This window comes from Pagrus major, chromosome 18, assembly GCF_040436345.1.
Source record: "Pagrus major chromosome 18, Pma_NU_1.0".
Taxonomy (NCBI): domain Eukaryota; kingdom Metazoa; phylum Chordata; class Actinopteri; order Spariformes; family Sparidae; genus Pagrus; species Pagrus major.
In genome coordinates, this window is record NC_133232.1 from 2,319,606 (window position 1) to 2,461,783 (window position 142,178).

The 142,178-nt window shown below is 43.0% G+C and overlaps 8 protein-coding genes across 18 annotated transcripts; 5 read left to right on the forward strand and 3 right to left on the reverse strand.

Annotated features, from left to right (window-relative positions):
* Positions 1–14,710: 14,710 nt before the first annotated feature.
* Positions 14,711–21,739, forward strand: dnd1 (DND microRNA-mediated repression inhibitor 1). The gene is made up of 5 exons (XM_073487013.1): positions 14,711–14,810; positions 16,019–16,124; positions 17,767–18,092; positions 18,443–18,575; positions 20,947–21,739. The coding sequence occupies exons 1-5, from the start codon at positions 14,781–14,783 to the stop codon at positions 21,510–21,512; spliced, it is 1,161 nt and encodes a 386-aa protein (XP_073343114.1). The 5' UTR covers positions 14,711–14,780; the 3' UTR covers positions 21,513–21,739.
* Positions 21,740–23,297: 1,558 nt separating this feature from the next.
* hars (histidyl-tRNA synthetase) lies at positions 23,298–36,280 on the reverse strand. Of its 2 annotated transcripts, none has more exons than XM_073487012.1 (14): positions 36,200–36,280; positions 35,511–35,654; positions 33,426–33,515; positions 32,890–33,009; positions 32,685–32,780; positions 31,767–31,892; positions 31,531–31,638; positions 31,339–31,437; positions 30,196–30,289; positions 28,221–28,351; positions 27,812–28,084; positions 27,600–27,716; positions 27,233–27,379; positions 23,298–23,960 (listed from the first exon to the last, which is right to left on the reverse strand). In XM_073487012.1, the coding sequence occupies exons 2-14, from the start codon at positions 35,598–35,600 to the stop codon at positions 23,901–23,903; spliced, it is 1,551 nt and encodes a 516-aa protein (XP_073343113.1). In that variant the 5' UTR covers positions 35,601–35,654; positions 36,200–36,280; the 3' UTR covers positions 23,298–23,900. The 2 variants fall into 2 exon arrangements, with proteins under 2 accessions (XP_073343113.1, XP_073343112.1); XM_073487011.1 differs by lacking the exon at positions 36,200–36,280 and adding an exon at positions 33,698–34,096 and having other exon boundaries at positions 35,511–35,675.
* A 90-nt stretch (positions 36,281–36,370) lies between these two features.
* Positions 36,371–47,391, forward strand: ugl (ureidoglycolate lyase). 5 transcript variants are annotated; one of them, XM_073486873.1, is made up of 15 exons: positions 36,371–36,478; positions 41,696–41,824; positions 41,907–42,125; positions 42,213–42,303; positions 42,463–42,539; positions 43,327–43,437; positions 43,539–43,598; positions 44,020–44,176; positions 44,381–44,579; positions 44,927–45,005; positions 45,103–45,195; positions 45,452–45,524; positions 45,643–45,710; positions 46,082–46,206; positions 46,460–46,986. In XM_073486873.1, exons 2-15 carry the CDS (start codon positions 41,708–41,710, stop codon positions 46,629–46,631), a joined length of 1,641 nt encoding a protein of 546 aa, XP_073342974.1. In that variant the 5' UTR covers positions 36,371–36,478; positions 41,696–41,707; the 3' UTR covers positions 46,632–46,986. The 5 variants fall into 5 exon arrangements, with proteins under 5 accessions (XP_073342974.1, XP_073342973.1, XP_073342972.1 ...); XM_073486872.1 differs by lacking the exon at positions 36,371–36,478 and adding an exon at positions 37,059–37,105 and having other exon boundaries at positions 46,460–47,391; XM_073486871.1 differs by lacking the exon at positions 36,371–36,478 and adding an exon at positions 37,059–37,105 and having other exon boundaries at positions 46,415–46,722.
* Positions 47,392–48,643: 1,252 nt separating this feature from the next.
* naa15a (N-alpha-acetyltransferase 15, NatA auxiliary subunit a) lies at positions 48,644–64,108 on the reverse strand. Its single transcript, XM_073486868.1, has 20 exons — positions 63,924–64,108; positions 62,803–62,887; positions 60,978–61,082; positions 60,517–60,674; positions 60,110–60,244; positions 58,720–58,873; positions 57,721–57,840; positions 56,989–57,084; positions 55,403–55,509; positions 55,247–55,319; positions 54,926–55,095; positions 54,674–54,826; positions 53,896–54,024; positions 53,256–53,469; positions 52,156–52,349; positions 51,959–52,067; positions 51,776–51,874; positions 50,280–50,423; positions 49,435–49,532; positions 48,644–49,337 (listed from the first exon to the last, which is right to left on the reverse strand). Exons 1-20 carry the CDS (start codon positions 63,975–63,977, stop codon positions 49,128–49,130), a joined length of 2,607 nt encoding a protein of 868 aa, XP_073342969.1. The 5' UTR covers positions 63,978–64,108; the 3' UTR covers positions 48,644–49,127.
* Positions 64,109–65,108: 1,000 nt separating this feature from the next.
* Positions 65,109–68,565, forward strand: ndufc1 (NADH:ubiquinone oxidoreductase subunit C1). Its single transcript, XM_073486874.1, has 4 exons — positions 65,109–65,242; positions 65,864–65,967; positions 66,908–66,977; positions 68,459–68,565. Exons 1-3 carry the CDS (start codon positions 65,197–65,199, stop codon positions 66,965–66,967), a joined length of 210 nt encoding a protein of 69 aa, XP_073342975.1. The 5' UTR covers positions 65,109–65,196; the 3' UTR covers positions 66,968–66,977; positions 68,459–68,565.
* Positions 68,566–71,220: 2,655 nt separating this feature from the next.
* mgarpa (mitochondria localized glutamic acid rich protein a) lies at positions 71,221–88,013 on the forward strand. 3 transcript variants are annotated; one of them, XM_073486246.1, is made up of 8 exons: positions 71,221–71,390; positions 74,055–74,155; positions 75,012–75,117; positions 77,039–77,056; positions 80,182–80,493; positions 83,328–84,448; positions 85,956–86,002; positions 86,216–88,013. In XM_073486246.1, the coding sequence occupies exons 1-7, from the start codon at positions 71,315–71,317 to the stop codon at positions 85,989–85,991; spliced, it is 1,770 nt and encodes a 589-aa protein (XP_073342347.1). In that variant the 5' UTR covers positions 71,221–71,314; the 3' UTR covers positions 85,992–86,002; positions 86,216–88,013. The 3 variants fall into 3 exon arrangements, with proteins under 3 accessions (XP_073342347.1, XP_073342348.1, XP_073342349.1); XM_073486247.1 differs by lacking the exon at positions 85,956–86,002 and having other exon boundaries at positions 71,222–71,390; XM_073486248.1 differs by lacking the exons at positions 80,182–80,493; positions 83,328–84,448; positions 85,956–86,002; positions 86,216–88,013 and adding an exon at positions 77,861–78,921 and having other exon boundaries at positions 71,236–71,390.
* A 1,933-nt stretch (positions 88,014–89,946) lies between these two features.
* elf2a (E74-like factor 2a (ets domain transcription factor)) lies at positions 89,947–99,546 on the forward strand. Of its 2 annotated transcripts, none has more exons than XM_073487479.1 (9): positions 89,947–90,199; positions 91,594–91,677; positions 92,835–93,132; positions 94,293–94,400; positions 95,864–95,980; positions 96,419–96,502; positions 96,806–96,998; positions 97,101–97,355; positions 98,293–99,546. In XM_073487479.1, the coding sequence occupies exons 2-9, from the start codon at positions 91,603–91,605 to the stop codon at positions 98,861–98,863; spliced, it is 1,701 nt and encodes a 566-aa protein (XP_073343580.1). In that variant the 5' UTR covers positions 89,947–90,199; positions 91,594–91,602; the 3' UTR covers positions 98,864–99,546. The 2 variants fall into 2 exon arrangements, with proteins under 2 accessions (XP_073343580.1, XP_073343581.1); XM_073487480.1 differs by having other exon boundaries at positions 90,111–90,199; positions 95,867–95,980; positions 98,293–98,950.
* Positions 99,547–102,572: 3,026 nt separating this feature from the next.
* On the reverse strand, positions 102,573–114,041 carry nocta (nocturnin a). Of its 3 annotated transcripts, XM_073486642.1 has the most exons (4): positions 113,820–114,041; positions 113,439–113,657; positions 104,761–105,057; positions 102,573–103,963 (listed from the first exon to the last, which is right to left on the reverse strand). In XM_073486642.1, the coding sequence occupies exons 2-4, from the start codon at positions 113,638–113,640 to the stop codon at positions 103,095–103,097; spliced, it is 1,368 nt and encodes a 455-aa protein (XP_073342743.1). In that variant the 5' UTR covers positions 113,641–113,657; positions 113,820–114,041; the 3' UTR covers positions 102,573–103,094. The 3 variants fall into 3 exon arrangements, with proteins under 3 accessions (XP_073342743.1, XP_073342742.1, XP_073342744.1); XM_073486641.1 differs by lacking the exon at positions 113,820–114,041 and having other exon boundaries at positions 113,439–113,813; XM_073486643.1 differs by lacking the exons at positions 113,439–113,657; positions 113,820–114,041 and adding an exon at positions 106,520–108,182.
* Between the last annotated feature and the right edge of the window lie 28,137 nt (positions 114,042–142,178).

The following is a 142,178-nucleotide window of genomic DNA, read 5'->3' on the forward strand; positions in this document are numbered from 1 at the left end:
CATGTGATTAAATGTATTTCAGCGAGGCTTTGTGTTGGAGTTATTGGTATATCAAATTTCTGAATTTTGACACCAAGATTTTTATTTTTATTGTAAATGCATATCGGTTCCAAATATCGTTTATTGGTCCTGATTATTGCTCAGATGTGACATCACCCAACTCCGCCCACTTTAAACCAGTAAGAGAGCACAGACAAAAACAGAAATTGATAAATCAAATGAAAAAGTTGTGTCAGAGCCCTTCACCCTCTGTTCTCAGAGTCTTTTACTTCTTTATGTATCTGTGCTCAAGCAGACGCCACTGAAACTGGCTACAAGCAACGCCTTGACTCTGTGATGTGTTGGAGTAGGAAGTATGATTTTTTCCTAAACCTAACCAAACCATGACCTGTGTCAGCAAGCTTTATTTTGAAAGTGTACACGGACGTTGCATATTATGTGGCTAACACTTTGTCCACGTTTGTGGTGAGCATTAGCTTATAGCACATTACAAATGTACTATACCAGAACATCAGTTTGTTCAGAAATATACCCACTAAAGCTGTCCCACTGTTCATTAACCATTTCATTTTTTCAGTTCAGTCTTCCCAGCATCTTTTCACGTGCCACATTTCCATGTTGATCCTTACAATCTTACAATCATCCAGGCACAGGTTGTTAAACCAGTTGTTAATATCTAAATGCAAATGTACTTAATTGTGTTTTGTCCCCAAGGAGACACAGTCTTGGTGATCTGGGCAGTTCATGTTCTAACCAATGATATAATCCAGAATTATAATCCAGAACGTTCCTCCACAGGCCAGGAAAACTAGGGCATCCCCAAAATGCACGCATGTATGTGGCATGTTCTTTCTACTCTTCCAACATAGATCACTTCAGTTACCCTCAGTTTCTATTGAGTCTTGTTGGCGTATAATATTATCTGTGAAGCATTTTATACTGGGTAAATTGCCTCTGGCTTTTCTGATATCTCCCCTGGTGATGGAAAGAATCCATATTATTGCCAGCTATATGCATAACTGACACTAGAGGGGTAGGTAGAGCGTCGCAGTTTGAAACTTAAGGCCACTGACCAAGCTGCTGTATCTGACAAGTTGGGGTGGAGAACGTGTTTAAACTGCTGAGATTGTCACTATGAGAGCGGTGAGAATGAGCCAAAACAGTAAAGCCGTGTGCCCGACATTACTACTACCCCATTCACATTCACATTACATTGTATTCACAATGTCATTCCATACATTACTATTATAAAATAAAATTATAAACGCTTCAAGTACAGTGCTAGAGTAAATGTAGTTAGCCTGAACCCTGCCTGGCACACATGTTGATAGATGTTAATCGAATACACTGGAGACTCCTCCTACACATAACAGTTACACACACTCGAGTTGGCTTGCACACACACGCATACAAACATATGCAGTAACTTATATCTGCCCATTTCTTTTTCTTTAACAGCAGAGTATCGCATCACTTGTATCTGATCACCTGAGGAGCTTCAAGCTGCACAGAGGCGGCGGCCCCACTGGGGCTGTTTTGTCACGGTATGTCCACTCTCTGCAGGCTCTTCAAGGCCACATGAATGTGTTCAGGCTCTTCATAAAATCAAAAGACACTCACCTCCTTCTCTGTGCAGAGAAATATCTGCTGCGACTGCTAATGAAAAAAAGGCTTAGCTGTGAAAAAATGCCGAACTGCACCGAGAGGCAACTATCGGGGTGTGAAAGCACTATTTAAAACCTGTGTCTATATCTGCTTCACTTAACATAAACAGCGTGACAGTCAGCTAGTAAAGTGTGTTTTCATATGTCTCCTCACTTTTAGAAGCTTAATGGAGTCTCAACTAGATGCTATTTCAAAAGTAAGCAAGACTTTAGGAATATTAGCACCATTTGAGTCCAGTTAACTTGTTGTTGACATGGAAATACTAGAAGAAGCTTTACCAGGCAGGGACGGTTTCATGAAAGAGGCTGTTGTGTTGCATGGTGGAAGCTGTAGGATGTCAGGGTTAGGGTTACAACTGGAGGCCTACGACTGGGACCCACACCTGACCCAATGCCTGCAGTTATATTTTTCCTTTTTTTCATCCATTACCAACCATGCAACATGACCTCAGGAGTTGGTGTATAACTAGCATGCCACTTTCAAAGACGTTTTGCATGTCATGTCTTTAAGCTTTTTGTGTTATGTAATGGAATCCCCATTTTACGACTTTGGGACATGCAGGAAAGGCAGCCCAGTCCCCGGGATCAAATTTTATCAGTGAACGTTTCTGCAAACCACAGATTTATTCAAATTTGCACATGTCATAGGCTTCATACCATACTGACATGTCCAGGTAGAGGTGACAAGGCTGCCAATCTAACCTGGTTTGAGTGTGTTTCAACATTTGTAAGTGTGACACCAACTGGATAAGGAGGTCTTTTTACTACGTCACTTCACACATTTTGTGTTGTTCATGCGTAACAACGTTTAATTACACACGAAAGTTTAAAAAATGTGTTTTGATAAGATGCAAAATGACTTCACACATTGGCATGTTATTCATTCACCATTTGGTGAAAGCAAGCTGGACCTTGAACTCACAAAGATAGGCCTGAAATGATGTGAAGGTACACTTACACATTCCTGTCTTTCTACCCAGAGAAGGGTGTTACACCTGTAGGTCACAGGAGCCAGTAGACGAAACGAGACATGATCGGACGTGATCAGACGTGATCGGACCCTTATCATTAATGTACATTGTGTTGAGTGTGCAAGCTAAACAAACTGAAGCTTGGATCCAGAACGGTGTGCATAATTCCTGTCGAGATTACCCACGGTAGCACTGACAAGGCTACAGATGTCATCAGGGTGATATTGGATTGGGATGGACTTTCACAACACATGGACGTTTACCAGTCAGGGAGAGTCTACCCAAGTTGCAATCGAGTTGCATTATGGGAATTGTAGGATCCAGTGTTTGCGGAGCTTGTCTCATATAGGGTCTGAAACTTGATGGATGTACAATCAGTAAAAGTACTTAATCACTGGAGAACTCCTCTGTAAGGCCCTTGTCTTATCAATTCATATTGTGATTTAACACTGCATACTCTGCAACAAAGTTTCCATTACACTTTTCAAATATGATGAGACACAATGAGACTGAGTTTGGGCTTCCAGAGTCCTGGCAACACAACACAACACAACACATGGCCCTGTTGATAATCCAACCTTCGTATTTACAGAACAGAAGTTACCCCATTACAAAGTTGTGCACTGGCTGGACACACAGAACAGTGTGCAGCAGTGTTGAAGGACCATGTTAGTGCTTTTCCATATTTTGTGCCCATAAACTATAAATGGCCTATTTACTGCCAAGCTTCCTCCGAACCATACCATATGTTTGTAGATTGATTTCCTACCTTCCAGGCAGCCAGTGAACTGTGCTGAGTTTCAGAACATCAACAGTGAGCTGAGAGGAAATTTTGAGATCTGGAGGCTCTGCTGGGCGCTAAAACACAACCATTATACTTGATTGTTTTTGAAATTTTTCTCATATTGAGAAGGATCTTGGATGGGCCCCCACGGCTTCCTTATTACTTTGCACATATCCATCTAGTTTTTTATTGCATGCTTTTTGCTGTGATGTTTTAATTGTGCAAACAATTAAATAAGTGTAATCAAGGAGTTTGTGTTTAAGGGATCTTTTTCATTTTTGAAAATTAAGTATTTTAATGGATGTTGTTTATCTTTGTTGTTCCTCTTTCCTCTGTCTGTCTGCTGGCTCTGATCTTGAACATTCTTGTTAAATAATGCAAATAATTTTAACTACACTTCCTCATTCTTGCCTGACCCTAAACTCAAATCTTAAAGCTAAACTAATTTCAGTTTTATCCCCTAATCCTAACTCTAAATCCAAGGCCTAATCCTGAACTAAACCCTTTAAGCAGTGATGAGTGTTTTCAAACTGGTTCTCGCAAGGATGGAAAAGGAAGAAGAAGAACACACAACATACACAAACTGTCGAGCACAGACGGTTGGTACTGAATAAAACATTTGAGACATGAGTAAACTGACTTTTTTACCAGCTGAAGCCGGGCTGCGGGAGCGGTGTGAGCCTTGATGTGCAGATGTGACGGGGAGTTGAATGAACAGTGGGAGACCTTCCTCTCTCAGTGCAGACGCTCAGATAGCGCTGCCCGTCTCACCACACATGGTCACTGCAAGACAGCAGCCACAGACAGACAGCCCAGCTCATGTGCCTTTGCAAGTATATGAAAAACTAGAGATTTAATTTTACTTATCAATTTTCTTATAATCAGAAAAAAACACTGGTGGAAGAAGAATTCTGATTCTTTACTTCAGTAAAAAAAAAAGCATTATCATACTTCAAAGGAGTAATTTGTAAGAAGTGCCCAAAACAAAAAGGGGAAGCGTAACAGATAACTGCCGCTCACCATACTCTTTGCTGTGGCTATTGCTTGGCTGCAGATAGCTGCTGATAGCAGGAAGCTCAATTAGCCATGGAGCTATGTGTGATTTCCAGCGGCTCTGACCAGGACTATGACTGAAGAAGACACGGCAGGCGGAGACAGGAGAGAGAGCGAGTCGGTCATCATCAGCGGACAATAACCGCTGGTAGAGCCGCATTATCTTCACGTCTTACTCTGTGAGTTGGGGATTTATTTGGACCAACCCACAGGTGACTGTGGAAAGACAAAGCAAATCCAAGTTTTTGTGATCGTTTTTGTTTGTTAATGTCTAGTTTGTCCAGTTTGAATGAATTGTGTTCTACGATGAGTTAACGAGGTGACTGAGCTTTCTTAGTTCAGTAGAAGAGAGAAACTTGAATTCGGACCGTGTACGGTTGTATTTTTCCGTTTGATAAAGAAATGAAATATTTACTTTGTTGACATTTTGTGAGTTTATGTTGTTTATTTACTAGCAGTAAACTATGTATAGTATACTATGGATTGGCCATGCATAGAGGTCCAGTTTAAGCATTTCAATTGAGACTTTTGCATTTTAAATTTCATGTTTTCCATTTACTTGCTTTACATTCAAAATTTTTATTTAATATTTAGTTCTATTACACCTCATTATTCTATGGAAGCGCATTGCTGCCACACAAGAATAAATAAACGACAACACTATCACATTATTATCACATTTTGGATTAAGAGCAGTGGACTTTGACTTTGTCATCGATGCTTGGTGCTCACACACAGTTAAAGTTGATGGACAGTGTTTGCCAGATGTTGAACTGTCATAAGATGCTGACCACATTATCATCACCATCTTGTTGCTGCTGTTTACATTCACCCTGACGCAATTCCAAAAAGTGAACTATGTGTTTATGTATGTTTGTATAAATCAATACTCAACATCTTGTTTTTACATTTATATTTTCTATGTATGTTCAATGCAACAGCTTTGGGCTGTTTAGAGCTGTATTTATATGATAGGCGAGCACTTTCCCCCTGCTCCAGGTCTCTGTGCTAAGCTGGGCTAAACTTCCCTGTGCACACACAGATGAAACTGATATTCATCTCCTCATCTGACATTGGGCAATACAGGAAATGAGAGGATTTCTTAAAGTGTTCTTTCAAGAGTCTTTTCACAGTGTAGTGATACTAAAGGTTGAGTGATGGCTCTCTCTCGCTTACTCAGATCCAGCTTCTATCAGAGGAGCAGGAATTTGTGTGTGTGTGCAGCAGGAGTGTGTGAAAGCCAGGCCACACACACACAGGCGGAGAGGACAGAGACGGCTTGTAAGTGAAACAAATAGCACAGCAATAAAATCAAAGTCAGCGGTATGGCAGCGTTTTGCTTTCCCTATAAGCTACAGTATAATGCAGAATTTTGCCTTCTGAAAATAATGTTTGTGTCGCTGACAAAGCAGCGGTCCTCCATCCATGCCAGACATCTGCACTTTATCCTGCGACGGGCAGCACAACACACGTGGCAGCACATAGAGAGAAAAGTTGTCTTCTTTGTGGTGAAAGAGGCGTCCTTAACCTTCACACGTCTGCTGTTTGCACTCTCCATAGTACCCTGTAATGTTTATTTCAGTTTGTGGTTTACAGCATATGATACTCTGCTGACTTGACCACGGTCCTGTGCAATGACACAAGTTAAACTCAGTCAGGCTTTCTTTGGTTAAAGTAGAACTTACTGGTGGTCTCACAAGGGACCAAAAGTTTTTTTTTCTATATATCAGCACCGTAGGAGACTTTAACCTTCTCAGTGACAGTGAGCAGTTGATGGCATGTTTCACCTGTTTAAAATGAACTGTGACAGGGCTGCATGGTGAGGGAAGGTCAGTGTTTCACAGACACAAGACAGACCACATGGGCAGTGAACAGTGGCGGCTCCAGAGATTTATTACTGGGGCGTCCATGGGGGGGCGGAGTGTTTATAGGAGGTGCTAGTGAATTCTGACACAACAAACACCAACAAATAATACCGCAATAGATTAGAAGATTTATTGGTCCCAGGCTAATATACTGTACATAAGGGTTTTGTGTTTTGCTTTACTTAAATCATCAAAACAATCATACAATCAACACAGTATTTATGTCCCCTAACCAAATAACATGACGGCACAAAACAAAAACAAACAGCAGCTGATCACCATCACTCCAAAACTAAATAGAAAGGGTTCCAGATCTTGTCCGACTTATGTTTCAGGCTGTAACATGTAACATCATAACCACCACAGAGAACATCTGTGGATTTACAAAATAGTGCAACTGTGAGCAGCAACAAATGTAGCACAGTATATAGTTAAATATACAAAGCCATCGAACAAAATAAACTGTTACAGGCTACCGTTCTCATTTTCGTGTCTGTTAGCATTACCTCCGGTCTCCGGAGCTCTTCCTCGTCTTCATCCTCCCTTTAATTGTCATTCTCCACGTTTGGCACCATCACTCTATCCTCCACGCTAGCGCTGGAATGTGTGTGTGAATCGCCGCAACCGCCATCGTCCACTCTCACTCGTTTTTTTGGGATAAGGAAAGTAAATCGGTCCATGATGCTAACTCGCAAGCTAGCGACTAATAGCCTACGCCAAGCAACGTCAAAAGGTCACATGTAACGTGCCGTCTGCGTGCAAACCAGCCAATCAAATCGCGTGACACAAGAGCAGCAAAATTCAAGGGTCATCATCATTTAAAAAACGTTATAAACAATTTCATTTCTTGTCATAATTGTTACCTATGATTGTTACATACAGTCTAAACCAGAGAGATGTATTTATTTTTTGTATATCATCAGTGGCCATGGTCAGTCTTGTGTGTCACCTTCTTCCCGCTAGCCAACATTTTCACATAGAGCAATACAACTAACTGTCGCAAAACAAAACAAAAAAAACACATCGCGACAGGAAGTCACGTTATTCATACAAAAAAAAACAGTTCTTAAAGTGCATACAAAAATGATGGATGAGGAGCAAAACTCAACAGTGCACATGGAAAGTCAGGATTTGTAACAAACAGCAAATCACATGCAACATCAACTTATCCCCAACATATCTGAGCTCAGAGGGTTCCTGAAGGAAACAGAGTGAAAAATACAAAATAAGGAGTTTTTATGAGCTTTAATACACAATTATCATTTTTACAAATCAAGTACCAAAACGGCAAAGTAATGGGTGACTGTGATTTCTGTTTTTATTGTACAAGGAAGAAAGTATGATGAACAAATATATAAAAGCATTCATTCATCATGTGAGCTGTACAGTAATGTGCTGTAATGTGTAATGTACAGTAATGCTGCCTTGACTGCTGAGGAGCAGGAAACCACAGATTGTTTCGAATTATAAATTAAATAGACACCATCTGGCAATGGGATCACACCAGCCACGATGCCCGTCAACATGTTGACTTCCCGACCCGTGAGTACTCACTTGTCATTACTAAATTATAACACGAGTACTCACTGGTCATTACTAAATTATAACACGTGTACTCACTGGTCATTACTGTATCATTACATGTGTACTCACTGGTCATTACTAAATTATAACACAAGTACTCACTGGTCATTACTAAATTATAACACGTGTACTCACTGGTCATTACTAAATTATAACACGTGTACTCACTGGTCATTACTACATTATAACACGTGTACTCACTGGTCATTACTACATTATAACACGTGTACTCACTGGTCATTACTACATTATAACACGTGTACTCACTGGTCATTACTAAATTATAACACGAGTACTCACTGGTCATTACTACATCATTACATCAGTACTCAGTTTCTCAGATGAAAATGCAAAACACATATTTAGCAGCTGCTACAGTGTTAGTAATGTTTTCACCCTGTGAGTCTGTGTCATCATGGTGAAATGATACTGTTTGGAACAGGAACTCACAGCAGCAGTTCAAGCACTGTCAGGTGGCCGCTCACACTTTTTGCCCTGGCCCACAATGATGCAGTCATGAAGTGTGTAGTTGACATCAGAATAAGGGCAGTTCACAATGGATGTGGTCCGACCCATGAGTATTGAGTACTGAGTACTTGTAGTTATGGGTCACAACACCATTTTGTTGAGTGTGGAGGCTGTTGTGCTCGAGCACCAGATGGTCTCTCTTTGTAACTCTATGTGGTTTACAGCCAGTTAGCAATAAGCTGCTTGTAGAAACATTTAGTGTATTTCATAGCTTGTCTGCTTATTTATAAGGCAACGCTCCATGTCCTTTGGTTCTTGTAAATGTGAATGCACTATTCATGTCCATGTCGGGACACTGTAGAGAAGGTGATTCCATTCTTGATACATTCCACCTGTAACCCTATACACAAACACTTCACGTTTGGCCTATGGCATTAGTTACCATGGCAACATGACTGAGTTTGAACCGAGGCCAAGCCTGCTTTGACCACAACATTTCCAAACACAAAAACAAAATACATACAGTATATTTTCCAGAAACATATAAACAAAAGTGAATAGACAGTAACATGTCTGCAAACAAAAACAGAACACAGAACACAGAATGAATCAGAAAATAAAATGACAAAACTGAAAATACAGTTCCAAATAAATGAACAGCAAAGATATAACCAACTGTATTAACTGACCTATCAGTCTTTATTGTTCAGCATAATACATGACCCAGAATAATGAAGGTCCATTATTTACTGTTTTCCTGCTTGAATTGGATGAATATAAAAACTAGAATGGCACTCAGCAGACCTCCACCAAAATCCATTTTGTACTCAATCATAGAAACCAGCCGCCTACATCCTAAAAGATTTGTTTTCATCAAGATCCATGCATTATTCCCTTGTAAATGTACGAAGTTAGTTCTTAATGTACATTTGATCTCAAACATAAACATGTGTAGTCAGATGGGTATGATAATCTGCTAATACCCAGTCCTGCTGTTCTGTCCAGTGTCACAACTATTTTCAATCTGAATTATCCAGATCAAGTTCAATAATACAGAATGTCTACATTGGTCAGCTCTTATATCCTTTATAAATATATAAATAAATATTCATTGAAAAATGTATTAATTTGAAATGCTGCTGTCACAGATTTGTCTGTCTCCTTGCATTTCTTTGTGTTCATCTTCACAGGAGACAGCAGTTATCTTGTATCATCAACACTCTTCATGTTTCAGGTATTATTTCCTAATATGGTTTTTGTCTGGCCCTGTCAGTTATCAGAGACTTTATAAAGTTCACTAATGCAGAAGGTAACTATTAAAGAACCAACTGCAAATGTATTACAATCAGTCACGAGATGACCACAGAATGAATCAGACAAGATATTAACTCACATGCATACTTTTCTAGTGAGACACTTCTTTTTTGACAATGCATATGATCAACCTGTCCAACAGGACAAGTGAAGAGTGAATGGTCACAGTTCTGGTTGATATCAGTAAAAAAAAAAAGTGTTACATTTAGCCTATTAAAGGTCTTATAATATTCATAAGTATGTTTTAATTAATTTATAATCACCTGAAAATAAGAGCTGTTGTATTTTCATTACCTTAGAAAAGCCGTTTATATCTACATAGGGAGCTGGTCTCCCTCAACGGAGGTCGCTATGTTGCACCGCCATCTTTCTACAGTATCCCAGAATAGCCAAACCTGGCACTAGTAAGGGCCTTTCGCATTTTGCTTGGCCACCAGAAATGACCGTGTTCGGAGTCGAAGAAGAAGAAGAGCGAGTGGCTCCTTTTTCCTGCCAAACAATTTGAATTATGAGAAGTTTGAAACCAAGTTTGAAACCACAGTCTGATGAAGGATGGATGATCATATTTATTTTGTGCAAGAAAAATCACAGGAATGTGAATCATTATCAAAGAAGCCTCAGTCTGTGCCTCTCAGAGGCAGGTGGTAACATCGTGTTAGCAAGATTTATTTAGACTTCTTTGTCTGTTGCAGTGAGAACATGTGGAGCGATAACTAACTAAGATATTTAGGGCTGGCAGTGACAGTCAAAGACAGTCAAAGTAATGACTTAGTGTGACAGATAAACTGAGGAGAAGTCTGCTCATCACCCAGTTAATAAATTCTGTGAATATTTTTCACAGTGCTCTATAAGTTCTTTGTATGATCCTAATTTTTCCTTTTGAGTTAGGACCTATAGTTGTATAGACTAAATAACTAAATACACCTCACCTCATCACTTGAATTAATAGAAATACTCAACGCTGTTGTGGGCAAGTCCGTATTTAGAAAATGAGTTTCTTGTCTGTGAGGGCCACCGTAGCTTCTGGAGCTTCGCCAACGTCTTCGGAAAGGGAGGGCTGAGCGAGGGAGTTTAAGGGACTACTCAGAAGGAAAATACTTGAACATCATAATTTTTATGATGGGGAAGTATACATGTTTAAGTTACAAAGAGAAAACAATTAAACACTGAATTTTCTAAATGTTTTTGAGGAATAAGTGGGCTCTCGAAAAGGAAGTTAATAGGAACGTGGAACAGAATTATATTTTTGAGCTTTGGTGGGACATTTTGAGTCACAGTGAAGGCTGGGGTTAAAATTGATACTTCAAAATAAAGATACAAAAGATCTTATTTATCTAATCTTTTCTTTTGTGTGCATAAATCAAAATATTGCGTGTATATGTACAAGGTATACGAAGGTGTGTGTAGATATGTGTGTGAATTGTATGTGTGAGCACATGCAATAAATGTAAATAAATTGTTTCGTCTTTCAATTTCTGTAGATGTACCCCTCTGACCTTAAGTAATAATAATCTTAATAATCATAATAGCAGTTTTTTAGCAATTAAAACATGTTGATGTGAGTTTTTCACATTAAGAGTGCATTATTGCAAAGGCTAGTGAGACTGGTGTTCTTCAACACTGATGCTGTCTAAGCTGTTGTTCATTATGCAGCCAGATAACTGACATGAAGTGCTTACAACAAACACCCAGTTTCCGTTTTGGACAGTGATATTACAAGACATGTTTTATCTGTGTGTCTTGTATGTTTGTAGCAGTCTCTCAGCAGTTTCCCCGCTGCAGGAAAAAAAGACGTGATCTAACACTGACACCTTGTGGAGGACTATATCCATTGCATGTGAAGGCGTAAGCAGCAAACCCCTTGCAATGGGAGAAGGCACCAGGCCAGATTCATTCTTGATCTGTTTGTGCATCATATGATTGAAGGTGTTACACAAACTACACTGGTCTGAAATTAAGGCTTCACAGAATATTCTCAAATATTGATCCCTCATGTGAACGTTGTAGCAGCATCACTGACACGTTTGGAGCTGTCCTAGCTAGTTCAACTATTTCATACTTTATCTCAGGTATTATATAGAAATGTGTGTTTTGGTGTCATAGATCCTAAAAGGGGGAACTTTTGTTAGTCTGCTGGCATGTAGATTAATACTACACAACTGGGAGCAGGCGACACCCTCTACTCATATATTGGATCAATTGGATAAGCAGTGACGACACATTTAGATTGAAATTCACTTCATATTAAAAAGGCCAGGTGGAAATTTTTATAAAATATGGTGGCCTTCACTTTTAGCCTCACAAGTACTCATATTATCATATACTCATATCATATACTAATCATATTTGGTTGTTCATAGAAATGATGTACTTTATACTTTAGTATCATTTTCACCTCTTTTCCATCTTTTCCCCCCTAATTGTTACTGTTTAATACAACTGTATGCTTCCATGTGTCAAAAGTTTCAAATGTTAGGCACAATAACAAAGGTTTAAAATACAAGTATGAGCAGATAGTGTGGCCTTTTGTGCAGGCAGAGTAAAAACATCTCTCTCTCTCTCTGTCTGTTTATCTGTCTGTCTATAGATCAAGCTCCGTTTTAATTTTTAAACATTTCCATGCATGCAGCAATGTCACTGGAACAAATAGCGTGGCACATTAAAGCAGCAAAACTAAACACTGTAGTTATAAACTTGACAGGACAGAGCAAAGATCATTGTTTGAGGCCCTCCATTTCAGTAAACGCAATCATAGCAAGTGAACACAAAGTATTTGGAGGCAGCTCTTTTCAGTTAACAAAGTCACAGCATTAAAGGACAGACACAAATGAGAATTCTGTTTTAAATACTTCGAATTACCTTTAGTCAGATACAAGAAGACAATTTTATAACTCTCTTCTGTCAATTTATCTGGCCACAGTGTGGGGTATTCACTAAGGAGCACAGTCTCACTCACTGATTTGCTGCTGTCACTGCTCAGTCAGTCGCTCTGTAATGGCATGTTGTAACTGTGGCTGCTGGATGCTGAGCTGGAGCTGTCTGAGCGTCGGGTGTCTGGTCTGTGGTGGTGGGTGGCTCACTGGGCTGCTGCTGTATCTCAGTGTCCTCCCACGCTGTAGTAGCTGGTTCAGTGCGACCAGCCGAGGCCCAACGCTAGAAGCTGTAGAGGCTGAGGCAGCAGACTTGTTGGTCCTCTGTGGACGTTTAATAAAAGCATTTTGTCAGTTTAGGCAAACTTTCCTTAAACCTGGCATCTTGTCTCTCGCTTTTTTCTTTCTCAGTTCCACTTTGAAAACGCTTCATTGCTAACGTTAGTGACTGTCCAAATGCAGCATCCCTGCATGCGAAGGTGGAATAGTCCATTGAATGTGAGATGTGGGTGATTTACATGTAGACAGTTATTTCTATTTATTACAGTAGCAGCATATTATCATTCATTTGAAAAAACATCCACAAGGCCCCATAGCGGAGGAGGCCCCGAGCAGTTGCCTACCTATGCCTTATGGTAAAACCGCCTATGCCTATGTAACAATCATACATTCTAGTTTTCCACTTTCCTGCTTGAAAGTAATGAAGTATAGACAGCACAGTGTTCTACATTGATTGCACCTGCCCCCAGCAGTCAAGCAACAAGTCTGTCCTCATCAGAAAAATGACCATATAGGTGGAAAATGAAAGCAGCTTATAACGAGTCATATTTACGTTTGTTGTCAGGCGGCGACCTCTAGTGGCTTTAGTGATTATTACAGCTTCAAAGGAGGAAGTGAGGAGGAGTAGTATAAAGAGTGAAAAGTCAGTATAGGGAGGACGTCGAGGATGGACGGTCAGGTTAAACAAGCACAGGACTTTCAGGAGACCGCTGTTCATGTCCAGTGTGAAACCAGAAGACAACACTGAGTTCTTTTAAGTTACAAATGTAGTGAAGTTACGTCACGTACATAATGTAACATATGGTACTTAGGTACAGGAGATATGTTTGTACAGTATTCACATGGATTGAACCAATCAATAATTTTAAAATGAAATCAGTTACCTGAAGTTAAATAATTATATCATCGATATAATGATCATTAAGATGATGTAATTAACAGTTTGTTGAAACTTAAAATCTAATTAAATCTGCTTAATGTTGGACACAGCATCACTCAGTGTAACCACACTGACACATGATACACATGATCAGCTCTCAGCCAATTATATGCACACTGCTCATGGTTTCAATTCTACTCATTTAGCCCATTTCAAAATAATAGCACACTTTCATTCAAGATAACTTCAGACTGTCCTCCAACTGCCTTAAAAGGACCAGGCAGGCAAATGAGAATAAACTGGATTATGTAGGCTATTTTTCTTTTACAATTAAAATATTCATGAAAAATACAATTTCCACTAAAATCCAATAAAAACAGTGTGTCTCATTCAAGTACAGGACGACATTTGTGATCGATTTCGAGTCAATCGGTCAAACGACCTGGAAGCTATTGAAAAAATCGGCCGATGTTTTCATGAAAAATTGTGACTTTTCTTTAAAACAGATTCATAAGAAATGTTTCAAAGACATTGTTCACCGGTGTCGTGCCAGAAAACGACTGTCCCCAACGGGAACGCCCATGGGGTTAGGGTTAGTCCTTAGTTAGTTAGTCGTTAGTCGTTTTCTGGCACACCACCGGATCTCCGAAGTAAGAGATCCTGATAAATGTTTATTTCATGTGCCATTCTTTCTCCAAATAGAAAACACAGTGTTTCCTGTGTGACAGCCCTACTTAGCCTACACAATCAGTTTGTCTCTCCATCATACCAAACCAAGAAATCCTCAGTGACCAGTAAATCAGATCCGGCTCTACATAACTGACAAGACATATCTATCCATCTACCTTTCTACCTGTCTATCTACCGATCACTGACTTTTTGACACTCCAGTGTTTTCCTCTGAGTTGAACCTGTGAGGTCCCCGCTGATTGGCTGTGGAGCTGAGCGGTGGTCCGGACAGCCTCAGTCTGATGACCCAGTGAACTCCAGGTGCGGCGGCAGACAGCAGACAGCAGCCAGCAGACAGCAGCGTCACGACGCAACAACCATGGCGATGATTAACAGCAAGCTCAGCGAGGTAACTTTGAACTTGGTTTGAAAACTGCTAGTTTGTAAACCGAACAGGCCAGCGAGAAGGACACAACGTCGTGTGAGCTGCAGCAGTGAGGCCGCGGGCAGCTCACCTGTGACGGTGCTCGGTTTGTATCGCTATGTTCATGGTTACTTTGTTGGTCCTGTTGTCTGCTCAGCTAAACAGCTGTGTAACAACTGCTGTACTCTTGTGTTGGCTCCTTCACTACACTGAGCCCCACCTGCCGCTCATTAGCCACATTAACAAAGAACCCACCGGGGTTTTGCTTGAAATGTCGCTGCAGTCCTTTGTGCTCGATCTTTATTTATTTTTTAAAAAAAATTTTTCCTCTGGCACGAAAAAACTACTATGGAACTTGGACCCAATTAAGAAAGTGGAAGATGCACCAGGGCAGAGAACATGCCAGCAGTACTCTGACCTTTTGACTTCATGTCGTGTTTGTGTTGTAAAACATGCTCTCTCCTCTCCTCTCTGATAATGTGCTCATCTGTTCAATTAGCTATGGCTTTATTAAATACACACAAACACTGTTAAACAAGAAAACATCCGATCAATAACAGAAGGCAGTTCAGAACAGTTCCACAAACACAAACCAGCGCAGATATTCTGACAACCCAGCTGTTAGCTATAATCTACTGAAGTACACTTGATGTGGGATCAGTGGGCTGAAGCCAGTTCTGTTAATAAGGGCTGATCTTTCCTCTTATATCCTCTTGCTGTTGCTGAGGAGCTTTTCCAACAATACCCCCATTCACACTGGCTTTTCAAGGCGGGAATCTTGTGCCATTATTCCACCTCGCCGTCTGTGTGACAGTTACAGTGGTGGGATGGGGGGACAGTGTGGTTCCTCCTCTGATCCTCCAGTGGAGGTAGTATGTGGAGTAGTAAGTTAGCCGGCTCACGCCCTATGGCACCCCAGCTGGACAGCCGCCACCACAATTAAAGTCTGATTCTGTGGGAAACACTGAGCATCTATATGATTATAACAGTCTGAGTGCTGAGACATGTTTAGATTTACACGTGGGAACACATTCTTTTGGTTCCGGCATGCAGTATGAAATGACACACTGGAGCGGCTTTATTCCGGCGCTGCTTGGTTCATTGTGAGCAAACAAAGGCGGCGTAAAGGTGAGCCTTCGTTGCAGCGTTTTTGCGGAATATCTGTCTGATTAGGGCTTTTGTTTCTCCTGCAGGTGCTGAACATTGAGCGGGTGAAGGAGCTGGAAACCTGGCTGAAAACAACCAAAACAAAGCTGACTCAAGTTAATGGCCAGAGGAGGTATGGAGGACCGCCTGAGGGTGAGAGAGGCCACTCAGCTCCGACACACTGCTGTTACACTGCACGAATGGAAGAATGAAAGAGGACCGAAAAGATAAGCATATGTGGAAATTAGGACTGCAACTTAAGATGAATTACATTATTATTATTATTATTAGCGTTTTTATTTTAAAAATGATTTCATGGTTTAATCTATCAATGACAGAAAGTAGTATAAGAAGGGTACAAACTGTGAAAAACTGCCATAACAAGTTTGTGCATGTGTGCGTGCTGTAACATTACGTTCATGAAGTAAAGTACATTTCCCCTCCAGCTCCAGTCAGCAGTCAACATTACAGAACATAAATACCCGACAATGGAGGTCCCCTCCGCGAATCACTGCTGCAGTCAGGTTGATAAACAGGAGGGAAGATAAATCCACTTTTTAAAAGTTAAAAAGTAATCTCTGAGCTCTCCTCCTGTCAGTAAACGGCTCCGGATCAGAGCAGAATCTGATGGGACTCCAGGTGTTTATTCCTCCAGAGGGTCTGGCTCTGTCTATCCTCCCTCCACCTGGCCCTGCCCACACAACAGCGGGGAAAGCCCTGTGACTTATGCTGAAAGTTGAAGATTTAAATTTGTGTAGTACCCTCATTTGTTTTGTGTCGTGACTCGACTTGGTCTTTATTTGCATCTTTGCATTGTAAGGGTGTGACAAGATCTTGCAATATTAAAACGTGACCATATTTCTCGTTGAGGTGAAAAGCTGTCTCACGATATCAGTACATAACAGACAGAGCAGCGGCCGGCATGACGAAGTCTGACGTTGAACTTGAAATTAGAATAGAAGATGCCCCCTCGACTTGTAAATCGTTTGTGTGGCAGCATTTATGATACCTGGTGGAAACAATAAACTGTGACAGAGTGATAGACAAGACACGAACAATATGTAAGCACTGTAAGAAAATAAGGTTAGGGACATACACTGCGACTAACACAAGCACTATGCAAAGACACTACAGAAGCACCACAGCTCTCTACTAAAATCAACCACACCTGTGAAGAAAACACTGAAAGGCCAGACGATGCTGACAAATGCCTTTGCAGCTCAACTTCCACAGTCAAGTGCTAGAGCCACGGCAATAACAAAACTGATATGAGGCCATTTTCCGTGGTGGAAAATCGGTGACTCCTCCACACATTAGAACCGAAATACACCATCCCGTCAAATTTGTGGAAAGGAGTTCAGTTAGAAGCTCACACAAAGTTCATGCACAGTTATAAGGACTGAGAAATCATACAGCAGAGAAGCCAGTCAGTTGAGTTTGTGGCAAAATCTTTTACAGTGCTTACATATTTTGTGTCTTTTACTGCATATGATAATTCATACTCATTCAGAAGTCAGAACTGAAGTGACATTCATTACAAGATGATTACTAGTTAAGACATTTCAAAGTGGACCTGCATTGTTTTGCATTTTGTGACTTTCAATCAAATAAAATTTGTAGGAAGTTTTCTTAAAACTTGTGTTAAAATCTTGTCTCGATATCGTGAGCCCAATATCGTGTATCGTATCGTCTCGTGAGCCGAGTGACACCATGACACTCCTATTGCATTGTGATGAATGTAGCAAATAATCAGGTGACATGACCCATCCCTATCTCCTCTCCATTGTGCTGTCAGTGTGGGACGGACCCACCCCAGGACCTCGCTGTGAGGTGTTCATCAGCCACATCCCACGGGACGCCTACGAGGATCTGTTGATCCCCCTGTTCAGCTCCGTGGGACCTCTCTGGGAGTTCCGGCTCATGATGAACTTCAGTGGCCAGAACCGTGGCTTCGCCTATGCCAAATACGGAAGCTCAGCTGATGCTACCAACGCCATCCGACTGCTGCACGGTCACATGATGGAGCACGGCTACTTCCTCAGTGTCCGCCGCAGCGTAGAGAAGAGACATCTCTGTCTAGGAGACCTGCCCACCTGCACAAGGCAAGAGGACCTACTGCAGGTACGACAGCTCTGGGGCTCGTCTGTGTTTTTTTTTTTTTTTTAAGCTGAAGTGGAGGAAAACTCAAATGAATTAACTGTCACACACAACAAAAAACAACAAAGAACATCTACCACCTTCGAATATAATATCTATCGTGGCAACAGGTTGCATGTTGGTGGTTAGACTGTGAGTGTATGCAGGCTGTGATTGGTTGGCTGGTTGGTTTAGCTTATAGGAAGTGGCGTTTGCTGAAGGCTACCTTAAAACCAAAATATTATCTAGAAAAATGTATATTGTCTCGACTGTGCAACCAAATGTTGTATCATGTTGTAGGCTATATCTTGTCTTAATAGCTACTTTGCTCCCAGGTGCTGCGTGTCCTGACCGAGGGGGTGGAGCGAGTGTCTCTGAAGGCGGGGCCTGGTATAGAGGGGGTGTGTGCTATAGTCGCCTTCTCATCCCACCATACTGCGTCTATGGCCAAGAAGGTTCTGGTGGAAGGTGGGTGAGCTCCTTCTGATGGACATGGACTAATCCATGGGATCAGTGTATTACTGTAAATAACGTCAGCCCTGATATAATGCAGATATAATCCTTATTTTTTAATCCAGCAAACATATTTTCACAGTGTTCAAAGAAATATGTCAGTTTAAGAGTATATATTTCTATAAGATGGCCTGTACAGCTGGTCCAGTCTAATCCACGTGCTATATTTGTGGCAGTACTTATGTTGCTGTATTTCATGGATGTGGAGGTAACTACTTCTCTGGCTCTGGCACAGACAAGAGGTGGGAAAAAAGTCTGTTGACTTAAGCACTTTGTAGATTTTCAACCAGCCCAGAGGCTGCTGTATCGCACAGATATTTGCTGGGAAGACCTAGCACGGGTGCTGTGTCGAAGGGCTAGGGTGGATACATGGAGGGTTAAACGCCCAGACAAGAGGGGCTTCACATGGGTAAAAGCTGGGCCTTAGGGTTAGTGCAGCTAGGTTGGACAGGATATATGCTGCCTGGCCAAAAAAAAGTCACCACCTGGATTTAACTAAGCAAATAGGTCAGAGCCTTCCATTGGACAATTACTGCAGTGATTAATGTGATTAATGGGGCGGCTTTGGCTCAGGGGCAGAGCCAGCGTCTTGTTATCAGAAGGTCACTTGTTTGATTCCCCTGGTCTGCATGTTGAAGTGTCCTCAGGCAAGATGCTGAACCCCAAACTGCTCCTGCTGTGATGGTTGGCACCTTGCATGGCAGCCACCGCCATCAGTGTATGAATGTAATTATTGTAAGTCGCTTTGGACAAAAGCGTCTTGTAAAATGCCCTAAATGTTGGAGCAATGGAAACAGGTCATGTGGTCTGATGAGTCCAGATTTACCTTGTTTCAGAGTGGTGGGCGCATCAGGGTTAGAAGAGAGGCAGATGAAGTGATGCCTATTACTTACCGTACAAGCGTGTGGGGGCAGTGTTATGATCTGGGGTTGCTTCAGTTGGTCAGGTATAGGTTCAGCAACTTTATCTGCCCAAAAAATGAGGTCAGCTTAAGGTCATAATCAAAGCTAAAGGCAGTCCAACAAAAGACGTAACAACGTGTCTGTGACACAGCAATAGACTGGATAGGGCACAGTTGTCCCCTGCAGTATTTTCAGACCACCATATGGTCACCACCATATATTTCCTCAGGACATAGGCAAATTTCAGTGTGAGGCTTTTGCAAGATGCCCATTTTTGCTCTTGTTTGAAAGATTTTTGGATGCTGTGGAAAGACAGGAAGGAGGAGTAAGAATTGCTGAGGTTATGGTAGGATGTGGGAAAGTGTCAAATCAGACATTGTTGTCAGTTATATACAGCGTCTGCTACTGCAGAGATAAATAGAGCAATTGGAAGGATGAAGGGCAGCAAAAAGGATGTTGAGAAAAGACTTACGGGGCAAAACACTGCAGGACAGATAAAAACACTGGCTGAAGTGATGACAGATTTGGGCTCCGTTCTCTAGGATAGAGCAAGAGGGGCTCTTGTAAGGGCTAGATTTTCAATGTTAAATATAGTTTGTGTGGGAGAGCTACCACCCAGCTCTCACAGGGCACTCCTTACTCCTCTACCTAAGACTGGGGATCTAAGTGACTTGAAGAACTGGTGGCCGGTGGTACTGCTCTGTGTTGACATTAAGATTAGAAGAAGGTAGTTGCAAAAAAAAAGACAAAATCACCAGTTAGGGGTTTTTTTGGTTTTAAACCGCCGCAACCAGCAATCCAAAGGACTTAATTGAAACAATTTTCCGTCTCTGCAAACGTATGGTACCAGCAAAGGGCTTTAACACTACCAGTTTGCATGAGCATTTGTGCATATACCTTTCTGCTGAGTACCCCATACTTACACTGAGAGACGCCCGGCTCTCACCGGACAAGCCTGTCCTTGGCTGCTTAGCAGTGGATATCTCTGCAATGCAATACAAAGGCATAGTGGACATAAAGTAGCAGAAAATGGAAATACTCAAGTAAATTACCTCGAAATTGTACTTAAGTAAATTGTACTCAATTGAACCCATTATAAACAATTACAATTCATGCATCCTGTAATCACAACCTCATGATCGTGTGATCTCATTTGGTCTGTTGGTGCATGATTTGCATTTTAGAGCTTTAGATTGACTTATTTGTCCATCCTGACACAATTTATAGAACGGAGCAGTAATTGGCTAACTGGACCACTGAAACAAAAGGTTGATTTTGGTTAACAGGAAAAAAAAACTTTAGGATCTTTGAAATGAGAGAATTCACGATTGTTCTTAAGATAAAGGGTTTAAAGAATATTACAGCTGTTATCAGCTGCTGTAGAAAATAGTTTTTATGACTGAACGTGTCTTTTTTTTCTTCAGCATTCAGGAGGAAGTTTGCACTGACCATCTCAATAACTTGGCTGTCCACGATCAAGCCGAACTTGGATGAGCCACTACCTGCCCTGACACCTTCACGCAGCCTCCTGCCTTCACCCATCAAGCCTCCGCGTCACCTCCTCAACTGTCCACAGCCCTCTGTCCGGCCTCCCTGCCTGGCCCACCATCCATCCACCCCACCGGGTTTCTCCAGAGCAGTGGGAGGACCCACTGGCCCCAGGTACCCTCCCTCCCCCGGCTCCTTCACCACCTCCTCCTCCTCCCAGGTGTCTCCAGCATCATCAGCATCCCCCGTGAGGCTCCTGCGTAAGCTATGCGAGGCGACTGGCATTGGCCATCCGCTTTATGAGCTACACTACAGCCACACTGGGTCTGATGGGTTCCTCTACTTCAGTTACAAGGTGTGTTTCCCTGGGATAACCATGCCCTTTGAAGGGGAGGTTATGATCTTGCCAGGACCCAGTGCCACCACAGTGGTGAAGGAAGCTCAGCAGGCTGCAGCCAATCAGGTGCTTCACAGGGTGTACAGCATGGAGCTCACCCCCTGACCAGTGTGTCACAAACGGCACTGTTGTCGGCTCGGTTCTGTTAATGATGTTCTGTACAAAAGAAGATGTTTGATCTTATGTGTAGTTTGTTAATTTATGCATGCTTTTATTAGTAGTGGACGTGTTTGTGTTGTTTGAACTTCTGGGGTTTGTTTTATGAATGTTTTTTTATTGTGTGTTACTGTTCAATTGGTTCCTCATTTTAATTAAATGAGATTTGCAAAGAACATGTGATGGTGTTGTTATTCATAAAGAGGACTGATTAATGACCACTTATCAGGGGCAGCAGCAAGTTCATCCTGTCCTGTTCTTCAAATGTGGTTTAACTAATCCAGGCTAACATGCTGCCATCAGGCTAAAATAATCCTCCAGCTAATTTCATTCTTTGAATGCGGTTTGAGATTGATGCATTAAACCAGGATGAGGTTACCTTGAGATAAAGAAAAAATTACATTCAGTTAAACTTAATTTGTATTGCATCGTCTCCTACAAAACCTAATCTCCATCGTATGACTTCTGATGAAGAAATGCCTCCAGAACATGAAAGAACACACCTCAGAGAATAGGTTAACACCTGATATTTTTATCACCATGTTGTTCGTTCCTCCATTTCATTCGAGAAAGGCTCCTATCTGCAGTGTAATTGCAGTCTCATCAGCTATATTTGATCACAACATCACCAGCCCCTTCTATTGTGGGGGAAAACAATCCATGGTTAACCTGTTCTGAGTTCTCTGTGTTCTCTCATGTTCTGGAGGCATTTCTCCATCAGAAGTCATACGACGTAGATATGTTGGGTTGTACTGTGTTTCTCCATCAGCTCCCACTGACTTCAGTACAGCTGACACCGCAGTCTGGATCCAAAGTGAGATTCAGTGACCTAATGACCCTTCCTTTTTTTTAAGGTCCTTGACATGAGGAAAGTGTGTTGGGAATCCTCCCAGCATGCACTGGGGCAGTAGATTGATTCACATAAGTCACCAGTTTTTACAGATGTTGAATCTTGAACCTTCCAGCACCATGTTTCACTGTGGCTTTGAATCACTGTGGTATTATTCTCCCTCCTGTTTGTCTCCTTACATACACCCTTCTGTTACTGACACTTATCTTTCACTGGGATTCATCAGTAAATAGACTTTGTTCATCATCCGCTGTGATCTTATGGTATTTCTTGGCCCACCTCAAGTGTTTGCCGTGTCCATCCTGAGAAGTGGTTTAGAAACTGCTGCTCGTCCTCTGAGACACTACGAGACAGCCTCCTTTTAACAGGACAACTGCTGATTGGACTCTTGTGTTGTTTATTCACTAAATTCTGTCTCTGTGATGAAGTTGCCTTTCTATCTCTCAGTGAACTGAGCTTGTTCCATGCACTGGCCCTTAGAAACCTTTGGTCTAGACATGATTTGACACTGTGACAGGCAGCTCCTCTTTGCTTAGAACAACCATTTGACTTCTGACACCTTTATTCACCTCCGGAATCCTCAAACCTTCTGATTAAGTCAATGTTTTCATGACCTTAAGAGATGTTCATGTTGAGCTAATGGTTCTTAAACTTGTGAAGAAAAATCTGCCCTCAGACTTGCAGTTGCAGTTACATGGGCCTCACTGTGAGAGCGTACCCAACATTTGGGCTGTGGCCACTAAAGGAGAATCCAGTCAGACACGTTTACATGTTAAACACTTTGACTCCACGTGCTCAGCTTTTAACATCTCTGAAATAAAATATAAAACGACAGCGGTCTACATGATGAGAAACAACCTTTTCACGTCAGCTAGTGTCAAAAATGTGAGCAAAATGATGAATGTTTTTATTTTTGGATACTTGACAGTACAGGCATGTTTGATACAAGTACACACGAGCCTTTGTTATGAGAAGAACTGAACTGCAGCAAATAATCTGATGTGTTCATATAGAAGGTAAATGTCTGACAGAGGCTCTCATCCTTGGACCTCGACAGAAGAAGCATGTCTGACTGAGCACAGCTCTGAAAAAGGATTTTTCTACTCTGAATCCGACCAAACTGATCTCCAGCAGCTTTCTGAGACTTGAATAGTTTGAAGAACAGATCATTGATATTCATCAAATATCAGAGGACATAAACTGCAACACATTTCCTGGATGCTGTTCTCTAATGACAGTGTTCCTTTTTAAGACGCACATCAAACTTTCAGTTAGCTTCATTGCTTTTGGCTGCCTGCCCTGTTACAGTGTGCAACATAATACCAGTCTCTGGTATGAAAATGAGGCTGGATGTGTTTTCATAGCTGCATGATGTCCAACATGCTCTTTAGAGGGCGAGGCAGGAGATTCTGTACAAGAGTCTGCAGAGTGTGTGTTTGAAGCAGTCAGACGATGTGATGGGGTTGTAGCTGGACAGAAGGGAGCAGCTAGGCCTCAGAGGTCCTCCTCCTGATCTCATCTATAAGGTCTGCTCTGGAAATATCAGCCTGTGGAAAGGAAAATAGGGTTAGTTCTAACCACTTTAAACACAATCGCATCAGTGAGACCAGTTTATTTAGGCAGAAAGCGTCTGACATAATTCACAACCGTCTTCCTGGAGCTTTGGAGGCCGGCTGGCTGTGTGATACTGATAAAATCCTCTATCACAACAGAACATATTGTGAACTTTCCACTTAGAAGATACAGTCCCCTCCAAAACCTTTGCAACAGCGAGGCCAATTCCTTTATTTTGGCTGTACACAGAAAACATTTGGGTTTGACATCAAAAGATGAATATGAGACAAGAGATCAGCAGTTCAGGTTTAATTTCCAGGTATTTATCTAGATCTGTTACAAAAGTTAGAAGTCAGCATGATTTGTAACAGAACACCACATGTTTAGGTGAGCAAAAGTATAGGAACAGGTAGACTTCAACTAGATTAGAGTGAATTATAGTTAATATTTAGTTGCAAATCCTTTGCTTGCAGTAACTGCATCAAGCCTGCGACCCACTGACATCACCAAACCTTTGCATTCTTCTTTCGTGATGCTTTTCCAGGCTTTCACCGCAGCCTCTTTCAGTTGTCGTTTGTTTCGGGGGGTTTCTCCCTTCACCTCTTTCCCCCGATGAACTCCTTGGTTGTTTTGGTAGTGTGTTTTGGGTCGTTGTCTTGCTGCATGATGAAGTATCACATGATAGGTTTGGTTCCACCTCTCTTTAAACTGGCAGACAAAATGTTTCTGTAGACTTCTGAGTTTATTTTGCTGCTGCCATCATGTGTGTTACATCATCAATGAAGATCAATGAGCCCATCCCAGAAGAAGCCATGCAAGCCCAAGCCATGATATTACCTCCACCTTGTTTCACAGATGAGCTTGTGTGTTTGGGATCATGAGCAGATCCTTTCTTTCTCCACACATTAGCCTTTCCATCAATTTGGTAAAGACACTTGTCTCTGTACTTTTTGGCAAATTCCAATCTGGCCTTCCTATTCTTATTGCTTATTGCTGCTATAGTGGTTTGCATCTTCTGGTGTAGCCTCTGTACTTTTGTTCCCGAAGTCTTCTGCAAACGGTGGATTGTGATACCTTCGCTCCTGCCCTCTGGAGGTTGTTGGTGATGTCACCGACAGTTGTTTTAGGGTTTTTCTTTACAGCTCTCACAATGTTTTGTCATCAACTGCTGGTGTTTTCCTTTGTCTACCAGTTCGACATCTGTTGCTGAGTACGCCAGTCGTTTCTTTCTTCTTCAGGAGATTCCAGATGGTTGTGCTGGCTATGGCCAATGCCACCTTTTAAACTATAAATGCAGTCTGCAAAGGCAAACCCCAAAGCTAACACAGAGTAGACATTCAGCTCTATTTATTGTTTGAATAATCAGTGTGATAGGACACACCTGGGCAGCAAAAAACACCTGTCAGTCACATGTTCCAATAATTTGTTCACTTGAAATGGGTGAGTTCAATCAAAAGGTGCCATCTTCTAACTTTTGATCTCAATGTAAATACCTGGAAATGGAAGCTGACATACTGATCTCTTGTCTCATATTCATCTTTTGGTGTCAAACCCAAATGTTTTCAGTGTACGGCAAAAATAAAGGAATTGGCCTCGCTTTTCCAATAGTTTCAGAGGGGACTGTAGATAAAATGGTTGTTTTCACTCTAATTACCCAAGCAGCAACCTCCCGGGCTGAAAAATTAAGCCAACATGGAATTACCAAGAACAGCGGCTCCTCGAATGGCATAAAATGGCCGACTTTACAGCAGAAAATAACATGTTTACAGCCTGGTGCGAAAAACAGTTAGGTCTCTGTAGCCAATTTATCCCTACATAACAACTGTTCAGGGGGTGAATTTTTACATCGTATTATAGTATTAAGGCTTCAAGTTCTGCCTAATTCAGTGTGTGGCCACATTGAGTGACAGCTAGGGACAGTGAGGGCTTCACCTCAGCTAACTGCAGTCACTGATCTTTACCTCCCAGTCGTGTTTGTGGTGTTGGTTCCTTTTGGAGAATTGTTAATGCAAATATTGTCTTATATATATATATATATATATACATATATATACATATATATACATATATACATATATATATATATACATATACATATACACATACACATATATACATATACACATACACATATACATATATACATATACACATACACATATACATATACACATACACATATACATATATATACATATACATATACACATATATATATATATATACACACATATATATATATATATATATACACACATATATATATATATACACACATATATATACACATATATACACACATATATATACACATATATATACACACACACATATATATGTATATGTATATATATATATATATATATATATATATATATATATATATATATATATATATATATATATATATATATATATACATATGTCTTGCTGTGCAGTGAATTGGACTAACAGACCGGAGCGGCGGGACAGACGGCGGTGTTTTGGATTAATGAGCGACCCTGTTAGTGTTAACCTGCAGACAGCAGCTGGAGCTGGCCAGCTCTGGAGGAGACAGTCAGAGCTTAATGTCCTGTAATTCTTTATTTGACTGCTGAATGGAGGGAAATGTTCTTGGTAAAAAGAAAAGGCTCTGCAGGATAACAGACAGAAACTGAGTCTCTGGTGAGTGCTGACTTTCTTCAGAGACTAAACTGAACACAAACAGACACACACACCCTCAGTGCTGGCTGTTGCTCTCTATCTTACAGCTAATGTACAGTAAGGTATTCTGACTGTTAAACCTGTGATCAGACTCGTGAATAACGTGAGATCAAATTCTCTTCTCTTTGTGTGTGAACACAGATAGCTTGTTAGTGCTAGCTAGCTTGGTAGCTTCCAGCTAGGTGGGCTAGTTAGTCTTCTAACTAGACTCAGTTCAGCTCCACCCACGCTCCACCTCTCTGCCCATTTTTGATTAGCCGGGAGTCAGGCACTGCCAAGATGGCGACAGACAGCACCACCAACTTTGAGCTATAGGTGACATCATGGTGGCTCTGTCCACTATTTCTACAGTCCGTGTTATTACATTAATCTTTTTGCTTGTTTTGCTTTTACTCTGCACACTTGTAGAACAGGGCTACTGTTCCTCTGTGTTTTTACAGGATATAAATAAAGGTTATGTACAAAAAGTGTGTATCATCAACAGAACTTTCATTCAGATGCTGCTTTGTATCTGAGTGTATGAGAGCAGCGATACAGTGTGTGTCCTGTTTCAGTGGTGTACCTCCTCTCTGGTGGCCACCACACGGAGTTTGACCACGCCATCTTTCAGCTCCTGTTCTCCCAGTATGGCCACCAGGGGGATCCCAGACTCCTCACAGTGCTGCAGCTGACTCAGCAGTTTGGGGTTCTTCTTGTACATCACCTCTGCCTGGACACACACAGACACAGATACAGACCACCATATAAGGAGTGCTTTAATTTCCTCATTAGTAATCATACCAATCAGACAAAGTCTTTGAGTGACTATTTGGCCTTAAATATAGGGACATACAGATAAACAGAGTCACAGATGTGAAAACACTGATACACAACAGATTGTGTGTGAAATGTGGAAACAAACGTAACATACAAAACACACTCTCACACACCTTAATGCCGGCATTCCAGAGCTCAGTGACGAGTTTGAGCTTCTCCTCCAGCAGGTTTTTCTGAGCAGACGCCACCATGACCTGAACCTCTGTGGTACGAACCTTCTCTGCTGAGGCCTGAACAACACAACACTGTTACAGTCTACACACACTTATTATCAATACACTGCTTCAACCACACACACTGCTACAGACAACAGCTGACACATTACCTCAGCCTTCTGCTCCATGATGGAGAAGACCCTCTCGATGCCGATGCTGACGCCCACACACGGCACTTTCCTGCCCTTGGGGTCAAACATGCCCACCAGGCCGTCGTAGCGCCCTCCGCCAGCCACGCTGCCCACGCTGACACTCTCCTCTCCAGGTGCCCCGTTCTGGGCTTCAGCTGATACTAGGGCCACACCTGCCTGAGTCAGCACCGCCTCATAAATGATTCCTGTATAATAGTCGAGACCCCGAGCCAGACTGAGGTCAAACACCACCTGGAGGTGATGGGAGTAAGTAAAGACAGAAGTAACATGGTAATGAGAGAATGTGTGATGAAACAAGAAACAAATATAATGGAAACAAATTGTGAAAAAGAAAGTTATAGTATGCCTGACTAACAGCATGTCTCACCTTGTCTGTGACCTGGAAGAGGTGCAGGTAACTGAAGAGCAGCTTTATGTCAGAGAGGCCAGCACAGGCCTGCTTACTCTGAGACATCTTCTGGTCCTGCAGGAGGCGCTCTGCTAACTCCATTCCACCTGCTGCAGAAACAGGAGCACAGCCAGCAGACAGGCACAAACGTTAGTGTTCATCTGGAGTTGAGCTTGTATCCACCTGATGAATGGAAGTACTTTGTTTACTCTCTGTCTAGCTGCTAAACGCTCCACTATGTTCACCAGTGTACCCTCCCCTACATGATGAGGAAATCCTTTGAATAATCCAGAATTAGGTGAAGGCCAACCGATGAGTTGCATTCATATAATGTGATCACGCACTCACTCACTCACTCACTCACTCACTCACTCACTCACTCACACACTCACACACACACACACAGTAGGTGTGAGTAGCAGTCTTAGGTGCAGCACACTGAGTTTTAGAGCTGGTGTAGTTGCTGACACCAGAGGGACATTTCACTGACATATTACACGATGTTACTTCAGTTTATACTAAAATGGCACTCAGGGGAGTGCACACCTCCACCAAGGCCAAACAGTCCCCTTTAAAGGAGTAGTCTTTAGTTTTGTAAAAGAAATGTTAATGAGCAGGGAAAGATCTTCATTGGCTAAAACTAAACTAAACTAAATAAACAAACTGTCTTTGTTTCCATGACTGAATAAACATACTGACCTTAAAGGACAACACAATTTATACTGTTTGTTTATATGTGGCGGACCCTGCCACCTTTCTCGCTTTAAAACAGTGTTCTGGGACCTTATTTTCCTCTGAGAACAGCTTGTGGAAAAAGTTTGCATTATTTCCTCATTAGTATTGTAAATATTAAAATTCTGGGTTTGGATTTCCTCTCCAAAACTACACAGTGCTCCTTTAATACAGAAGCAGTATTTTAATGTTGCAGCGTATTAAGGTGGAGTTTATGTTATCTACTTGATGTACAGCTGTCCATTTTGGTCTGCAGTACTGCATGACATTTTGCAAACTGATGTTGAATCAGTAACTGGTAACTATAGCTGTCAGATAACTATTGTGGAGTAAAAAGTACAATATCTCCCTCAGCAAACGGAAACCTGTATTGTTGAGGCAGTGTTTCCAATTAATTAACGAGACTCTGGCAGCCTGCCATAGTCTAAGTTGCTGCACCACAGTCTCATATTGATCCAACAATGTTTTCACACACTCAGAGAGGTGAAACTACCTATATCTTCTGGTCATGGAAAGAAAAAAAACATAATAAAGACTTAGTGAAACAGCTGTCAGGTAAATTTGTGGTCCCTAACAGTAACATTAAGTTGATGTGCTAGCTTGTAGTCAGTCTCGTTAACCTAGCCGTGCAGTACATAGCCTATATCTCCCTGTCTGTGTTTTATGTACCAGCCACTTCCAGCACTGTTCTGTTACTCTGTGCCTGAAAAACATGAGACTGAATTACAACTCATTTATTATGCCAACAGGCGCTGTTAATCAAGCACAGCTCGGAAAGATAACCCTGTTGCGCGATATGACCCGTTGTGTTTTCCAGCAACAACCTCAACCACACAGACCAGACAATATACAGTGAAGATAGCACTCACAGGCGCTCATGATTTTAAAACAAGACAATGATTATCTGGTCTCTCAGATAATGTTTAGTTACAAGTCAGGCTACAAGATTAAAAGCAATAGATTGATATTGACTATTGATTATAGCTTATAGGCTTGTGCTAACATTGTATAGCCAGAGCTGTGTAGTTGTAAATTGTGAGGACCAGGCAGCAGAGTCTAAGATTGGTGTTATATTTGATTATTTTCTACATTTATATTCTCCACTTCTCTGTGTGTTTCCCACAGGAAATCCTGTGGGAAACACTGGTTGAGGAACCGCTAATCAGTAGACAGTGAGACCACTGATGTCTCACATCTGGTGTGAATTTGGGGAAAGTCTCACCCTGCATATTGACGTACTCCCCAATCTGGTCAGCAGCCTCCTCTGACAAGCCCTTCTCATTCACCATTTCCTTCTTCACTTCCTCCCAGGGCATCTAGTTTGGACAACAGAAAATGGCATAACAAGATGGGTCAGGGGCAGGTGATGATGAATGACAGATACAGGGTGAAAGAGAACAAGAGTTTGGAAAGAGGTCAACATCAGACTAACCGCAACCACCAACAGTATAATGTCCAGTATGTGGACATTATACTGTGCAATTTATTTCTCTATAGAAGTAGCAGTATGTTGCAGTATGCATGTGAATGGCAGCTGTAAACAATACTGCTATAACTTTAAAGTGACAAGTTGACAACTTTGAAGTGCTTTCTTCTGGCATGAACGTGCACACACGTATTTTTTGGTGGCAAACACGGTCAGTCATTGAAGCCGCAGTGGCAGCTGTAGCTGTCGTTTCCCGGTAACGTACTCGTATGACAGGGTGCTCGTACCGGAGCTCTGTGACTGGTATCTAATTCAAGACGAGCAAGCACTTTCTTCCCGCTGCTGCCGTACAGTAGCTTGTTTGAACACACGCTGCAGAAGCAAGCACCCAGCTCCCTCAATTTGTGGAACCAAGGGCTGAACGGCTTCCCATCTCCATCATTTTTCTCTATCCATGCCCAGCGACATTTGTTCTTCACTCCTCTCCCAAGTAAGGCAGTGTTTTTGCCTGGTTTAATAAACGTTGCTTCCATTTGAGCTGTGTTGCAGGGCTACCACACCGCACTCACGTTTCTTGTAAAACCCACCCTACTCTGCCTCTGATTGGCTAGCACTCGTTGATCGGCCTCATACCATTGGTAGGTGGAACCACCCTTTGCTTCGCTGAAGATGATTGGTTAAACCACGTCAACCAACCACTTTTTTTTCCTTTCCAAAATAGTCAAACGCCGGAAATCAGAGTAGTTTAAGCCCTGCAGTGCAGTGAAAATCTAGCCTTCATACCAATATTTGACTCTGTAGAGCACCATGTACCATTAACTAGACCTTCTGTCAGGGACCAGGGCTCTAAATGAGCAGCAGGCTTTGCAGAATTGAGTGGAACTGAACAGCGCAGTGTGCACAGCAGTAAGGCTCTATAGGTAGGTATAGAGTCTATACCTTATCCAGTTTATCCACTGTTGAACAGATGGTGCGGAACTTGTCATCTGGAACGCCACACACAGCGAACATCCCGTCGAGGATGCGTCTGTCGTTGACCTGTGGAGTGGAGGACGTGGTTACAGAGATGACATCCACTGATCACAGTCTGCAAGTTTCATCTGTAGATCTCACTGCATGGGCATGACAAACCTTGATACGGAAGTCACCGAGGTCCAGCTCGCTGAGGATTTCGTGCACGATCTTCAGACACTCAGCGTCTGGAATCATGGCGTCATACTGGCCTGCTATGTCAAAATCCTGAAACACAAACACAAATTGATTCAAGTAACACACAATCTCCTAGCCAAAGAGACATTTAAGTGAATTCAACCAGGTCTGTTATCTACCCGGTCAAGTGTGGAAAGACATATTTGAAGATGACTCACACATTGGTAAAACTCTCTGTAGCGTCCGCGGGTCATGGCTGGGTTATCACGGCGGTAGACCTTAGCGATGTGGTAGCGCTTGATGTTGGTTATCTTGTTCATGGCCAGGTAGCGGGCAAAGGGCACCTGAAAGAGGGCAGGTCAAGGACAACACGCCACTCTTTGCTTTGATGGAGGCAGTCCAAATTTTGATTTCATCAACTGAAACTATGACATTAATGACCTTTATCATGGAACAAATGGAGCTAAATATAATGAAACCTTTGAAAATGAGAACAACGACAAAATCTAATTCAAAATTTCATCAATTAATAAAACCTACACAATAATACCTCGCTTGTAAATACATCTTAAATAGTCTTTATATCACTCAGCCCTACAACCATACACATGTTCCTCTAGATGTTCCCTAAGGAATTATCACTATGTTTGAGCTTTTCCTCTCAAATTAAACTCGGACAGTATTTTAGAGCACAAGTGATTCAATCTGCTTCTCAATGATTCGCTGCTCTGGGAGTGCACAGGAGCTGTAGTACTGCTAATGCTAAGTGAGCAGGAGTGTCAGGGAGAGAGTGCACTTCAGATTTGATGATAAGTGGATTTACTGAGATTCTGAACATGAAATGTGTGTGCTGTGCGCGCTGTGTGTAGTGAGTGTGTGGTTGCGTTAAAGAGATAGCAGCAGCAAAGCAGGAGAAAGAAAGGTTAGCAGTTTGTAGATGTTGTCAATGTGACAAACAGCTGATTGCAGGAGAAAAATGCTAATTATGTATATTATATACATAATGAAATAATCCTCAGACAGCCATATCTGCTGAACTCTAGTTAACACCTGGTTAAGACTGAATATGAGGCCGCCTGAGCACACTGTTCATGTTCAGCTGGCTGATGCTCGTGGCTGTGTGTATTTAAGGATACAGTGAGGTCATATCTGAGGGACAGCAGCTCTCCTCCTTGGTCTTTGAGGTCGTAGATGAGCTTGGAATCCTCTCCATACTTCCCTGTTAGGGTTTCCTACACACCACGTAGAGACAGCAAACATTTATGTTTCAATTCGAAGTGATCTCATGTTTTCCACACACTCTACTGAGTGGCCACCATGTTACACTGTGTGAACGTGTACCTTCAGTTCAAAAACAGGTGTGTCGATGGTCTCTGCTCCGTGGCGTTTGAAGCAGCCGATGATGGTGTTGAAGACTTTCTCTCTGATGGCCATCTGCTTGGGGTTGTAGTCCCTTGTTCCCTGAGACAGAAAGTCAGTTGATGTGTTTCAGTCTGACTGTGAACTTAACTTGACCCAACTTCAGAAATGTTCCAAAACAATATGAGAATGTGGTATGCATCCATCGGCAGGGCTGTAGTGAATAAACTCAGGATCAAATACTGTAATTACTGCTCTCCAAACGATAATGTTTCTTGGTGTCAGCTACTGTTTTTATCATTTTTCACGTTAACTGAAGATGAAAATTAAAAAATATGATATATATTCTAGTGTATCAAGTTATGGACGTAAAAGATCAGCAGGGATGCGCAACAATTAGCCGTTTAAAAAACAACTCAACTTAAGTGGAACTGTGATCACAGACCCCCATTTTCACATATGATAACCAGATAAAGGTCAGACATCAACACCAGGGGATGGCAGCACTGTAGTCTCACCTTTGCTGTCTTGAGGACAAACTGATGTTTGCCATCATCTCCTCCTAGCCGAGCTTTCAGCTCCAGCAGTTTGGCTACCTCTTCATCAATCTGAGACACACACACACACACACACACACACACACAGAAGAGAGGAAGAAGAGCAGATGATAAGAACTTTGTAAACACAAGTTTTCTAACGTAAGTGTCTGCACTGATCAAACTACAGATGACATTTGATTGAAGGATATTTTGCCAAAAACACACACATGCACTCAACACCAGAGGCCTACCTGAGCAGCAGTGATCCCAGGGAGAGCATGCAGAGATCGGACACGTGTTGCAGTCCGACAGCCCACCAGACCAGAGCAAGCACGAATACAAAACATGCCCAGCATGTTCATTCCACAGCACAGGGGATACAAAAAGACAAGGGCCAAAAAATAAGTCCAGAAATTGGACAGGCAAAGTTCAGGAGTGCATCATGGGTACATCAATGTCCAGTGGTATTGTCCAGGGCCAGCCACAGCAGCCAGTCACAATGGTCAGTAGAAGGAGAGCCAGGAAGTGAGTTGAGCAATGATGTCCCCAAACGGTGAGGCAGATGATGGTGATGATGAAGGACGAGGCAGGTCGAGGTCATCCAGGGCCAGGCAGGAAGAACAGGAGAAAAGTGGTAAGCAACCCTAGCACTAGGGAGGGCGGGGCATCATCATCATCATCATCACAGCGTGGAGGATAGAACATGAGACGTACCAAGTCAATCAAAGCAGCGAGCCAACACAGCCCACACACACACACACACACACACACACACACACAGCACCCTAGTATCAAATCTATGTGTCCAGTGTATATAGTGAGTCTAGCAGGCAGCTTGACGAGATTTTCAAACGTGACTTTTTGTCTGCAGCCTCCAGCTCAATCACAAAGAAATATTACAGGTAATCCCTTCTGAATGATGCTAGGGCAGTGTATCAAACCTCAGTACTTTTTATGACGACAACACATTTGTGTCCATAGAACTAAGTTCTCAAAAGTTGGGAGTAACTCTACCAGCTGTTGGCATTGAATCCCTGATCAGATTGGTCATCACGTTTACTCCCGATTACATCATTTTTGAGAGGAATCTTTGCACTTGCCAAAGAGCCAAATTGGACATGCACTGCTTGATTTTCAGGCATCGTTCAAAGTGAAAGTAGATTGTGACATTACAGCTGAGAAGTCAAACCAAACAAGACGCAGACAAATACTGGCCAGATCAAGCTTACAGAGAGTGAGATCAGAAGAGAGGTGAACTGAGGCTGCTGTCTGTGGACTGTTCAGCTCATCTCCTAACACATGCAGGTTTTAACCGTGTGGCATTTGCAAGGTACTCTGTCCCTGTCACACCACACATGTAAAAATAGTGGGATGGCACCTGAAGAAATCTGATTAGCTATTAGCAAGTGCCTGATGACAGATGCTAGCAGGTTATTGCATCAGCTCCCCTCACACCTCTCGGACAGACACGCTTTAAGTGACAGAGTCGTCTAAACACCTCCCTCTGGATATAAACTATACTGCATCTGTTTTGTGGGTCGGATTGCGACTTTTCCTGCACATTTCATACCGCTACGTTAGCTCTAGCTTGTACAGCTAACTCGACGAAGCTAAGGAGGGCGGTCACAGCCGGTTAGCCGCTATCATCTGGGGCAACGCTAAGCTAACTGAAAGCTAGCTGGCAAATAACATTTACTAAATTATGCGTGTCTTACTCTTAATTCGGCAAAGAAATAACAGAGGGAGAAGGTCTTCATTTAAAAGACTTCATAATGGGTGTTTCAACTGTAACAGGCAGCGTTTTGGACCTTGTGAATGCCGAATAAAGCAGCGTCTCACATTAAATCCGACACCTGGGAGTCAGATGTGGGCAACATGATGTTCGCAACGACTTGACAGAGTTGATAGGACTCTGGTGTTGGGATTTCCAGACAGCTGCGCAGAATGAATGAAGTTGTTCTCGGGCTGTTGTGTTGCTCATGCCCGATGGACATGCTCTCCCCCGCATGTTAGCAACTAGCTTCGCTCTGACATCAACATTAACCCCTCACTCTGAGTACTGACCTGGTCTTTGCTCGCCTTCTCTGACTTTAACTTCCGGACGACTTCACCTTGGCTTTTAATCGCTTCTTGTATCTGTGCTTTGTCCTCCATGGCTTCTCATTGATGTCTTTCCACCGTCAGCTCCCCGGCCTGCAGCTGTCAGGACTGGCAGTGTCGTGAAGCGGAAACGGAAAACAAGTCAGACTTCCGGTCGAGATTTTCTAAGTAAAAGACTTCCTGGCGAAGCTGAGGAGATTATCAGTCAGTAGATTAACAGCAGCACAACACAACTTTTATTTTTCTGCAAAGTTTCACATGTTAAATACGAGTAGAGAAAAAAAACACATTCGGGTCACATCATTGTTTCAGTTTCAGGGGTCACAAACCAACAGATTAATGCTGGGGAGTGGGAACCCCTGAAGCACTGCAGGCGGCTACGGTCCGCTCAGGACAAACATGGAAAGTTTATTTTGGTGTTGTGATTGTGACTGAAGGCATCAATAGACACATATTCAAATATTCAAAGAGACAGAAGAAGAACCAACGTGTACTCTAACAGCACTGAGAAGACTCATGAGAAGGCTTGTTTAGTTTCTAGGTTACCTTTGAAAGGGATTAAACCAGGTGTTTGCTCAGGACAAGAAAGGTTAGAACTGGACTGTAGAATGGAAAATGTATAGTGATGAATGGTGGATCAAGGCTGTTCAGACCTGGTGTCAACGTCTGTCCTGAGTCAGTCGATCACAGGTGGACAGCTGTAAGTACAATTGTGAACACCTCCGAGACACACTGAGGACCCATTTGGGACCTGATCACTCAGACCACATTCAGAGGCGGTCTGGACCACGTGACCACATTCTCTTATCAGTGTGGACGCACATATGTCCTGGGTCCGCTGAAGGACCGTCTACTCAACTGACATCCTCTGTGAAACAAGAAGAAGAAGAAGCCACAACAACAGACAGGATTACTCTCTGTCTGATCTCCAGGTGCTTCACTGTAATGTAAATGACATGTTTGGTCTCTGTTATCCTGCCGATGTCAGCAGCAGATGTTTGTGAACACACTGTCTGTTTCCACTGATCCAACCACTGAACTAGTTACCACAACATCACCAGACTCCCTTAACAAATCACCTGTTTTAAGAGTTATTGAGTGAGGAGAAACTCAACAAACTTTGCTACGACAAAACTTTAGTAACTGTGTCAAACGCTGACTACAGCAAAGTCTTAACAATTTGGGCTTTCTTGTTAATTCTGCCAACGTGATACATGAATATGTTTCTTATTTTGTGTAAAAACATTTATTTGCAGGTAGAGCAGGGATGAACAGACACATGTTGATACCAGATGTGAGCAGCCTCGGGGCCTAATATGTAGTAGTCTAATTTCCCCCCCAAAAAAATGAGAGATATCTTTTAGATCACATATCAGCATGTCTTAGGTGACCAAATTGCTAATGTTGGTCATAAAATAGCCTTAAATGTACAGAATACACATACAGGACTTTAAACTGAACATACAAGCAAACATCTTCCTGTTCAAACAGTGACCAAAAGTTAGTTCATAACCAAAGTCCACTTCTGTTGAGTGAGCAGAGCACCTGTCAACATGTCTGTGAGTATCATTGCATTACTTTGTTTTGTGGCTGAATAGACTTTAGAGACTGAAGTAGCGACATCATGAGTGAGAGAAAGAAACAAGTACAATGTGAGGAGTTGTTAACAGCATGTTGCATGATGGACTTTGAACGTCAGAGCAGTTTCTTTAGTTTACTGTACTCTGATAGTTCAAGTGCTACTTTCAGGTGCCTCTTTGCTTTGACAAGTCTTTGAAATCTTTCGCATAAATGTGGTCAAAATAAAAAGCTGCTCAGGGTTACTGAACCTTAAATGCCTGAATCAAAGACTAAGCATACTGACAGCTCCTCAGAGAACCTTATCAGGACCAACCCATGCTTCTTATTCACACAAACAGATTTAAAAGCAGCAGCCTGTCTCTGGTGCTGTAATTATTAGTCAAATAATCAATTAGTTGATAAACAGAAGAGCTACACTGGTGCAAAATTAAATAGTTAATTCCCCAAATTATCTTTTCCACACAGTCTTTTTCACATTTGTCCTGTTAACTTGTTCAAGTTGTATTGTAAAGAGTTGGGAAGATGTGGAACGCAATGATCAGTATGATCAAAGATTTACTATAACACATTTGGTCCAAGTCCCAAGTCATTTTTCCTTGGGCAAGTAAAGTCATAGGTTGTCTCAACTCAAGTCAAGTCCTTCGTCAAGACAAGTCAGGTCTTGCTTAATTATGTGTTTATCTGAAGGTTGACAGTCAAGAGGCCAACAGGAAACATGAGTTGACCTGAGTTATTAAAGTTAACTCTGACCACCTGAGCCAACACCTCTGCAGTTCTGAAGCATGTTAACATCTTTCATCTCATCAGTGTCACCGTTAACTGTTTGCTTCAGTCTCTCTGCTCTCCTTAGTTTTGTTAGCAGCAGGCAGCTGTTTAAGTGAAAAGGCTCTGATAAATCCACTGCAGGCCTACAGTACCTGCTCAGAAGCAAACAGGCACAAGCCCCATTTACACTGGCTTTTCAAGGCGGGAATCGTGTGCCATTAATATGGAAGCCCATTTCCGCCAGTGTTATGAAAAAAAAAAGATCCTGTAAGTCATTATAATGAGATAGTATCTCAAAATAATGACTTACTATCTCAAAATAATGAGATAGTATCTCAAAATAATGACTTACTATCTCAAAATAATGAGATAGTATCTCAATATATCGACTTAGTATGTCAATATATTGACTTAGTATCTCAATATATTGACTTAGTATGTCAATATATTGAATAAGTATCTCAAAAAAATGACTTAGTATGTCAAAATAATGAGATAGTATCTCAAAATAATGAGATTGTATCTCAATATATTGACTTAGTATCTCAAAATATTGACTTAGTATCTCAAAATAATGACTTAGTATCTCAAAATAATGAGATAGTATCTCAAAATAATGACTTAGTATGTCAAAATAATGATTTAGTATGTCAAAATAATGATTTAGTATGTCAAAATAATGAGATAGTATCTCAAAATAATGACTTAGTATGTCAAAATAATGATTTAGTATGTCAAAATAATGAGATAGTATCTCAAAATAATGACTTAGTATGTCAAAATAATGATTTAGTATGTCAAAATAATGAGATAGTATCTCAAAATAATGACTTAGTATGTCAAAATAATGATTTAGTATGTCAAAATAATGACTTAGTATCTCAAAATAATGAGATAGTATCTCAAAATAATGACTTAGTATGTCAAAATAATGATTTAGTATGTCAAAATAATGAGATAGTATCTCAAAATAATGACTTAGTATGTCAAAATAATGATTTAGTATGTCAAAATAATGACTTAGTATGTCAAAATAATGATTTAGTATGTCAAAATAATGACTTAGTATGTCAAAATAATGATTTAGTATCTCAAAATAATGAGATAGTATCCCAAAATAATGACTTAGGCCTATGTCTTGTTTCCTCATATGCGCCAAAACAACAGAAGCAAGTGGGTGAGACAAGGCTTAGCAGACCTAAATGGATACCATCATTGAAGACTACTTTAGATGTGGATTCACAAATCGTGAAATTTAGTGCTCTTGGAGGAATCACATAATATCAAACTAAGCCTTTGGACTCTAGAGAGCTACAAAAGAACCAGCTTTGGCAGAGACAAAATAAGACAGATGAAGCTGAAGTGGCATCCTTCATTGACCAACAGCTACAGATGTCTGGCAAACAGCACGTTTACAGATGGATGCACCAGAAATGTTGGCTGGCTGGGATAGCTACCGACAGAGAAACTGTGCGCCAATTGATGTGACTGATGGACAGAAATGGGGAGGATCTGAGTGCACGCAACTGTTTGAGACAGCACATGTATGTCAGTCGTGGGCCAAATTCTGTATGGCATATAGACGGGTACGATAAATTAAAGCCATATGGCATATGTATCAGTGGTTGCATAGATGGCTTTTCAAGAAAAATGATGTGGCTAGAAGCATACAAAACCAACAGTGACCCTCATATTATCGCAGGTTATTTTATAGATGCTGTGACCGAAAAACAATGGATGTCCACAAAAAGTCAGGTTAGATCTCGGTACTGAGAATACACACTTTGCAGTGATGCAAAAGTTTCTGCACAACAGTGAGGATGAGAATGGTACGTGAGTGTCTCACTTTAGGTCCAAGTACTGGCGATCAAAGGATTGAACGTTGGTGGTGCACCTTGAGAAGTGAATGCATCCAGTTTTGGATGGATCACTTCGACCAGCTGAAAGCAGATGGCTATTTTGTTGACAGCTTCATTGACAAATCACTGATCCAGTTTTGCTTCCAAAATACCATACAGGTATACTATCCTCAAAATATTGTTTATCAACACAAATGTAACTATGAGATATAACGGCATAAACACGGATTATTTTCACACTCACTCTTTTTCTATAGGAGGAGCTTGATGAAGTTGTAACTGTCTGGAATGATCATCACATAAGAACAACCAACAATCCTCAGGCTCCAAATAGCCGCCCTTCAATAATCTACGCGGTTCCCAATCTTTATGGGTCTCAGAATTTCTTGCAGCCAGCTCATCAAATGAAGATAGAAATATGTCGAGAGGACTGTGTTTTTAAGGACTATCCTTGTGATGACGATGTGTTTCACTTATGTATGGAATTTATGGCTGAGCACAACCTTGCAATGTCTGATGATGTGTATGAAATTACTGACCTTCATCTAAGACTTCGTCAAATGATTATTAATGGGTTGGGGAAATAGAGAAAAAGCTTCAGCTAAATAGGCCTACCATTGTATACAAATATGCCCTTAATTGTTTATTGTACATGGCATCTGAAATACAGGCATTACATGACATTAGTGACAGTCTTTAAATTATAGGTTGATGTTTATGTAGCTCCATATTGCCTTAACAACCAAGGTTTTAAAAGAGCAGCACGTGTAGATTATAATTTTTACATTTTAATTTTGAGCAAGCTCACATGCAGGTGTTGCATCTCTTTGAGTGTCATTCTAGTTATTATTAGTTACTCTTACAGTAACTGTTATTATGCTGATAAAGCCATTTTATTAATATAGACTGGCGAGCGAGAGGCAATAAAACATAACACACGGAGAAGAAAAAAAGTGTCTTAACTTTTTTCCAAACCTGATTTTAAAATTCTTACAATGCTGGTTGTTAAGAACAAATATCTTGTAAAGTCGGCGCAGGTGGACGCTGTAACTTGTTACATTTAATGAATTTTTAGTAGTGAGAAGATGTCCTTATCGGTCAAAGGACTGGTTTCAGTGCTAGTAAAATGAAACAAAATAATTAAAATCAAAGTACATCAGCGATTCCATTCTCATTCTTAAATGATAGTCTGATATTTTTGGATATATATATTATTTTATATAATACTATCTCATTATTTTGAGATACAAAGTCAATATATTGAGATACTATCTAGTTATTTTGAGATACTAAGTCAATATTTCGAGATACTATCTCATTATTTTGAGATACTAAGTCAATATTTCGAGATACTATCTCATTATTTCGAGATACTAAGTCAATTTTTGAGATACTATCTCATTATTTTGAGATACTATCCCATTATTTTGAGATACTACCCCATTATTTTGAGATACTAAGTCGATATTTTGAGATACTATCTCATTATAATGACTTACAGGATCTTTTTTTTTCATCACACTGGCGGAATTGGGCTTCCATACATTATTCCATCTCGCCATCTGTGTGAAAGTTACAGAGGTGAAGTGAGACGTCTGCACAGAGCCCAAAGATACTAAAAGACAACACCCACCCAGCCCCAGTCTGTTCACCCTGCTGCCATCTGACAACACATACAGAAGTATCTGCTGCCGTACCACCAGACTACAGAGCAGCTTCATTCCCCAGGCCGTGAGACTCCTGAACTCAACCTCAACACTCCACCATAAAAAATGTTCTTATGTAAAGCAAATATAACTTGCATTTCATTGTACAACCTGTGATTAGAAAATGAATATTCAAACCTTTAAAATGAGCACCTTTCTTTGAAAATGGAGATTGACTTTGATGAACCAACATCATATAGACTTTAATATGTTGACTGTTTTTTTTTTTTGTCCACAGGGTCCAGTCAGCATGGAGCTGTCTCCCCCTCCCTCAGGTCTAGAAGCAGAGTACGAGACACTCTTCACCACCGACTCCCTGCTCTTCCTCCATGAGCTCATCTCCACATTCAACGAGGAGGTGGATGAGGTAGGCCGGCTAAAGATAGCCTTTTTATTGAATGCACAGAAGACTTGTTTAAATCAGCATTTTTCTGCTCTACTCTGTTCAGGTCCTGCGGTTAAGAATGTCCAGAAAGGCCCACTTGGACCTTTCAGGTGAGCTGCCAAGCTTTCTGAAAAGTACCACACATATCAGGAGGGACCCAGCCTGGAGAGTGCTCCCCGTCCCCCTGAGGCTCCAGAGAAGACACGTGGATATTGGGGATCTGGCTCCCTGCGACACCCAGCGCTTCATTAAAGCTCTGCTGTCACCAGCACAAGGCATACAGGTACCATCTCTGCTGGCACTTTCAACCACATGCAGCTCTTCTGTTGTGTCCGAACAGAAGCTGAAGTCTTCTCTTTTGTCTCGGCAGGTTGACTTCGATGATGGGAACTGCCCCACATATCACAACCAGATCAAAGGCCTTCATAATGTTTTGAAGGCGGTTCATAACCAGCTCCCCGGTAACTTCCCTCGACTTGTTTTACATTGTTACTCATGTTAGTGCAGCTACATTACTGTACAGGGACATGAATATTTGTGTGTGAATATTCCAGATGTGGAACAGGGTAAACACCACGGTCCACATACACTCATGTAGCACACCACCCATGTGTTTACAGATGTTCCACACATATCACAGGCTCCAGTGCTGATGCTTCGTCCCCGTGCCTGGAACATGGTGGAGCACAACATGATGGTAGTCCTGCATTTTCTCTACTTCACTTCCATCAGTGTTCAGTGTGGAGGTCTGAGCCACTCAGGGGAGTTTAAATTCTATAATTAAACAAAATAGGGTACAACTATTATGTCAATAACCAAACCAGTAAGGAAAGGTGGTTTTAGAGCCACTGTGAAACACTTACTTGACTTCTCAGAATTCAATGGCCCTAGTCCTCTTCTAGAATAAAAGCTTTAGCAATTTTCCACCATTATTTCATTCCTGTCAGTGTGGAGAAAGCTTTTTTGTTGGAAAATATATTTTACAGAACATTTACAGGTGCAATATGAAAGAGCTGTCATTGAAAACATTCAAAAATGAACAAAAATTGTCAACAGAACGTGAAAAATTAACAGTATTTGCGTCCATTTATTGTGTTGCAGGGATCTACTGAAATTAGCATGCTAACCAGCTAGCTTTGGCCCGTCCTGGTCCAAAGCTGCTGTACTAGCAGCGAAAACACCACCACTCCCCCGGTGCACTCAGCTCCCACTCTGGGCCGCTAGTTGTACAGCTAAATGAGCTAACCGGCTAACAGCAGCTAAAGTTACAGTTACAGCTTACTGTATATGTTTTGAGAGTAAACTGAACACCATCAGACAAAATCAGCAGGTTTCAAATATCAGTCTGATGCTGCCATAACATGCGATGAGTGCTTGTCATTATATTTGATGTGTTGAAGGCTGTATTAGTAAATGAATGATCAAAAGATAATAAGCCATACATAAAGAAGACAAGTGTTCCTCTGTGTCTGTCCGTCTGTCAGGTGGAGGGCAGGGAGGCTCCTGGTCCTCTCTTTGACTTTGGACTCCTCATGTTTCACTGTGGAAACACACTGTTTGAAAACAACAGTGGACCCTTTTTCTACCTCTCAAAGGTAACACACATACACACACACACACACACACACACACACACACACACACACACACAGATCACTAAGCAAATGAAGCTCCACTGTTTCTCTTTGTTTTCCAGGTGGAGAGCTTCATGGAGGCCAGACTATGGAACAAGATATTTGTCTGGACACAACAGAAGGTCTGCACACGTGTCAGTGTTTATGTGTCAGTCAACTGGTCAGCTCAGTTTGACCATAAAATAGCCCAATATCACAAATCACAGTCACTATCTGTACCATAACTGCTGAACCATAGTTTAAGTTCAGCAGATGTGCATGTTACCCCCCCCCCCCCCCATTTCCTGTCGCCTTTTGGTAATAACAGACTGATATTTCATTTCAACAAACTTCAGGATTGGGAGTGTTCCTAGAAGTGTGTGTGCTCATCAATCAATTTATCTTTATATGTATAGCACTTTTCATACATCCAAGTGACACAAAGTGCTTCACACAGTGAGAACAATGAAAACACACATACATATACAGCAAGCAACAAGAACAGGAGCTGAGGAAGCACTATCTTGAGTAAAATGTTATGTGTGTCTGTATGTGTGTGTCCAGCTCGGCCTGCCACTGGGCTGCATCAAGGCGACGGTGCTAATTGAAAATGTCTTAGCAGCATTTGAGATGGAGGAGATTCTGTACGAGCTGCGAGACCATTCAGCAGGACTCAACTGTGGCATCTGGGATTACTCAGCCTCCTTTGTCAACAAATTTGGTGAGGCAAACATGCTGGCTTTCAGCTGCTCCATACATCCCTGTGTTTTCCTCTGAACCCAATAGGTATGATGGGGTGTTTTTGTTATAAATAACTTTTTACAATAAAAAAAATTGTAAAAATTGAAGACAAAGACACATACAGTTATGGTGGAGAGGGCGGTTCGTCTCACTATATTGAAGAGGTCATGTGTTTCTCCTCCAGGTCACAGACAGGCCTTCCTGCTGCCTGACCGTAGTAAATATGTCAACATGGAGAAGCGTTTCCTGCGCAGCTACATGGACCTGTTGGTTCAGACGTGTCATCGGAGGGGAGCGCTGGCCACAGGAGGCATGGCTGCCCTGCTGCTGCCTCAGGACGCGCTCAGTGACTCCCACAGCAGAGTGTTGGCTGCTGTCACCAGGTGGGATCATCCCTGCTCACACACACTCTTACATTAGCCTTGTGTTGGCTAATGTTAGCTGATGCATGTAAAATTTAAATACATATTGCTGTGTAAATGACTTAATTTACACAGCACTTCATTGCAGTATTAGGGCTGTTACCATATCAGATTTTCCCTCCACAATTATCATGGCCATAACAATGTTTTCACGATATCTAGAGAAAATGAACAGAATCTAGCTAGCTAGTAGCTACTTCCACAGTGTGTGGCTACTATCATCAGCGTACATATACACTGGCCATGTGTGTATTCTGTACTGACACTGCCTGTATTTTTTTGTGACAGTGTTTTCTCCCCCCTCTTAGACTGAAGCTGCTGGAGATCAAGGCAGGTGTGGATGGTTTCATGGTGTATGACCTGGGTTTGATCGAGCCCATGCAGAAGGTAAGCCATGGATTATGAGCCAGGCAGAGATCTCTAGGTATAGATTGCTAATAATGACTTGTGTTTTCTCATCGTGGTGATTCCTCCCCTCTTCCAGCTGTTCAAGCTCCACACTGAGGGTGATAACCAGCTTCACCAGCTTCGTAATGATGTCACTGTGACTCCTGATGACCTACTGTCCATGCCTGCGGTCAGTCGATGAGTCGTCCCAGAACTGAACTGCAGAGGATACCTTACAAAGCTGTAACATTTTAAAAGGAGCCATTTGAATGAACTAATATCCTGAAGAGAGTGTGAAGAAACAACAGTGCTGATGTTATGTCAAAGACATCTATGTACTGTGTTGTACAGTGTTTCTGACTTTGTCAGCTTCATGTGAAAGAACAGGACAAGCTGTATAAGTCATAATAATAAAGTGTATTTTGATGTGTTTTGTTTATCCTTAGGGAGGAGTCACCCTGAACGGTTTGAGGTATAACATCGCAGTTGGTGTCCTCTTTATTAATGCTTGGCTGGCAGGTATGTATATTTGCTTATCTGTGTTCTTCTCATCTTTAGGAGCAGACAGGATGGAGTGAGGCGGAGCAGGAACAAAGTCTTATTGTGTAGACCGTTAAAAGCACGCTCTGTTTCCTAGGTTACGGACACTTTTTCTACAGAGGCCAGGTTGAAGATTCAGCCACAGCCGAGATTTCCAGATCACAGGTCCGTCTCCAGCGCCCACCAAGTGTACAACACAGAGGATATACTCTGGACTCATCCACATCTAGTTGTTAGCTAAATCACACCGTAAACTTGAGATGTTTCAGTCTGTACAGACTGACAGATTGGTATCACCTCCCTAGAGCCATAGCTACAAACTAATCTCCTTCTTCAGGTCTTCATGTGTGCGGGTGTGGTTTGATAAAATTTGATTGACAGTGGCTTGGGAATACAAGAACACGACCCTAGTTTAAATTTAGCTGAATCCTGATTGGTGTACAGAAATATGTGACGTCACACTTGGGGACAGCTTGTTGTTAATCAGCAGTGTGGACCTGAAATGACTCTGAAGTATGAATATGTTGATGTGTCAGGTGTGGCAGTGGATCCGTCATCAGACTCAGCTGGAGGACGACAGCAGGGTGGTGAGCAGGCGGCTGGTGACTGACCTCACCATCAAGGTCATGATGGACCTGAGCGCTCGCTGTCACTCTGTGAGGTGAGCAGACACTCCAGTGTAATGTGAGCACCAAACAGCAACCATTTACTTATTGAAATATTGATATAGTCTTAAATATTTTCACTCATGAGACGTGTGAAATATTACTCTTACATAGTGTTAATAGATGTATGCATTCACAATAAATGACTATAGGACCAATAAACAAGGATCAGGTGAGCACTTCATTCTCACCTGACATTTACAGACCTGCTATATCGGCCTTGTGTCTCTTTCTCTCCGCCTTCTTCAGTGCCAAACAGAAGTTAAACACCGCAGCAGACATGTTCCTGGAGGTGGTCCTGAAGAGAGATTTCCCAGAGTTCATCACCACCTACTTGAATCAGGACCACACCTTTCTCTGCTCCCAGAGCTGTGGACAAGTGGAGGCTTTGGACAAGGACACGCACCAGTCCAAACTGTGACGGTCCAGCTGGAACATTCATGTTCTGTATATCACACTGAGGACAGCACTTTGACTTTTTTATTTGCAATAGCTAACTTATCATTCAAGTAAACTGTGATTATATAGTGTTATGGCTGAAGAAGAGTGACACCATCCGCGACATGGAGATTGTTCCCTATAAGCTTCACTTTCACTGTGCTGTTCAGCCTGCCAGCTGGCTAGATTTTTCCAGGAAGTCCTGCCCCTTCTAGTGTGCCCCATGGGCCCTTATTGTGCCATGAATTACACAGAAGCAGACTGGAGTGTGCTGTGACCCTGCTGTGCGATGAAATAATTTAAGTCTCAATGATGTAATAAAGTTAAGTTGCACATCATTTTGTCAGTGAAATTGTGTGTACATGAGGAGGTTTCAACCAGCAGGAAGTTTAGGAACAATAGGATTCATACTCTGTGGACCACCAGCAAGCAGTCCTGGGTGAGCCGGTAGCTGACCCGCTGGAGCTTGCACCCCATGTACAGAGGCTGAGTCTGTAGGAGCTCTGCAGCCTGGGCTTGATTTTGATACGTGGCCCTTTGCGGAGCGTCGTCTTGTCTCTCTCCTGTCAGATTCTCAGCTGCTCTAACTAACAAAAGGCACAAAAAGCCCAAAGTAATAATAAATTTTCATTTATTTTCCATCCTTCACCCCATCACATTATACATTTGTAAGTGCTGTTATATTGTGTGTCAAGGTTTTAATCAATTTAAAGATAATTCTGCATTAAAATGACTAAAATCGACTCGACCTTTGTTCTACATGTTGTTAAGTTGTGTCCTCACATTAACAGTGTTCAAACCAGAGAAAGCCACAAGTTTACTCAAGGTAACACTTTCAGGATAGGGAAGCAGGCTAATGAGATACATTTAAGATGAATACATCTTTAAAACATGACCTCATTTGTGCCTCAGTCAGCAATTGTGGTTGTTGTGTTCACTACCCCTAAAGTCAGTTTGACCTAAGGATCATTCGTGTTTATCCACCCTCCCAAAAAAAAAAAACAGTAGTGAGCAACAGCGCACATCAAGGATGTGTTTGTGGTTGAATCCAGATGAACTTCTGACTCAACTCAGCAGAGACTCTGGTTCTCTCTCTTCTTCTTCCCCTCTCCTCTCTATAACGTAACATTCATGAGGTAAAGTACATTTCCCTTCAGCTCCAGTCAGCAGTCAAGTGAAGATAAATCCACTTTTTAATCCCAAAAGTTAAAAAGTAATCTCTGAGCTCTCCTCCCGTCTGTAAATGGCTCGGGATCAGAGCAGAATCTGATGTGACTCCAGGTGTTTATTCCTCCAGAAGGTCTGGATCTGCACCGACTCTCATCGAATATGCCCCCCCTCTGCCCTACTGCTTTGCTTTGCTTTGATAGAGAGCCCCTTACTGTTAGAAGATACATAATGGTTTGAATGAAAGCATGAAAAAACTAAAAGTAATCAAAATTGAGACTTTGAACATCAAAATTCTGTTTCAACAAGTTCAAATTTAGACTCAAGACAGACCGTTGTAAATCTAGTCATTTCACAGTGACAGTTTTGTCTTGTTATATCAGTTGATTAATTTATCAATTTATTTTTTTCATTAATATTTGGGTAACTTGCGTCACTGGAAGGAAATGGAGAGTGATGATTCATGCTCTGTTTAACGTTTAATAGATGACACACTGCACCTCAGTGACAGACTGACAGCGATGGGATCTCTGCACTCCCTTCAGAAAACCTGTTTTATTCAGAACTGATGATGGTGGATAAACAGGAGTGGGTTAGGGTTAGTGGTGTTTATGGGATACCTCGCGGCCTTTTCCCACCAGGATCAAACTGAAGAGGAGGATCAGTGTGAGGCCTGTGTGTCACACGAAGCACAGCTCACTCAGTCCTGTCCTGCACTGAACTGCAGGGAGTGGGCAGCACAACATCAGCATTTCCCTTTTCTATCTCATTTGTTTGTGGCAAACAGCAGCTCACATTCTGAACAACACCACCATCACAATGCTACCGTTTGGTTTTGCAAACATTGTTTTATTAATCCATTTGTCCGGTTTGTAATATATAAATTACTTTTAAAAACGTGAGAAGCAGATGCACCTTCAAGAAGGACATGGCGTGAAAACACAGGAGTTATAGAAAACCTAGACTGTGTTCACAGAAGCCAGCCAAGGTCCACTTTTCCCAGAATCTTCTTTTGCCTCCCCATACCGTATTTATCAGTGTTTTTCAGTTACAGAACAACTGTGGACAGGGCTGTTTTTATTGTTTAAAAAAGTTAAATGGGCATCGCTTTCCTCCATGTGCCAGCTCCCTTTCCTGTCTCTCCTGTGGCGCTCAGTCTATCCAGATCAGTGCAATGTGGGGGGCGACTCACAGCAGCCATAGCCCAGGGACTGGAGGGCGGGCGGCGTTAGGGAAATGGGTGTGTTGGCGGACTAAGGCGTCTGGCGGCGTGTTCGCACCTCCTTCTCCTCCCCCTCCTCATCATCAGAGCTCACATTTCGTTTGCCATGTCGTCATGCTCTCCTGCCGACAAGTCGCCGTTGGCACTGATTGTGGTGTTGTTGTCATGGTAACCAGGAGGCATGAAGGACAGGCTGTAGGGGTAGATCTTATGGCAGGCGGTTCGGTAAGCCTCAGCAGCCTTCTGCTGGCCCTCACCCAGCTGCCCGTCACGCAAAGCCTCCAGCACCTCAGCACAGATCTGCAACACACACGCACACAAACACAGTTTATCTGGAGGCTTGTGGAGAGGGTGTGTGATGTCTGGTACCCTTCGTTACAGGTAAATCATCACATACCTGGATGCTGCTACCGGACAGTGACTCGTCCAGTGCCGTAGCTATCTCACAGGCCATCTTATCAGAGGAAGGCTCCAGGTAGACCATCATCTTAGCAGCTAGAAATACAGGAGAGATGAGCAGACTGACTACAACATTCATCTTCTTACACAAATCTGATTTTACATGTTGGTCTCATGACCGAATAACAGCCCATGTCACTTTCACATTTAGCCATTAGCACAAACCCAGTCTGAAGTGGGTTGGTGTATTCCAGGGTATAAATCATCAGTTTGTCATCTCTAGGTTGGACTTGGATTTCAGCAGACGAGCTGTATGGAGCCACTTGATGTTTTTTTTTGGTTGTTTGTCCGTTTTAAAACAAGTCCCCAGCTACTTCAGTTGTTTAGGAGAATGCTGCGACGCCGTTTTACTGTGAAGCTCCAGAAATGTTTTGTGGACTACGAAACTTCACCTGACTTTCCATCAGCATCGGGGAGGACATAATGACTGCATACTGATCTTTTGGTGAACTGTTCCTTTAATGATGTGTTTAAATACACACAATGCAACCTTTGTTCTGCATTAATGACGAGATTCACCAGAGATATCGTCTTCATTATTCCACACATTCTTCTTCCTTGACAAAAACAGGTGCCTACATTACCCACAATGCAACATGGCCAGTGACAGTTTGATCAAAGATTCAGGGTTGTTAAACTGGTAGCAGCTGATGACATAAAAAGTCTGCACATCATCTTTCATTTTTGACTGGAGTGGGATTTAACAGCCAGAAGATAGATGTCTCCTGTATGAAAGGAAGCTGTGAGAGTGTGTGTGTGTGTGTGTGTGTGTGTGTAGCGTACCAGCCAGTCGGTGTGGGATGGAGTTGGAGTGTTTGCTCAGGTAGTTCTTGTTGAAGCTCTGAGGGTTGCTCTCCCCAAACAGCCTGGAGATCTCCTGCTTCAGCACCGTCCTCACTGCCTCTGCTAAGTCCGCACTCTCACTCACTACACAGACACAGACACAGAATAAAAAGACATATAAGGAGCATAGACATGTATTGACAAAGATCTATAGTGAATCCAAGTTTGGTCAGTTTGTAGTATCAATCTACTTAAATTGGCAACAGACAACTTTTTAGACGTTTTTTTCTCTTAACAGCTACTAACCCTGTATGGATGTGATATGATTGATATCATTGTTGTATGACTTGGCTCAGGTTAAACCTCGCAGAGAATGACTGCCATACAACATTCTATGATTATGTATTTTGACAGTCAGTCATAACCGAAAAAGAACAAACAAAGAAATCTAGGAATAAATAACAATTCCTTTAAAAACTGTTAAAGTGCAGCCACTTTTTAAATAGAACAGTTTATGTCTAGGAATAAATAATTCCCTTAAAACTTACTCGTGGAACTCGTTTGCTTGCAGCACCGCACTTTGAAGGGCAAATGTTAATGGTGATACTGTGTCCACCCAGTGTGCAGACTGAGCAAAGACATTGGGCACATGTCAGAGGTCCAAATTACAGCGGAACATGTCGTCGTTTTACTGGTGGCGTTATCCAGAATGAAATAATGCCAAATAGCAGATATGTTGCTAGCTCTCTGACTCACATGAAGTCAACTTCTTCTTCATCGCTCTAAAAACAGTAGTAGTTTAGAACAGCGAAGAAGAATTGAACTAACTGGGAAGTAGCAGGGTCCCGTTCGCTGATACCGATACCTGCATTTTCAGCAGCATCGGCGTTTCCGATACCATTATCAGAATCAGAACACACTAGTCACACTGCAATGACAACATCAGCAAAAAGATTGGTTCTCTATAAACCTCACTCTCACTGTGCCATTTGGTCTGCCACTGGACTCGATTTCTTCCAACATGACTCAAAGATGTTTAAAAGGTCAAGTGTACAGGATTTAGTGTCATCTAGTGGTGAGATTGTAGATTGCAATCATCTGAGCACAGCTTGCCTCACACTCTCTTATGGTAGCCACCAAAACTGTGACAAATGAGAATGTCCGTCTCTAGATCAGTGACGGGTGTGTCTGCTTTGGGCTACTGTAGAAACATGGCGGTGCAACATGGCTGAGTCTGTGGAAGAGGAGCTGCTCCCTCTGTAGATATAAAGGGCTCATTCTAAGATTACGACACACTACAATTCTAAGTTTCAGGTGATTATACACTGATGAATATTGTATTCCAATTCTGCCAATAGATCTCCCTCAATCCTACACATCTGGACCTTCTGGAAGTTCCAGATGTTTCAAAGTGCAGAACACCTGTCCTTCATGTGACTTTGGAACATACACCCCCAGTAAGATGGTGCAGACGTCACCATGAAACATCAGCTCACCTCCTTTGAAGAAGCGAACTAGACACTGGTGCAGCCAGGGGTTGGAAGGCTCTATGGCCACAGCCCTCTTTATTGACTGTAGCATCAACAGGTACTTCTCTGGAGGAAAGAACAAACACAGTTGGGACTAGTGGACTGAGTGTGTGTAACATGGTAAACTGCAGGTCACAGCATCTGTCTGACCTTTCCTGAAGTAGATCTCGAAGGCCAGGAGGTGAGTCTCGATCTTGTTGCGCACCAGGTTCTTCAGAGGTATCAGGAACTTCACCGCCTCCTCCAGAGGATTCTCCGGCTGCTCAAAGAAGTCAAGTTATTCATCCATAATAATTCTACCAATCTGCTCCAAGACCTTCTGAAAGGACAGGTAAATATGAGCCCACCTTGGCCAGTTTGTCTGGTATTAGCTCCTCTTTTGGCCCTCCTATCTCCTCATCATCATCCTCCTTCTTCTTCTTCTGATTCTTTAGCTGTTTCTCTTTCTCTGCGTTCTTCTTCTCCTCCTCTAGCTGTGCCTTCTTCTGGGCTCTTCGCTGTTTGTTGCGCAGTTTCTTTAACTCCTTGTCTGTCAGATTCTCTGTGGACAGCGAAACATTAAATGGTATTTTTACATTTTTTCGAAACAATAGTGATATTTTGAAGATGGTACTGTCAGCAAGCAGATATCGTTTTGCAACAGCTGCTTTTCCACAAAGCTGTGCCACAAACTATGGTACCGCAGAACCACAAGAACTAAGCAGAGACTAAAAAGTGTCTCTGCACACTCCTGTTTGTTTCCACTGCGTCTGCAGTCCATGAAGATGAGTCAAACTGAAGTGCTGGCACACTAAAATGATGACTCGCTCTGTTTCCAGCTGAGGACCGTTGTTGTTTGTCGTTACAGATCTCCGTTTCCCCTTTTTTTCTGCTTTGAGCTTTTTATTAAATGCTCAAAAAAAGAGGATGGCAGTAACACACACCTCATACATGAGGAAATGACAACACAGAATCATCATGCCATCGTATTTACTGTCACACGACTCTGATAGTTGAACAGATGCAAAAGAGATGAAGGAGAGTGAAAAGCACCCGTCTCCATCCAAGAACCACAGAAAAGATCCAAACAGGATATCTGCCATACTTACTGTACAACCACCTGTGTGCTACACATTTCATCATGGTACGTGCAGCAAAATAAAGCCACCATTAGTCAAACTAATGTCTAACAATAGGCAGAAGTAAACAAAGGGATTAAAGGTAAATCCACCAGTCATAAGTGATCAAACATATTGGGAACACGTGAAAAGGATAAGCAAAGTGTCTGGGATCATATCTAAGGCAACTGGACCCTTCATATAGCACTTTGATATTCTCTGACCTGAATGACTGAGAATCTTCAAACATGCCTGGATCATTTTTCACCACTTCTCTAAAAACTTGGAAAACTGATTTTGACCTTCATCATGAAATGCGCACACACGCACACACGCACACACAGACTGACCGGTGTCTGCCTGGCTCTCCTTGTTGTCGTCAGTCAGAGGTTTGTCGTGCAGGGCCAGGTAGATCTGGATGGCGGATCGAGCAGCTTTGTAGTAGAAGGGATGCTGTCGCAGGACGTCCTCCAGCTTCAGCAGGTCCACGTAGGAGCGCAACGTCATCTTCCTCATGCAGTAGGTGTGGAAGTCAAACTGGTCATCTGTGATCTCCACAAAATGCTGATGACAAGGAGGGGAGACAGGGGAGGAAGGAGCCAGTGTTTAAATGTGCTATGTTAGAAGAATGAATTTAGGAAGCCACGACAGTAATAACAGCTCCGAGATTTCTGCCTGTTAAAGGCAGTTTTTTCTCGCCATTGTCCCCTAGTGTGTGCTAATGGGAGAAGTGTTGGGTCCCTGTAAATAAATTAATCAAGGAGTATGGTCTAGACCTGCTCAATACAAATAATGACTGATTATGTGGTACGCTCAGACCACCGATTGTATATAATAGTGGACAGAGTCACCGTGACGTCATCCACAGGTTTCTGAAGCACCCAGTTTATTGGGTACAGCTAGCTCGAGCTAATGCACTCCAATATAAACATAGTTCAAAGAGGGGAAGGGGTGGGGGTGATGGTGCTGACGACAGTTGGAGAAGCTCACCCTCTCGATCTCGTGGCACTTCTTCAGGGCCTCTCCATACTTGTTCATGGCCTTATAGGCCAAGGCACACTCTGTCTGGAACCACATGCACTGCATCTCATTCAGGTTCTCCACTGCAGACGTCCCCTCCTGAAACCAATCACACAGAGAGAGAGACACACACACACCTCCATTATCACACTGTGTGGTCAAAGACAAGCTGTAGCCAGGGAGGTGAATTAGAGTCATGCTGGCCCACAGAAATGCTTTATGGAGAATCACAATGTTGGTCTGTCTCCATGCATTCAGACACACTGGGCCTTAAGCATCGACATTTTTGTATTCTCTTCCTAAACCCAACCTTACCAGTGATCCTCACAAAAAAGTACGAGTATTCAAAGTAAGCTTCAGGATGGATGTTGTAAAGTGTTCCTTTCAAGCAAGCTTTAAGTACAGTGTTTGGAAAACAACAGAGCAGGAGATCACTCATGTAGCAGTGTCAGTAGTGGTATTGGCTGTGTAATAATAAGCTCTGCTGTTGAGTACTGGTAAACAATAAGAGGCTTAGGTGTAGAACAAAAATAAAAAGGGACATCAGACTAGCAGGCAGATGGAACAACATGTCAGTAGAGCTCAGACTCAAATACAAACACATGTTATAATCCTGTACTGACACTGCAGCAGAACTACTCCTCTGTCTGAAGCCTGGATATAAGACTGATTCATCTCGGATCAAATCAAAACTATCTGGCAACAAAAACTTGAAACACATGTTCTCTCAGCACACTCTGTCTCTTACCCGTGTGAACTTGGAGCACATCTCCTCCGCCTCTTTGACAAGGCCAGCCTTCAGCATGTACTTGGCACACTTGGAGTTGATGAACCTGTCAGCAGTGTCCAGGGCCTGAGCCTCGTCCATCCACCGAGCTGCTTCCTTTATGTTGCCTGCGTGCTGTAGGTTCAAAGAAGCAATGAAGAATCAGTGCACACTCATTCATCACCAAACTTGAATTACAATGACTAACATGATGCTCATGCGTTTGTACTAAACCTTGTAGATTTTGGCCTTGATGAGGAAGAGCTCGATGAGTGTGGGCGTGCTGTCGATGGCCGCGTTGATGTACTCCAGAGCGAGGCTGGGCTGGTCTATGAAGTCAAAGTGCTGCGCCAGGAAGTACTGCACCCACAACAGGGTGGTCGGGGGCTCCTCCTTCCCATCATCTGTAAACACGTTTTAACAAGTCAAACTGACTGTGTGAACTCAACGCTCAGGTTCACAAACCTTTGACTTTTCATGTGATTTAGCTGGATGACGTGGCAAATCATTCAGAATCAATCTAAAAAATTGAGGCCAATGACGGGCAACACTCACCATTTTCACTAAACATTCGACAGCTTTTTAGCGAGGATTCATAGCCAACTACTAACTCTTCAATGATTGTGACCTGCAGGAAGGGAAAACAAGTTCAATGGTAGTTTTATTTCAGAGAGAGGTTCAATGTAGAAGCACAGATTTTAAATAGCTCACCTTTTCTTTGTCAGTGTAGAGGGATTTGAGGGTAGTGAACACAGGTGGGCAGCCTTTACTGAAGTTTATCCTCAGGTAGCTGTCCAGACATTCACGAAACTTCTCCCCTGGCCAGCACAACACACAGTAAAGGTACAGTGATGTGAGATTTGTACTGCCACACAGCACAGCATGGCTCATCAACATGCAGCTCTTTCATCACAGAGCTACGACAAAAGAGTTATTGGAAAGAGTTTCAAACTTAGTGATGCTGAACTGAAAGGACATTTGGTTTTGATGGTCAGCAGCTGTCAGTCATGTGTGTCAAGCTGAGCCTACTGAGCTCAGCGCCCTGTCACTCTCAGTCTAACTTCTTGGATGAGAAAAGTGGACAGATTATTGGCACATCCCTTACACCATTCTGACCTGCCCAAGTACGCATGAAGTGGTCCTCGTCAGTGTTACCGGTAGTCCTTGTTTTTGTTGATTTAAGTCAAAATCTAGCCAGAACTTATCACTTAACATAACTGCACAAGTGAATGTATGTGATAATAATGACTTTTGTTGTGAATTGGCGCTATACAAATCAGGATCGATTGACAGACAGTGTGCACACACTGATTGTTTTGTGGCGGCATAACACAACATCAACACTGACCACCACATTATGATGATGGGCTGTGTGTGTGTGTGTGTGTGTGTGTGTGTGTGTGTGTGGTCCTGGAGACACCTCTTGCAGCGGGAACTAACACAGAAGTAATTTTGAGTACTTTGCCAGGTGTGTGTGTCTGTGGACAGATTTCTGTCAGAGTTATGAAAGATGTAGTCACAAAACTGCACAGTTGTGTAGTAACAGAGTTCAGAGGCGGATGTGCTCCAACCCATGAATACTGTGATGCAACTACTGTGTACTCATGTAATGATGTAGTACTGACAACTTAGAACTCATGTAATGATGTAACAATGACTACTCAGTACTCATGTAATGATGTAGTACTGACTACTCAGTACTGATGTAATGATGTAAAACTGACTACTCAGTACTCATGTAATGATGTAGTATTGAGTACTCAGTACTGATGTAATGATGTAGTAATGACTACTGTGTACTCATGTAATGATGTAGTAATGACTACTCAGTACTGATGTAATGATGTAGTAATGACTACTGTGTACTCATGTAATGATGTAGTAATGACTACTCAGTACTGATGTAGTGATGACTACTGTGTACTCATGTGTCAGAACGTCAACTTGTTGCTGGCATCACTGCTGTTGTGATCCATTGCATGATGGGCTTCACTATGTTTGAAATCGGTAATTCAAATCCAGTGTAGACTGCATTGGTTCCCTCAGCCTCTTTAAGTTAAGGTTAGAATACAGCTGGGTTGTCCAGGTTAATGTTGATGTTAATTCTTTAATTCTGATGCTTCCTCCACCCAGATCAATATTGACAAATATTTTCAAAGACTGAAGGGTTCATCCTGGAGAGACCCAAAGCAGTTTGTACCAAGGGACTGAGGACTCATGCTCAACAGTGCGACCAGTGTGATTATCCATCTATCACAGACACTGTACGGTGGAGCTGCAGGCTGCACTGTGTTTACCTGTGAGGAAGTTCAGAGGTAGTCTTCGAGGAACCAGGCCTTTAGGAAACTTCACCCAGGAGTCTTCATAAATCTTCTGACGCTCCTCTATACTTCCTGGAGAAACACAAACACACACACAGTGTAAAGAGATCCACAGTAAACGCATCATTACCACTAATACTGCACTCCCCTTCGGCCACCCACTACCATAATGAATAATAATGATATAAAGCACAGCTGATTTTTATCTGAGGTATAGCAAGCATCTTCTGCAGAGCAGTAAATATTCACATGTTCTAGTATTATCAGTGTGGTTTGAAGGGGTCATTCAGCCGGTCATTAGCCGAAACTCATGTCGTCAGTCAAATCATTGCATTCTCATCAGATGATGAACACAGACATTCAAGGATAGCTTTACTTTTTCCAGTCTGTGATAAAGCAACAGTCCATGTGAACATTAAAACAGTTTTTGTTTGCTGTGGTCTGGTCATTAGGAGATCATTTCCTGATGTGATTCTGATGTAAGAGAACAAGGACTGTGGATTTTGTTCCCCATCCCCTCCACTGGAAAGATGCTATAATGGCCAGTAAGGCCATGATTAAAGTTCGATGAAAACAATAGTAATAATGTTAACAGAAATATCAACATAGCAGAAAAAGCAGGAACCACAATGACTTCTGGTACAGCCCTAATAGTGACTGTATAACTACATCAGTCCAGCATATCATGAGGAGCACACAGGTGTTCACCTGGCTTTAAGGCCTTTTCCAAGCCCTGGTAATAGGCCCAGTTCTCAGGGTTCCTCTCCTGGAGTCTCCTGTAGACCTCAGAAGCCTCCTCAGGCCTCTCCAGCTTCAGCATCAGCTCTCCTACACACAGACAGACAGACAGACACACACACACACACCAGTTTACATAAGGTAGGTTTTTTGTGGGTTAGGTACTTTCAGCAGGCAACGGTGCAATGGTATGTAATCACTCTGAACTCTCCAGTACAGGACAATTGTTTGCCGTATGTGACGTCCTCAGTTCAGTACACCCTGTGACCCTAATAATTTCTGTTGATACAGTCTGTGTAAGTCGACTGATTAGACACGCAGAATAGAATTTCTGGAGCAGCAGTTTAACCCAGTGCAGTGCACCGGTTGTTGTCTATCAGCTGTAGCATGCTTGTCAGCTTGGCCTGGTTATTCAGGCTCATGTAGTGTTGCTGCCTCTGAATGGCAACACAAACCAGAGCCCAGAGCTGGAGGATCCTTACATGACATTTACATACATACGTGTATATGTGTGCATGCAAGGATGTACATGGCTTTAGATCTTGTATGCATACAGTCATGATGAAAGGTTTCCATCCACTTGTAAAGAACATGTATATCATGGCAGTCTTCAGTTCCAATCATTTCTACAGCTCTCATGTTTCTGTGATGAATGAGTGGAACACAAACTACTTTGTCACAAAAACATTCATGAAGTTTGTTTCAGTAATGAATTTATTATAGGTCTTCTGAAAATGTGACCAAACCCACATGTGTATATATGCTGTCTGTCAACATGAGGAAATAAAAACAAAGATCCAGTGTAAGGGAGCGTTATGGTTTCCCAGTTAGTGACGGTGAAAATGGACAGAGATTAGTACCAACCTGTGTGACCACCATTTTTAACTGAAGTCGGGTTTGTCAGTGGAAACACTTCAGACATTTACAAGTATAAACATGGTTGCCAGAGAAAGCCTTTTCAGTACCCACCTCTCGTCTCCTCCACAGCCAGTTTGTCACAGATCTGTTTCTCGTAGTTGTTGAGGTGATCGAGGGCCTCCTTGTACAGGCCGGCCTCCCTCAGAACCTGGTTCTGATACAGCAGCAGTTCACTGTACTCGTAGTCCACCTTGTCAGGAGACGTCTGGACCAACAGAAGAGAAAAGGATAAAAATGTGTAAGTGGAGCATGCTGGAGAGGACTCAAATGTTTGGAGGCTCTATGACTTACTTTAAGCCTTTGTTGGACCTGCTAATTATCAATGCTGCCGGAGAGTTAACTCGGGAAAGTCACTGCCCAGCTGCCCTAACCTGTCATAAATTAAAATCTAAATCTAAATAAATGGTTTGCTTGGATTTGAGATGTAATAGCATTGCTTAGATGCTTCAAGCTCAGAAAGTAAAGTTGATGTAATTTTGGAAAAAATGTTATGTCATGAGCCTGTGTGTTATGTTCTTGTCCTGCGATGTGATGCCATAATCTGTATATTATAGCATATCCATCAATATAACTGTGTCAGTCTTAAGGGTGCGTTGCAGTCGAGTAACATCCGCAAACTACAGTATTTCATCATTAGCCTCGGGTCAGTGTTCAGAGTTTTATAAAAATAGCAACGTCACTCTTTGGGGAGACTTCAGAACTTCATCCTCTCGCTCGCTTTCCCTATTCTGAGGCTGCTGAGGAGTTTTTTTGGTCCTTGTCAAAAGGTCAGCATGATTTCTTGGAGAGATCCCAAGTTTTTGATAAAAATAAGCCCAGAAGCAGGTCCTGGTAGACACACTTAGCTAAAGGAGAATTCCAGTTTATCACAACTTCGGTCTTATTTTGGTAGTTTTGGACATTATTTCGGCATCTGTAAAATGCAACACATTGCACTGTGGGATTGTTAGCAGACAGAGTGCATGCCTTGCACAGTAATTTTATGGGCACTACAGTATATGGAGCATAAATTCCACTCAGATAAAAACTACACTAGTACTGTTTGCAATCAGTCTCACAAAGCCGACAGCACGGCTCGAAAATGTGAAGGCCCACTGGGACCGGACTTATCCTCACATTATCTTTACATCTCATCTTTACTTAAACACTGATGATTCCCAGGGAAGCTCTGAAGCAGCTTCGATCGCTAAGATTTTGGGCTCAAATCTATAAACACAGTATCCTCTCCCTCTCGCTTCTGACTCTGTCACGCTGAATGTCCATGTCTTCTACAGACCACATCCTGTAATTTCACAATGGTTAAATTGGCCAATTACCGAACAGTGACGATTTTGCTCCCCACTTCCTCCAGACTAAATGAGGCCTTTAGTCTTGTTAGAGCAGATCTTAGATTAGTTGTTAGATATGTTTAAATAAATCATCACACTTCAGTTGAGCCTACCTGTTGTGTTTTGCGAAACTCCTCAACGATCTTGGCAGCCATCTCGAAGTCCTCTAGCAGGTGATAGGCTACAGCATATCCGATCCATGAGGCCCGCTGGGCTGGACGGAGCTGCAGCAGCTGGTAGCGAGTCTCCTGGAGAGGGAGAAGACCACCACAGCACACACAACTGTAAGCAGTGATATTTGTGTTTGATTATCCCGTCCACCATTGACTTGTACTGGTCGGGCCACCTCTCCCCTATCTTCACCAATCTTCCCATCTTGTGCAGCAGGATGGGTAACTTGTCTGCACAAGCTGTTGCCCCCAACCCCTTTCACCGCTTCTTATCCTGCGTCCCTCCATTCAGACCTTTAATCTAGACACTTCTGTTTTTTAACCCATCTCCTCTCTCTGGCGACCCTCACCCTGTATCCCTCCAGGTCCCTCATCTGGATCTGCAGCAGGGACAGGTCTCGCAGGATCTGCAGATTGTCCTTGTCCCACTTCAGAGCGTTGCGGTAACACTTGATGGCTTCATCGTACTTTTTATCCGAGCGCTGCAGCAGGCCGTAAACGTGCCAACCTGGTGGATTGAGTGAGTTCAGGAAGCAAACATTCAAAAAGGTGCATGGTCCTGGTGTTTATATGTGCTTAAGAATGTAAAAAACTGAATTTAAAGACAGGTTTGTGTCCTATACAAAGAGCAGCCAGGCAGACGTTACTTAATTCTCCCAGAGGAGAAATTCATGTAAAATTAAGTCAAAGAGTGAGTTTACGAATGTGTTACAGAGCGAATTCAGCAGCTGAAGTGTTAAAAAGAACTTAAATGTCAAACAGTTGTGTGCAGATGAAATCTGGGCGCCCTGAGGCTCTGATGGAAGGATACAGACATGGCTCCTGAGGTCGTTGCGTAGGCCTCGTCTCACCAGATCGTAGGCCTCCTCCTTCTTGCCCAGACAGTTGAGGGTTAAACCCTTCATGGCCAGCGTCTCTGGAGCACAGAGCAGGGGTGAGGAGGAGAGCAGTGACACATTCATGGTCACGAGTTAATAAAACAATGACACCGACTATGTTTACCATCACAGTTCATTCACACTGACCTACAGAATGACTGACAGAACACTGCAGTTTACTTCTCAGTATTTAATCATTTTGCTTCCCAGCAAAATGGGACAGGCGTGAGTATGCTGAGACTTTATGTCATCTGAGATTTAGGATGTCGTTATATATCATAAGTGTTGTCTTCTCCTGGTTTTAAAGGCGCATTACAGGACAGTGGTTAAAAATATTGTGATATTTGATTTTGTTGTCCAGTCCTTGCGTTCATGAAGTGCTTCAGAGGAGATTTCAAAATATCGAGATATGTACTTTGTATTGTGATGCAGCCTAAAAAAGTATCAGGATATTATTTTTAAGGCCATACAGCCTTGCTTCATATGAGGTACTACTAGGAAAAATGTAAACAGTATGACTGGCACACAAATTTTAAAATCTGCCACTGTTACATCATGAGTCTAATAAAAACAGCACAGCTAGAGGCAGACCAATATACTGGCCGATCACAGCTAATCACTGATACATCAGTATTACTACATACAACAGCTGGAAAATATCAAGAAACTGCAGTAGAGAAATGCCAAAGACATGTCTGAAATCATTTAGAAACAGTGGGGCCGTTAGTTTGTCCACTTGGGCCTGCTGATTCTAAACGTGTAACAGAGTTACAGAGTGCTTTACATGGAGGAACCAGCTTTAAAACATTTCAGGACTGCAATGAGGCAAACAAAATCTAACAATTAAAAAATAAAATGGAATAAAATATAATAACCCTGTGAGTGAGTTCCAGAGCTGAGAGGCCCTGACTGGAAAAGCCTGGTGCCCTGAGTTTTGAGCTGGGACGAGGCCTGCCTGAGGATCTTAGGCTGTGCTCTGGCTGAGACGGGAGCAGCAATACAACTGGGGAGCTAAACTGTGAAGGGCTTCATAAGCTTCCTCAATAAACTCTAAAACTGACTGATGTCAAGATCAGGTTGAGAGAGGAAAGACCGGATTCTTGAGATGCTCCTCAGCTGATAGTCATGACTGAATGGTTTTGTATCTTATATCTAGATTAGGAATGACAATTTGTAGAAAGCTCCTGGTTGCATGGCAACTAGTGGCACCTTGCACATGTTGCACAGGCTACATTCTGTCATCAGTGCTCATGCTGTTTAGCTTAAGTTAGCAGTTTCAGTAAACAACTCTGTGTTTTAACGTGGAAGTGACATCAAAAAGCAAACATGGAAAAATGCTGCATGGTTTCGGAGAAAAGGAGGTTCCAAGATTTTGTTCACCGGACCTCCAAGTACAGAAGAAGTGATCTTCTTTATCCACAAAGAGTTGAATTTGGCTTTAAGGCAATTTAATGTCAAATGCTGTTATAAGACCAAATCACAAATCCTATTAAGATTTTGTGGATTTGTGGCCCTCAATTATATGCTGGCTCCCTAAATCATCACTCAGTCATCAGAACCCCATTTGAGAACCCCTGATTTAAACCTGTGTGAGTGTAACTGTGACATTTAAGTAATCCTGCAGAGACAATAATTTGCTTTAGTTTGCATCTTGTGGAACAACTAGCACATCCACTACTCACACACACTAAGAAGAAGGTGACAGTGAAGCATGGCGTTTCTCACATTTCCATTCTAGTCAATAAGCTCGTGACTTACCTCCATGCTCAGCAAACTTTGGGTTGCCCAGGATCTGTTTGCAGAACTTCAGGCCGTTTCTGTACTGCTTGTGCTCGTAACATCTCTGCAGCAAAAGACAGAGCAGACTTTACATCAGGCATGTGAGGGCCACCAGTCTGCTGCACTAGTCCTCACAGAGCCCTGGAAAGTGCATCAAGCAACTGGTCCTTCCTGCTGTGAGCGAGCACAGCATCACATGCATCAAAAACACTGTCTCCTCAACAGTCCTGTCAGCATGACATTATACCGCTGAGATAAATGGAAGAAACAGCACTTGAGAGAAGAGCCTTGATGGTGGAGGGCTGTTGATGGGATGTCATCATGTACCTGGCTCAGAGCAGCAGCTCCCAACATACTGTATGACTTGTGCAGTGGACAGACACTCCCGGTACCCGGCAGGAGCACTGGTCCAACTCGTAGTATAGATGATTCACATGACACAGTACACGACAGCTACTTTAACAGTTTTGGCGTGTGTGACATACGCCGAATTTAAATATGGCTTGACTAGTTTAGTAAACGCCCCTTTTTCTCCTTGAATGCCATGTTGTTAAGAAGCAAGAGTGGGTTTAACGTTAAATTTCCAAAGTAGTAAATGAACTTGGCTCGACAAGTAACCCGGCAGGACCCGGGCGAGCTGTTTGTGCTGAACTAGACTGCTCAACTAACGACAACTACTGAGAGCCCACCGCAGGACAAATACCGGTTAACTTTGCTGACAGGGCGGCACAACGAGTTTCCAAACTGCCGCTAGTAGCTCGGAAGCTAACTCAGCTATCCACCTCAGTTGTGCACGGCTGTCATGTGTCAGGCAGCTTTGTCATGGATACACTTCGGATGTGTTACAAGGCCACAGCACTGCTGGGACAGCACATGAGTAGTTGCTAGACACCTATGCTGTTTCTTCAGTTGCACTGGTACGACCACCACTTAATAACAGAGACATGTTAACCATAATGCGTTTGGTGGACTGAATCTGCTGGTTAACGCACTAGCAGCTCCCTAGCTACTTGCTCTGACTGCAAACAACTGACGGCTACTTGACAAACTAGCATTAACGTTAGCTAGCAAGCTAACGTTATCTCAGGCATGTAGCCTACCAATATTCTCTTGAAGAGAGCATTCTCCTTCGGCGGTAGAGTGATTGTGGGCATTGTGTTGGCTTCCTATGCCTCTGTCGGCTCACACATGAATGATATCCTCCCGGAGTCAGAGATCCTGGACTGTTTCAGTCTCTTCAGGCTCCTCTCTCTCACGTGTTGAAGCCGAGGCCCCCCTTCCGAGCAAAATGGCCGTTGTGCTTCTCCGGGTCAGGCTGCGCTGTGAGTCTGCGTGCCAGACAGGCTCAGATGTACCAGCGGACACACGGCCTGCCGGTGATATCTACAGGACACGGTGTTTTATTCAATCATGTATCAAATAACAATGATCTGATATGTTGCAAAATAATACGACACTATAAGTAACACACGTGCCTGTACGCTGCTGTGTAGACATCTAACACCGCCCTGCTCTTTGGCAAACGATCACACTGCTCGTTTATACAAATATTTAGATAGGTTGTAGAAGTAGGAATATAATTCAGCATCTACACTTTGCTTCACCAGAATGTGGACTCGACTCTTATCATCCAAGCAGTGAGTATGTCGGAAAATGATATTGAGGAGATGTATGAGAGTGTGACGAAGTTTTTTTTTTTTTTTTCTCACACAACAGACTTTATTTTATTGTTTTTGTTTGTTTTGCTTATTCTTTACAGGAACCGCGCACATTAGCGGCTCATTTGCTCACTTCCAACTCTAAGATTATGAATAATCTTAAACATCAGGCAGGCACCTGAGAAAAAAACAAACAAGTTATCATAATCGAGGAAGTGACATTTCTTTGAATGTCACAGTGACGGTGATCCCTTGGCTTTTTATCTAGCATTGTTCACAGGGTGAGTACACAGGCTTGACTGTTGTCACACCTGCATGTGACCATTGTCACTTTAATGTAAGCCGATTTTAATATCTCATCACAGGGATTTGAACGTGTTCTAACTCATGCCCTAAAATAGGTTTGCAGAGGAGCTGGGAATAAAATGAGGAATTTTCTTATGGAATTTTGCGCAACTTCTGCTACTAAGCCCATAACGCAGAGGATACTAAGCTGGGTTATGAAGATACATTATCTTCAAATGGTAAAATCCTGACATTTGTTGAATGTAAAATGACAAATGCCTTTTTTTATATAACATTAACAGCAGATATGAGGTTGCCATGAGCGCTGCTGCGACCTATCGGTGATCATCTACTCAGTCCTTCCAGGAAGTGTAATCGACCGCGGTGGCAAGATCGCAAATCGGATGACGGGAGCTGTTCTTCAGGCAGAATGACTTTCAACCGGTTATTATCCAGAGCTGCTCTCGTCAGCAAAGGTAAGATGGTGACACGATGCTAACGAATTCATGGTTATGCTTTCAAAAGATCCGTGTTTCATCTTTATATGTACAACGTGGTCGCCGTGTTTATTTTGAAGCCTGACCTTAGCTTAGCTTAGCTTAGCATTCTTGGAGCACTGCAGCCCGACAGGCGAGTCTCTCTTCCTCCTCCACAGTTTGCATTGTATGTTAACTCAGTGCTTTCGAACAAGTTGTTTATCTATTGCTAATATATTCTCATTTCATCAGTGTGGTTGTACAGTTAATCTGTCTTTACCCATAATGCCTCTCTCTCATACGTGAAGGGGTATCCAGGTTGGTGTGTTCATGTCAGTTTCTTTCAGAACTGAAGTAAGTTAATGGTGCTGTGTTTACTGCGGCACCCACACTTGAAAGATGACTTGATTTCAACTTTTTGTAGTGTGATGGGACTATTCTTCAATTCGGCTAGACTCTTATGACGACACAAACCTGTTACTTCACACCTCTTCGAGTCATATCATCCATACCACGGGTTATAGTTATACTTATCTTCGTGGCTCTTTCAAGTACTGACTGCCAATGTGCTCATGTTCCATTGAACAGTGTGGTTCTTCATGCTACTTTGGTGTTTTTCAGTTGGATCCAGGTCTGTGTTCACAAGCTCCAAGCCTGACCCGACTAACCCCAACTGGTTGCGAGTGGGTCTGGCCTTTGGATCAGCTGCTTTCCTCTGGGGCCTGGTAAATAACCACAGCGTCACACAGAACATTCAGAGAACAGTGAATCTCAGTGAAGAGTGCAATAGTCAATTCACTCAGGGTTTATTTTAGCATATTGAGTTGATAATTGATTTGAAGGAGACTTAAATCTGTTTATGCCATTTATATCATGGCCTCACCTGTAAAGACATGTAAACATGTCTCACAGCACGACGAGAGGTCTTTATCCATGTCGTGTAGCAGTCAGGCAGAGTTTGAGCACACAGCATTTGGTCCAGCGTGCAGCACATCTCAAAGCGTTTACCATTATTTTACCCAGCGAAAGGCAGAAAATGAGCAGCAGGCAACATGTTCAGCATTCCTGTTTTTTTTTCATTGAAGCTTCGTGGGTCAGGATGAAGGACTGTCTGCTGAATTTCAAGCAGGAAAATAAAATGGATCTTTAATGATCTCATACAATAGATGCATCTTTGAGAGCCAAAGCCATGTTGAAAGGTCAGATTTTTGAATGGCATTTGGTACGACATTCTGCAATATTGCAGTTCGGTTCCCTTATTTTGTTGTAAAACCATTATGATTTAATTTCAGGTGGAAATAAAAAGTACTAAAGGACAATATTTACACCATCAACAGTCAAAGACGTGCACCCACTTCAGACAGAGTGTAGGGGTGGTAAAAAAATATTTTTTTCAAATCCATTTAGCATATCAGGGCTTCCGGGTTATGCAGGATGAACTGTGTGGAGCCAGCTACTTCAGTTGTTTAGGAGAATGCTGCAACGCTGTTTTACTGTGAAGCTCCAGAAATGTTTTGTGGACTATGAAACGTCACCTGACTTTCATCATCATGGGGGGAGGGTCTATTTTAAATATGAAAGGCAGTGAAGAATTTGAGATTATGATGAGATGTAGTTGAATATGCAGAATGCTCTGATACAACCATGTGGTTCTCCCACCTGCAGCTCTTCAAGCAGCACAGTACAGATGTACACGAGTACAAAGTGAGGAATGGCCTGGAATAACCCACCAGTGGTATGTGCCTGTTTGTTTAGATGATACAAAAATTGAATATGAAATCGATGAATATCATTTTTATGATCTGATACATATTGTATCATATACGTATTCTGTCATGGTCAGTGTATCTTTTTGTCTTTCCATTTTATTTTCAGAAGCAGGTATTAAAAAGCAAAAACTGAGCTGTTCTTTTAATTTTGTTCTTAAAATACAAAAATAACAAATTGAAAATCAAGGCGGTTTTCTATTTCATGGTCAAAATGGATGAGCGAAAATAGGAAAGTGGTTTGATATTCATTTTCTATTTGGTGTAACAAAAAAATAACATCACTAAAAAACAGAAATGTACAAGTGTACGATTGCACATGTGTTGTTTTAGGCCAGGCTTCTACAAAACAAGGCCTGTCAAAATTAGGAATGGTATAATGTAATTTTTAGTAGACTTTCCCATTAATTCTCTCCAAAGGTGTACAGTAAAATACATTTAAATTTGACATGTTTATAGTCGGAGTCATCCTGAACAGGATCCCATTGAAAATTTCAGAAAAGAACTTAAAGAGGAAAAAAATATTACAGTTCAAATATGAGGAAATTAAGGATGTATTACGGCACACTCCGCCCCGACCCAAATTATCCACCATCAACACCTTTTAGAAAGGACCATATCCATGGGATGTATTAACTTAAAGAGATAGATACCAACCGAGACACTAAATAAAGACACTAAGTTAAAACACAACAGTAAAAGATCCGATGCTGAGAGGCATCAAGCTCAGCAGTCCCCTCTCTGGAAGCCTCTCCCCACTCATGCTGTCACAGCAGCTTTTCAGCCCCTCTCCCAGGCCAGCTGCACCCTATTAACCAATCAAGAGGGAGCACACCTGGGCACAGGTAGAAAGGACGGGAGGGGAAAAGGGACACAAAGCACAGGGAACACATACAGCTGTAACATGGTTTTAGATAATTATTACTTATTTGCTGAAGTCACATTCGACAAGACTTCATTCAGTCATGTTGTGTAATATAATGAATGCAAGTCCTCGTCCTCTTTGGCCGCTCCAGGTACCAGTACCTTAACGCCACGCATAGATGTGCATCAGCTTGACCAGGTTTTTCACGAATGATGGCTCACTTGACAGCAGTGAGATTTCTGCGGATGACGGGCCTTGTTTTGCCATAACAAAAAACCATACAAGAGAAGTCTTCCAAGACATTGTACCCTGGGTTAAAGCAACACTGACACATGTGCAGTCCTACACTCGGCACTCTGGTCGTGTAGTAAATGGTCACATCTGGTCTCGTGCCTGTTGAAAAAAAATGAAAATCAAACCAGTTGTCAGATGAAACCATAGGCCCATTTTTAGTTTTTTTAATAACTGCTTCTGAAAAGAAAAATTGAATGACCAAAAGATACACTGACCTGTCATCCAGTGTGAAGATATAAAACTCATGCTGAACAAATAAAAGCTGACACTGTCCTTTCCTGTCCTGTGCAGGAGGTGGCCGGGCCCCGTCTCTAGGATGCACCTGTTTGTGCGTGTGATTCTGTTTCCTGTTTCCTGATTCCCCCGTGTAAAATAAACATGTATCATGTGAAATAAAACACGAGTCTTGATCCTTTTCTTCACAGTTGCTGTAGTATTGGCATTGATACCACCACAAACTTCAGTACATCATTCATGTTTAATTTTTACTTCTTTATTTATGAACCAATTATCTGACATACATGGTATATGTTTGCTGTTCCTAACATCTTTTACAAATGTCAGCGCATACATCTGGGTTTAATAAGCTTGATGATTGAAAGTTACCAAAGTACAACATGTTTGAAACAATTCTTACATTCCTCTGTTAGACAGCTTGTATTTTTAAGAGAATATTCTATAAGTAAATGGACAGCTGTCTGATAGAGAGGGACGATCTCCTCCACACTGTCTTCTTTGCAATGACTGCTTTGCATTTTCTAGTTTATAAATGTGGAATTAGAATTATTGTGTGACTGGAAGCAGCCTGTAAAAGCACAGAAAAATCCAGGAATGACAACATGAAAAAAAGTTTGAATAAATGAAAATTATTGTCTACATGTTGTCTATGACCTTCCATACTTAGGAAGGATGAAAGTCACCCTGAGGTATGGAAGGTGATCAGTGCCATACAAAAAGAAGCAGCAGGAGCGCTGGTGTCATAAGTTGACCTGATTTAGGGTGAATCTTATAAGTCTAAAGTTGTAATATAGGAGGTGTAAAACTTTCTGTAGCTTATAAGTGACTTGCTTGTCCCAATAGTATATTACATACACATTCTGGCCAGGTTTTGAGCGTGTAGTGTGTTGGAGGTGGTGTAGTGGAGTAAAGCTGGAGCTGTGACACAAAGTTATTTGGACATGTAACTCCATGTGCTACTTTGAGGAGGGCTGATGATGATTTCCACGATGATCTACTCATGAATTCTGAGCCTCTTTGAAAATGTAAAGTGGATTTAAAGGCTCCGGTATGACCATGCTTGTATTTTATTATTTAACATTGTTAAGGGTGTACGCCATCACGTTTCAATAAAAGCACCCCAGCAGATGTGTTCGCATGGTGTTTCTTCAAAGTATTTCTTCATTTAACAGCAAGGTGTGTGCTTGAGCTGGGCTTGTATGCTAAAATCACATGATCTGTGTTCTCCTCAGAAAAATACAGGGAGAAATGTATGATTTCTTTATTTTGGCTTAATTTACATTCATTTGTGGGAATATCAGTAGTTCTTCGTTTGTTTTGATGGAGAACTTGTCTTCATACAGCCAATCAAATCGCTTCATTCCGCTCCAACAAGAGGCTGTAGTCTGTCGAGACCAAAACCTCATGCCGCAAGAACAGTTTCTTCCCCACGGCTCACGTATGTGGGCAGGAGGGGGGTCATAGCTGCATAAGCTGCTCACAGTCGGCTAGAGAGTCGGTGCAGATCCAGACCTGGAGTCACATCAGATTCTGCTCTGATCCGGAGCTGTTTAGGAGGAGAACTCAGAGATTACCTTTTAACTTTTGGGATTAAAAGTGGATTTATCTTCTCTCCTGTTTATCAACCTGACTGCAGCAGTGATCCGTGGAGGTGACCTCCATTGTCGGGGGTTTATGTTCTGTAATGTTGACTGCTGACTGGAGCTGGAGGGGAAATGTACTTTACTAATGGTGACCAGATGACCTGAAAAATTCAATACAAGTAGTAGTAGACAACAAGTAGTTGTCCAGAATCCTGAATCCTGTGCTAACTGCCTCAGAAATTAGACAAAACCACAGTTTTGATTAGTTATAGCCTAATAAAACATTAAATACCGTTCATTGTGAACACTGCGGGTAACACTAACACTCCTGCTGTCAAGCTGGCTTCATTGTTGATGTATGCACCACTAAACAACCATCACTACTGCTGAAAATCTATCTGATGTGACTCAGGCACTAATGTTCACAGATGAGGTCATGTTTTAAAGTTTTACTCATCTTGAATGTAGTCTCAGCAGCTCACTTCCCTGTCCTGAAAGTAGCGACAGGCGACCTAATGAACAGTGTTGGGTGACGTTACTTTTAAAAGTAACTCATCACGTTACAAGATCACTGCCATTAAAAAAGTAACCCATTACTGCTTTATCTACTGAGAAAAGTAAGGCATTGGAGTTTTTTAGAGTTACCAAAAATGGCGGTAAAACCCCATTTTGTTCAGTCTCTGTGTGACTGAAATGAGCTGTATTTCGTAGCTTAATGATGAAGCCTAATCCTCCGAGCACACTTTAATTTACATTGTTGAATCACATATGTCCATGCAGTCCTTGTTCTGTATAGAAGAAGAGATAATGTCTTGTCATGATAGGCTACATTATAGAAGGTATAGGTCTGTTGTGTTTCATATGACACCCCCTGCTCACCCCTGTGTCCAGGACATTCCTTTATTTAAACAGATCAGAAACAGTTTAATTCTTCTATACAGGTTATTTGGGCATTTTGTTGAAAGTAACTAAAAAGTAGTGTAATAAGTAATATATTGCTCTACGCTGACAGTAATATTGTAACATATTATATTACTTTAAAAATGAAGGTAACGAGTAATATGTAATGTATTGCATTTTGAAAGTAACTTGTAACAAGTTACATATTATATAAAACATGTTCTCTTAGATTTACCCTCCTCTTCTAGGGTGCTAACGACTCCTCATACAGATCATCTTCCTGCCGCTGTGTGGCACTAAGCAGCCTTCATACAGCCACAGAGGGCAGGTCTGTCCTCCGCCTCCTCCCGTCTCTTCAGCAGCCAGCAGCCATTCATCCAGCGTGTGCTGAAGCTGCAGCAGCCTCGTCCTATCCCGGAGAGCAGCGATGTTTTCCTGCAGAGCAGCCTGGCAGAGGTGTGGGCCTTTGGCACGGAGAGCAGCCTACAGGTTGCCCCGGGATGGTGAGTTTCATCAGCCAGGAAAAATACCTTTAAAACGAGGGGAAAACTACGTATTGTGTGTGTTATCCACGATATCTGCCTGGTGACGTTTTTCTCCGTGCCCGCTGCGATAGTACACGTTGTTCTCATGTCAGCCCGGCTGCGTGCGGGAGCGTGGTAATGGCTGCCCGTGTGATGTGAAGGTCAGCTGGCTGCTCTGGTTGAAGTCGGGGCAGGAGCTGCTGTGGTTTCACTGTGCGGGCAGGCTGGACATGAGGCGGCTGCCTGTGGAGACACGGTGAGTGTCTCCTGAGGGTGGAGCACAGCGGACACCACAGCGTGGAGCCTGCCCAGCCTCCCCTCCATACGTTACTTTATAAACGGTACGCGTTACATTTGAAGCCAGTGTAACGGGAGGCCCAGCAGCTCCTATATAAGAGCCACGAGGGAGGGAGCCGCGGTGAGGTGTCCTCTCCCTGAAGGTGAAGCGGCCTCTGCTGTTAACGTCAATGTACAGCATGTATACATTAGACTGTGACCTTCACCAGGCCGCGGAAACATGGTGGCCGCTGTCAGTCACGTGGCCTGTCTGTCTGTCTGTGTGTGTCTGTCAGTCTGACTGTCAGAGAGAGAGAGTGCGCGTGTGTGTGTGTGAGAGAGAGAGATGTATAGGGGGCATACATCCACGGCTGCTGTGAGCTGGCGACGGCCGGGTTCCGCAGCTCCTCTTCATCACGATGAAGTGACACATGGAGACTGTCAGCGTGTGGAGGCAGCCTGATGATGATGACGATGATGATGATGACGATGAAGAAGGACAGTCATCACTACATACCGTCACTTAGTCAGCAGAAAGGTGTCTGTGTGCTAACAGTCCCGTTAGCCTCCTGTAGGCTAACGTGAAGCTAACGTTACGTCAGCGCTGCACTGGAGCAGATGTGACCTCCAGTCTGTCAGTGCAGCTAACAGCGTGTCTCAGGGCGAAGGCCCTGTCCAAAGAGGACATCCATCCTTTAGGGTAGTAGGTCCTTTTTAATGATGTAACTGACTGGGACAGCGAGTTCAGGTGTAGCAGCCACCAGAGCTCCACATCATAGGACCGTCTCCTCCATGTTGACTGACCTGTCCTCTTCAGCTGCCTGCTTCAGGAAACTCCTGACAAAGCCCTGAGACTATAAAAAGATGGCAGCACGACATGCCCTCTCACGGAGGTTGTGCTTGCTGCCAGGCTCTGCTGGGGGCCCGTAAAGAGATTACCTCACAGTGATGTCCACTGTGCAGCCAACATCCGTCCAGAGACGAGACTCCAGCAGCCCTTCTTTCCCTCAGTGGGCCCGTTAACCAGAGCAGGGTATCATGCTGTAATCCTGTGACCTGTTGACCTGCCTCCCCCTCCGCCGATGATGAATTTCACCACCTTATCCCCCCCAACCCATACATCCACTTGAGCCGATTAACCGGCGTAAATAACAGGGTGGTGGGGGGTCGTGTCGGAGCCCTGCATACTGGGTAACTTCCTCACAGCCTAATCCAATATCAAATAAAACCTATTTCAATCTGCTGGATCTGGATTTTTGTTTAGGTTCTAATTGTACTCACTTACAGATACCAGCTGCCTAAACACACCTGATGTTATTCATCAAGATCCATATTCCCTGAGGCATTAACCAAAATGTTGACAAATCTCACAATGTTAAAGGAAATGAGAACAAATTCCTGGATCGGTCCCTTTATCTGGACCCACACCACAAGTTAATGGGCTCAGTTCTGGGCTGAGACCCACCCTCCATCCAAGGTTAGAGATCTGTTCAGTAGTTTTTGTGTAATCCTGCTGATACATGACGAACCGACAGACATCAGGTGAAAACATCACCTCCTCGGGGGAGGTAACAACAAAGCACCAGCAGTAAGTCCAGTTAAGAGCGAGACGTACAAAAAGACATGGCCCGGCTCAGTGCTGTCTGCGTCACAGCGTTGAGCTCCACGTTGGGTTTGTTGGATCTGTGGTGTTTGAGGTTGTAAGTGAGAGCCGATGTAAGCAGTATGGGAGGAGGTGTTGACTCTGGTTTTTGATAGTAAACAAAGCCTGCTCGCCTGCGTTTTTCTTCGCCGTGCTAAATGTTCCGTCTGCAAAGAAAGCGCTGGGCCAAACTCTGGGACTAGTTGATTAAAATTTTCCGTCGACCACTTTATCACCTGAAATCGCAGCACAAAATTAACATAATTAACATAACAGACCAAGACCAAACTGTGTCTCTTCTCAAAGGGTGTGAATTAGTGAAGTACCTTGCAGGCGCCAAACAAGTGCTGACAGGCTTATTTTTGGCAATCTAAATCTATGGCGCTAAATCCAATCAGAGTAGGAGGCATCATGAGCCCGAGAGCGCCTTAGGGTGCTCTCTCACCAATCCCTTTCTCACTGAGAGCCGAGGCTTATGGGTTCGTGCTGCACATTATTCCTGTCCTGAAGGAGCTTTTCAAAGCCACGAGGGTCTGTCCAGGGTCATCAACAGTGGGGGGACACAGAGGCAAAGCAGTTCAGGGGACTGCATGGTTAATTTAGATTCAGCCCCCTTTTGTTCCATCTGTGATCTGTCACTGAAGGGACCTCCTCTAACGGCTCTATTAGGAAAATCTAAAGAGTTATCAAACAGTCTAATGTGTGTCCTTTTAACCCTTTTCCAGTTGTGCAGCGGCGGCAGATGTCATCAGTTCCTGGTGGGTCTGGGGAGAACATAGTCTACGCCCTGCTGTGTGGTGGAGCCTTTGTTGGTGCTGTGACATACGTAAGTTATGTTGTTTCTAAAAGTTCACCTTTTCAGCTTCAACACATTTGACACCAACAGACACGGCGTCAGGTTAGCAGCTCTGACATATTCTGATTTACACAAGATGGTATTAAGGCCACTGTAAAAAATAAATAAATAAAAAAAAAATAAAAACTGACTTTAAAGGTGGTGTTGTGACATTCACAGTTCACACTGAGGACAGCAGGCTACTGCTGATTTAATGTAGCTGACGGACGGATCAGGCACATACATGCTTTATCGTCTTTATCGTTGTGGCCAAAATGGCGCCGCAGTCTCATCAATACTAAACTAATATACAAAAAGGCAGGCATGCTCCGAGGTGCATCCCCCCGCGAGGTTTTGCTTTTCCATCACAACTGGGCGACCTGCTTGATGGTGTGTCTTTTAAACCAATGACACGCTTGTCCCAATCCCTGCAGTACTATTGAAGAACCACCGCTAACAAAGTGGCTCTGCTAATTCAGTTAAAATATACTAATAACTTTTTCACAATAAAAGCCCCCCTATTATTTAGTCATTTAAAAGCTTTTATTATGAAGCAACATTACAGGAAACGTGTTTTCAGCAGCAGTAACTGAACATGAAAGCTGAAAGTGAACACGATGGATGGGGGCGGGCTTTTTTCTTAGCGTCAGAATTCTGAAAAAATTCAAAGCTCAATTTTTCACAGTGGCCCTTATCATTATTATTATTATTGTCATCATCATCATCATCATCATCATCATCATCATCATCCTGTAGATTTACGACGTATGTGGAATGTGAATCTTTTTAATTGAGGGCTGAGATCTGAACGGAAATATCAGACTGAGACTTGTTCCTCTGTCCACAGGCGGTCAGCACTGTGTCCACAGACAGCGCCAGGTTCAATGATCGCATTGCAGAAATCAATGCCAGACCCAAGACAGAGTGGGTACCTCGACCATGGCCATACAAGAGTAAGTATTCCTCCTCACCTGACACTTGCAGTTTTCACCCACTTTGCCATAGGCTGATCACAGACCAGATCCCTACACTGGCCTGCTCATGTGAATGTAAAAGTGGTTCTCAATAAAACTTTGCTCACTTGTTCTTGCTGTGTCGGTACAATCCAAATAGGATTTGGTTCTGATGGCTGCATTTTATTTTAGCTCCACTTCCACTTTGACAGGTTATATTGAGTTGAAGCTAAAAGGCTAACTAATCCTATAACCAATCCTTCACTTCGGTTCGGACCGTTTAAAACACAGCAATGATCTGCTCATCCTGGTTGTTTTCTGTTATTTTTAATCCGTTGGTGAGGACAAACAATCACTAGTAGGACCAGCATGCAAGTAGCATAAGAACATAGAAGCTTCGTCATTCGGCAAACCCTCCGACAGACAAACAGAGCAAACTCCTCAGCAAAATGCAAATGGACCCATGGATGGCACTATTGGCTTCAATGTGTTTTTGGAACAGCTGTCCTGACGCATGTTATATATACAGCTGACATGTGTCCTTTGCCATTAAGTCTTGCATTAATTTTGATTCATTACTGACTAGATAAATATTTGACATTGTCCATGTCTGAGCAGACGCCATATGAATGGACTGACTGACTTGTGGAGTAACTACAGATAATAATCATTTTGTCTCTGTGCTGTGGTAGTAGAAGTCATCTCTAGTTGTGTGAAGATGTTTTTAATAAACCATTTAGCAAAGGGGTTGGCAAACAGCAATGTGTGGGCTAAGTCTGGACTATAATTATTTATAAGAATTTAGAAATTGTAGCTTTATTGGATGATTCTAAAACTGTAAGACAAAAACTACTCCAGACAGAACAAGATAAATCCACTGCCAGATGACATCACAATGACACAAACTGACCACCTAATAATGAAACACCCCACGAGGAGAACAACACAGTGCTGGGCCTGGTTCTGCACTGTGTGAAGCCTGATGGCTCGTACTGTGGACAGCTCCTGGTGCTGAAACGAGAGCCAACAAGCATGAAAACTAAAATCATTTGAATGAATTGAGCAGTTTTATATCTGTCCAGCCTCGGCCTCACTTTGAGTGAAATGATTGAGTTCACCCTAAGCAAAGGATTGTGGGACAGTCCCAGATTATCCCCTGCTTATTTCAGCAGTGAGGGAACGCCACCAATGAAGAGACTCGGTCTGTTGGTAGAGTTGTCTCAGCAGCTTAGAGACGCAAGTACACACACACACACACACACACACACACACACACACACACACACACACACACACTGCTGTCCTGCCTGTTTATTATAGAACCATGCGTGCGAGAATGTGACTCCTGAAGTTGACGACGCTTTAGTCCAGTCAGACTGTACAGCAGCCCCCCTCTCTTATACAAACTCATTTCCTCTCAACATAAACATCTCTGCAGTACACGCGACTGTGTGTTCTGTTTGAATATTATCTGTGTGTCATCACTGATAGTTGGCTGACACTTTGTTGTGGCTAGCACACTCTTAACAGCCCATGTTCGGTTGTAGACAGGGGACATTAGTAGACTTGAACCAGTCTGACCAGTATGAATAAAACAAACACACTGTAGTGAACGGATCCCATCACTGTGTACAGTCACTAATGCATAGGAAGAAGAGTGTTCAGAGTCGGGTTTCAAATATGTATTAAAAGCATTGTTCTAAGGCAGTAACAGGTTAACTGTTGGAGTAAACAACAGTAACGAGTAGCTGTCCCTGATGCTATAACGTCTACCAGAGTTGAGAAAGCTAATTTGGGCATTCTTCAGAAAACAAACTCTAGTTTTTCCAGACATTTCTTTACTGCTCTACAACTGAGCAGCTACTGTTGCTGCAGCTCATTTCTATGTGAAACTTACACTGATGTTTGTGTTTGCTTGCAGAGGCGGACGATGAAGAGGGTGAGTTGTGTCATCACATCATTCATTGTCACTGCCTGAGAACTTTCTGACTGCTTCACTGAAATGTTGACCTGAGGTTGAGGAAATGTTGGCGTGGGCTCGACTGTGCTTGTAATAATTCCACTTGCAATCAAAGCTCATGATCCCACCAATCACTGAATGTTTTTAGCACTTGTTGCATGTTAGACCGTGGGAAGGAAATTAACCAAGTGTTGTACACAGAAATGACGACATCTACACCTAAATGGAAATAATGTGATTGCAACAGCAGACAGTTGTCACATCTAACACAGACCAATGCAGTTCATCAAGATCCATGCATGCCTCCCTCAGGAATGAACCAACATGTCGACAAACACCCTCTCACAATGTGGCCAATACAATTTTGACACATGTCCTCCCGTGCGACCTCTCTCACCTCTCCTCACTTTACCCTTCTGGCCCAAAGGCTTGGTCACCAGATCAGTCCGTCCTCTCTCTCCCTCCCACTCCTCACTGGGTCCTTCACATTAGCACAAGTAGGCTAGGCTTTCAATTCTTCCAGACTGTTGAAGACATGTCCGCTTCAAGTTGGACAAACTAGTGACGTTGTCATAATTTCCTCATGACTAAGGCTTCTTCTCATACGGCTTTCTCCATTAGCATTAGCAGTGCATCTCGCTAGCAGCCCATTACCATCTGTCACATGCGTAGCCTCTGGTTGAATGTAGATTGACTTTATTGTGTAAATTGAACGTGGCTTTTTAAAAGAGCTAAATCTTTTCTTCCCTTATCTCTAACTCTCTGTGTCTTTACTCTTTTCAGTGTAATGGTAAAGCTAAGGTCCTCTGTGGCCGCATGGATATTCGTCCTAGAACTGGACTCTTTGGATCTGAACAGGAAAACAAAACCCCTCTCTCCTCCTTCCCTGTTCTGCTAAGAAAGAAAGAAAACGAGTCCTCTTCTGAGCCTAAAACCTCTGGACAGTACTGTGAAGGATATTGATCCGGTGCTCCTTTTCTGCGTTTTGTTTTTTTGCCTCTTGCTGCTAAATGTTAATGTGTAAATCTGTGAAGAGGATTAATGGACTTGACAACAGTATCCACGATCCAGTTTTGTCAATGTACTATATCATGTTTGGTTATGAATGTTAAAAAATCTACTTTGTTTTTGTGGGACATTAGCCAGTCGGCCAACTGCTGTGCAGAGCTGTAATTGCTAACACACTGGCATGCACTGTTGTGAGTGATAGTAATCCATTAGCATTGTCCAAAGGGCTCTGTTAGCTGGTGTAGCCACCTTTACATTTAGATCTGTTTCAGGTCAACACATACAAATATTTATCTGCTGTCAGCGGCATTCATCTACTGTTGTTATGACTCCATGGCTGTGACAGCTGCGGGCGGAGGCATTATGTCGGGCCGTCCCTAATGCAATACTTTAGAGTAGCCATAATAAACCAATCGGTGCTAAATCTCGGTGCCTGAATGCATGTTTACTCATCAGTTTATTAGTATGTGTAGCACTGAAAAGCTAAGAAAAACTCTGTTTTACATGAGTTATTGATGCACACGGATAGGATCAGTGGTATAGAACTTATTAAACATTTTCAAGCAATAGCTATTTCAGGTGAAATAATGCTGATAATAGATTTGGCAGCTTAAATCAGATTTTTTTTGATTATTACGTTTTTTTGGTCTCATTTGCAATAGGAAAGTGTTTTGAATTTGCTCCAGCTACTATCACTCCCAACAGTCAGTGATCATGTGTTAAGCATCAGAGTCAAAGCTGGTCCCTGTCTCCCACAGCTTGGTATGTTCTTGTTAATGGTAAATGTAGAATGGTGAAGGTGTTCCTGAGTTAAAAATTAAAGACGCACAACCCCCTGGGCTGTCTCGGTGTCTGTCTCACTGTCAGACTGACTTTCAGACTTCCAGATAACTGATAGCTTGTTAATCGGATGGTAAGAACCAAGATTCAACTTCACCCCCTCTACCCTCCACCTAACCCTGCACTCCTCTCCCTCCTCTTCCCCTCCCTCCCTCCCTCTCGTCTCTTTCATGCCCCTCCCTGTCTTTGAGTTTGCATGCACACGGTGTAGTAAAGTTGTCGCCTCTGGGTTTTTCAGGTGATGTATTCACTGAGGCAGCGGTAAGGTTTGGACTGGCATGTCTAGAAGAAGCATTTCCCGATAGACCTGCTAAGAATATGATCGGCTCTCGGTAGCTGTGTTTCCATCCAGCTGTCAGACTCACTTGAGTCTGACTTTCCAAGCAAGTTGAAAACATTGAACCATCATAATATCCAAAGTATGGCCCAGGACACTGCTGCTGCTGTCCCATTTACGTCGAAAACAGTGGAGGTGTTGGCAGCAACCACTCGCTGTCTCAAATCGGAGATGTTCAGAAATGTTTTAGAACAGTCACTTGTTTTAAACTAATCAACTAACAGTGCTCTAAATTACTTCAGATTTTTTGCCCTCCAATACTGTCAGGCTGTTGGATTTTTAAAATGCAGCAAAGAATCTCAGCTGCCTCACAAGGTAAACAGCCAGCGGGGAAACTTGCTCAGCAAGTCAGGGTCAAGCGTCAGCGTTTTGTAGGTCTGGAACTCACTGTGCTTTAGTCCAGCTAACACCAAAGTGCATTACACTGTCAGCTCTCTCACTACACTGCTGTTCAGTGTGCACGATTTCTTTCAGTTAAATATTGACAATATTTTTACATGTTGGAGTGTTTTTTTCACATTTCCAATAAAAAGTGACAGCCCTACTACTGTTGAGCTTTATTGGTATCCCGAAACATTTTCATCGTCTTTTCTCTCGTCGTTGTCCGTCTCACACCTTGGATGGAAACCCAGCTACTGATAGTATATGAATCATGTTTACTATGCCTTTTTAAATATTTAATCAAAATAGCTAACATTTGAGAAGAGATGTTTTGCCTTGTTGATCTTCTTACATGCAGCTTTTCAAACTCCATGTGTCTGTACCAGTGAAAACTGTAGTTTGGCTGGGAGGCGGGGGGGTTTGTAGAGTGAACATCAAGACTACTGGCTGCTCAGTGTAGAAGACAACAGAATGTTTATGTCCTGTCAGTCAAACCAATGCTGTGGCTGAAACTGTCCCCCTGGTTCTTGTGTTCCAGGTGAGGAGGAGGAGGAGGCAGCAGCTGAGGAGGAGGCAGCAGCTGAGGAGACCAGTGAAGAGGCTGAAGCTGTCGAAGAGGAGGCCCCTGCAGCTGCTGATGGCGAGGCAGACACTGTAGTGGAGGCAGTCGCCGAGGTCGTAGAAGAGGCTGCCGAGGCCGTTGCAGAGGTGGCTGAGGTCGTTGCTGAAGCTGCGCAGGAAGTGGAGGCGGTGGCAGAAGAAGTGGTCCAAGTGGCTGAAGCTGTTGAAGAGGCTGCTGAGGCCATTGCAGAACCACCAGCTGTTGCTGCCGAGGAGCCCGAAAGCAACGGTACGACTTCTTCCTCTGAGGAGGAGGAGGCAGCTGCCTCCGACGCCTGAGGTTCCACACATTCACCACAGGGAGACACACACACACATTACCAGACGCACACTTGACTATCTCTTAACTACCTTAACTAAAGGGTTGGTGGCAGTAGGTCATTTTCCTCCCTCACAACACTGGGAACAACAAAACTGGTAACTTCCGGTCACTGTCTAGAACCACTAGAGGTTAGCTGCTTCTCCTCGGGTGCCTGGTTCACCTCTTACTGATCGTTCTCTTCTGTCTTCCTAGAGCTGTATATTTTCCCTTTTATTTATTGGAGCGGGTATAGGGGGCAGCATTGTGTGCATTTCTTCACGCAAAGAGGACATAAGATTTTTCTGGAGCGCAGAGTAGATTACTTTGTATGATGTCTATATTCGTTCAGGTTATTATGTTTGAAAACGAGGGAGGCAACAGGTTCCTCTTGATTTCCAACTGCACACCACAGTGAGGCATTTCCACAGTGAGGTCTTTATGTGACGCTCATTGGCAGTTATGGGTGAAATAAATGTGATCACTCTCAGTACAAACATCATGTATGCATGATTGGCCCTGATATCGTACAGTAAATGGCACTGAACCCTGTTTATTCCCCCATGAGAATATCACGAGCCGTATTAAATCTGGGTTAACCAACCACACACAAGAAAAGCGACATGGCAAGAGAACAAGCAGGAACACCCCTCAAATGCTGTCATATCGTTGGTATCGCTTTGTTATGAAGCCCCTAATGATATTCGATGAGATTTAACAAACGCTGTATTTCCTTGATACAAACCTCTGTAATGTTGTTATACTTTGCCAGTTATCACAGAGCAGGTAGATGCCTGTTTATCCTTTTTAAACTGTGGTACAGTTGTGTATATCCTTCAGTAAGATGAGATGGTTCTGAGATTGTGTACAAACCCTGTAACTGCTGCAGTGTGTTAGTGTCCTCAAGTGTAATGTGAATCTGTCAGAAATCGTACAGTCGGAGTAAATGTCAGACATAATGACACTATTTAGTGATTCAAACCATATGTGATCATATTTTTATTTTGCTTATAACTGGATAACGAGCACTGTGAACAATTTGCGGTAATTCATCGAGCCATACAATAAAGCTTTTCTCAAACTGGAAAGGTTTACTGCCGTCTTTAATTTGTCTGAATTGGTGTTATTGCAGTCATTTGTATTGGAGCCTTAAAATAAGGACTTTCTATCCATTCATTCCAGTTCAACAATTACATTTCAGTGCTTATTTTGTCTTCAGAGATCCACAAATTCATTTTTCTGTAAATAACATTAGTATATTCAATATGTGAGGGATGTTTTGAAGTGAACTAACCGACACAAGCATGATCTTTTCATTTATTATTAAGAGCATTTTCACCATCTTCTCACTGCTTTCTGCATTCGACTCTGCTTTGCTGCACTGTGTATCACAAATGCACTTCTGCGTTCATCAAGACACAACCCCTCTGTTTGCACGGTGATTTACTTCAAAAGGGTTTATTTGCATGTTATAGCTACATCTGTTCCATATGTATTGCTAAAAATCTGTCCCTGTACTTAGCAGTGAGCATTTGAAGGAGGTATGCTGGGTGATTGGTGTCATGCCTGTGTTTTTAAATCTTAAATAGAGCTACACTTGATACGTTGGCACGGCTGATATTTTCACATTCTACCTTATGCCTCACATATTATACCAGTACTGCTGTATATTCTGACCAACAAGTGACTAGAAATTGTAGTGCTAAATCACAGAGGGCTGACGGGGTATTTTTCAACTATAAAATGAAACCAGTACATCCTGTCTCAAAGACACTTCTTTAAAGCAACATTATGTAGAAATTAGTATTTTGCATGATTTGGCTCCCCCACCATCTCAGTGCAACACAACTGTCATAAACACAAATCCCAGGTTTCTGTAACACTTTGTCAGATGTAATGTAACGTTAGCTGCTAACTAAAAACAAAACTCAGCACGTCATAAAAAATGTTACGTCTTCAAAACGTACAGTATGTGTTGAAGTAAACATGCATGCTCAGGTGTTTTTTGCCATGCTGCAGTCATAGTTTGTACAAGTGTTGCACACAACTCAGAACAGTAAGAGCACGCTAAGCTAACGTAATCTGAACCAGAGACAGTAACGCCTGGCTGTAACATGCTACCAGCTAAAGCTCTGTTGAAAAGGGCTGACTTGGCTTTTGATCAAAACTAGCGAGTTGACAACTTTGCTAACAGCCAAACACCAACAACACAAGACATATAGCTGTAACATATACCCAGCTAATATCACTCACTATTCATCAGCAACAAGTCCAGCTCTGCATCTGTCTGCAGCCTTTTATTTAGTGAAGCTGTAGCCAGTGACTTAAAGTCAGTCACATTCTGGCTCCGCACCTAAAGACTTCCTCCTAGTGGTCCAAAGCTGCAGTGATAGCGGTGTGAACACCAACACTTACCGGCAGTGCTCCAAGCAGTGTCCGCTAGGCTAGCAAAGCTAACTTGCAGCTACAGTAGCAGCAGTTACAGGTTGTGTGTAGACTGTGTATATTTTTTATTTTTATATGGAGGTACTTCATTGGTTTGTTGCACTGCTCTCTTCAACTTCTGCCACTACTGCCTGTTATCTTTGCACCTGCATGTAGTCACAATCCACCAGATTTGCTTCACTTAATTCTCTAACCCGAGAACGGTCTCACAATTGCCCAACAAGTTACGTCATCTAACCACCCTAAGTTGTGTAAACTAAATGTAGGAAAATATAACTTGAATATTAGTGATGTTTGGATGGCTGGACTTTGTGTTGCAGTGTTGCTGGCTGCTGCCTCTACTCTAGAGGTGCCGAAGATAGCTGAAGTAAACGAAGGCTCGGCACCCGTTGTTGAAGACCTCAAAGACGAAGAGTCCCCGGCATCACTGGAGGCAACGCCTGTTGAAGAAATTTCACCAGTAGAGGAGGCTCCTTCCCCAGTAGAAGCAGCTGCTGCACCAGTGGAAGTTGCACCAGTTGAAGAGGCTCCCGCACCAGTAGTCGAAGAGGCGCCCGCACCAGTAGTCGAGGAGGCGCCCGCACCAGTAGTCGAAGAGGCGCCCGCACCAGTAGTCGAGGAGGCGCCCGCACCAGTAGTCGAGGAGGCGCCCGCACCAGTTGTCGGGGAGGCTCCCGCACCAGTTGTCGAGGAGGCTCCCGCACCAGTTGTCGAAGAGGCGCCCGCACCAGTTGTCGAGGAGGCTCCCGCACCAGTAGTCGAAGAGGCTCCCGCACCAGTAGTCGAAGAGGCTCCCGCACCAGTAGTCGAAGAGGCTCCCGCACCAGTAGTCGAGGAGGCTCCCGCACCAGTAGTCGAGGAGGCGCCCGCACCAGTAGTCGAGGAGGCGCCCGCACCAGTAGTCGAGGAGGCGCCCGCACCAGTAGTCGAGGAGGCGCCCGCACCAGTAGTCGAGGAGGCGCCCGCACCAGTTGTCGAGGAGGCGCCCGCACCAGTTGTCGAAGAGGCGCCCGCACCAGTAGTCGAAGAGGCCCAAGCAACAGTAGAGGTTGCATCAGTAGAAGAGACACCTGCACCAGTTGTTGAAGCTCCAGCACCAGTTGAAGTTGTACCAGTGGTAGAAAAAGCCGATGAACCAGTTGTTGAAGTTGCCTCTGCACCAGTCGAACCTGATGATACTGCAGCTCTAGTTGAAGAACCAGTCACCACAACAGTTGTAGAAGTTGCAGCAGCCCCTATTGCAGAAGAAGCCAGCCCTGTGGTGGAAGAACCAGCTGCAGCGCCTGCAGAGACCCCAGCAGAAGGTCCCAAGAGAGAGTACATTGTTGTGGTTTTGGATGGAACCCCTAAAGCGGATAAACAGGCCAAGGTTCTGGGAGTAGGGCCCATGACTGGTAGAATCATCCCAGCTCCAGAAGATGACGATGCTCCTGCTTCTGAGGTACCAGATAACATTTAAGATTCCATGTACTCTCCATGTCCCTTGTATTATTTTCTCATTAAACCTGCTCAGTTAGGTGAAGCCAAGATGTTGGGTTACATTGGTGGCAGCTGTGTTTCTTTACTGCAGGCCACTGTTGGTGTGTTCCTCTCCTCATGCGGTTATTTGCATTTTAGCTTCCTAGCTACAGTTGCGGTCAAAAGTTTCCATCCACTCATAAAGAACATGTATATCATGGCAGTCTTCAGTCCCAATGATTTCTACAGCTCTCATGTTTCTGTGATGAATGAGAGGAACACAAACTACTTTGTCACAAAAACATTCATGAAGTTTGTTTCAGTAATGAATTTATTATAGGTCTTCTGAAAATGTGACCAAACCTGCTGGATCAAAAATATACATACAGCAATTCTAATATTTGGTTAAATGTCATTTCCATCTGAACCAGGTGGAAACTTGTTTCTTCATACACAGTCCACATGTTCTCGATGGTGTTCAAGTCAGAACTTTAGGAAGGCCATTCCAAAACCTCAATTCGAGCCTGATTGATCCATTCCTTTATCACTTTTGATGTGTGTTTGCGATCACTGTCCTGTTGGAACACCCAACTGCACCCCAGACCCAATCGTCTGGCTGATGATTTTAGGTTTTCCTGAAGGATTTGGAGATAATTTTCCTCCTTTTCCATTTACTTTCTTTAGAGCAGCAAAACAGCCCCACAGCATAGTACTACCAGGACCATGCTTGACGGTAGGTATGGTGTTCTTGGGGTTACAGGCCTCACTTTCTCTCCTCAAAACATATTGCTGCTCTTTGTGGCCAACCATCTCAGTTTTTGTTTCATGTGACCACACAGTTTTCCTCCAGAAGGTTTTTTCTTTGTCCATGTGATCAGCAGCAAACTTCAGCCGAGCTTTAAGGCGCTGCGTCTGGAGCAAGGGCTTTGTTCAACACGGCAGCCTCTCAGCTCATGTTGATGTAAAACACACTTGGCTGTGTACACTGACACCTGAGAGGTGTAGAAATCATTGAACTGAAGACTGCCATGATATACATGTTCTTTATGAGTGGATGAAAACTTTTGCCTGCGACTGCACCTGGCTGAACAAAGCTAAGTTACAGACATGTGGTGCAGAGACAATGACCCTTTTTAAACCTAGCACAGGGATGTATGTCAATAGTGACGGGAGACAGTTCTCTGCGCTGGGTGAGACCAGTGGGTCAGAACGGCAGCGAGTAAAGTAGTATGCTAATGTGCAACTGCTGAGGGGACACACCACCGACGATGTAATCACGATGTTTCACTGTGGACATCGTCAAAAGCCAATTTTGGTAGACATCTCCCAACACGAAGTTGTAGAGTTTAACAGTATTTTAGGAATGAGCTGAAGACACCAGTTGTATTGTGAGGATGCTTCAGTATGATATCTGTTTTCACCCCTGCTTGTCTTCATCAGTGTGGACTTTAAAAATAACTCTAACATGGATTTTAAACTCTGCTATTCAGGGTAGGCGACGTCTTCTTAGGATGCAAATGCAGTAGTTCCAACTAAGGTACTGAGCCTTTTATTATCTCTAATGTACCATGGTAGAGAAGGCTGTGGAGACACTGTACTTGTGAATAGAATTTGACATCCCTACCCTTCATGTCCATGTTCTTATACTTCAGGTTTAAATACACTGTAGGAATGTAGAAAACAAATGCAACGTATTTCATACAGACAGTGTACAGTACTGTTGACCTATGTATTTCTGTCCTCATCACAGTAAATGGCTCCTGAATGATGACTATCCTGCAGAAGAGGATGTGCCTTTCTCCTACACTTGCCCCCCCACCCCCACCCCAAAGGACACAAGGGACTAATATGTGGTTCCAGTGTAAAATGACCATAGTGTACAATGTGTGGGACCGTCATGCCAACATATTCATGGTGCCCCTACAGCCCGATTACTGTGACATTCCACTCTGACTTGCATGTCTTGACTCCATAGTCCTCACTGAGCCCAGTCAGTAGTTGAACACATCTCTGTTTTGTCTTTTAGCCGCCTCACTCTTGTAACAACCTGTTACTGTTGTGGACAAACTGAGCCATTCACCTCCAGATTTTTTCTTGTTTACTGCCTCAAAAATCACTCCAGTGGAATCCTCCATACTCCTCCCCACATCCTGTCAACCCAGTCAATGCCCAGCCACTTGTGATGTGAACCTACAGTATTATCTCTTGAAACGAGGGCTCTTTTTGAGTCACCAGCATTCTTTACAGTACCCGACCTCAGGTTCTTCCTCTGCTCCTCTTGAACTGTTGCTCTGGTTTATCTTTTTTATGAAGAAACCCTTTGAGCACACTGGCTCAGTAGTTACCTTGTTACCTCAGTTTTTTCTCTCGTGTTTAAAATCACACTACAGACCTCCTCTTGATGCTATCGCAATGTTACAGCTCCTAAGCAAACGACTCAATTGCTAAGCCACTATCTTCACCAAACACATTGTTACTTCTTAGAATTTGATCACCAAGACACCTTCTCCTGTAAGACACTTGATTCCCCTTATGTTCTACACACACACACACACACACACACACACACACACACACACACACACACACACACACACACACACACACACACACACACACACAGAGTGCTGTACTACTCTGTTTGGGTTAAAACTCATGGTTCACTTTCGGCCACACCCCAGTTGAGGATGTCCCAGCAGGTATTTTCCCTTGAAGGTTGTTGGGTAACACCAGCTGTGACATCATGATGGGGGTGTGGCCAGATAGGAAATGTTTAGACCCATAGAGGGCAGTGCAGCAGGTGTTTTCTTGTCTAGATTTAGCATTGTTACCTTTTTAAGGTGAGTTTGTTCCTCCTCTTTTTGCAGACAATCTAATGAATACATAGTGAATGTGATAAATACCCTGATAGTATGTTGTAACCTCATTTGCACAATCCATATTCAATCATGGTCAAAGTGGGAAATCCCTTTCCGTCAATGATACTGAGTTAAAGAGAAGGGATACTGGTTTTGCCTTGACAGCGTCATGGATCTGTCAGGACAAGTTGTTAGGTGGGTAGGGGAATACATAAACAGAATCATGTTCTTTCACTCTTCTGTCTTTTGGAGAGCTTTTTGTTCTAGCAGTCAGTCCTGTGTGGTTGTAATTGAAAGGCTTGCAGCAAGTACGAACGTCCATGATACTGGTGTGACATGAAGTGTGTGTGTTTGGGAAGTGTTGCAGTATGTCTGAAGAAAGGTCTCTGTGTGAAATGCTTCCACAGCTCTGTTGTACTGTCTTCATTAAGTTCCTCTTTCAGATTTTCTTTACCTCTACTTTTGAATTTCTGTCTTTCTTAGCTTGACATATGCTATATTGAAATAGATCAGAGCTGAGGGAAGAACTGAACTTAGTGTTAGCAGGTATTTTAAAGAAATTAGATTTAGAAAATGACACTGTCCTTAGTGCTCAAAGGCACGTGTCTGGCATAGGATGTAAGTGAGTGACTGGCTGTTTCACACGACTGTTTTTCTTGTTTTTGCAAAATAAAGAGGGATTAAACATGATGTCTGTTGTTTTTTTAAGACCAATTCTTCCCAAGAACACCTAAGCTGACATGACTGTGTGTGTGTGCTCTATGTCAAAAAAACAAGCAAGAGATGAAGTTCAGTGACTTACCTTTGTGTAAAAATTGAGATAGATGGGTATAACACCTTGAGTTTGGGTTAGGTGAGCCCAGATTAATTGAGAACAGATCTTTCACCAGCCTCTGACTGATGAGATGCTACATGAACACAGGTTTTGGTTTTCTAACGCTAGTGATATCGGCAACATTTCATTTTACAAGTCTGGAAATGTCGTGTTAAGTAGGTTGCATTTACCAAGCAACATATTTGAAATGACCCCCGCCAATTACAATAATGACCTAAAAAAAATGTAAATGACTCCAACATGATTTAATAAAAATATTCTTTTTTTTTTCTTTTTCCAACAAGCAGTTCATAAATGTGTGCTAATTTCTTTAAACTTTTTCCAGGAAACTTCCAATTAGTTTCTGTCTAACTTCTGCTGATCAGTAAATTAAAGACAATTTTTTATTTTCACCAATTCAATAATCGGACTCTGTGTCTGACACATGCACATACCCAGGTACTTAAATGGTTTGAAATATGATTATTTTTTTCCCTGTTATTAGTTTATTTGTCTCAAAATATAAAGAGTGACACCTGACAGTGGTGTGAAGGCATTGTTAGGCCTCAATAGGTAATTTCATAATGTTTAAAATGGGAAATTAACTTCTCGATGATGTTGTATTTGTGTGTAATTATTTTTATGGTGGCTAACTATGAAATGTATTAAAGAAATTAGCGATTTATTGACTGCTTGTTGGAAAATCACAGAATATTATTAGATCATGTTGGGATAGTTTTCAATACATTTTGAGGTAATTATTGTGATATTTTGGGGGTAATCTAAACAAAATTTCAAATATGTTACCTGGTAATAATGACTTGCCGTGACATTTGCAGACCTGTACAATGAAGAGTTACCATGTGTCCTCTCTTTTTCTCTGTCACACACCAATCAGGCTTTAGAAACATATTAATCAGGATCTGATTGGTGGATGGTTTGGTCACTGCCAAACAAATCTTTCTCACCCACACTAGAGAAGCAACTAAGCTGAGTTTTTAAATGCTAAACTGTTAATGAATAATAGAAATGGATGTTTTAATTTACTAAACATTTCATGTAATAGACAAATAGACCTGAGTCTAATGCTCATCAACTTCTGCTATTATGCTACGTTTAGTACCATTTCTGAACCCGGTTACCCAAAGTCACATAGGCTCGCTTTAAGTTATCTGCCGAAATATACAGTGGAGGTGATGGAATTTTACTTTTAAAGAAGCACTCTGTAGTTTTGTAGAAGAAATGTTAATGAGCAGGGAAAGATCTTCATTGGCTGATTTTTTTCTGCCTAAACAAACTAAATAAACAAACTCTCTTTGTTTCCATGACTGAATAAACACACTGACCTTAAGGGACAACACAATTTATACTGTTTTAATTTGTTTATATGTGGCGGACCCTGCCACCTTTCTAGCTTCAAACAGTGTTCTGGGACCTTATTTTCCTTTTGAGAACCGTATGTTTACTCACTTATGGAAAAAGTTTGCATTATTTCCTCATTAGTATTTTAAATATTACAATTCGGAGTTTAATCTCTTCTCCAAAACCACATAGTGCTCCTTTAACTTTTGCAAAAATAACAATAGTGCAATATAAAGATACTCTGTTACAAATAAGTCTGAACAGTCTCTTGTTGCTGCTGCTGCTGAGCCAGTGAAGGAGATACGAGTTTTCTTAGCACGCAGTACTTACGAGGTTTTGCTCATTGTTGATGAGGTTTTGTCGTGGTGACGTCACGGCGGGCTGTGTGTGTGCGCGCGCGCGTGTGTATGTGTGTGTTGTAGCGAAGAGGCGGCGCGCCGGAAAGCTACAGTCAGCCAGAGACGAGCATTCATCTAAACTAAACTTCAGGGCCTTCACCCGCGTTCACCCTTCACGTTTCAGCGCAGGCCGTCAGTACGTGTCAGCGGCAGGATTTGTGAGGGACGAAGGACTCGCAAACACTTGTTTGTGCGAGCGGAGCAGCCGTTTTGGCCTTGTCAACTTGGCTAACGTTAGCCAACGCCAGGCCCAGCTAGTGCTAGCAGTGGAGCTTACTTTTCTCTTTTAAAAGCAAACCAAGGTAAGAGGAAAGTCCTTATCAACATGCTCTGATACATCACAACTCCTAATGCAGGTGTCATCATCACCATCTATTTAGACCAGCCTCTAACGGTGTACTCCCACCAACTATACGTTTATTATTTATGTTAGCTAGCTCTCTGCTAGCTGTTTCGAGCTCAGTAACTAACGTTAATGCTAGCCATTGCTAATTTATTGGGTTTTGTGTGACTTCCCTCTCAAATGAGAGTGCAGTTTTAATTTATCTTCGTGGTATTGAGTATGCGAGCATGTTCGCAGACGTAGCAGCTAGGTTGACTAGCGCTAGGTCTTGTGAAGTAAGTAGCAGACGCATTACAGTAAGCTAACAAGTTAGCTGCGGAGTTAGGAGCTGCAGCTCCAGACACAGCGAGCACACAGACGTGCGAACCCGCGCAGAAAGTAAACACGAGCGGCTGTGGCGAGGCTGGTCAGTGCCTTCATGTCTGTAGACACATGATGGACGGTGGCAGTGCTTTCACTCACTCTTCTGTCCGGACCGAGTCGTGTTGGCATGCAGCCAGCGGTCCGCTTTTCTTCCGTGCATCATGTAGTGCAGATAAATCTCTTGTTTACGGGCAAGTGTCAGAAACGCTCCCTATCTGACACTGTACACCAAACCTCTGAGCCACTGCTCGACTTTACAAACATACTTTGAGCAATATTTCCCACATATTTATATGTTAAACTCATTATTGGTTTCCCCGTCATAGTTTATTGCGGTATTCTGATCTTAAAGCAGGTCTATGCACTGTGTAAATATTGTGACAGTCCATGAAGAAATGCTCACAGCCCATACTTAGAAGCTGTGTATTTAAAGGAGACTAATGTAAGGTGGTGAAGTCACAGCTGTATAGCCAGTCACGGCAGCAGCATGGCTGTATTTGTACAAACAGTAGAACCATGGTGGGTGGTGCCTGCTCAGGCCTGTCAAAGCTGACCAATCAGAGCAGACCAGGCTTTTCCAAAGGGGGCCTACAGAGACATAGTTAAAGCTTGTTTGAAATTCAGCGATTCCTAATCAGACATCAAAATCACCTGACAAGTTTCTAAAAGACCCAGTTGTTATTTAGTGTTAATTATTGATAGTCTTATTGTCTTGGGTGTTTGAGAGCTGACGTCTCTGCTGAAGTATTAAGATACTGTGTACTGCCTGCCACTGGATCACAAATAAGCTGAACAACAAAGAGCGCAACGTTACTGGGACTCAGTCATGAGGAGGAGAGCGGGTGCCCATGGGGCTTTCACATGACCCCAGCCCACACACACACACACACACCATACTTGCATATTAAAGATATTACCAATAATACTTGGCGCTCTGTTGTTGTAGTGATGTCTTCTCCATCCTGACCATCTGTCCTTCTGTTTTGGTAGGAATGAGTGATGACCTCTGTGGTAGTGTCAGACGGTGGAGGGAACATAGTGGAGTATGTCACTGTGGTGGAGGAGCCCCAGCAGGTACGTCCCTACAACTGGAAGTCAACAAAGCTTTATGTGAAAACAACGGAGGTTGTGCCAACAGTCAGTGGGAGAAGAACAGTGAGAGTGAACTAAGCTTCGCTCTGTTATGAACCTGGGCTAAAGGAGTGTTTTGCTCCAGTTGAAATGCATGACAATCAGCATCTTACTGGAAAGCTTTCAAGGATCCATTTGAGATAACAAAAATCCTCTGGCTTTTGTCTTTTGTGTGAACTAGTGCAGTGCCCATTTAAAACAGGCCATCCAGCACAGATGTTCTCACAGACTCATCAGGACCGCCCTGATAATATCAAACATTGATATTTATGATTTAAAATCTGAATGATTACATCAGTACTTTCTGAGCCGGACCACAGCAACCAATGAGAGAGGCATCCCGGAGCAGCTGACGGTGCTGCCAAGCAACAGTAAACATTGTTAGCTAGCATACCAATGTTGACAGTGTCACCTCCAGTTCTGTCTGAAGGATAGAAAACCTGTGCTGAACTCGTCTCCCCGTTCATCCAGACTCGTTCAACCTTCTGCTTTTGTTTTTTTTTGTTACTACAGCAAGTTGTTGCACCACGCTAATCTCCATTTTGTTTATGTCTGCTTCCCCATGAGATCAGTTATACAAAAGGTATTAATACTGAATGAGCTGTGTGTCCAAATTGCATTGAATGGTTCTCGGGATATGCAAATAACTTACAGACTGACAGATTCACTACTTTAGATTAGTAACAATTCCTAATTTTTTTTAAAGCTATACCCACTTTGCTTTCAGTCTGACCACCCTGATGCAGTATGAAATGTTGATGCCAGAGAGGAAGGAAATACTGATCCCATACAAGCAAATTTGTCCACAAAAAAAAGTCACCAAATCTAACAAGTTGCTCAGTTGGTCATGAGAGATGAACATCAGATGTTAGTGGCACTACTATCAGCTGCCTGTATACAAATGTTTTATTTCATACTTGAAGTATCCTTGAGGATCAAGGGTCAAGAATTCCACAACGCAGGTTTAAGTTTGGTTTCACATTTGATGGACCTCATTTTCAAGATTATCAATAATAACATTATACTCAGCAAGTAAATCGCTGTGATCTGAGAAAACGGTGACATCGCAAGAAATCTCCCTTTTTATTCAAACTGTCCAGTGTGAGCAGCAGCCGGCTGAGGAGGAAGAGGAGGAGGAGGAGGAGGAAGAAGAAGTGGTTCAGCAGGAAGTGGAGGCGGTGATCGTGGAGGGTGGAGAGGAAGTGGAGGAAGATGTGGAAGAGGAGGAGGGTGTGGTGCTGCAGGAAGAGGGATGTCCGGCAGTGATCGTGGAGGAGGTGCCCAGTGCCCAGGTGGAGGAGTGCTACTCAGCACAGGTCCTGGTCTACGATGATGAGACGTTCCTGATGCAGGACGTGGCTGAGGAGCAGGAGGTGGTCACAGAGGTGGCTGAGACTGGTAAGTCTGAGTTCTCAGTGTTCAGTCTGACTTATAAAAGTAGATGGATGGCTTTATGACTACCTGGCTAAAAGTTCGCCTGAACTTCTCTACATGTAACAGGGTGATTTGAACATTTCAAAGGCTGTTCAGTTTGGAGCACACAACCCCAACGACTGGGGAATAGACTTTAAAGGGGAATTCCAGTATTTTTAAACATTAAGGAAACGATCCCTGCTTATAGCATAGGAGGTATCTACAGCAGGACTTTCATTTAAGAACCAAGTTCCTTTTCCACCAACATGTAACCGCTTCTGTCATTCGTAGCATTCCGACCAAAGATGAATTGTTTAGGAGCCTGAAAACTCTGATCCCAGCGGGAACCAAACTTAAGTTTGAACCGGAGGGTCGTGTCATATTCCACAAGATGTTGTGCATTGTGCAGTGCCCTCCATTTATGATGTATCCTCGATTATAATGGTTCAGCTCACATCTGGTTGAAACACAGACTGTTCTCCTGCTAACACCAGAGTTCACATCTTCCAGCTGTCTGCAGCTCTAGTTTGTTCATGGAAACCTTTCAGGATTATTCTGATTCTGTAGCAGGTGTTATAACACAGATGGCTTTATGTCAGGAAACACTTAATGTAAATCCAGTCCTTGGTGAACTTTTTATAATCCCACATCAGTGTAGCACACTTTGCTAAAGGTCGTTAGACTGAAGGTCTCATCAGCTTTATTTCTTTGATTTGGTTATTGAAATCAGCTAAAATTATTTCCATGTAAACTAAAAATATCTTTTATTTGACTTTCTGAACTCCGCTCAAGCGTTGTGTCACTCATAATAGTTTCCACTTCATTGTGACAGTTCATTGAGATGCAGTTGCGTATGACAGCAGTAGACTGCCCTCTGCTGGCAGGAGCGATGTCTAACCATGATTACAGGAAACAGGAAGGGAGGATCGGACTGCTCTACAAACCTCAAACAAGGAAGTGAACATTTCAAAATAGTTGAGTTTGCTGTGCTATAGACTTGTAAATATAATCTTTTCCCGGCAGAAACAAAACCACTGTGTTGTGATTGGGTGATAGAGGTCTGGTCATGTAGCCTCTCCTCAGGGAGCATGTGCTGTTTGCAGAGGTGTGTGTGCTGACGGTCGTCTCTCTGCTCCTCTTCTCAGTGGAGATGTCGGGTCATGACATGGTGTGTTTTGACAAAACGTTTGAAGCAGCTGAAGCTCTTCTCCACATGGAGTCTCCTGGAGGACTGCACGGTGAACGCAACACAGGTAAAAACACTGTCAGTGCTGCCTCCACTGTTTGGTGCACACAGCAGTCTGTCAGATAAGTGGACAGTGAAGTGAACGTTGATATCAGCAGTAACTGTTACCTGTGCATCTTACATGTCAAGTGATTGCAGCAGTCAGTAGGACGTTGTTTCACAGAAGCTGTACGCCATCCAGATCCAAGTTGTTTGTATGTAGTTGTTTGTCATATCACTTTCTCTAATTCGACCCCAGACCTGTAGATGTGATCTACATATTATTAAAAAACTAGTGATTCATCACAAGTTTATCTTGATGAACAGATTCAGTTCAAATAATGTGGTTCCTTGCATTCACAGTTCAGACTAGAGATGTTCCGATACCATTTTTTCCTTCCCGATACTGATTCCGATACTTATGCTGCGGGTATCGGCCGATACCGAGTACCGATACTGATACCAGTGTGTTATAAAAAAAAAAAAATATCATACTACGCCTGCATGACTGTGATATGATTATCATTGTGGTAAGGCCTGGCTCAGGTTAAACCCTTTGTAAAACATGAATGAATACAGCAAATGAAAGCCATTTATTTTTAAATAGAACAGTATAAAATAGTAGTGCAACTTAACTAAATAAATCTAGGAATAATTATTTTTTTAAAAATTAAAGTGCCGCCACAATCGGCTCCTCTCCTTCTAATCCTTCAGTCGGGAACACTTTGTGTTGTTGTGTTTATAATACATACATATAACTGCGGTCGTACGTGATTATGTAATTATCGCGGGAATTCCTCGGTTTCCTAACTCCAGCTGTTTGGCGGAGCTGCGCTGTGGCGGACTCAAAACACAGCTGGTGGGGATTGCCCGAGGATGACAGAGCAAAATCGTACCGGAGCCGTAACGCAGCGTATATCCAGTGTATCCAGTAGAATTTCGGAGCTAACGGAGCTAACCGGTAAACAGATTCCTATTACTAATAAATTACGTGGTATCGGATCGGTGCCTGGACTCCAGTACTCGCCGATACCGGTGCCAGCATTTTTGTCAATATCGGAGGCATTTCCAATACTGGTATCGGAATCGGAACAACTCTAGTTCAGACCAGTCAGTCAAAGAAAAGTCACCTTCTGTGGTAAACTTGTAGTTTTCTATAAAAAAATACCAATTCAGATAATATAAAAACATGCCTTCCAAAGGTAACAGGTCAGTCAGTCCCTCTAGTCCTCGTCCCTCCAGCTCTTTCTGTGAGGAGCCACTTTGTAGCCTGGAAGCTAGTGGTGAAATGTAATGTGAGGATCTGCAGTTTGCCGGCTCATGTGTCACACATGAACACACACACAGCCCTGCGTCAGTATTCAATAATGGCTCCCAGCATCTTGATAAAGATGCTATTACAAACCCCAGACACAGCGTCCCTGTGGCTGTGTCACTCCATGAGCCAACACAAAGAGAGTAGTGAGAGTTCTATGTGTGCTCTGACCCCAGCAGAGGATGTGATGATGGAGACGGTGGTGGAGGTGTCAACAGAGTGTGGACCCATAGAGGAGGAGTCCTTCCCCATCCCTCCTGACTGTGAGCCTGCGGCCAAGAAGAAGAGAGGAGGTCAGTGTGGCTGTCACACATCAGATGTGTAATGAGACTGTCTTCACGTTCCACATGTGTGCCTCATTTACCATCAAACAGTTGTTGGTGCTGGAGGTGACACGGCTGAAGCCAGTTGTTACTCAGGTCTCCATTCTCCAGCCTTCCACTATCTGAGTCACAGTAGGCAGGCTCTATAGGTTTCACACATAGCTGGACTTTATTCCACACATGTAAAGGTGCCAGTGCTGAACTCATAGACAACCGCATGAACAGCCTCCACACTTCTTACCTGCTGTTGATATGGTTGTTTAGTCACATTTACCAACCATACGTATGTGTCAGAAGTGCAACACAGAGTCAGAGAGGCTAAGAACCAAAAACATGAAGCCTGTTTGAAAATGATATGGACATAACATGATGTGTGTGTGTGCGTGTGTGTGTGTGTGTTGAGTGCAGGTGGACGTAAGCCCAAGACACACCAGCCTGCTTCCAATGGCTCCTTTGACCTGGGGATCAAGAAGAGAGCGAGAGAGGGCAAAGGTGTGTCCCAGCTCTGGTGGTTCACACACACACACACACTATGTACCATATGTTGATTTCTGGTTTAACCTCTATCTAAAGAACTCTGTTAAAGCAATGTGCTCTATGAAACTATCTCAACACTACTATAACTTAATACAACAAGTTTAGTGACTCACACGGACTGTGAGAGATCTCCCAAGTTTTGGTCCCGACAGCCACACCTGTATGTGTCTGACCATCAGTGTATTGATACATCTCTATGAAGGTGACTACATGACACAGAGCTAAAGATTTCATGCTGTCGTGCTGTGTGTCCTCCAGGCAACACCACCTATCTGTGGGAGTTCCTGCTGGAGCTGCTGCAGGATAAAAACACCTGTCCCAGGTACATCAAGTGGATGCAGAGGGAGAAAGGCATCTTCAAATTGGTCGACTCCAAAGCTGTGTCCAAACTGTGGGGGAAACACAAGAACAAGCCTGACATGAACTATGAGACCATGGGCCGAGCCCTGAGGTCAGCCGGCCCCCTCAAACACCTCATCTGCTCAGAGTCTGTCCCTGTCATATACAATGACACAGCTTGATAATCCCTGTGTGTGTGTCTATGTGTGTGTAGGTATTACTACCAGCGTGGGATTCTGGCGAAAGTGGAGGGTCAGCGGCTGGCCTACCAGTTCAAAGACATGCCCAAGAACATCCGGGTGATAGATGATGAGGAGGACGGAGAGGAGGTGGAGGACAGCGAGGGCGTGGTGTCCGGCCAGCACCTTGTTCACAAGCAGGGCCCTGCCAGCCTAGGCACCAACTCCCCTACAGCCACCCAGCCTCAGCAGACCTACGTCACTGTCATCCCCAGCAACGCCGCCTCCAGGTCTCTGTACACTGTTTGTCATGTATCATAAACGTGTGTAGTAAGCTTAAAGAATTAGTCTGTCAAATGGAAACAGGTCTTATGAGTGTTATGGGTACAGTGTTTCTCCTAGGAAGGAGCTGTAGCAGCAGAGGTGTCACATCTGCACAAATTGTTTTTTGTACTTTCGCAAACTGTCCGGGAGGTTTCTATCCAACTGCCGGCAGCATTAAGGCTTGTAAGTACAGAAGAGGTGTGATGAGCCAGTTTATTAAACTCATCCGACAATTCAAACATGCAGGGGTGAAATCAGCTGTAGAGGGGACAATTACATGACATTTTCTCAAGAGCAATTCCTGAGGGGGACACCATCAGTAGTGCTGAGAGAAAAATGTGTCACCCTGCTAGCAGAGAAAGACTACATTGCTCCTGCAACCACTGCTAGTTGTGTTTACAGTGATATACCGGCAACTCTTGCCCCCCAGGATTTAAGCCTTTGTGATTTGACAAACAAGCCAGAGTCAAATAACGCCAAATAGCAGACATGTTGCTAGCTCTCTGACTCACGTGAAATCAACTTCTTCTTCGCCACTCTAAAAACACTAGTTGACAGGGAACTTCCTGTGTTGGCTTTTAGAGCAGTGAAGAAGAATTGACAAAGCTAACTGGGAAGATACCTGTAATTTCAGCAGCATCGGCGCCATTTCTGATACTGGTATCAGATCAGAACAACTCTAAAGTTGTTACCTTCAAACTCCAGTAGGTGTCACACATCACCATCAGTGAGACTGAAGCAGATTAATGGTGTTCAGCCATCATTCATTTCATATTTCCACCTGTGACATGTCAGGATGTGTCCTGTCATGTAAATCAGAGAGTGTATCCTGCGGCTGTGGTGGAGCCGTGATGCTGTGCACAGCAGTGATGTAACACCTCCTCCCTGTGCTTCCTTCTACAGGCCCATCCGAGCCATGCCATTGGTCATGACCAACTCACTGGGCCAGGTGACGTTAAACTCCTCCTCCATCCTCACCACGGGAGTCCCAGTAACGATAGGCAACGCCTCCGCCAGCGCTCCCCCCAAACTGGTCATCCAGGCTCTGCCCACTATGCTGCCCGCCGGCTCCAAAGCAGGAGAGAAGATCACCATCATCACCATCCCGGCCAACCAGCTGGCCACGCTCATGCAGGCCAACCCATCAGGCCAGATCACGCAGCTCATTCAGGCTAAACCTATTGCTACACAGTTAGCGCAGGCAGCTAAAGCTGCCACCACTGCACCTACGGTCCATCTAACGGCAGGACGGCCGACACCGCAGCTCATCCTGGCCAAACCGGCGGCGGTGGCCCAGCATCTGCCACAGCTCTCTGTTCAGGTCAGCCAGCCTCACCCCGCTCCGCCCAAAGCCCCCATCCAGCCCCCGAAGCCCTCCAGCAGTCAGCCGGAGGCAGCGCAATCAGAGGCAGCACCTGAGGCTCTGCCCCCCTCAAGTCCACCAGCAGCATCAGCAGAAACCCCATCATCCTGAAAGCTCCGCCATGAGCCAGGGCCACCAGGGGGGTGGGGGGGTACAGGAAGTGACTGTGGACACTGCTGACGAAGTGCAGAACACATCCCACCCCCCCTGACCGCCACAGAGAGCAGTCCTCTGTGATTGGCTCAGACTGTCAGCCGGATGTTGGTCTCCAGGGAGACGCCTGCTCTGACTCTGGAGCTGCTGAAGCCCCATAAAGGATTAAAGGGACTGTTGCAGACACGTAGACACACACACACACACACACACACACACACACACACACACACACACACAGGCCCTTCAGAGCTCAGAGACATGGGCAGCCTTAGATTGTAAATGAAAATGTCCTTTTTGTAATCAAATGTAATATAAAAGCCTGACAGACTTTGTTGTAAACAGAAATGTACAAAGCATTTTTGATACTCAGCAGGTGTGTATCAGTACAGCCGTAGTTTGTTTCAGTCAATGGTTTGTCTGCAGACTTCTGTTACCCCACAGCACTGTCACATTCTCCCAACACTTGTCGTCTTTTTTTACTGTTCATGCAAAGGGAGTGAAAGGATGTCAGTGTCAAGATAAGACAACTAAATGGTGTGCTCCACATTGAAGTATAATATACTATTTTTTTCTTGTACTATCAGTGTATTGAAGTAGATTTTACTGAAATATGTATTATAAAAAACATCAAATGTGAATTGAAACTGTCTAAAGTTGTTATTCAGCCATCTGAAAAATGAAATGCTTCACAGCTATGGCCAAATCTGACAAGAAATGCATGACTACAAGAAGTGCAGGTTCGGCCACAGAGAGGCGCTGTGCTGCTGTGTCTGATTAGTGTACTGCAGACCTTAGCTATTGGCTGGAGAGCAGTTTATTGCTCACCTCCATCTTGACATTTTTCAGGTTTTCAGATATAAAGATGGAGTAGAATACAATTATTTCAAATGAAATAATTTGTGTTATTTTATATATTGTTGTCATTAGAAATGATAATATCAGCTTAACAGTTTGAGTACTCTGCTGTGACATCACAAGAAGCTTTGTGAAACACGTGTCACATCGTGCTGGGATAACATGAGTCAGCAGGTTTTACGCTCACTTGTGGAGTCCATGCAGCTCGAGTGCAAGGAGGGAGACAAACCAAATACTGAGATGCTCTGACATTCAGGGACACTCTTCAAAGAGTCAACTCTTCACTCACACTGTTAAACTGATATATTATTTGTAATGAAAAGATAGTATCACACTGTACTGACAGCGACCTCAAGCTCAACACAACTAAAGAAAACACATGCACCACGGTGACCGCATGTGGCATTTAGAAAACAAATGCAGATGACTAAAACATGAGCAAATTAAGAGCCAGACACTAATTTAACAAACCATGTGTTGCGCTGAACGATGCTTCCAGATTAATACGAGTTAATGAAAGGCTAACGGGAGGTATATGGATCTGTTCTCCTCTAATTCTGAGTATCTGTCAATACTGGCTCCAATCTGATGCTGCCTGAAGGGAAAGGACATGCTCTCTGAGGTAAGGTTGTTACACACTACTACAAAGATAGTTTATTATTAACATGAGCAGAACATCTGGCAGTCAGCTCTTTGAGTTCTCAAGGATTTTGCTCCATTCAGCTGCCAAGTCCGACTCTGATGCTCGCTGATGAGACCGTGCTCCCAGTCGGTGGTCCAGGTGTTGGATCTGGTTGAGATCAGGAAGCTGATCAGCCCAGTCAAGATCTGCCACACACAAACTGGAACACCATTTTTGGGACTGTCTTTGTGCAGTGTCACGTTGAAACAGGAAAGGAAAAAACACTAACTGTTAAGGCAAAGTAGAAGACTACTGTCTAAATTAGGGCTGCTAAATATGGTTAAAATTGTCTGACATATAATGACACTTTTTTACTGAAAAAAACTGAAAGTCATGATGATTGTTGGTGTCTGTATCAAACAAACATGTTTTCTTCCAGCTGGAGAAGAAGATCTGTCGGCCAGGACGTCTCTGCAGCTCTGCACTGTTTGGACATCGCTCTCTGCCATACTGTTTTTGATTAATTTGTGCAGCCTTAGATCAAACTATTGCGTGTTCACCTGTGGTTGTGATGGATTAATTATTTGATTTGCTGTGATGATTCAGATCTTATCCTTGGTGATACGAACACTGACTGGTTGATCAGCCCCTCTGATAATTTTTAAAAAAACGAATCCAAACAATACAGGAAAGGCCACACTCTTAGATATCATATCATGACCTCAGCATTATAACACAAGTTGAACACTGTGGTGAGAGAGCGCATCCCTGACCTCTGGAAGAGGGCCTAACATCTTACCATCGTGTATAAGGAGGTCAGACCAATGATCTTAATATTTATCAACTCATTTCAAAGCTCATGTCTGGTTTAAGTATTTAACATTGTTTTATCTCAGCACTCAATCAGGTTTTAGATGGGCCACAGTACTGTGACAGCAGCATCACTCGTCTTCAGTGATGTCACCAGTACATTGGATAGTAAGCATGACTGTGTTTCCTTTTTTATTGATTTATCTAAAGCCTCCGCTACAGTTGGTCCTCAAATTCTTTTGAAACACCTGAAATCAATTAGTTTTGATGAAACATCTTGTAACAGTTTGCAAATGATCACAGTGTTAAAAGACAGTCAGTCCAGTCGTATGGCTGTTGATGGAGGTGTGCCACAGGGTTCTACTCTAGGACCACATCTCAATTCTTATTAACAAATTTGGTGAAAAAGTGAGAAACTGTACAATTCATCTGTCCAGGGCCATGGCATTTTATGTACAACATTGCACTCAGTCGGCCAGGCAGTTTAAAACTTGCATTCTGATTTTGGTTCTGTATAGCAAACTTTACTTGACTGAATTACTGTTGAACCCAGATAAAACAGAATGCAGGCTGTTCTCTAGAAAACTGACAGTTCAACTTAAATATATATCACTACTTTTAATGGGACACTCATTGAAACAGTTACCTCTTATAAACACCTGGGTTGCTGGCTGGATGACAAGCTGTGCTTTAGAGGAAACATACTGAAGAACACGTCCTTAAAAGCAAAACTGACATTTTTCTATAGAAATAAGACATCTATTAGCCAAAACCACAGAAAGCATATAGTGCAGTCAACACTTTTATCTGTGACGGACTACAATGATGTAATGTATATGCATTCTCCTGCCTCCACTTGGAACAACCTACAAAGACTCTTAAAACAGAGGAGCTTATCCCTTTGGATCAATTTAAACCTTCCTCAGATACAGAGCAGTGTGACCGTAGATGTTTTAATCCATTTTTATCACTTGAAATCTCCTTCAACAGACAGTGAGCATTGAGAATGTAGATGTTTCATTTGAAATCATGCGATCTCTGTTGCTTTTTATGCATTGCAAATGTGTTTTTACAGTTTTTATATGTGGGCATCACTGCAAAAGAGAGCTTGCTCTTAATAACCATCCCTGTTTGAATAAATAATTGTAATATGAACAAACCAGAAAAAACTGCCCCGGGTGAAAGAGGTGTCCAGATATTTTTGGCCATATAGTTTATGTACTACAGAGAATGTGTGTGAAGTGTTCATTAACAGCAGTCTTCACTTGATCAATCCTACGTACCAAACACATAACACAAGTGGCTTCAGCCTGTTCCTGTGTGAGCGCTGAAATTAAAAACAGCATTATTCATCATCAGTAAACAGTACTACAACAATAAGAGTAAAAATAAGGACTTTATTTAATATATTAACATTTCTCCTCACGTTCAGTGTAGTCACAGCAACAACACTGTCATGATCACCAAAGTCAAACTGAAGAACCATGGAGGATTAATTCAATGCAAAATAAATTAGTTTCAAACACTCCAAGAGGAGCTGCTCATCACCAACTGATACAAAGTATAAAGAATAATTTAAAAACAATAAGTGATAATAGTCTTATGTACGTATTGGAAACAATAAATAATCACAGAAACCTCTCAGCTGTTTACAATTCAGTGGATCAAACCCAACAGCAGCGATGTCACAGCGTCTGGTGTTCCTGTTCAGATGAGAGCGTCCTTACAGGAAGTGATGCAGGCTTGTTTTGGTTCGTGTCAGTCTCAGGTTTGACTCCGCCCTCTGTCTACTGGCTTTGTGGTGATGTCACGTTGACTTTCCTCTCTGATTTACTGTAAAGTGAAAGTGTTTCTGAACAGGCAGTCCACTCACTCAGTTCTGCTTTTGGTCCAGGCTGTCTACATCAACCTATAGGGCTCCTCCCTGAATCTGATGTCACAGAGCAGTGATAAATGGTCAGAGGGGTAGTGGTAGGAGGGGAGGCGGTCTGGGCCGATCTGCTCCTCTGTGGGGATGTCCAACAGGCACTCCACACTCAAAGCATCATGGGTATACCAGATATAATCCAGAGTGCTGCAGCTCTCTCCAGAGGGCCGGATCTTCCACGTGGTGTAGGCCGGCTCTTTCTGTCCGTCAGAGCTCAGCAGCTTGTATGCAGAGTTCAGGCCGAGGGGGGAGGAGCTGAAGCGTCGGTAAACATCCTCTGAGGGCTCTGCATTGAAGTCCCCGCACACTACTAAAGGGACGCCGCCTGGCACAGCCTGGCTCTGGCCATTGCTGCCTCTACGGGACGTTATGCTGCGTAAACTTTGCAGCAAGTCGGCACCCTGTGCACTCCGCAGCCTCTCCCAGCCGCTACGAGCTTTCAGATGAGTGACGGCCACGCACAATCGCTGACCCGTTACCTGGCAGTTCAGCGTCTGGACGATGGCGACCTGGTTGGTGGGCAGCATCATGGCCGACAGCCGTAGGTGAGCTGTAGCCTCCAGGGAGAAGCGTGAGCGGCGGTAGAACAGAGCGCAGCCGTCAGGACCGTTATTCTGCTCTACATCCAGACAGGGGGACCAGGGTTTGGCCAGGAAGCTGCCCTGGTAACCCAGGCTGGCCATGATTGGCTGAAAAGTGTCATAGTAGTGGTCCACTTCTTGTAGACACACAATGTCAGGGCGGTAGGTAAGGATTTCCTCCAGGATCAAGTACTTCCTCTCCTGCCACTTGAGAGCGTCCAGTGGACAGCGGATGAAGCCGTCCTTCCCCTCACCAAGAGCTGCATATAATGAGAGAGAGATTTACAAGATGAGTCTACAGCCATGCTAGCAGCTCTGTGAGGCTGACCAGCACTGCTTTTGACAAAATGCTAATATCTGCGTGCTAATAAGCACTAAGCACAAATGCTGTTTGAACTACAGGGTACAGGGTTTTTCTTTTCTCCACTCTGTTTTCCACTGCAGCTACCATCCCCTAAATGTAGGTGGGATTAACAGCCGATCGTAATCGCCCTGCTACTTGGCCCCTGATTGGCTTGCCCCTATCCTTTTTGTCTGATGAAAGCCACGACAGCCTTGTGGTCCTGGTACTACTTGCTAAATACATCAAACAAGTTCTTTGATGGGACAAGGCGAGAAAAGAGCTCGACTTATATGCGCCTTCTTTGCATTGAAAAAAACAGAATAAATCTGATCAGGAGTCAGTGGGCCACAATAAATGTACTGTTTAATCAGAGCAAGCCATACTCTGGTTGGGTTAGGTTACTCTGGTTAGAGAAATGGTCAGTTTTGCAAAATAGTTTTGACCTGCTGATGGAGCTGGAGGTTAAAGAATTAACAAACTATATACATTTTTAATCGCAAACAGATCATTAATGTATGAGCCAAAGTTAATGGCATTCCATCCAGTAGTTGTTGAGATATTTCAGTCAAAACCACAAATCACCTAAGACATCAGGGTTCATCTACTGGGGACAATGAATGTTATCTCAATCCTTCTAGTGGACAGTCTGGTCACTGAATTTGAATGCAGCTTCTAAACTTCTATATGTTACTGGAGTCCTCCACAGATCTCTACCTTGTGCGAGTATGTTCCACTGCATGATCCGTATGGGTGGGTTGTGCATGTGGGGGCAGGGTGCCATGCTGTTGGGATAGACCAGATCCCGGTGTGGTCTGGCCGGACGTCTCTGCAGGGCTTCCTCGCATTCTCTGAGCAGCTGGTCCGGGTCAATCTCTGCCAGGTCCTGGTCCAGGTCCTGGTCTGGGTTCTCCTCCAGGTACCGGTCTGGCTGTGTTAGGGGGGCGCTGTTCAGTGACTGGGCCAATGTACCAAACAACCTGCTGCTGCTACTGCTGCCACCCATTGGACAAACTGATGGAGAGAAAACAAAAGGAGAATTATGTGAAGTTTGTAACATTAACGGTGATACCAGACCAAGACTGTCAGTGTGTGAAAGAGTGTATTGACTTGGACAACTTGTATATTCAAGTTTTCCTTTGTAAGAAGAAGATTGGGTCATTTCTTCTTGCAGAAGAACTTCTTTGGACTTAAACAGCAGCACCACGTGTTCTCTGGTTATCAGCCCTCTTCTGAAAACAGTTGAACTAAGAGACTCTGCACCTTTACTGCCAACATAAATAAAGACATGTCAACAGACTACTGTAGACAGGACAAAGGTTTTGTTGCTATTGTGGTTATTTTGGACAGTTCAAGTTTCAGAACATTCTGACAAACATTTGTTCAGACCACTCAGCAACGTGCTGACAGTCCAAACAGTCCAGTACATACAAGTTTAGGAGAGGACACCGACTGGACATTCATCTCATTTTAAGGTTAGCAGCCCTACATGTCCGTCTACAACAAAGTCACATTATACTGAAATTCATTTTTAGTTTTTATTAAGTTTCTGTTTTAGGTTTGAATTAGATAATCAGACATTTCAAAAACTGGGCTCTACACTATCACAATATGTGGTTTTAATAATGTGATTCATCTTGATACAAATCATCTGAGTCACTGGTAACAGATAAAACACCCTGATAGAAATGTTTTTGGCTAGACCAGTAAAATCTTTCACAAATCAAGGTACCTCATTATGCAGATGCAATTATCACAATATTTCTATTTACTCTTCATTGCCCAATAGTACCATAAAGTCAGTCCTGCTTATCGATGTGAAACATTGCCCACTACAGGTATAAACTACAAATTTCATCACAACAAAGCCTGCCACAGTAAAATTGTGATTTGGTTCAGTATGAGACAGTATCATATGCCAGTTTGACACAATCTGTCACATGATGACCAGGATAGCTGTCTTGAGCAGACTGGTTCTGAATAACAACAGTCAGAAGGAGGAGGGAGGAGAGATCACAGAGACAGTCATGAAACAGAAAAAGCTCAACAGTCTCTCACTGCCTCTCTTCACACAAGGCAAACAATACAATGATTGTGATTCGTTTCTGACTCACAGCTAATCCCTGCTGTGAGATTTTGGCCCAAGTTAACTTTGGCTCGTTCCAGAAGTTCTAACTTATACTTGTGGCTCGTTACTTGCTTTACGAGCAACAAACTAAAAGAGAATAGGAGCTGAAATACAACACAAGCGTGTATAAAACCATCGACTGCCAGGAATTCTGGCTTTTAGTACAGGCAAAGTGTCACGTGTACTGTACCGGTCCACTTGACATGGGATCAGTCAGGACGGAGGTTGACACCAGGTATGAACAGTAACAGTAACAGTTACACCTTCACCTTTCACGTCCTCACTGTTACCTGCCTCTGCACTACTACTCCACATGTTATATACAGCTGTGTAGTATATATGTCTTACCCGTGGCCTCCATGTGTGCTCAAAAGCTTCCCTCCTTCCCTCCTACTACGCCTGAGGACCAGGACAATCCACCTCTCTGTGTGTCCTTCACTCCTGCCTCTTCTCTTTTATCCTCTTCCTCTGCATAGCTGAGTGCCTCTCTCCACATTGTGACTCATTCTTTATCTGTCTCATCCACCAGTACGTCTTTCTCCCTCTCTCTGAATCATCAGTTCTCACCTCCCTCCCTCCCTCCCTGCCTCCCTCGCTCGCTCACTGGGTGACAGAATGACCTCTAGAGAGCTGGAAGACAGCGTAAGCCTGTCTCAGACGGACAGAGAGGGAGGGGGGAGGGACTGGAGGACCAATGAACTCTCTTCATTATCACAGTAGCTGTAGTGAAGAGAGATGCTGACTGAAGAACCAGAAGAATCTTTAGAGGGAAAAGGAAGATGAAGAAGAGAAAGGAGGGCCAGGCTATAGGGGCGAGCGGGTGTTTATTTGGTGTGTGTGTGTGTGTGTGTGTGTGTGTGTGTGTGTGTGTGTGTGTGTGTGTGTGTGTGTGTGTGTGTGTGTGTGTGTGAGAGAGAGTATTGTGTTGATTAACTTCATCAAGTGCAGTGTTTCCCACACATTGACTAATTCGTGGCGGTGCGCCACAGAATCAACACCGACCGCCACACTTAAAAATGCAGCATATTCGTTCAGCTGCATTTCCTTTCCCTGCTCTCCCTCCGTCTCTCCGTCACTCACACGTCTCACACACACAGCCCCTCCCCTCCGTGTACACACCGCTGTCTCTATGAAAACGAGATCATCCGTTGAAGTAAGAGAGTGGAAGATTTGTGCAGACGGCTGGCAAAAGTCACGAGTTCACGAAAGTTTGGCATCTGATCCACTGAGCCACACCACCAGCTGAACCTCTCAGTACAACACAGTGCAAACACCATGACTACCTGTGGCCTCATAACCACCAGACATCTGTCGGAGCTCCACTCTGACACTGTGTTCATGAAAACGGAACATTTACAGGCAGTGTTTCTGGGATATAAGTCAGGCTACATCCTGTTGCTGTAAACAATGGGACGATTTCATCTACCTTAATCATGAACAAGCCCATCATCGTCCCCGTCCTTCAACTTCATCATTCACACAGAGTTAGCATGTGCATTCCTAAAGTCTGGATGCTGATCAGTTCTACAAAGTCATCAGTCGACTTGCATTCCATCTGTTCTATCAGAGGGGATCAGCAGTGACAGGACAAGATGTAACTAGAACACACAACACTGACAGATACTCACATTGGACAGAGTGGATGGAGGAAACACACATACACAGTTTTCAGTCGATCCACTGGTTATCCAGCTAACGCTCTTCCTTTAGCCGTGCCAGTCGCCCCCCCCCCGCTCTTGTTCCTTCACTCAGTCTGCACAGCTGCACTGAGTGGGAGCTGATGACAAACAGTGTGACTCTCATGAGACTGTCCCTCTGACTGCTGCTGTGGCAGCCAGACCAAGGATGTGTTGCCGTCACTGACTGGCCTATTCAAGAATACCTCCTTCTCCCCACACACACACACACACACACTATAGACTCAGAATGAGAGATCTGCAGTGTAGGCAATCCGCAGAGGAGACTGGAAATGACAGTCAGCAATGAACTGTGAGGAAGGGAAAGGAATTCCCACTACTTTATGTGTTCTTTCTTCATTCATAGTATGTCCTGGTTCAAAAATTGCCACCAGCAAGTAGCAAAACAACTCTGGTTATATTCTATATTCTTCTTACTGTAAACCGTGTGGAAAGATCCAAACAATCAATAAAAGGCTCTCCATACAAGTATTGTTGTCTTCTTCCTCTGTACTATAGACTTCTTTTGTTGTGTAAAACTATTAGAAACACGTCAGTGAGCCACTCTGTTGCACCGGCTGACATGTTCCTTCAGTACCATGAACACACACACTGTCGTCTAATACTGCCGCCAGAAATAATCACCAGCACACTGAATGTGGATTAATCCATTGATAAAAGTATTGCCTCTGAGCAAAATGGAAAATGAGTTCAGAAATGTGACAAACCTATAAACATGTGATAAAATTGGTTCAGATTCAGATTCAATAAGTGGATTAGAACACCCCATCCCTAGTCATTTGGTGGTGATGAGAGAGCAGCAATATTAAGAAAGTCAACTGATGACCAATAACATCAAAACTACGCCAGAAAGCTGATTGGGTATTCACTGACAAGGAGAAGAGCAGGCTGCTGAGCTGAGCCGATTGAGACAGGAAAGAGTCAGGAGTGAGGTTGGAGTTAGTGATAAAATAAATATTGTAAATAAAGACTCCAGTGTGATGCTTGAACTGTTTGTCTCACACGCTGTTCAGTCTGAACAGGCGCAATGCGTTCTGGGACGGTTGAGTATATGCAGTAAGTTTCCACCGCATACTCAGAAATTCTGCCAATGTAGTCTACACCAGGGTATTTCCAATGATGTTTCATTAAAACCTGGATACAGCATTTAAGGTGGAGCCCCGTTCGTTCCTATGAAAGCTGCTCAGTGGCACTTTGAAGCCAAAAAAGCTCGACTTCCCCGCTATTAAATTACCCAGATCATTCGTGTTGTGTGGCCCATAGAGCATGTGCACTAGATACTTCCGCCAACTGAGCCGGCTAACTTGAATAGAGATTAAATGATTCAATCATGTGGCTCTTCTCGACTTTCCAAATTTAACTGGACCAATTGGATCAAATTATGACACTCATGTAAGTCATTTATCTGATTGTGGCCCTCAAAAACTTCTTTCACAAGTGTGTGTGTGTGAAGCTTAGGGACACACACACACAGACACACACACACACAGACGTACACACGCGCACACGCGCGCACACACACAGATCAAATTCCAGGTCATCGTCTCCTCTACACTGGCAACCACTTGCCAATTAAGTGTACTACCTGTGACATATTAGATTAAGTGATACAGAGTGAAAAATGAATGAGGGATTGTCCTGTATATATGTGTTGTTAATGACACACTGAGCTGTCTGTGGAACTGCTGAATTCCCCTGAAACAAAGACAGACTGACACACTGGTACAGGATGATATGGACAACCTTCAATAATCATTACTTACATCTCTAATACTGACCATTTACAAAAATGTGCTATTGTTCTCCACATCTGACCAGGCAGATGTGTTAATAATATCTGCCTATACTTTATTCAAACAGTCATCAGAAAAGTTTTCTGCTTCAGTTTGAGTGCTGTTGCATCGACACCGCAAAGCTACCTCAAAAGATTTAACTTGTGAATGGAAGCTTGTACAGGCCTCACTGATCCTATGCATTCACCCTTGACCCCTGGCTTCTTTACTGGATGCTTATGTAACTGGGCCTGACCAATCCCATTAGAGATGGAGGCCAGTAAAGATCTGTATGGAGTTAAATTAAGAGTGTGAGCCTCCAGAGGCCTCAAACACAGAAACTATTAAAGTGGCTAATTTAAGGCACCACTTTGCTGCTAACCCAAACCATGTGGGAATGTGCATGAGTATGCAGGTGCGTGTGTGTGTGTGTGCGCGGCTATGACCTGACCACAGTCATGAGACTAGAGACCTGACCTGTTTCTTGTGACAGTTCCTAAAATATACAAGCATTCAACCTTTAAGCCTCTATCCAAACGCTGGTTCCTGAATGTTTATGAAGGCTATCATTTTTTTAAAAACAGGCTTTCCTCCAGAAGGTGATATAATTCCATGCTTTCATACACATTGCATGTCAAATTGAAGGCTTATAAAATACTGACAGAATTATGGTTGGGTCTCATTTTGGATCCGGTTCCCATCTGATTATATCCTTACAGAACCTGTCATCTCTCCTCATTCACAACATTTAGGTAGCAGACTCACTTTCACCGTTTTCAACGACACTCATCAACAATGGCAGGTCATAGCAGCTGTAGATACCTGACAATACTTCTTCTCTGAAAGCCAATGACCTTCCATGGCAGCAGATTTTTTGCAAGGGCAGACAGCACTGCTCTGTATAACCACTGTGAGTAGACTGTGTGTTAAAGTCCAACAGAGAGACAAGTCGTCTCGACTGAAACTGTTTGGCTGATTGGGTCACAGCAATTTCAGGGGTCAGCGTCTTCAAAGCAGCTACAATCTATATAATCACCATGAATCAGATGACACGTTAAGATAATGTGACGATGTGAGAGGAGTTGTTTGTAGTGATGAACCTACATTATATCCTCAGAATTATAATCAGAGTCTGCAGGCAGTTAGAGACTAGCTGGTGAACACAGTGGAGCATTCAGCAGCTTAAGAGACAGATGTTTTTCTCATGAGTTGATGGAGACCAAAAACAGAGCTAAAAGAGTGTAAATATTAGACTTCCATTCTTCAGGTGAACAAAAACACAACTCCAAATGAATGATAATGTTGCTCTGTGTCTGCTGGATTTCTAAATAAGCAACTGTTTGCTAATAGCTAGAGTAGTCAGTTTCCGTTAATTTTGCCTTCAGTCCAGCGCTCTATTGACTGAGGGCGCACTCATACTTGGCCCAGTTGCTCTGTACCATGTTGAAGCACGATGATTTCTCCTCCCCAGTCCCCTGCTGGCCTGCACTCACATTGCTCCGGGCCAAAGTTACCTCTTGTACATAGATTGTACCTGTACTTGTGCTCATGCATGAGCAACCGTACTCACACCTCTTCTAACCGTGCCAGGCCCAAGGCAGTGTACTTAAGCACAGTACAGAGCGCTCACACAAGTCAAACAAACTGGACTCTGGGGATCAAATGTTCTTTGGCACGGTACAGACTGCCGAGTATGAGTGAGTGTGCCTTGTTGTTTTGGAAAAGGCTGCAGGCAGTGAGACAGAACACAGCTGATAAAAGCAGGAAGTGAGATCCGACTTCAAAGCGCTGAGGAGGGGGACTCTGGTTGTTCTGACTGACCAATCAGTGGGCTGCAGTGTTTTAACTCCACCTGTCGGATTATTAGTGCTACGTTCCTCAACAGAGGGGTGACAAAAAAAACAGGACTGTACAGAACAGCTCTTTTGGTAACATGCACAAATTTTGATGATAGAAATGCAAAAATAACTGTTCCAACATGTAAAGAACTGAACTGGACTGAACAAGGCTAACCCGTAAAGAAGCGGTAGAGGGATCTGAAAGCTTGCCTGTAACTGTGAAGCAGATTTGATATTAGAATCAGATTCAGTAAAGCAAAAAGCTTCGCAAAATATTATGTCAAACTGTTACATAAGTTTAACCCTCAATATTGACCTAAATCAGCTGCCCTTTGAAACATAAACATGTCTTTATAGTGTCTGCTAGAAACATCAAAATCACCTTATCTTTGAGGGCAATAAAGCCTTTGTATTGTAAGATGGTGGTGCATAATCATTTCTCTACAGTTAAAGTAACCAGGAAAATCATTAACACCTCAGCACCAGGATGAACTCCATAATTACGCCCGATCAGCCGGTTTGTCCGCCAGTTAAATGTAGCACTAAATGCAGTGAGATAAGTAGTGCAGTGTCATGGTTTGCAGTGGCAGGAAGGAAAGTGAGGCTGCTGCAACAGATTACCACACAGAGGTACCTGCTTAAGAGCTTCAAGTGAGAACATCACGAACATCCTGTGACGCAGTTTTAGAGAGGGAATAAATAGAACTGGTTAGTGATCAGGAGCAGTGTCAGCCGCCGTGGCTGAAGACATAAAAAAGAGAGCACCACCTATAGAAACTCCAAGGAACTCAGTGGTTGGTTGGCAGGTCAATAGGGTAAAGTTACAGACTGTTAGTAGATGTTCTGCTCTCCAAAGATAAGCAGGTACAGTGTGTACCTGACACATGCTAATTAATGGCCAACATAGACCTCAATCAATTATTTAACCAAAGGATTTGACAGAAAGTTAATTAACAAAAATGTTAACGGATGAACAGTTTTGATCTTATAAACCACTTCGCTGGTTTTAGGTTTAAAGTGAGGATTTGTTCTGTTTTATGTATATGTAAATTGAAGTAGAGCTAGGAAGGACATGGAAATGTCATCTTCAGATCTGGGAAACATTTTCTGACATTTTATCAACTGAATGACAGAAAAGGTCTACCATGCATAATCAGCGCAAGTGTTTGACATTTACTGTATCCAGCACTGGCTGGTTCCAGGCTTTGAATATGAGGAGTTCTGGTTTTTCTCTCTCTGTTATACCTTTGGGATTTGTACTGTTGGTCACAAAAAAACAACATTGGAAGAAAAAATAAAAGATGACAGTTTAATCCGTATTGAAAATAATAGTTAGATACAGCCCACTGTGTCAGTGCGTTTAGTCCTGGACCAGACAGACGGAGGGTTTTTGAAGAAGGAAGCTCCATTTCATGAAAAAGCTTCTATATCGTAATTTAGATATCAAAGCTGTGCAGTAAATGAATGTCCAGAAGATGACTAACAGACCAGGAAATGACACATGTAAGGATTATTCTGCGCTGTCCACAAATACTGACCCTCCTTCATGACCATCAACCTTTTGCTTCAGATGTATTTAGTTTATATAAAGAGTGAGAGGGCTCCATGTGCTGTACATGGGCCAGAGGTCAGCCGAGGCCGGTACATCAGCAGCCTCACATGTGGGATGAGAACAGTGTTGACTCTGCCCGGTTTGTTACTTCATATCACTGTCAGTCCACAAAACACCTGGGAATCTTTCGACTCTCTGGGGCCTTCATATGGTTAAAACCCCGACGAGGAGCTTGTGTTAGGTGCTGTGTGGGTAGTTTCAGGATGACGAGGCCTGCTTTAGAAACCACCTTTAGTGGAGGGTGACACGTCAGACTGATGAGTAAGCGTACTGAGTTTGGTAGAAAGGCCGACTCGAGTTAAAGTATGACTTGTTGAACAATGGTTGAAATAGTGACGTGTACAGTACCTGCTGCCGCCCCAGCGGTGGGTGCTCCGCTCGGACAGGTCCCTTTGACTCCCCCTCCCGCGACCACACCAGGGTGACAGTACCGTGTCCCCGCCGCGGCTGACACTGCTCCCGGTGAGAACGATCTCCTGGCTGTCGGTCCCCCCCGCGAGGACGCACATAGCTGTCCGAATAAAGCCGAACAGCGACGAGCTGGATTCATGCTTCAGTTCACCGAGTCTGACAGAGGAACAAGTGGAAGTTAGTCCGGGCCGCTGTCTGTTACCTGTACCGACCACACCGGGCCATTGATCCGAACAAAGCCTGAGAATGTTCCCTCCTCACTGGACCCGCTGGGTTTCTGTGTTTGTTTGAAGGCCACAGAAAGCCGGCACAACTTACATCACGGAACACCGGCACCGAGGGGGCGGCCAACGATGGGCTGGTCCGGAATGCTTTAGCGAGGTCACGGAAACACTTTAAAACTGACTATATACTATGAAAAGCGAACAGGCTGCGTTGAAAGTTATCTATCTGTTTTATTCTCCTCCGCAAACGAACGAAAGGCTAAATTTAAAAAAGCTACATACAGTTGTCCCCCTCCTGTCACCAGTGGTTCGTGCCGCACTGATACTTGTACCGAAGAGACGGAATCCTGCGAGAACGGGGCGTTACCTTTCCACAAACAGGCCAATCAGCTTTCAGTGCGCTTAAGCACAGGAATGATGCAAGCACATCCGGCTCTGACGTCACCAGCACGTCCCTACACGCATGTTCCCTACACTGCACTCCCTACATCCTTCTCACATTATGTCACCTTGCCCAGAAAAACAGCCAACACACTGCCAGCTTTCAACCTAAACAAATAACAGGGTTACATTCAAAGAGCCCATTTGTCTTGTGACTGGCCATGAGGTCAAGTTTAAAAAAAAAATGTTTTCATTATTATGATAACACAGATACAAATAACAGTTTATCTCACTGACACTATATTTTCAAAAGTCGGTATCTGTTTAAGTTTTTTTAAAGAAAACACAAACAAAAAGAAGAAAGTCTGTCTGCTTCTGGCCAACATTCAAATGAAATGAGTGTGGAAGCAGTGTTTGCTTCTGATCTGGACTTAGTTGAGGCCAAATTAATGTTTTAAAGCTGTTGCATAACCAGATAAAGTGTCAGCATCCATGGCTGTTTCCCTGTTAATTATTCATTACCAGAGAGCAGTTGTTCCAGGTTTGTTTTACAATGTACACTGGACATGAAGTCTTCGTATATTTGCACATACTGTACGTCATAATGCTGGAAAACAGAAGCAGAGAAAACATGGCAAGCAGTAATAACAAGTATAGTAATTAAGACAGACCGAGAACAGAAGCTCCCTTTGACAGCAAAATGCTATTTTACAGCTAGGCTATATATCTCTGTTCTTTGTATTTTCAGTGGGGTTTCTTTCCTTTTTATCAATCACACTATGATTTTTTTGGCAGTTTTGTTTTTCTTTTATTAGATTAGCACTTTTTGGGCTAATTTGATTTAATTGATGGAGCTTTTTTTCTTTTACCTTGATCTGTTGTAACTCACATTAGCAAACCTCCAGCGCCAGGCAGAAAGAAGAGAGAGAGAAAAAAACTGGCACTATAATCAAGCCAGCGGGCCAATAACCTGTACGCATGGTTTGAGTAAAGCTTCCAAAATAATCCTGGCATTCAGACTAAAACCAGGACATTAAAAGTCTTTTTACCTGTCATATTAGATAAATGAAATCACATTATATCTCATGATACATTTCTTGGCCTGTTCCTTATCCTCACATATTAATTATATACAGCTTCACTTATCAAATGGCACTAATTCATACACTACTCTCATCAGCTAATTGTCGCTCTGGTATATGCACCGCACAGGAGAGAACATGTTGTCATATTCTCTTTTTCTGACATTGATATCAATCCACATTTTCATTCAGTGGGTTAACAACTGATATGACCTCAGCACTATCTAACCCCAACGTTTTATTCTGAAAGTGGTCTGTATGGGAAGTCACATGGACACATCGTGACTTACTAGTCCTCCAAACATTAACCATTCAGTAACCTGTTCTGCCTGCTCTGTTAAGAAATCTGTTTGTGCAGGTTTCCACATCAACATTATTTTCTACCATATGATCCCCTTCAAGATTTTATAATAACTTAACTATAGCTTAAGATGCCGGCGATACTATTCACTGAATCTTACAGTACGAGTGTTGCGTGTTTTAGATTGGTAACACACTTACAATCGTTAGCTCAAACACAAGTACATACTTCCATACTTTAATAATAGTATCATCAGGGATTTACCTGTGCTTCTGTATGGGGCAGCAACTCCACTGACTTATTAATCGACTGATTAATTAATTAGGAGGAAAATTAATCACATGCAATGAATCAGTCTTATATCTGAAAGTTTTAAAGAAAACACAATGACTTAATTCAGGATATTTATTGAATGACTGAGGGACGTGGATGATGACTGAGGACCACTAAACATACAGCTGTGGTCAAAAGCTTACACCCACATGTAAAGAACATGTATATCATGGCAGTCTTCTGTTCCACTGATTTCTACGATGGACTGAGTGGAACACAAACAAGACGAAAACGCATGAATGAATGGATGTTAGTGACAATGATTCAAAAACGCATAAAGGGGAATAATTCACTAAGGTGATGGATGGATGGCTGACGTGTCATCTCAGTTCTGTTCCTCGTCTTTCTTGACATCCTTCCTCCTTGAGGTCAGAGGTCATTGGGTCTGTGTGTCGCTGTGCACTCCAACATGCACACAAAGAGCCTTTTGATTAAAGCATCAAAATCTTAATTAAAGAAATTTAGTTTCCTTGTATATTCCTGTGTTTGATCCACTACACTAGATTAATGGGGTCGTACTTCATTGACTTTTCGTCTTGGCTCTGTATCACCATCTAGTGGTGGCTTTTTAATCAACTAAATGGTATCGAGCTTCAGATTCCTTCAGTTTCCCTTGTCATTCCTTAACTACACTATTGTTGCTGCCACTGCTGCCTGTGTGCAGTAAGTACAGAGCTTAGCATGGCAGATTTCAACAGTTTACATATTTAAACAAAATGTTAATTGTTAACTATGAGAGGAAATAAAATCCTAGACCTCTTGTATGTCAATGTGAAGGAGCCCTTCAGAGAATCAAGGTCCAAGGGGATTATTTGTCATTATACAACATAACAAAGTTAAAACTTGCAAATGGCAGACTGTGATCAGCCGCTCCTCTTCCACCCTGTTCAGTCCATGTTTTGCACTGAGGAACAGGCGCCTATTTTCTATTTTCTTTAATGTAAGTTAAGATAGAAATCATGGAGAAACAAAGAAGTGTGCTTAAGTTTGTTGCAAAAACACATTATGGGACGAGGAGGAGGAGAATACAGCTCAAGTTCCCCCATCATTCTGTGGACTTTGTAGAAGCTATTTGGGGACCATGGGGTCCCTGGCTGTTGTGGACTCTCCTCCACATTCACCTGACCTCAGCCCCGTTGGGCACTAGTGGGGGCACTTGGGGACTGGGGGGTCAGGCATTCTGTGGGAATCTGCCTGCTCCTGCACCAGTTTCTCCTCTATAAGTGTCAAGCAGTAACGACATGAACGTGGCTAATAACTCAGCCCTTTTCCCATCACAGCAACTACCAGAGCACGGGTACCTGCAGCCACCCACTCAGAGACGCAGATTTAAATATTCAAATGCCCAACACTGAATATGAACTGCATTTTCTGAAGTGTTCATTTGTTCCAGGCTTAGTGCGGCCCAGCACTGAGGATGTACAGGACACAACCTGTTTCGTGACAGGGTCACAGAGATATGCTAGATTTATGGAAATCAAACAACAGCTGTAACAGGAAAACTTGTCTGATGGAGCTTCTGGTCAAGTGCAGTAGTTCATGCTGAATTCACACACTGAACGCTCTACTTTAGCAAATGCAAATTGTGTTTCTATCAGTCACGCTCAACAAGCTGTTTGAAATGAGTGACTCTGCTACTGAGGGCTGCAGTCTTCCACTGTCTCAGTTACTGATTGCACTGATTAAACTGCTCAAGGAGAGCTACACTAGATTTAAGAGAAAAGGGCTGTTAAAATAATGTCACTGAGTCTTGAAAGAGGAAGTTGCCAGTTTAGTTGGGCAATAAGCAAGTTGAATCTGTGGACAAAGCATCACCCGTAAGGACTTGGACCTAAGAATACTGATGGAATGATGTCCTAGACAGGCAGATTGTAGAACTGAACATTCGTCTTAAGGCAGACATGTACAGGTTTAAAACAGTAAACTGACCGTATTTATGTAGTGCTTTTCTAGCCTGAGCAACCACTCAAAGAGCTTTACAACACAAGTCAGCATTTATTCATTATTCATGACATGCAGACTGCAGGGGCTGGGAATCGCCCCATCAACCCTCCGATGGGTGAACAACCCACTCTACCTACTGAGCCACAGCCGCCCCAAGAGGTGGGGGCTGCTGCTGCTTCCTCGCCTCGGTCAAATACTTTTGGTGACAAGGCATTAATACATTTCCCAAAATCAATTGTCTCTTACAAGCACTTGTCACCCGACGCATAACAAGCTGTACTCTCTTGGACTGTCAGAGACACTGGCCTCAGGGTTAGGGGCAGTCTCTGCTCTCCTTTGAAAGAGAACTGACTGAATTGTTTGACCATAATGAAATCATTTCAGTGTTCAGCACCAAGTCCCACCGCCCCCTGCTGTAATCATGTAAGCTGGAGTCGCCTACTGCCTGTTCTAATATTATTGTTTATTGGGTAGAGTTTTTGTTGGATGTATATTTAAATGTTATGCTGATGTTGATGTCTGCCATCTGTGTGTGTGTGTGTGTGTGTATGTGTGCTGTGCCAGGCGATGTGATGCTCTTAATGTCCGTCTTAGTGCCAAGAGCATTTGTGATTAAACAGTGGTGCATTCACCACAGTTGCACTGGCTGATTTTGGACATACAGTGTGTGTTTCAGAGGCTATCAGGTGTAATTGGTCTGGGTAACTCCGGCCCGCCTGATTTTCTCTGTCCATCCAAACTGTGGTTTCTGCCGATGCTACTGTCCAGGACGACTATGGGGGATGATACTGAGGTTCTTTCTCATTGAATGATGAACTGAAGCACTCTCTGTGAGGACAGCGTCGAACTCAGGGCTGTTCAAATGGAGCTAAAGAGGAAACTGATAGAGTCAAGAGGAAATACAGAGAGGGGATTAAGGCCAAAATGGGACCCAACAGAACAAAAGAGGTTTGGAATAGGATGAAACAGATGACAGGTTGCAGCCCCCCAACCCCTTCATGACGTGTCAACCACTGCTGGACCTTCCCAATTCACTGCACCTCACCTCCTCCACCAGTCCCACCTTTAGTGTTCCTCAGACAAAAAAGGTTGGTGATGGTGTCTAAACTATGGAGGACCTACTGCATCGTTCCAGCCAAAGAAAGGGCGTCACAGTGCTCAGTGATCACAGACCTGTAGCACTTCTGTCGAATGCCATGAAGGATGCGATGATCTTCCTGACCCACAAGGCCCCGTTACACCTGGTGAGACAGGGAAGCACTGTGAGAGTCATGTTCTTCAACACCATCCAGCCCTGCCCTCTAAGGCTGCATTCACAACAAATATGGTGTTGCGGTGATTGGCGCAGGGTGGTGTTATTACATTGCCCAATTTGCCAACAGCAAAAGAGAAGAAGAACGCCCAACGGAGGCCTTTCCCCCATTTTCTGTCTGCAAACACAAACAAATGGACACAAAATGACAGGAGCTTTGGGATATCACTGTTTCTCAGAATAGACTGCAAACCAGATGCAGACATCGATCTGGGTACATCAAATACAGATTATTTTGTCTGTAGGCGTCTTGGCCGCTGCAGCATGATATCAGGTTGTGTTTCTTCAAAAGTTGATTCTGTTTCAGGTTTTTGCTTCAGGGCTGCTGCATAGATGCATCATACCACAGTCAAATGAATGGGAGGACCGGCGTTTTTACAGCAACGCCTGATCTGGTGTGAATATAGGCTAGGAGTTTACGTCTGGTGATGCAACTGCCCCCTGACACTGCATCCTAGATCATGGATTTGTCATTTAGCTGCATAGCGGGAGGCGTAACTCACATTCACATCGGCTACTATAAACATCAACGATCAATCTCCTCGACAAGTTCCTCCCTACCTGAATATATAGAAGCAAACATCACTTCGCTTTCTATTTCATGGAGACTTTAAATGAAGAAAGTGAGAAAACAGTTAATGAGGTCTATTCTGGGCCGAGACACACCCTCCATCCAAGTCTGGTGGTGATCTGTTCAGTAGTTTATGTGAAATCCTGCTGACAAACCGACCAAACAACATGGGTGAAAACACAACATCCTTGGTGTAGGTAAAAAAAAATCAAAAAGAGCCTTTTTTTTAAAGTTCAGTGTATATTCTTGTCCACTCCTGTAGGAAAGTAACCCGCAGCAAATGGTTCAGTCTGAGACAACCCTCCATCTGCACAATAGACTTGGATTTGTCCACTGAGAAGAGGAAGGGGAACAGCATTGGGCGGTGTAATTAATCTTCATAGTGAGTCATTAATGTGTAAATGCAGAGGTTTTACAGGGAGCTGCACAAAAGTGCCTCAGTGATGCAGAACAGAAATAGAAGTTGCTGCTCGGTGCTGATATCACACTGTATGGAGATGTGAGAAGGAAAGGTTATGACTCGTGCTTCCATCTACATATAATGTATGAGCCATGATAAGACCTGAAACACAGCGCACCATTCCCTCAGCAGTTTTGTACCTCATTTGACAAAGTCTTGCTGAAAAAGCAAAAGCAAGTGTGTTAAATGTTTTTTTTGTGTGTGTGTGTGTGTGTGTGTGTGTGTGTATTTTTAGTGAGAAACTGATTTGTCCAGTCTCAGTAATATGTCTGGGTTATTACCCGGAGCAGGGCTTTTATCCTCCTAAATGTAGTTTAAGTAGGGATCTGAGCTGTGTCTCTTCAGGCGTGCACGTTCAGAGCTTGGACCTGTGTGCTAATATTAGCTAAGACGGATTAGACAAGAGAATTTAGCACCTCATTTAAATAAAAGTCGCAAATTAATGAAAACTCTATTTTATTTTGACTCAACTGCACTGACAATGACTTTGATAAATTAATGAGGTTCCACAGTGCTGCCTATTATGTACAGATTAAGGAGGCGGGGCACATTCAGGCCCTAGTGTGAGTATGAGGTGTCCTACCTCCATCTGGGCACCAGGTGGCACCAAAGCTCCATGCTGAAACAATACTGCGCTGCGCTCCAATAACCAGCCTGTGTTTCTGTCCTCCATCATATTTTTCATCATATTTGAGGTTTTTTTTGCTTTATCTTCATTTCATCCTCTGATTTAAAGCTGCGAGAGGTTGGAACAGCTTGAGAAGCAAATGCCAACCCGATGTTAAATGAACCAGGAGGGGAAAAACATCCAAACCCTCCACATGACATTTATGTTGAACGGTAATTTTATTTGCCTGTGCCAATCAGCACCTTCAGACTTTCAGCTATCCGGACGCTTTGATAATCTGTTGAGGACAGTGGTAATCCAGGGTCATAATCCAGGGTCACCCAGCATAACACAAAGAAGAGCAACGCAAACCAAACCTCAAGAGGCTTCATACCTCTGTTAGAAGAGAAGCCTCTTTGCCACATGCAGCTCTGGTAAAATCCAGTGGCTGAGTGCTGTACGTGTGTGAAATGCCAGATGTTGATGAGAATGGTGTTCAGGGTGAGCTCTTTATGACCAGCAGCTTATACAGAAGTGTGAGCCACAAGCAGGAGCAATGTTCAGTCTTGTTTTGGCTAAACAACTGAATTAGAGTGGAACACACTGAGTGCACTGAAGGGCAGCAGATGAGTGGATGCTGCTGCAGGAGGTTTGAGACATTTCTGTTGATGTTTTGGAATCCAAACCAACAGCTGTTCTCTGTGAAGGATGAGAGAAGCAACGTTAACAGCTTTTTAAGTCTGCAGGGGGCGACAAAGATTATAGGTGGTGTATCACTGTAAAGGATATTACAGGTTTATTACAACGACAATCTTTTTTTGTGGTTTTGGTCATCACGTCATTTCTTTTTCGATAACATTACACACTTGCAACACAACCAGATGACCAACAGGGAAACAAGCACAAGCAGTCAGATGATCAGGCAAGATTTAAACTTAGTTTGAAAGGAAAACCCTAAATGAGCTCCCTGAGATGTCTATAATAATCCATGGTAAGCAGGTAAAACACATTTATATGCTATGTAGTGACCTGCTTACTGTAAATCTGTGCATACATGCAACAGGTGTCTACTACCCTGAACCATATCTAGTCAGCGTGGCTTTCATTGTGTTGGTGATGGAGGATGCTGCTAACATTTGGCATGTCAGCAGTTTTACAGGTATTTCGTTATAAATCAAAACATACAAACATTTAGTCCTGATGATGTCGTCACAGTTCGTCCTGAAGGGAACATAAATGTCAAAACCAAATCTGATGGAAGTTAAATCCAATAGAGCGCTGCAGGAATGATTCCTAAAACCTGGAAATATGTTTTTGTAAGCGATTTTTAGTACTTCTGGGTTCCTCGTATCAAAGTCTATGAGGTTTTTGAATTGGTTTCTAGTGAAATGTCTAAAATAAGGTGTGTGGTTTCCACAGGCTGAAGATATTTACACATTTTGTTCTACCACATGAAGCATGTCAGTAAATACCCCACGTTTGTTAAAAACGACGGTTGCTAACAAGTGTCTAAATGAGACTACAGAGGTTGTCGAGGACATTTGATGTCATCACAGCGAACACAGAGACTATCTACTAGTCCGTCTTTACAGGCCGACTTTAGTTACAAACTATTCTAACTCTAACTTTTTGATCAGTTTCTAGAAAACTGTATAGTAATTGTGTAGTAAGATGCTTAGTGGTGGTGACATTTAAGTCATGTGACTGTGATGTAGTGTATTTATAGCCTAACATGCTTTTTACTGCTAGAGATTTAATTTACGCTTCAAAAATCAGGGGTGTTGAAGACGGGACCACATGTAGCCTCTGAACTGACATGTGCAGGGCGGGTCGTCTAGTAATCGGAAGGTCACTGGTTCGAATCCCGGCTCCTCTCAGCTACATGTCGAAGTGTCCTTGAGCAAGATACTGAATTGCTCCTGATGAGCAGTCGGCGCCTTGCATGGCAGCCTCCGCCATCAGTGTATGAATGTGGCAAGTATTGTAAAGTGCTTTGAGCTGTCTGGAAAAGTGCTATAGAAGTGCATTTACCATGTGCAAGTTGATGCACCTGCTGTTCTGGTTTAGAAGAGTGTGTGTAATGATAGTATTTACCTATCTGAGCTGAGAACATTTAATCCTGTCCACAAAGGCAGTGGTCATTTTCCCAGCTAACTTAAGCTACAGCTAAATGAACCTGCTACTTTACACAATTTCAAGATCCGTGCTGACCTTTTCTGTTTTAAAGTGGCTCGCTTCACTGATGATTACCAGCAGCGTGAGATCCGGGGGAAGTGTTGTTTCCTGTCCTCTCCTTTTTTACCGCTGTGGATTACTGCTGTGGCGAGTGTCTCTGGTGTTCCTGTGGATAAATTCAACATTGAAAAAAAGAGTGTGTTGCGCCGCCTCGCTGCATCTCTGGAGGTCCAAAATTAGATAAACGCTCGCCTGACATGAAAACAGCCCTAAAACTTCCTGCCCTCCAGCTTTCTGAACAGACAGAGAAAGGGCAGTCGGCGGGACCGTGCAATCGATGCCTCCTCCACTGCTCAGACCTGAGCATTATTGATTCCCTCTCTCCGTGAAGAGGAGGTGTTGATGGACTGAAGGTGCTGCCTAAGGGAGTGGAAGAAAAGTGAAAAGGAAGAAAAAGGGGAAAAGGAGAGGCAAAAGGGAGGGTGAACGATAGAGAGGAAAGTGGAAGTGGTGGAGGTGGCTGCCTGCCCGCTCTCCTGACTCTGCCTGGAGCTATGAGGTGGCCATGACCTGCAGGAGGTTTCAAACGAAAAACCCTCTTCCCATCTGTTCCGCTGTGCGCTGCCTCTTCCTAACCTTTTACGACTCACATGGAAATGGAGTTGAACTGAAAAAGCTTCAGAGACACGTGATAGTGATGGATACGCTCCTTTCTTCTCTCGGAACAAGGTCAGACCAGGGGTGCGTAACCTGGTTTTTTGCTTGCAGAAAAACTTCTGCCATTAGCCTGGGATACTGCAAATCTGTACGTGTGAAATGCATTGTGAACACTGTAGCGAGTAGTAGCGCTGCTGCAGATAGTGTCAGCTAACACATCTGTGCAGGTGACTGCACAAGAGTCAAGCAAGCTGGGAGGTTCATCCGACTCCTGTAAGAAAGTAAGTTCTGAGCTGGAGAATAAAACAACATGGAAGCATTAGACTCACAATGTGTGCGTATTAAAGCAACAGCCATGCAGAGACGCTTCTCTTATGCTATAATCTTAAATCATAGTCAATTATGTAAATATTTAATGAGGAAGGAAATGTATTCAAAGCAACATCCCTGCTGGGTGAGCAACACTGAATGTAAGTATTACTCCGTGTAGAAGAAACCTCCAAAGAGTACCTGTCCATTATAACCAACCTGCGTTACCTAAGTTACTTTTGTACGTTATGTATGTAACTTCACTACATTAGTAAGTTAAAAGAACTCACTGTTGTCTTCTGGTGTCACACTGGACATGAACAGCGGTCTCCTGAATGAAAGTCCTGTGCTTGTTTAACCCGACCGTCCATCCTCGACGTCCTCCATGTACTGACTTTTCACTCTTTATACTACTCCTCCTCACTTCCTCCTTTGCAGCTGTAATAATTACTACAGCCACTAGAGGTCGCCGCCTGACAACAAATGTAAATATGAGTCGTTATAAGCTCCTTTCAGTTTAATCTGTTTGTTCTGATTTTGTAGATTTCATGACCATGACATTAAGATGAGTCATTTTGTCAAGCCTCCCAGCCCCACCTGGTGTTGATGTGATCACACCACGAGCCTGACCGCCTCCAAATGTGGTCTGGCTGATCCCCATATGCTCTGCATGCATTTACAGCTGCCAATAAGATGTGCTGTTTTTTTCACATCCAGGTACCAATCACACTTTAATGTCAGGTGTAAATGAAGTACCAAATGAACATAAATGTACTGGTACTCATTTATACCTTCTACTTGTGTGTGTCTTCGGGAGACCTGGTGTGACTCGATGCCTTCCCATGATGAAGCCAGCGGTGCATCCACTCACTCAGCCAGCAATAGGGTTTTATAATCGGCGGGTATTTTCCGCTTGACATCTTCAGGTGAAGGTTGAGCTCTCTAAAAGCGTTGGATGGAAGGCACAAGGGGGATGAACTGCGTGTCACTGCTCCTCAGCTGTTTTTTTCCTCCTTCATGCCCTGTGTTTTCCCTTTCTTCCCCTCTGATCACATTCAATGTTTTCCTCCATGCTCGATTGGCTCTCCACTCCACTGTGCCGCTGGTGCTGGCAGGACTCAACCAATCACCTCTTTACCCTTCACATCTCTTGATTTACCGTTTGATTTATCTCTCTCTCTGTAGCTTTCTCCTTCTGTTTCCTCTCTCTCCTTCCATGCGTGGCCTGTGCTGCAGGAGGCCGCGAGGGCCGGCGGGAACAAAACCAGCTCAAATCAATGTGCGGAGTGGATTAGCTTTGAAGATGCATTTAAAGGTGCTGTGTAGATTCCTTTGTGCTGGAGGAGAAGTGGGGGCGACGCGCTGTCAGGGAGTGTCAGGGGACGGCAGTAATAGCCTGCGTGTGTGTGAGCAGGGTTATGCTGAGGAGGGCGAGTGCAATCATCCGGGTTGTGTTGCTATTTAACACATAGATTCCCCCTGAGAATAACATCTCAAGCTGTTTGGCCTTTATAAGTATGTTGCTGATTATTCTACAAGTGCAGGCCAAAACATTCTTACTATACACACACACACACAGACACACATATACAATAGGTGTACAGGATGAAAAAACACTCATATAACAAAACAGCACCGGTTCTCGAGGTGTGCAGGTCAAGGTAGAGTCAGATAAAGAAGTAAAAACCGTGTTTACTTTCTTCGCTGGAGGAAAACAGTCACCCCTTTTCACCCTGCTCTCCACCTGTCTCTCCAGTCTCAACAATCATGTTACGCCGTGTGGCACAGATCAAGGCTATCGGGGGCAGCAGGTTTGCTTTACAAGTGCACTTCATACATACCTAAGTGGTTATGTAACTGTGCATGTTCAGTTTTATTGAAGCAAAAATGGTCATACTGATTTGAATCTGTTCAATCATATATCCTGGAAATTAAGTTTTTCAAATAGCACATCTTGAAATTAACTATTGGAAATGTCAAAATGAGCAAGTGAGGCCATATTAAAGCAACATTATGTAGGAATTGGCATGGTGTGTAACAGTTTGTCAGATGTAATGTAGTCACTAACTACAAACAAAACTCATGACATCATAACAATGTGATGTGTTGAAAACTTGTATGTTGAAGTAAACATGTATGTAACGCTATGATCCTACCGTCTCACTGAAGTTACACAGAGCAGAAACACCATTCACCCTGTTACAAGACACTGTACCATCAACATCGTCTCATAATGTTGCTTTTATTCAGGTAGACTGCGTTTAAAGTCAGAATAATCCAGGTCTATAAATGATTAATTTTCACCTTTTTATATTCAGCTGCTTCAAAGATTCAAGTCTGCAGACCTGTGATGATGGAACAGAATGATAATTATCTTCCTGCTTGAACTCGCAGAGCAGTGTCGAAGTGATACATTAAAAAAAAAGATGGCTAAATATGGCTGCCTGGAAATAATCCCTATTAATACCCCCTTAAAGTCCAACTGACGTAATGTTCTGTCTGGCACAGCATGAAGACTGTTAGCTTTCCACCTACAGCACATTTAACAAGAAGGATCTAAGGAGCTCACATGTGGGGAGCCTGGGGTTTGTTGGGTCCCCAGGGATGAGATGTGCCACTTTCTGTAGGGGGCGTGTCACTCCTCTCTGACCCCACTGCAAACATGAATGGCATGATAATAATCTCATGAAGCTCTTTGAGACTTCAGGACAAACTTTGGGCTGGTGGCCGTCACACAACCTGTAATTGTGACACATCAGCACACAGTCCGGTGCTGTTCACTTCAGGGGCTCCGTCTCGACACTCTGGCCATCCATGTCTTTCCTGTTCTCCTCCTTTATCGTCCCTCTCCCACTCTTTGGCTCACTTTAGTGATGCTTCTCAGCAGAGCATTCAGGGATATTAAGCCAAATGTAAAGTACTGTAAACACAACACCACCTTATGAATTAAATATGTAAAAGAAACAAATATTCTGCTGTTATTGGGTTTGTTGTCATTTTCTTTATGCAAACTGCGCTGTGGGGCGAAGCATTGGTGCGGCGGTTCAGGCCCATTAAATTTGATTGCTGCGGCGGTTACATGGCGTTTATTAAAATTTTGCCGGTTGGCTCGGCAGCTGTGCGTGTTAACTCGGTTATTTTTAGGCACTGGTAATGGCTTACAGATTATAGCAGGTTGCAGGGCCGACAACAGAGCCTCATAATAAGGACTTAATGAAATATGAGCCTTCAGACGTATTCTTGTTTAGAAGATGAAAACTCTCTGCATGTGTGTGTGATTTCACCCTGGCCTTTTCCCTCCCTCGCCTCAGCCTTGACATAAGAGGCTGTTTATCAAACCAACCGTCTGGAAAAAAACATGAAGCGGTAAAAAAAATAAAAGAAAGAAAGAAAGATGGATTACACTGCACAAGCACAAAAGTTTCTCTCCCGCGAGTTCATTATTCTTCTGAATCTCTCTGTTGGAACAAGCTGAATCCTCTAAACAGCTGTAGTAATAATGCAGACGGATGGCTTGTATGCTATGGTACATACACGCACACACGCACACACACACACACACACACACACACACACACACACACACACACACACACACACACACACACACACACACACAGACACCAAGCATGTTTACCTGGACTCTACAGTGTTCCGTCTTAGTTTGCCCATGTGTTGTTCTGGTGGAATTAAAAGTTTGATCGAATACCAGCATTTTAAGTTGGTGGCCTGGTCCGAGCCACGACTACAGCAGCAACCCAAAACGGCTGTATTTGACGACCTGGGAATGAGACTCTACAATCAGTGTCTAAGAATTATCAATACATCCAGGGGCATTTCTAGGATCAGACATTTAGGGGTGCTCGGCTCCCGTACATTTAAAATTCTATCAATGACATTTTTCCCCTCAGCTAAACACTTAAAGTTTTGTCACGATAACAATCGTATCTGTCTCTCCCTTGTCGCTCCCCTTCTGCACTGACTATCCCAGAAACACACTGTATGCAGTTGGAAGATGACATATTATCTGATAGTAACTCCTACTCTCACCTGAACCTGAAAAAGTTCTTTAGCATAGCAAACATCTTCACTGCCTCCGCCTCCGCTCTGACTTTAATGAGCGGCAACAGTATTCCTGACAGATGGACATTTCTAACAGGATTTTTCAGACAGGTAAGAGGGAGTTATTTATACTATTATAAAAACACACTTGAACACTGATCAGATAGTGGATGAATGATATTGATGAATAACTATCACTTATTGAATTGTATAATTTCTAAGCATTTCTATAAGTTTTAATTGCGAGTCCAAAGTGGCCTATTAGTGCTGTGGCTGCTCTACCCAGCTTTGTGAGCTTGACGGAGGCAGATACCTCAACGCTGCTGAGCAAACTGATTGGAAAAGTCCCACTGCAGCCAGAGTTTCTAACTGTCAAACGGCTGTGGTTAATAGTTGGACGTTGAACCATCGCTACCAGATGCTGTCGTTTCAGCATGATTAACAAATCTTGGTGGGTGACATAAAAGCGACAGCTTCATTTTTTTAAGTTTAAGCACAAAATTAAGTTTTTTGTCTAAAGTTATAAAATATCAGGAACATCAGGATGTAAGCATATTCATACCAAAACACACTTTGTGCAATTTATGCAGCAAAGGAGTAGAAATGTCACCTCCTTTTAAAGTTAATAATGACTGTCTTTTCATCGATTCACTCAATCTACTAAAATCCATTTGCACTGAAATATTTTAAATGCTTATGGCAAATATTGGTATGTGCGATTAATTTTAGATTAATTCATCACAAAGCTTGTAATTATTTAGATTATAATTTTAATCACAGCTCTAATAATAATAATAATAAGAATAAGAATAATAATACTTATTTTAATGATTGATGGTTAAACTTTTTACAATAACATCTCTCTCCCCCTCTCTCTCTCTTTCTCCCTTTCTTCTTCTCCTCTGTTCGCTTCTCTCGCCTTCCTCTGCCTTAAGCCTGTCCAGGTGCTCAACATATTTGTTGCTGGTGATGACTCACGCTTGAAGCGGCACCCGACGTTGTTCCCCTTCCCCTTCTCCTTCTCCTTCCATTTTCTTTCTTTTTTTTTTTTTGGGAAATGTGGGTGTGGTAAGTCTTTCTGCAACTGCTGGGGGAATGAGGCCTGGTTCAACTAGATACAGTGCCTATAAAAAGTATTCACCCCCTTAATTGTTTTCTTGCTTTATTGCTTTTATAAATGGAATCATGGTCAATATACAAAAAATATACAAAACAAGAAAATTACAAAAAAAAAAGTCAAAATGTTCTACAAAGTAATGTAAATGAATTAAAAATATACAATGTAAAATAAGTAATTGCATAAGTATTCACCCCCTTCAAGTCAGTATTTAGTAGATGCACCTTTGGCCTCAATCACAGCACTGAGTCTGTGTGGATAGGTCTCAATCAGGCTTGCACATCTGGACACTGCAATTTTACTCCATTCTTCTTTGCAAAACCGCTCCAGCTCTGTCAGGTTGCACGGGGATTGGGCGTGAACAGCCCTTTTCAAGTCCAGCCACACATTCTCCATTGGATTGAAGGTCTGGGCTTTGACTCGGCCACTCCAGAACATTCACCTTGTTGTCTTTAAACCATTTCTGTGTAGCTTTCGCTGTATGCTTTGGGTCATTGTCTTGCTGGAAAATAAATCTTCTCCCAAAGTCGTAGTTCTCTTGCAGACTGAATCAGGTTGTCCTCCAGGATTTCCCTATATTTTGCTGCATTCATTTTACCATCTACCTTTACAAGCCTTCAGGGCCTGCTGCTGAGAAGCATCCCCAAGCTCCATTTTGGTCTCATCAGACCAAAGAACCTTCTTCCAGTTGACCTTGGAGTCTCCCACATGCCTTTGGGTGAACTCTAGTAGAGATTTAATGAGCTTTCTTCAACAGTGGCTTTTTCACTTTGCCACTCTCCCATAAAGCTTTGACTGGTGAACAACAGTTTTAACTTAACGTTAACGTTACTGTCCAGCCAGGGACAGTAACAGCACATTAACATTGCACACTTAACGATGAATTTCTTTGCAAATATTGACACAATATGTTTTGTTAGTAATACAGTTGGTTAGGGTTATGACTTGAAATGTTATTACAAATGTGTGCTGTCCCTAACGAAATACACAGATGTGGTGAAATCATTTTAAAATGGCTATTTTAAGAATGAGGTTTTGTGTTAGTTCTGGTGCTGTGATAAGCCATTCCAGCATATTCATGTCAGGAGAAAAAAGTCTAAAAAAATTGCAAAAACAAACTTGTAAATAATTTATAAGACATTTAAGAACATTGCTGTAGTTTTTCTGGTATATGTTCATGTTTTAAAACTGGTAATTTTTGGCCATATGCCTCTCCCCTCTCTCTCTAGTCCTGCCAGAAAACCCTCCCCCACCACTAACTGAACGGCCATTGGTGCACATTGGAAACTTGCGTTGATTTCCACCACAGGACTGGCTGCAGGTTGTGGAAGCTGGTTGGAGGCAAGACAGGCGGTGATAAGGATGATAATTTATTGCCAATGAATCAGAGGTGATTTGTGGGAAAAGTTCACATGTCTGGAGTATTGCAAGTTCACATTATAATCTGACAAGCAGTTTTTAATTATGCCCAATCTGTTTTCACTTGCTTGTCTTGCATAAAAAGCTTAATGGCAGTTCTGGAAATGGCATTGCAGTGACTATATAAAGTGTTGCTTCTAAGATGACACAGCATGTGTTGTGTATGGTGACTTAATTCTAAGGCCAGGTGGGCATATTAATCAATTAATTGTTTTAGCAGTTATTAGCCTAAATGAATGAGTTTAAAGAGGGAAAACATTTTGCCCAACAGTTAACGAAAATGAGTTTTTGTTGACTAAAACTACTTTTTGAGTTTTCGTCAACTAGGCTAATTCAATAAAGGATTAAAATGACTAAAATGTGACTAAAACGTAGAAGCATTTTCAGCTAAAGCCTTAGTCTCACCCATTGATTCCACTGGGCACATCGTCTAGAATGGCCATGATCTGCTCCGGTGACCGTATCGTGGCCGGTGAAATCTGGGGGAAAGACAAAATCTAAATAAGGTGCCAAAATCAATACTGGATTAATAACATGCTCCAAGGTCCAGATAGTGTTTTAGAGTCTCATTCCCAACTCATCAAATATTGATGTTTTGGGTTGGTGACCGGCCCGACCTACCAACCCAAGGCATCAGTATTTGATAAGTTTGGAATGAGACTCAACAATAACCTTTTACAAACTGGACCTTATTAAAATACAGACAGCAGGGTCAAAAAGTCTGAGACAACCAGGTAAAACACCTCCACTTAAAACAAAGAGTAAGTAGAGTAAAAAGTCGAATCTCCAAAAAATGCACATGAATCCCAGAGTATCCCAGGACACAGAGGGGGATAGCCCCCTCCTGCCTCAATGACAGCACGCACCCGAGCCAGCATGGACCCCACAAGTCCATGCAACTGGATGACTCATGCCACCCTAGCACAGCCCGACAACTATTCCTACGATGCCCCCAAGCACCCCTACAAATGAAAAGAAGTCCCACCCACTTTTTTAAATGATTGGTGTATTCAGTCAGCACTGTGTATGTGCTTTATTATCAATTATCAATTATCATTATCAAATCCATTCCACTTTCTTATTGTGAAAATCAATGAAACTCCATACCACGTTTTCACTGCTACCTTGCACCCAGGTAGACTGACACATAACGCACACACACGCGCATTGTTATGGCTCCCACTCATGTTCTCACAAGACCCACCCTACTCTGCCTCTGATTGGTTGTCTTTGTTGGTTGTGTTCACTTTGTTTGACTAAAACTGTTAACTAACTCAGTAGCACTGGTTAGGCTGGCTTACTGCTGCTCGTGTTTGGGTCACTCATCCAGCAGCACTCTTCAGAGTGTCTCTGCACTTGTTAGGTAGAGCGGACAGCTCCACCTCCCTGTCCGCTCTACCTAACGCTGCAGCTATAACAGCAAGTCATGGTGGTGTGTTTACCAGTGGGGCAACTATGGCTCACAGTCAGCTGCATCAGCTCAACCGCTGCTTGTTCTACAAACTGCCTGCAACAAAAACACAGGCACAACCCAGACAGCCGCTGAACATACAGTAAGGATTCTAGAGTTTAGGGGCCCGAACAGCGAAGGCCGTTCACCCATCGTAACAAGGCGAGATTCAGCAACAGACAGAGGGTTCTTGCCAGAGGATCTCAAACAGCGATCGGACTTGTAAAACGTTAAAAGATCACAAATGTAAGGTGGTGCCTGATCACGTAGGGCTTTTAAAATCCGAGCAGCAGCATTTTCAATTTACTGAGCCTATGAGTGTTTCCCTTACGTATACCACAGTACAGTGCATTACAGTAGTCGAGTCTTCAGGTTATGAATGCATGAATAACCTTTTCTAAATCTGAAAAAGAGAGAAAGGGTGTAACCTTAGAGATCAGTCTTAGCTGACATGTGAGTAGAGTCAAAAAACCACGGCAAGGTTTCTGGCCTCGTCTTTTACATGGATAGATAAAGGGCCTAAACCACACATAAACTGGTCGATGTCATTCTGAGAGTTGGAGGGGGTAGAATCAAAACCGAGTAACCAGAGCAGCCTCTGTGCTATGGAGAGAACAAAAACCTGACTGGAATGTGTCAAAGATGAGATTAGCATTCATAAAGGAGGTCAATTGTACGGCGACTATTTTTTCTAAAATTCTGGATAAAAATGGTGGCTTGGATATCGGTCTAAAATTGCTTAAAACACGAGAGTCGAGGGAAGGTTTCTTAAGAAGGGGATAGATAGTGGCATGTTTAATATAGAAGGAAGAAGGAAAGAAGGAAATACACCAGTTGATAAAGAGTGATTTACAATAACTAAAATATCCAGACCAAAGTGGGTTAAGTGAGAGGTAGGACAAAAATATCTGTCAGTCTCTCTGGAGTCTGGGGTATAGGTAGTCCAATCTCTTTTATTGGTGAAATAGTTGAGAAATTCCTCACATGTTTCAGGGCATGCAACAATGGAAGAGTTAAATGAAGGATTGATAATAGAATGTATTGTCTTGAAAAGGACTCCGGGAGGAGATAAATTGTGAGAAGTACTGAAATCTAGCATTTTTGGCAGTAACTCTGTAAGATAACATTTGATTTTTGAGAGCTGCATGAAGTTTATCTTTCTTCCACTTGTGCTCTGTTCATCTACATTGTATTTTTTAATAGCCTCACATCCTCATTTATCCAGGGCAGAGATGGTGGTTTAGCTTTTTTATATTTGAAAGGTGCTATAGAGTTTGAAATGGTCTGGTGCTGTTAAAAACGTTTAAAATTTCATCAACAGAATGCGAATTATGAACAGAAGGAGCTAAGGGACTGGCCACTGAAGTGAAGGTTTGGCAAAAAACGATGCGCTGATTCAGAGTTTAGAGGGCGAGAGAGGATCTGATGAGGTGGCCTTGAGGGAGAGGGGGAGAGAGCAGCCTGAAAAAGTATGGGCATGTGGTCGGGCAGTGCAAAATCAACTATATTAATGTTTTCAACACACAAGCCATGAGTAGGAACAAGATCCAGGGTATGACCCTTAGCATGCGTGGGTTGCTCCACAAACTGTTAGGTTAAAACAGTCTAAGAGCTTCATACAATCTAAACTAAATTAATAGAACGGAGAGAAGCAGACATGAATATTAAAATCTCCAAGAATGAGAAACCTGTCATACTGAGACATTATGACAGATAAAAAATCTGAAAACTCAATAATAAAAAATCAGAAGTGGAATTGTAGTGGTGGTTGCAGCTGTAGTTCTGATATTAATAACATTCCTACTGAGAGGACAGGAGGTAGAGTATGTCTCTGTTACGCTGACAGAGATTTTCGTGGCCCTGGTTGTCCACTGGACAAGAAGAAGGGAGATCAGTGGGGCCCATGGCCGAGTGCCTGTTCTTGGCTGTCCTCCTGTGTCCACACCCCCCTGGGTGACCTGACAGTGGAGGTGATGCAGTGGACTGTGAGCCATAGTTCCCCTAGTAAACACACCACCATGGCTGGCTGCTGCAGCTGCAGTGTCTCTGTGCTCGTTAGGTGGAGCAGACATGCTGGGTGGCCATGCAGCAGCAGGGCAGCCTGGCCTCAGACTCAAGCCCAGAGACATTCTGACAGTGATGAGCGGCTCCAGAAGGATGAGTGACCCCGGCAGGAGCAGCAAAAGACCGTGAAAGAGGCCGGAGAGGTGAGTGTGTTACCATTACCAGAGCTACTGTGTGATTGAACAGTTTGAATCAAGCAAAAACAACAAAACCTACAAAGCCAACCAATTGCAGGTGGAGTAGGGCGGGCCTTGCGATATGTATTTTTTGCCTGTGCCACAAAGCTTTTCGCCCTATACATTGCAGTACTTTTTAATATCTATCCTCATATATATGTGATCTGGATAAAAAGACAAAGTCCCCATAATTTTGTTAGTTTAGTTTATCCAGATAAAAGCACAGTCTGCCTGTTTAAAGGAACCAGAATACATGAAAAGACATCTACTAGGTGCAAGGGGAGAACACCCAGACCCTCGTTAGATTGTCCTGCACACATCTTAAATGCCTCTGGAGGGTACAAATACGCCCCTCCAATTCAGTCTCAAATAAAAATTAGAAGAAACGCCATTAAGCAAATATAATATTTTGGCATGATCACAAACAAAGTTTCAGCATATTCTCTAAATTCTGTGTGAAGGTGACTTGCAAGTTACATAACTAATCTGAAAAAATCCAACCATGGCATGTGTGTGTTTATGTGTGAACTACTCACTTCCTGAAGGTTCATCTCAGTGCTCTCTCTCCCCATTTCTCTTCATATCTCAGCTTGCCCTCTCTCCCTTTCTAATTAAACACTGAGCTCATGGAGGCAATTTGATCTCCCTCGTTAACAAGGCCTCATTAGGGCCCCACGCTTCATTTTCCTAATGAACTGATCAAGTTAAATGGAATGGAAAGTCAGGACTGGGAGTTTAAACACAACTGCACACTCTTCTGAAATGGAGAGTCACAGTTGGTGTGTGGTGTATGCTGAGGGGGCTCACTCAGCACAAAGTCGGCCTCTTAATGTCTTTTTAACAACATTTGGAGATACTGAAAACTCTGCTAAAATCTTATTGAAAGTGAAAGGTTAAAAGACAACAGGGTGAGGACATTATATTTAGCTGTCATTTGGCTTTTGATCAGTCGGCTTATTTATTCATTTACTGCTTGACAGACTCAACCATGATAACTCAACTCAGGGCTGTGTGCCCCCTCCCGTCCACTGTACACCCATGACTGCACTCCCAGACATCGAGAGAACTCCACAGTGAAGTGTGTGGACGACACCACCATCATCAGCCATCGTGGTTCCTGCACGGCCCAGGACCGGAAGGCTCTACAGCGGCTGATTAAAAGCGCCCAGAACATTACTGGTACCATCTACAGAGCATCAGTGACATCAGTGAAGTACACTGACCCCAGCTACAGTCTGTTCACCCAGCTGAATAAAAGAAGAGAAATGATCTCCATTCTGATGGCCTGATGCACATTACCTTTGTTCTACACTGCTTCCATCTCTCCATTTTCTTCCAGCTTTTTTCAGTTCATGAACAAATGCAGTCAAAAAGGTAAACACGTTGGGCTTCATACGGCCAAACCAAAGGCATGGGACATGTTTTTTTTTGGTCACTCTGTGGGGTTTATCTCAATTACCTGGCACTGATAGCTCTCTATAGTTTACAAATCTGTCTGTATTTTCTCAGATCACTTTTGTGATTGCTGTCTTTATTAAAAGTGGACCTGGAACATGTTCATTTAAGATGTTGAGGAGATGCTGCAGTGCTACATTTGTCAGACTGAGAGATGCATGGATCTCAGACAGCTGATAGGGGGGGGCAGGTCATAAGAACTATCATTCTGATTAATAGGGGGTGTGGGTGGGTGAAATAATTAATCTTTAATGAGGAACATATTAATAACATTACCTGCAGCGATCCTCCAGCATCGAGACCCATCTTTGACCCAGCTGAAGTGTGCACTAAAAATACAACAGATCTATAGAGAAACAGACTGTGTATCCCCTGAAAAGAGTGCCACTTCAGGGCAGATCCTCTCCATCCTGGACAAACTCAAGGAGAGGTTTAGAGTGGAGGATCACGATTCTGCCCTCAAGAGAGCCATCAAGGAGAATGTCTGGGCAGATCTCTCCGCACACTACACGGCATGTAGTTCATTGCTAATTATTTAGTGGTTAATTCACTTGTGTTCATGCTGGCATCGAATTATTAAAATTTAAAATTCATTATCAAACTATTTAAATCCTACAATCTTGTTAGGACAAAACTAATGGTTCCTTGAGGAGGCTACTGCACTGGATCTTTGATTCAAAGCCAGGGTTCAGGATGAGGCTCTTTGGACCTGCCTGGAGACAGCAGCTGTCACACTCATCAGCAGAGACAAGGTTTGTTTATGATCATCTGTGAAAAATGGACTTTGCAGCCCACGTCCACACAGGATGGTGGCGACAAGACACACTGAGGTTGGGTGATGATGAATAGTGCAGATTTATTTACAGTGCAAAAAAAATAGGTGTTCCAGCCCAATGGTAACAAAAGAAAACTTCAAAAACAAAACAAACAAACAAACAAAAAATGAACCCATCGGTTCTTCAACTTCAAAGGTACCAGCAGCTGTTCTCTGATTTAATACAACCTCTCAGCAAGTTGCCACTCTCCAGACTCCCAGATGAGGCAGAAAACCCTGGCTTTAAATAGCCCTTCAGTTCACCTAACTGGGAGAAACCAGTGTGACAGGGTATTTTTTTTAGGTACAGAGATTCTGCTGATATTTTATCCCGAACACACAGCTGCTCCAATACTAATAATACTAATATTAATATATTAATTATTAATTATAATTATTAATGAATATAATTAAATAATATTTACATTTCATTATAGTCAAACATTTTGTAATGCACCCATAGCTTCCCCCACTCAAATCAACCCTTTCCCCTGTCCCAAACAGGGAATAAATTAGTCATAGTGATTAGTCAGGGGGCTCGTGTTCCTTGGGGAAGCAAAGTGATGCGGGACCAGGAAGTGAAAGTGAAAGTTATCACTGTAATGTTGGTGTTTGCGTGCACAATGTATGGACAAACGGAATGGAACGGGTTATGGAGCCAAATCGACGGGTACCGCGTCGTCCGCTATGATGTTGGCAGAAGTTTGGTGAGTAACTGAAAGATTGTGTAAAATAGTGATCGCGCATGAATGAATTACGCCACGGTTTCCGGCACCGCGTGTAATTGCAAAGGCCCGAAGCTCCGTGTGTGTGTATGCGTGCAAAGCTTAATTTATGGTTCTGTGTCAGGTCGTCGACGCAGACCCCTACGCCGTAGCCTGACGTGCACCTCCAAAAAATCCTAACTACGTGTCGCGTTGACGCGGACCGCAAACGCTGTGATTGGTCCGCTCAGACCGTAATTTCCAGCAGTTGCTTTTTCCGCTCTTTCTACCTACACCGCCATTTTTAAAGTTCTTGTGGACCGGTAGGAACAATGGACCAAGCAGAGGAAAGAATCATCGAGGAGGTCAGGAAATATGACCACCTTTACAACTCCTCTTCGAAGGATTACAAAGACTGCCAAATGACAATGAACTCATGGAGAGAAATCGCCCAAAACACTTTACTGTTGTTTACTGTGACCGGAAGAAAAAGCAAGGATTCGGCTATAACCCCTGAAACCACACAGCCACACAGCCACACCCCCCTGGCGGCATGGCGGTGAATTGCAGAGCAACGCGGTCCCTCGACGCAGAACTTCGAATGCTCAACGACGGCGTCATGTTGACGGCGTAGGTACGGCGTAGACTTGACGCAGAAGCATAAACTAAGCTTAAGTGTGTGTGTGCGTGTAAGTGTGTGTGTGCGTGTAATAGAGAGTAGTCCATTTAAATGTTGCAGGGAATGTCAGGCGAGTTGGGGGAAAAGAGGGCTAACTTTTCACATCGTCATAAAGTTTATTCATGTGTTCTATTCTGTACATACATATTGTTTTAATTTACTATTGTCTTTGCTTTATTTAAGGGTGGAGATTTCAAAAGAAAGAGGAAAATTCCAGCTCTTGGGGAGCAGGTGTACCGGAGCTTCCCGGCTATACTGAACTCAGTGGATCCTATCCTGTGGTGGTGGCAGAAGAGGGACCAGGTGTCAATGCTGGCCAACTTGGCGAAGAATTATCTCTGTGTCCAGGCCTCTTTGATGCCCTCAGAACGTGTTTTCTGTACAGCAGCGGACATTGTGAGTGTGGAGTATACTTTTTAAAATGATTATTACATGTCTTACATGTACAGAGGGCTTTACAAAAAACTTTGTAATAAATGTCAGAACATGAAAGGCTGTTGACGGTAACTGAAATGAAACATTCCAACCTGCTGGAAAGGATTTTTATGCCAGCTTTACTCAAATGTAGGTTACACTGGTTGTTTAATATGCCTGCTTACACAGACCTGTGTTTGTTACAGTAATAGAATGAGCTGTTCTCAGAATTTTATATCAATGTATACCTCCAAAAGTCTTATTTAGCACTAATTGTGTAACAAAATAATGCAACTGAGCAATTTTGAATATATGGGTACATAAATATATACATAGTAGTAATTGGTCTTTAGTCTTTACGATAGGTGTGTGTTGCAGGATGTGCTGTGTGTGACTGCTGTGGATGAGATGTCATGAAGGCTGGAGTGGTCCTATAGTAACCTTTAGCTGCTCCAATGCTTCAATCAGTCAACTTGGACTAAAACAAACTGGATGTGATCCAGAAAATGTTTGTGTCTTTGTTCCTTCAGAGCACAAATGAAGGTTGGTTATTGAGTGGAAGCTAGCGTGATGGTTGGCGGCACTTTGAGGGAGCTGCATGAGCCCAGAGCGGAGCGGCTGTGTGTCGAGTTGAAACCCCCTCTGGCCCTCTGATGTCTGCAGCCCACACAGCCTGACTCTGTTCACTTCATCCATCAGGATCCTTCTTCACAGAGACGATGGAATTCCATATACAGTTCCCTCGCCCACTTGATTCTCGCATGTTTCTGAGGACGCTCCAGACCCTGCAGTCAATCGTTACCGTGCGCTTCAGAAGAGCGTTATTATTTTCTCCAATGCAAAAGTCCACCAGCCAGGAAGCCACTCCCCACAAAATCGAAGCGTCTTTCTTCTTTAAACGAGAGGCTCAGAGGATTGCCAGCAACGCCTCTCCTGAGTTACTTGTTCTTCTTCCTCCCCCTCCTACTCATCGTCATCTTCATCCCACGGGGATGAGGGGGTCCTGGCACTATTTTAGAGGTTTTCCACCATGTGGCCGGCCTGTTTAGAGCTTTCAGCAAGGGAACAGAGTGCGATGCATCTGCCCACTCGCCTCTGTTCTCTCTTTTTTTCTCTCTTCCCCGATGGAAAGTGATTTAGGGTGTGATCAAACCTACTCACTATTTTCTTCATAATTTTATACTCACACAAGCTCTCACAGCTCAGTTCAGACTGAACAAAATTAACACTCACAGAGATGGGTGAGTTTCATCGAATGTTTCATGTACCAAAGTATATTTGACTTCGACCAAACAGCACTTGTTGGAGTAGTTTTTAATGCAGCATTCTTTGAAATATTATTTTACTCCGTTACTTTTGGATACATTGATCATACTACTTTAATGTATTATTTAATGTATTTATGCATAGAGCAACACCCCCCCTGTTGACTCTGTTTATAGTAGAATAATGGCTGATGCTACAGAGGGAGATTCCAATGCAATCGGCAGAATAAATGTTGGCAAAGTATGTTTCTGCTAAACCACCATCAATCACTCCCCTTCCTGTCATGTGCCTATATAAAACTCACCACGCTTCATGCCTGCCTTTCTTGTTTCTCGTGCATGGAACAATCAACCCTATCGCTCGCAAGAAAACCACAACACAGTCTCAAGTCATTAAAAAAACAAAACAAACAAACTTAGGACTACCCCATGGATCGCTCCAACATTGACCTCCTGTCCCTCGGCCCCTCCGACGAGGACCTCTTCAGCTAGGCTCCAATCTCCTTTAATCTCAGCCTGCAGCAAGGCCCGGAAGACAACGCTACCAGGGTCGCTCCAGAAACCCCGCTGCCCATATCCTCCGTCCCAGAAAATAGGACTCCCGAATACCAGCATCCAACCATCGATCCACTCGAGGAGACCAGCCGCCACCAGAAGAGCGAACACCAAGGCATGTCTTCCCTCTGCAACTCCTACTCGCTACCTCGCTTGCTTCCCAAGGCAGGCAACCCACTAGGGACACGGACAGGGCAGCCAGTTCCCTCACATGCTTCAGTCAGATCTCCCTACAAATCACTTCTGTCCGACTGAACGGTGGGGGGCCTCAAGAGAGAGTTAAAAGAAGGATCATCCATCACCGCTCCGGTAACAAAGTAAAACTTTTCAAACTCCTTACACACTCTTCCACACAACAAAAGTCGTAAATCATAGCAACCCTCACTCAGGTAGACGCTGCAGGAGTGCACTCATGTGTGATGTCATCACGCTCTCCGTAGTGCCTTCCAGGGTTGCCAGCAATGCTCCATACTACCCTCCAATAACTTTTTCTGAGTCACACCACATCAAATGTGATCAATGGTACCAGGTTGCCAGGCTCACACAACACATCTCATCCTTCCAACAACCTCTCCCTCACTCTACTGGCACTGGGTTGCCAAACTTTGTAAAAGACACCATTTTACCATGTTTGTGAGGTTGTGCACAGGAAAGAAAGTCACTTCAATGATAAGTAACAAAAATCTGCCAATGGAACAGGTGATAATTGTCTAGAAACAAGTCCCATTTATCTCACTTCTCATCTATTGCACCGGAAATCTGACAAATATGCCTGGTAAAATATCAGGTTTTTGCAATGTGTGCATTTGCATGCATGAATACCTACACGTACCTGGTCGCAGCAATTGCTAATTGGCGCTAGTTTTTTTCCATTGTGAGAGTATGGCTACCAAATAGTGCTAACATCTCATAATAACAGACCAAAGTGCACACTCTGAAGTCAGGATATGAGAGAAACATGCTGATGCTGAGCTGACAGTGTGTCTGTTGTGTTAATGCTCATATTTAATGTACACAAACAGCTTTGGTGAACGGTGTCTCTGTCACCTGTTTCTGCTCTGTGTAACTTCAGTGAGAGGGTAGGATCACAGCGTTACATACATGTTTACTTCAACATACAAGTTTTAAACACATCACATTGTTATGATGTCATGAGTTTTGTTTGTAGTTAGCACCTGACAAACTGTTACACACCTGGGATTTGTATTTACCACAGTGTTGTTGCCAAATCGCCTTTAAAACTACAACTCTTGCCTTCTGTCTTAATGTAAATAATCAAGATGATGGTGTGTGTCTTTGTCACTGTATTATAGATTTAACTATTCACACTCAGTCACACATTCACACTAGTTTATTCCCCACACTACTGTGCCTCTGCCTAACTACAACTGAAGAGTATGGCAGCAATAATAACACAGGGTCCCCCTTCTAATGAATCAGCAAAGTGGTATTGGATTGTATATAGACTCATGTAGTCATCAATATTGAATCCAGTATTTTAGGCAATATTGCAGTCATGTATGTCTTTTTTGTCAATATAATTTAGCTTTCCTTTTTAATCCATTCAACCCCCTTTACTTATGTCTACAAAATCATTAAGGTTTCCCTCATTTGCACAGTGATGAAGTGTTCTGAGATCATCGTCTCGAGTTGTCCAGGTTTAGTGATAGAGTCAGTCTTAAGAGTGTGTTGTAGATAATTCCATGTGTTTGGTGCACAAAAACTAAAGGCAGATTTTCCAAACTGAGAATGAACCCACAGGACTTGAAGCACAACAGCATAATATTACTTCCTTTATTTCTACTTTTATGTAATTTGTTTTGGCCCATTATTTTATTCTATTGAAATGCACAACATTTGACTATTTGTTTGTATATTTCCTATGTGTAGTGTGGATGGGTGCATCTTGCATAATGACAATGAAACTAAACCTTGTACCATGAACCTTAAACAGTGGTAAAGGAATGCATCCTCAAGACTTAGAATAAACCTTGTAAAACATGTTTTGTATGAAACCACTCCTGCAATCTCCTTTACCTTCGCCTGAATTAAAGACTTGGAGGCGTTTGAAGAAAGTGTTTCAAACAGCCCTGAACACATCTCCTTGCCTTGGCCTTCATCACCTTCTCCATCATGTTTTCCCTCTT

Bases quoted from the DNA above. Each gene is read 5' to 3' on its own strand.
- naa15a (XM_073486868.1), bottom strand. From the start codon at position 63,977: ATGCCCACAATCACTCTACCGCCGAAGGAGAATGCTCTCTTCAAGAGA. The intron at 58,874-60,109 runs GTAGGCTCAACT...CTGTTGGTCCAG, and splicing joins AGTTTCGCAAAACACAACAG to ACGTCTCCTGACAAGGTGGA. The intron at 54,025-54,673 runs GTAAGAGACAGA...GATTGGTTTCAG, and splicing joins TGTGCTCCAAGTTCACACGG to GAGGGGACGTCTGCAGTGGA.
- ndufc1 (XM_073486874.1), top strand. From the start codon at position 65,197: ATGACTTTCAACCGGTTATTATCCAGAGCTGCTCTCGTCAGCAAAG. The intron at 65,243-65,863 runs GTAAGATGGTGA...GGTGTTTTTCAG, and splicing joins AGCTGCTCTCGTCAGCAAAG to TTGGATCCAGGTCTGTGTTC. The intron at 65,968-66,907 runs GTAAATAACCAC...TCCCACCTGCAG, and splicing joins CTGCTTTCCTCTGGGGCCTG to CTCTTCAAGCAGCACAGTAC.
- nocta (XM_073486642.1), bottom strand. From the start codon at position 113,640: ATGAATCCAGCTCGTCGCTGTTCGGCTTTATTCGGACAGCTATGTGCG. The intron at 105,058-113,438 runs GTACTGTACACG...TCTCTCCATCAG, and splicing joins CACCGCTGGGGCGGCAGCAG to TTTGTCCAATGGGTGGCAGC. The intron at 103,964-104,760 runs GTAGAGATCTGT...CATTATATGCAG, and splicing joins GTGGAACATACTCGCACAAG to CTCTTGGTGAGGGGAAGGAC.
- elf2a (XM_073487479.1), top strand. From the start codon at position 91,603: ATGACCTCTGTGGTAGTGTCAGACGGTGGAGGGAACATAGTGGAGTAT. The intron at 91,678-92,834 runs GTACGTCCCTAC...CAAACTGTCCAG, and splicing joins TGGTGGAGGAGCCCCAGCAG to TGTGAGCAGCAGCCGGCTGA. The intron at 93,133-94,292 runs GTAAGTCTGAGT...TCCTCTTCTCAG, and splicing joins CACAGAGGTGGCTGAGACTG to TGGAGATGTCGGGTCATGAC.
- mgarpa (XM_073486246.1), top strand. From the start codon at position 71,315: ATGTTTTCCTGCAGAGCAGCCTGGCAGAGGTGTGGGCCTTTGGCACGG. The intron at 71,391-74,054 runs GTGAGTTTCATC...ACCCTTTTCCAG, and splicing joins CTACAGGTTGCCCCGGGATG to TTGTGCAGCGGCGGCAGATG. The intron at 80,494-83,327 runs GTACGACTTCTT...TTTGTGTTGCAG, and splicing joins CGAGGAGCCCGAAAGCAACG to TGTTGCTGGCTGCTGCCTCT.
- ugl (XM_073486869.1), top strand. From the start codon at position 41,639: ATGAACCAACATCATATAGACTTTAATATGTTGACTGTTTTTTTTTTT. The intron at 41,825-41,906 runs GTAGGCCGGCTA...TACTCTGTTCAG, and splicing joins TCAACGAGGAGGTGGATGAG to GTCCTGCGGTTAAGAATGTC. The intron at 42,304-42,462 runs GTAACTTCCCTC...ATGTGTTTACAG, and splicing joins GGTTCATAACCAGCTCCCCG to ATGTTCCACACATATCACAG.
- hars (XM_073487011.1), bottom strand. From the start codon at position 33,808: ATGAACATGCTGGGCATGTTTTGTATTCGTGCTTGCTCTGGTCTGGTG. The intron at 30,290-31,338 runs GTATAGACTCTA...TGTCCAAACTAG, and splicing joins CAGTGGATAAACTGGATAAG to ATGCCCTGGGAGGAAGTGAA. The intron at 28,352-30,195 runs GTGAGACTTTCC...CTGTTTCTGCAG, and splicing joins GGAGTACGTCAATATGCAGG to CAGGTGGAATGGAGTTAGCA.
- dnd1 (XM_073487013.1), top strand. From the start codon at position 14,781: ATGGCGATGATTAACAGCAAGCTCAGCGAG. The intron at 14,811-16,018 runs GTAACTTTGAAC...TTTCTCCTGCAG, and splicing joins TTAACAGCAAGCTCAGCGAG to GTGCTGAACATTGAGCGGGT. The intron at 16,125-17,766 runs GTGAGAGAGGCC...TTGTGCTGTCAG, and splicing joins GTATGGAGGACCGCCTGAGG to TGTGGGACGGACCCACCCCA.